The sequence below is a fragment of the Phocoena sinus genome, chromosome 21 (genome assembly GCF_008692025.1).
Source record: "Phocoena sinus isolate mPhoSin1 chromosome 21, mPhoSin1.pri, whole genome shotgun sequence".
Taxonomy (NCBI): domain Eukaryota; kingdom Metazoa; phylum Chordata; class Mammalia; order Artiodactyla; family Phocoenidae; genus Phocoena; species Phocoena sinus.
Window position 1 is genome coordinate 23,558,802 of NC_045783.1, and position 144,179 is coordinate 23,702,980.

A 144,179-nucleotide genomic window follows, 5' to 3' on the forward strand; every position below is an offset into this window, starting at 1 on the left:
TTCTCTGTCACTTTGCCCATTGTTTTTGAAGGAAGCATGTACACATGACCTTTTCATCCCTAAGGATGAGTTCTTTGCCAAGACGTATGTCTGCCCTCACAAAATGAACTCTCAATGGGCTCATTCACTGTCCTCCACCATGTGCATATCTGTTTGACTTTCAGAGTAGATAAAAGTTGGACTTTCAGGCTAAGACCTTTATGACATGAGAAAAATCCAACTAGCCACCAGTGAACCAACCATTCACCTCTAACTGTACCCTAATGGGAAACAAGTCTCACCTTTCAGCCAGTCATGTGTTCCTTGGGTGAAATTCTCTGGAATGCACTGTTTGGTAAAAATATTTCCCTAAATCTAAGGAATTAACCACACACACACAAAAAAATCAACCAAAAAGTTATCTTGCCTACTCCCTTCTTTCCTATAACAATAGAAGATGGATTTTTATAGCTGCTTTGAAAGCTACCAGCACACAGTTTCTTTTAAATCAGAAAACATCATATTCTAAAAATTAAGCTAACAAACGTTAACATAAGATGGGTGATATTAGTTATTAACTGAAATACCCCAGTCTTATAGATTGCAATTCTATTTCTATCTCAGCCCATGGAAGGTCATCATATAAAGATAACTGAAGTAATCATCACATACTAATGATGTGCATTTATCATTGGTTGAGATGTAGTCTACAAAACATCTAGAAAAGGGGTGGAAGAAGAATGGGTCCATCTTACTTACAAGGAACAGAACTTCATCTTACTTACAAGGAACAGAACTTCCTTCCTAGACTGTGGGTCTGTATAAAATAGGAATGACCAAGCCTTCAGGGTTCCATGGCAGAATCCCCCAAATTATCCAAATCCACATTCTGACTCTGCAGATCAAGTAAACATCTGGTATTAATTTAGTTTCCTGAAAGAGGCAATATACCATAGGATTCCATTACTGAGTAACATCAGTGTAAATGGTAGAGTAGGGAAATCTAAAAGTCCATCTCTCCATAAAAGCAGTGAATAAACTGGCAAAATTTGTCAGAATCAAGTTTTTGAGAATGCCGCAATCTAATCAGCTTACAGTAACCATTAATCAAGAAAGAAACAGCTGACCCTTGGGAAAAAGAGCTCTGTGGCACTTTTAACTTACCCTGGCCCCATCCTTGAGTGGCCCAGCTTGGCAGTGGCCTTGAAGGCAACAGCCCACATTCCCAGTACTACCTAGTACTGGAGGGGGAAGAGCAGCTTTATTCTTAAAGATTGTGGTTGTTTGTTTCGAACTGTCGGGTAGTTCCCTGAAAGACTAGCTCAAAGGGCTTGCCTTTATTTCAAGAAATTCACAACTTTCCCAAGGCTGAGACTGCTACCTGGAGCCGGGAGAGTGAGTGAGGGACTCATTTGTTAAAAACATTTAAAAGAAAATATATTAGCTGATGCCACCTGGGGCAAGGAATAAACACTGGAATAAACAATAGACAAACTGAAAAGCTTAGGAGGAAAGGCTGGGGTATGAAATGCTTTGTAGAATAAGGGCTTTGAAAAGCTCCCACGTATTCCTAGGAACCTAGGAGGCTACACACATGTCCAGGGCTGGACATGCATTCGGAAAAGACCTGAGAAAGTTCTGATCTCTCACTTCTGGCCAGTGTTCGGGCTCTGCACAAGCAGGAACTGAAGGATAAAGCAGGGCTGTAAATGCCCTGGCGGAGCGCTGAAGACATTACTCTACATACCCAGACCATCTCCAAAGAATAGGAGATGTTTGTTATGGTTCCAGACGTGAAAGACATCTCTGTAGAATCACTGGTTGATCATTAAACTAACAGAGCAGAGATTTCATTGGCTACAATGACAAAGAATATAGACTTTATAAAATTAGTCCATAAAAGTCACTAAACAAGCAACAGCTCCAACAAGCAGTAACAAAATACCCTAGGTAGTGGGGGAGAAAGATTAGCAGAGTTACCATGTGCTAATATCCAAAATGTTCAGTTTTCAATTAAAACTTACAAGGTGTGAAAAGAGAGAAGAAAGCCAATAAACAGGAAATAAGGAAATTAATAGAAATTTCCCCTGAGGAAGCCCGAGTTCTGGACTTACTAGACAAAAACATATTAACTATTTTAGATATGCTCAAGCGGCAAAAGAAATTATACACAAAGAAATAAAGGAAACAATGATATCTCGCCAGACAGAGAATACCAGTAAATGCCTAAAAATTATAGAAAGGAACCAAACAGATATTCTGGAGGTAAAAATAAAGTACAATAATGAAATTAAAAATTCAGTATTATCAGTCATTAAGGAACTGCAACTCAAAACCACAATGAGACGCCACTTCACACCCACTAGGATGGCTGTAATTTTTTGAAACTGGGGAATTCCCTGGTGGTCCAGTGGTTAGGACTCTGCGCTCTCACTGTTGAGAGCCTGGGTTCAGTCCATGGTCAGGGAACTAAGATCCCACAAGCCACGCAGTGCAGAATACAATAGGATAGAATAAAATAAAATAAAATAAAATAATTGGAACCCTTATACATTGTCAGTGGAAATGTAAGATGGTGCAGCCACTGTGGAAAACAGTTTGGTGGCTCTTCAGAAAGTTAAACAGAGCTACCATACAACCCAGCAATTCTACTCCTAGGTATTACCTAAGAGAACTGAAAAATGTATGTTGAAATAAAAACTGTACACAAGTGTTTAGAGCAGCACTATTCATAATAACCAAAAGTTTCCACCAAAAGGTGGAAACAACTCAAATATCATTAACTAAAGAATGAATAAACAAAACGTTGCATATCCATATAATGGAATATTATTCTGCCATTAAAAGGCATGAAGTGCTGAGCTGTGCTGCATGGTGAGCTTTGTAAACTAATGAAAGAAGCCAGACACAAAAGGCCACATATTGACATTGATGTAAAACGTCCAGAATAGGGAAATCCACAGAGACAGAAAGCCGAGTGGATGCAGGAAGCTGGTGGGAAGGGAAGACAGCAAGTGACTCTAATGGGCATGGAGTGTGTTTTTGGAGGGATGCAAATGGCCAGTTAGATGGTGGTGATGGTCACAAAGCCTTGTGATGTACTAGAAGCCACTGAATAGTACACATTAAAATGGTGAATTTATGTTACGTGAATTTCATCTCAATTTTTTAAATGTGTGTGTGTGCGCGTGTGCACACACATAGCGTGGGATTAAGTTATTCAAACTGTGGTGAGTCCGTAGGCTGTATTTGACACCCAGCTCTACCAGGTAGGTGAGTGAAAGCAAAACACTTAACCTCTCTAAGTCTCAGTTTCCTGTGTAAAAAATGGGGATAATAATCATACCTTGCTCATAGCGTTGTTAGGAGGATTAAATGAGCTAATGAAAGTAAAGAACATACCATGGGACTAGAACATAGTAAGCACTCAATAAATAGTGCAAAACATAACTGAATGCACAGAAAATAGATACCTATACAGAGAGAGAGAGAGAAAGAGAAAAGAAAGAAACAGACTCCTACTGCAAAGGATGTGCTAATCAGCCCACAGGAACTTTCTTGTCTTGAAACTTTACTGGTAGGAATTTTGTAATTTATCATTCTCCTTTAGATTTGCCTAGAATGACTCAGCCCCCTTAAGGCAAAGTACTTGATAAAATGACAAACTGAAGTCATTGAATTAAAATGTCAAGATCCTGTTCATATGCACGCACGTGCGTGCACACACACACACACACCCCGAGAGCCTGTCTGACATAGCATATTATTTCCTTTCTAAAACAGCGTCAGCAACAACTGAGGAAAGCTGTTCGTTGCAAGGGAAAGCAAATGTTGTGAATTTCCACTTTGTGCAATGCATTCACCAAAATTACAGCTCCACATAACGTGCAGCCTCTTTGCCCATACAAATCTTTCCAAGGCCAGCTCAAATCTCACCTCGATTGAGCCTTTCTAATCACCCCAGCAGAAGAGACTTCATCTTCCATTGAGCTTCTCAGAAAAAGGAAGGAAAGAAGGAAGGAAGGGAGGGAAAGAGGGACGGAAGGAGGGAGGGAGGAAAAATAAAGAAAAGGCACTAATTCAAAAATCCCAATCTTCCTACCATAACCTTGCTTTCACATCACTTTCTCAAGTTCCTCCAATCCCAAGACAAGAGTTCTTTGACCTCATCAATGTCCCCAACACACCGCGACACTTCCAAACATTTTATCCAGCGTGTCCTTCCTCATCCAGCTGCAATTCCAGGATCTAACACTGCATTTGCAAATACCTGCAACTCCTTGATCTCCTGCTTCCAAATCAAAACCCTAACTATGCATGGATCCAATACCACCTAACTCCTCTGTGCCTCAACCTGAAACACTAGTTATTGCTGGAGAAAAACCCCAACTAGGCAGAATGGTAAAAGGTCAAATCATAGTGACCAACCTCCAACTTACACTCAACCATGCTGCAAATCTTCCTTTCTCTGCTGAGGACCTCTCCCATTTTTCATGATTTCATACCCCTCCCCTCCACTAAAATTCCGACTTCCTCCTTCCCTTATACAATCAGCTGATACTCATTCTTCACACTTCATGAAGAGTACAGAACCCTCCAAGCCAAGTCCCTCATATTTCAGCCACCAAACCTCCATTTGCAACTACTATCTTCTATCTCTTTCTGTTATGCGGAGGAAGTGCCTTTCCCTTCATGAAACTCATTTTTCTCCATATCTGCTCTGGACTGAATTTTCTCTCCACTCAGGGTCTGACTGTCCACCCAAGGTGTTTATAAGCCAGGTCTGAGTGATCATGGGACAACTGACTCTGGTTTTTCCTTTTGTTTATCTTTAACATGGAAGTTATCACAGATTACTTATATACTTTTTTAACAGAAGAATTTAAGAGAAGGGTATGATCCATTGTCTTCTAAAAGTTCTGACAGGCTTGGAGATATGGTAATACCTCCCCCCCCCCAGCCCCCGACCACTGTCATTTGAGTCAACATTCAGCCCCCATTCCCTTTGGGGGCAGGAATAGATACTAAATTCCACCAGCCACGGAACTAGATGGGCCCAAGTCTTGAGGAGATCATGTTAGGTGCTACTGAATATGGTAACTACATCTTGACAGGCTGTATACAGGCTCAAGCCTCTTCCATGGCAGATATAATTGTCACTAATTTTCTAATTTACCTTACTCATAAAAACTGAGTCAGAGAGGTTACCTAATCGCCAATCTCTGAAAGAGGAGTGAATTCAAAAGGCATCTGACAGCATTTGAGGGGCTTGGGTGTGGGAGGGTTTACCTCCGGGGAGCCACTTTTCTTGTCAGTGAATCACACAGTCAAATTACAGGAGCAAGTGACAAGAATTCGGCTAGATTCCAGCTCCCGGTGTCGGAAGGTTATTCATCAGCCCTACAGCAGGAGCTGTCTGTTTGGCAAGGATGTTGCCTCTAATTAGTACTGCTCCCCGTGGGCCACCCGGCAGGACCTTTATTTTCTCCACAGTTATTAATCAGCTCTCCGGTGTTAACAAGAAGATCAGATCTAGAAGTAGGTAAATTCACTCTCGATTCTTTGTCCAAGTCACTCAGCAGGCCACCTTACCAGCTCACTAACGAGGTGCTGGCCAACTAACTAGCAAGCTGGGCAGCTGCTGTTCCCAATGATGACTTCCAAAATGGGATTTTTTACATTTCAAATACATAGGCCAATCCAACCCACGGAAATGTATAACTTTTCGGCAACTTCCTGATAAAACTTTATCTAAACTAGGCCAAGTTAAAATTGAGTCACTAAATTACAATAAAATTGAAGAAATGCCCAGAATTGAAGGATTCAAATGGGCACAAATTCAACACCTGGGGACTTTACTGTCTGTCCCCAGAGAGGGAGCCTTCATCTGTATTCTGTTATCAAAATTTCATCCTTCTGATGTTTCTTCCTCTCATAACTTCAAAAATAGAATTTATACTCTGAAGCAAGCATTAGATCGAACCTTATGAAACTGCCAATTTTTGATGTCTTTTGACTTACGATCATGGCAGTGTCATACAGTTCAACCTAACGCACAGGCCTTTGGAGGGTTTTTGAAGGGGACTGAGTTTTTCAGGCATAAAAATAAATAAAATAAATAAATAATCATAGGAACAAAGTAGAGAGCCCAGCAATAAATCCATGCATATATGGTAAATTGATCTACAACAAAGGAAGCAAGAATATACAATGAGGAAAAGACCATCTCTTCAATAAGTAGTAATGGGAAAACTGGACAACTACATGTAAAAGAATGAAATTAGCACATTTTCTCACACCATATATTGATACAAAGGAAACTCAAAATAAATTAGACCTTAATGTAAGACCTGGGAAACCATAAAACTCCTAGAAGAAGACATAGGCAGTAAGTCTCTTTGACATCAGTCTTAGCAATATTTTTTTGGATCTGTCTCCTCAGGTAAGGGAAACAAAAACAAAGATAAATCATTGGACCTAATCAAATTTAAAAGCTTTCACACAGCAAAGAAAACCATCAACAACATAATATCTTATATAATAGTTTGTATATATAATAGATATTATATACATATAGATTGTATACATGTATAATAGATTATAATATTTATTAGGTGGATAGATTGATAGATCTGAAATAGATATAATTTTAAGATCTGATAAACCCGGGTAGTAGATACAAGAATATTTGATATACTTTTCTCCATACTTTTCTCATATTTGATAGTTTTGTAATATATTTTTAAATTAATAACTATTCACAAGAAAATGTAAAAGTGATCACTGAGGATGAATTCACTGGTTTAGTCTCTGCCGACATGTGACACAGGAGAGAAAGCTAGGCGTCCAAATGTTCCCCACCTGTTCTCCTCACAAAATTCCTATCATAAGTGATGTCACTAGTAAGAAAACAGCCTAGTACCTGGGATGGGGAGGAAATCAGACTTAAGATGTACCTAAGGAAGATGGATATAGTATATATTAGGGCAGAGATTCTCAATACTGTTTCCTCTACACCATATCTGAGGAAGAAAAGTCACATTTGAGAAGCACTTCCAAAAGAGTAACCCAGATATTTTTAAATAGCTAAGATTAGCTATGGGTTGTGAGCAGCATCGTGATCTGTTGATTTGTCAGCCATAAGTCTACGTGTTTCTCTTCCTCATATCAGAGGGAACAAAACCTTGACCTAAGGTTTGAAAAAAATAAGGCATTGACTTTAGGCATCTGACCTCCTAACCAGACTAGACCAGAGAACCAGTCCTATACCTGACCTGGGGCGTGGTTTGGGAGGGCTGGTGACGTCTTCTGGACAGCCTCTGCAGCTTCCTGACTGCTTCCTCTCTCTTTCCCTCCCACCACTGCTCTGAGAGCCAGTCATCACCCCAAAGGGAGGCCTGGGAGTGGGGCATATTAGGGACGCTGAGAAAAGACTGAGGGATTGAAAGAGGATGCCACTCCCAGTGCTGGAGCCAGTGGTTGACAATGGTGGTTGGAAGTGGGGTAGGGAGAGGTGCAGCCAGGAGAGCTGATGTTTCCATCTTTCCTCTCCCTCTCACTACCTCTTGTGCTATTCTACCAACCCTAGTCATCTACACTCCCCCAGAGCCTACCCTCTAATAGTGTGAAAAGAAAAGAAAAGAGGAGTGGCCGCAGGCAGAAAGAAGAGAAGTGAGGGGAACAGAATGGAAGGCAGTAGAGACAGGAGAGGAGGTCCCATGACTGGACCGTTGACCCAGTGAGCTGGGTCGGTGTAGGTAGGGGATTATCAGATGGGCCAAAACTAGTAGAGGATAGGGAATATACAGGGCAATTTTTCCAAAACACTAATGAAAGCTACTTTTAAAAAAGGAGATTAGATAAGCAACAAGGTTTACTGTATAGCCCAGGGAACTATATTAAATATCTTGTAATAACCTACAGTGGAAAATAATCTGAAAAAGAACATATATCTATATATGTATATATATAACTGAATCAGTTTGCTGTACACCTGAAACTAACACAACATTATAAATCAACTATACTTCAATTTTTAAAAATGGAGATTGGGAGGAATTCCCTGGTGGTCCAGTGGTTAGGACACTCCCTGCTTGCACTGCAGGGGGCACGGGCTCAATCCCTGGTCGGGGAACTAGGATCCTGCATGCCCCATGATGCAGCCAAAAAAAAAAAAAGTGGAGATTGGAGTTCATACTTTACATGATGCTTAATTTTTTTTTTCTTTTTTTTAACATCTTTATTGGAGTATAATTGCTTTACAATGGTGTGTTAGTTTCTGCTTTATAACAAAGTGAATCAGCTATAGTATACGTATATCCCCATATCCTCTCCCTCTTGAGCCTCCCTCCCACCCTCCCTATGCCACCCCTCTAGGTCATCACAAAGCATCAAGTTGATCTCCCTGTGCTATGCGTTAGCTATCTATTTTACATTTGGTAGTGTATATATGTCCATGCCACTCTCTCACTTTGTCCCAGCTTACCCTTCCACCAACCCCGTGTCCTCAAGTCTGTTCTCTACGTCTGCATATTTATTCCTGACCTGCCAATAGGTTCCTCAGTACCATTTTTTTAGATTCCATCTGTATGCGTTATATGCTCACATATTTTTAAGTGAAGGCAAAATAGTCTTATTTTTTTTAAAGTTTGTCTTATTGGAACTCAAAATTTTAGTTAGTAGGTATTTCTGCTGTTCTTGAACAGGCGGTCAGTAATTTGAGGAAATCTGGCCGTTTAAGATCCTAATACTATGGGACTTCCCTGGTGGTCCAGTGGCTAAGACTCCATGCTTCCAATGCAGGGGGAGCAGGTTCGATCCCCGGTCAGGGAACTAATATCCCACATGCTGCGTGGTGCGGACAAAAAAAATAAAAGATCCTAACACTTGTTCCAGTGGGCCCTGGTCTTAATTCGATCCCACACATACCCCATATTCTGTCTGCCTAAAAAATTTTTTAAAAAAATGTTTTCTGTGACTTCTTTGAAATCAAGGTAACCATCAAACTTCTCCATTCCTTCACCATTTTCCCCTCCTATGTCCAAGCTTACAGGGTGAAGCAGGAGAGGAAAGCAAGGAGACAAAACAATTTCAAGTTTCACATTACTATTTCTAGAAGGTAGTATTGGAATGGAGGCTGACAAGTCCCAAGATCTACAGGGTGGGTTGGCAAGCTGGACACCCATGAGAACCAATGGTATGGCTCCAATCCAAAGACTGGTGGGCTCAAGACCCAGGAAGAAGCTGATGTTTTGGTTCAAAGGCAGTCAGGGAGAAGGAATTCTCTCTTATTTGGGGAAAGGTCAGCCCTCTTGTTCTAGTCAGACCTTCAACTGATTATGTGAGGCCCACCTGCACTAGGGAGAGCAATCTGCTTTACTAAGCCTACTGATTTAAATGTTAATCTCACCCCAAAACACCCTCACAGAATAACGTCTGTCCAAATATCTGGGTACCCATGGCCCAGTTGAGACATAAATCTAACCATCACAACACTTAAAGATGGAAGCCAGCCAAGAGTGTGTCTTTGTCTATTTCCCACCAGTGCTGCATTTGCCCTACAGAAAATGACAGTAGATCCTTTCATTTCCATGAAATCCATTAGCAAATTGCGAATCACTTTACAAATATGAAGTTAAGCAATACTGAACTAATACTAAGAATGTCTATGTAATGAAGATTCTGACTCCATTTTTATTTTTTTTTTTTTTGCGGTACGCGGGCCTCTCACTGCCGTGGCCTCTCCCGCTGCGGAGCACAGGCTCCGGACGCGCAGGCTCAGCAGCCGTGGTTCACGGGCCCAGCCGCTCCGCGGCATGTGGGATCTTCCCGGACCGGGGCACGAACCCGTGTCCCCTGCATCGGCAGGCGGACTCTCAACCACTGCGCCACCAGGGAAGCCCTGACTCCATTTTTGATGTCTGACTGCTAACAGCTTTTAAGTCTCACCCCTCCCTCTCCCCCTTGTGTCCCTGGCCCTGCATAGGAGCTCTCACCCCAGCTTCACACCCTAATCATGATTAAAACTCATTTCAAACCTGCTTGAGAGGCCTGCCCTATTCTCCCATGACACCTCAATTATGTCAGTAATAAAATTTTTTATACCCTCTTGTGTATGTGAGACATCATCAGTCTCAAAATCCAATCCACACTTTGGGTGGACATCCATGTGCCTCTGCAGGGACCGTAACAGCAAGTGTTTAACAGAATTGATTATGTGTTTGCCACTATATGTGAATCCAGCTGTCAACATACCACAGTAAATAATATTATCAATCTGTTCATTGTCATGATGCTTTTGGAGCTCCCAAGTTCAAAAGAATTCGTTCTCCCAGTAAGATTTCCTACTTGCAAAGACTTTCCTGATTAATATGGTTTCGAGTAACTGTAGGAAGTAATTTCTCTAATTCGTGCCACTGTCCCTCTCTTGCTAGCCAGAGCGTATATAGTGGGCTATTGTATGAGAACAAAACTTGTATATGATCAGTTGTTTATTCATTCATCCAGTATGTGCTCTTTGAAGGCCTGCTGTAAGATAGACACTGTGCTGAGCAAGGCAAATATACTATAGAACAATATAGACAGAACCCCTGCCCTTGTGGGACTTCTACTCCAGTGAGAAGAGGTAGAAAAAAAAATAATAAAGCATATAATAAGTTATAAGATAATAAGTGCTATGGGGAAAACATGCAAGAGAGTAAGGAAGATGCAAAGTCCTAGGGCAGAAATGGGGAGTTGGAAATTATTTAAAATTGTAAAACAGAGTAGTTTGGTTTCGTTACTGTTGATTAGTAAACATATTTGGTTTTCCATTTCCAGGCCCATGTTAGGATTGTACTTCCCTACCATATTAAAGTTAGGCATGGCCATGTGACCTGGTTAGGCCAACGAAGAGCAGAAATGACATGTCATTTCTGGACAGAAGCTTTAAGAAGAGTGCATGATTCTCCACATGCCCTTCCCTCTGCTGCAGCCACAGCAGAACACGCTGAAAGGAAGCTCTTGTGCACCAGAATCCCCGAGTAACTCTGATGAGCAGAAGGCCCTAATTTGATTTAACCCAGTGGGAACAGGGGATTATTTGTTACTGGTCTATCCTAATGGATGCAAGTAGTCGGAGTAGACCTCACTGAGTGACAGATGATGGTGACGTGAACCGGAGTGGCAACAGTGAAAAAGATGAGGTGTCATCAGAATCTGAGTTTGTTTTTATGTATAGAAAAGAATTAAGACCTATGTGACAAAAAATGGGGAACCAGTGACACTGGTTCTACTAGTATGTCAGAAACATCTCATGTGAAAACTAATATAAGCAACCCTCATTTTCCAGTAGCAGTCTGGGGGGAAGACTATCTATCTAGTAGGTCTACAACAGCATCAACAAACCACAAAATAGTCAAAGTAGACACTTCACTGCCCACTAACTTTGTATACTGGAGCGTTACTGCCCTCTAGTGATGAAAGAAAAAAACGGTTTAGAAAAAGCTAGACCGTGGCCACCAATGTTGCTAAGAAACATACATTTTGAAATTTTTGGTTCTCCTTGTGCCATGACAGGTTACTTCATAAGAATTTTTGATTAGGAGATACCATGAGCAATTCCTTTTTTTTTTCTTAACATCCTTATTGGAGTATAATTGCTTTACATTGTTGTGTTAGTTGCTGCTATGTAACAAAGTGAATCAGCTGCACGAATACATATATCACCATATCCCCTCCCTCTTGCGTCTCCCTCCCTCCCACCCTCCCTGTCCCACTCCTCTAGGTGGTCACAAAGCACCGAGCTGATCTCCCTATGTTCTGTGGCTGCTTCCCACTAGCTATCGATTTTATATTTGGTAGTGTATATACGTCCATGCCACTCTCTCACTTCATCTCAGGTTACCCTTCCCCCTCCCCGCATCCTCAAGTCCATTCTCCATATCTGCATCTTTATTCCTGTGCTGCCCCTAGGTTCTTCAGAGCCTTTTTTCTTTTTTTTTAGATTCCATATATATGTTAGCATACAGTATTTGTTTTTCTCTTTCTGACTTACTTCACTCTGTATGACAGTCTCTAAATCCATCCATCTCATTACAAATAACTCAATCTCGTTTGTTTCTATGGCTGAGTAATATTCCATTGTATATATGTGCCACATCTTCTTTATCCATTCATCTGTCGATGGACACTTAGGTTGCTCCCGTGTCCTGGCTATTGTAAATAGAGCTGAAATAAACATTGTGGTACATGACTCTTTTTGAATTATGGTTTTCTCATGGTATATGCCCAGTAGTGGGATTGCTGCATTGCATGACACTTCTATTTTTAGTTTTTTAAGGAACCTCCATACTGTTCTCCATAGTGGCTGTATCAATTTACATTCCCACCAACAATGCAAGAGGGTTCCCTTTTCTCCACACCCTCTCCAGCATTTATTGTTTGTAGATTTTTTGATGATGACCATTCTGACTGGTGTGAGGTGATACCTCATTGTAGTTTTGATCTGCATTTCTCTAATGAATAGTGATGTTGAGCATCCTTTCATGTGTTTGTTGGCAATCTGTATATATATTCTTGGGAGAAATGTCTGTTTAGGTCTTCTGCCCATTTTTGGATTCAGTTGTTTGTTTTTTTGGTATTGTGTATATTTTGGAGATTAATCCTTTGTCAGTTGCTTTATTTGCAAACATTTTCTCCCATTCTGAGTGTTGTCTTTTTGTCTTCTTTATGGTTTCCTTTGCTGTGCAAAAGGTTTTAAGTTTAATTAGGTCCCATTTGTTTATTTTTGTTTTTATTTCCATTTCTCTAGGAGGTGGGTCAAAAAGGATCTTGCTGTGATTTATGCCATAGAGTGTTCTGCCTATGTCTTCCTCTAAGAGTTTTATAGTGTCTGGCCTTACATTTAGGTCTTTAATCCATTTTGAGTTTATTTTTGTGTATGGTGTTAGGAGTGTTCTAATATCATTCTTTTACATGCAGCTGTCCAGTTTTCTCAGCACCACTTATTGAAGAGGCTGTCTTTTCTCCATTGTATGTTCTTGCCTCCTTTATCAAAGATAAGGTGACCATATGTGCATGGGTTTATCTCTGGGCTTTCTATCCTGTTCCATTGATCTGTATTTCTGTTTTCATGCCAGTACCATACTGTCTTGATTACTGTAGCTTTGTAGTATGGTCTGAAGTCAGGGAGCCTGATTCCTCCAGTTCCGTTTTTCATTCTTAAGATTGCTTTGGCTACTCGGGGTCTTTTGTGTTTCCATACAAATTGTGAAATTTTTTGTTCTAGTTCTGTGAAAACTGCCATTGGTAGTTCAATAGGGATTGCACTGAACCTGTAGATTGCTTTGGGTAATACAGTCATTTTTCACAATGTTGATTCTTCCAATCCAAGAACATGGTATATCTCTCTATCTGTATGTATCATCTTTAATTTCTTTCATCAGTGTCTTATAGTTTTCTGCCATACAGGTATTTCATCTCCTTAGTTAGGTTTATTCCTTGATATTTTATTCTTTTTGTTGCAGTGGTAAATGGGAGTGTTTCCTTAATTTCTCTTTCAGATTTTTCATCATTAGTGTATAGGAATGCAAGAGACTTCTGTGCATTAATTTTGTATCCTGCTACTTTACCAAATTCATTGATTAGCTCTAGCAGTTTTCTGGTAGCATCTTTAGGATTCTCTATGTATAGTGTCATGTCATCTGCAAAGTGTCAGTTTTACTTCTTCTTTTCCGATTTAGATTCCTTTTCTTTCTTTTTCTTCTCTGACTGCTGTGGCTAAAACCTCCAAAACTATGTTGAATAATAGTGGTGAGAGTGGGCAACCTTGCCTTGTTCCTGATCTTAGTGGAAATGGTTTCAATTTTTCACCATTGAGAATGATATTGGCTGTGGGTTTGTCATATATAGCCTTTATTATGTTGAGGTATGTTCCCTCTATGCCCACTTTCTGGAGAGTTTTTATCATAAATGGGTGTTGATTTCTGTCGAAAGCTTTTTCTGCATCTGTTGAGATGATCATATGGTTATTATCCTTCAATTTGTTAATATGGTGTATCACATTGATTGATTTACATATATTGAAGATAACTTGCATTCCTGGGATAAACCCCACTTGATCATGGTGTATGATTCTTTTAATGTGCTGCTGGATTCTGTTTGCTAGTATTCTGTTGAGGATTTTTGCATCTATGTTCATCAGTGATATTGGCCTGTAGTTTTCCTTTCTTGTAACATCTTTGTCTGGTTTTGGTATCAGGGTGATGGTGGCTTCATAGAATGAGTTTAGGAGTGTTCCTCCCTCTGCTATATTTTGGAAGAGTTTGAGAAGGATAGGTGTTAGCTCTTCTCCAAATTTTTGATACAATTCGCCTGTGAATCCATCTGGTCCTGGGCTTTTGTTTGTTGGAAGATTTTTAATCACAGTTTCAATTTCAGTGCTTGTGATTGGTCTATTTATATTTTCTATTTCTTCCTGGTTCAGTCTTGGAAGGTTGTGCTTTTCTAAGAATTTGTCCATTTCTTCCAGATTGTCCACTTTATTGGCATATAGTTGCTTGTAGTAATCTCTCATGATCCTCTGTATTTATGCAGTGTCAGTTGTTACTTCTTTTTCATTTCTAATTCTATTGATTTGAGTCTTCTCCGTTTTTTTGCTTGATGAGTCTGGCTAATGGTTTATCAATTTTGTTTATCTTCTCAACAAACAGCTTTAATTTTATTGATCTTTGCTATCATTTCCTTCATTTCTTTTTCATTTATTTCTGATATGATCTTTATGATTTCTTTCCTTCTGCTAACTTTGGGGGTTTTTTTGTTCTTCTTTCTCTAATTGCTTTAGGTGTAAGGTTAGGTTGTTTATTTGAGATGTTTCTTGTTTCTTCAGGTAAGATTGTATTGCTATAAGCTTCCCTCTTAGAACTGATTTTTAGGCATCCCATAGGTTTTGGGTCATCGTGTTTTCATTGTCATTTGTTTCTAGGTATTTTTAGATTTCTTCAGTGATCTCTTGGTTACTAAGTAGTGTATTGTTTAGCCTCCATGTGTTTGTATTTTTTACAGATTTTTTTCCTGTAATGATATCTAATCTCATAGCATTGTGGTCGAAAAAGATACTTGATACAATTTCAATTTTCTTAAATTTACCAAGGCTTGATTTGTGACCCAAGGTATGATCTATCTTGGAGAATGTTCCATGAGCACTTGAGAAGAAAGTGTATTGTTGTTTGGGGATGGAACGTCCTATAAATATCAATTAAGTCCATCTTGTTTAATGTATCCTTTAAAAGCTTGTGTTTCCTTACTTATTTTCATTTTGGATGATCTGTCTATTGGTGAAACTGGGGTGTTAATGTTCCCTACTATGATTGTGTTACTGTCGATTTCCCCTTTTATGGCTGTTAGCATTTGTCTTATGTATTGAGGTGCTCCTATGTTGGGTGCATAAATATTTACAATTGTTATATCTTCTTCCTGGATCGATCCCTTGATCATTATGTAGTGTCCTTCTTTGTCTCTTGTAATAGCCTTTATTTTAGTCTATTTCATCTGATACAAGAATTGTCACTCCAGCTTTCTTTTGATTTCCATTTGCATCGAATATCTTTTTCCATCCCCTCACTTTCAGTCTGTATGTGTCCCTAGGTCTGAAGTGGGTCTCTGGTAGGCAATATATATATGGGTCTTGTTTTGTATCCTTTCAGCCCGTTTATGTCTTTTGGTGGGAGCATTTAACCCATTTACATTTAAGGTAATTATCGATATGTTCCTATTACCATTTTCTTAATTGTTTTGGGTTTGTTATTGTAGGTCTTTGCTTCTCTTGTGTTTCCTGCGTAGAGAAGTTCCTTTAGCATTTTTTGTAGAGCTGGTTTGGTGGCACTGAATTCTCTTAGCTTTTGCTTGTCTGTAAAGGTTTTAATTTCTCTGCCGAATCTGAATGAGATCCTTGCTGGTCATCTTGGTTGTTGGTTTTTCCCTTTCATCACTTTAAATATGTCCTGCCAAACCCTTCTGGCTTGCAGAGTTCCTGCTGAAAGATCAGCTGTTAACCTTATGGGGATTCCCTTGTATGTTATTTGTTGGTTTTCCCTTGCTTTTAATATTTTTTCTTTGTATTTAATTTTTGATAGTTTGATTAATATGTGTTGGTGTTCTTCTCCTTGGATTTATCCTGTATGGGACTCTCTGCGCTTCCTGGACTTGATTGACTATTTCCTTTCCCACATTAGGGAAGTTTTCAACTATAATCTCTTCAAATATTTTCTCAGTCCATTTCTTTTTCTCTTCTTCTGGGACCCCTATAATTTGAATGTTGGTGCATTTAATGTTGTTCCAGAGGTCTCTGAGAGTGTCCTCAATTCTTTTCATTCTTTTTTATTCTGCTCTGCAGTAGTTATTTCCACTGTTTTATCTTCCAGGTCACTTATCTGTTTTTCTGCCTCAGTTACTCTGCTATTGATTCCTTCTAGAGAATTTTTAATTTCATTTATTGTGTTGTTCATCGTTTGTTTGCCCTTTAGTTCTTCTAGGTCTTTGTTAAACATTTCTTGTATTTTCTCCATTCTATTTCCAAGACTTTGGATCATCTTTATTATCATTACTCTGAATTTTTTTTCAGGTAGACTGCCTATTTCCTCTTCATTTGTTTGGTCTGGTGGGTTTTTACCTTGTTCCTTCATCTGCTGCATATTTCTGTCTTCCCATTTTGCTTCACTTACTGTGTTTGGGGTCTCCTTTTCTCTGGCTGCAGGTTTGTAGTTCCCATCGTTTTTGGTGTCTGCCCCCAGTGGGTAAGGTTGGTTCAGTGGGTTGTGTAGGCTTCCTGGTGGATGGGACTGGTGCCTGTGTTCTGGTGGGTAAGGCTGGATCTTGTCTTTCTGGTGGGCAGGACCGTGTCCGGTGGTGTGTTCTGGGGTGTCTGTGAACTCATTATCATTTTAGGCAGCCTCTCTGCTAATGGGCGGGGTTGTGTTCCTGTCTTGCCAGTTGTTTGGCATGGGGTGTCCAGCACTGGAGCCTGCTGGTCATTGAGTGGAGCTGGGTCTTAGCATTGAGACAGAGATCTCTGGGAGAGCTCTCGCCAATATTACATGGGGCCAGGAGGTCTCTGGTGGTCCAATATCCTGAACTCAGCTCTCACACCTCAGAGGCTCAGGCCTGACAACCGGCCAGAGCACCAAGACCCTGTCAGCCACACAGCATAGATAACTGTGGTAAAAATCTGACTGGTATCTTGGATTTTTCTTTGCTGGGCAATTTATCCCATTCTGCATAGGTGTAACTAAGCTGCAGGCCTCTAGTTTCAAAACTACAGGCACTTAACAGGATCTGAAGGTGGAGTTTTCAGCCCTCTGATGTCAAAAGGTCACCAAGCCAGATACTTGCGCATGCCACCATGAGCAATTCTATGTTGGGAAAATACAAGCTGGCATTGCTCTCCAAAATTACCCTTAATTTTCAAGAAAGCAAGAATCCTGGGGGAATTCCCTGGCGGTCCAGTGGGCAGTGCAGCCAAAACAAAAAGAAAAGCAAGCAAGAATCCTGAAACCCATTGGTTAAGATACAATGACTACTGTAGGTATAAGAATTAGTATCTATACAGATACAGAGAACAAAATAGTGGTTACTAGTGGAGAGAGGGGAGATAGAGGGGTAATATAGGGGTAGGGAATTAAGAGGTACAAACTATTAGGTACAAAATAAGCTACAAGGATATACTGTACAACACAGGGAATAAAACCAATATTTTATAATACCTGTAAGTGGACTATAACCTTTAAAAATTGTGAATCATTGGGCTTCCCTGGTGGCGCAGTGGTTGAGAGTCCACCTGCCGATGCAGGGGACGCGGGTTCATGCCCCGGTCCGGGAGGATCCCACATGCCGCGGAGTGGCTGGGCCCGTGGGCCGTGGCCACTGGGCCTGCGCGTCCGGAGCCTGTGCTCCGCAATGCGAGAGGCCGCAGCTGTAAGAGGCCCGTGTACCACAAAAAAAATTGTGAATCACTATATTGTACATCTGTAACATATATTTACAGCAACTATACTTCAGTAAAAGAAAATAAATAAATAAATAAAAAGAATTAGTAGTATATGTAGTGATAATAACAACACAAATCTGTTCTTGTCTTTCCTAGCAAAATAATGAAGTTTAATGAGTATAACTGGGAATTCCTGAATTTAGGTTTTTTGTGTGACCAGTAGCTAAGGCAAGACTACCACAGCAAATTACTGTTTAGGGAGAGAGAACTTCTGCATGAACCCCCTTTCCTTTGGGGAAAAAAAAGGTAAAAAAGTAACACCAATTTGTGTCAAGGCTGGTAGAAAGAAAGAATAAAACCCTTTGTTTGTTTTTATTTTTTCTGTCATTTTAATGTAAGATTGACACAGACTGCTACAACATCTGAGATTCCACAGAGAACTACATGCTTCTGTTATTAGAAAACCTTTGCTGAAGCACTTGAACTTTACTTCTTAAAAAAATGAATATGGAGGCTTCAAGCATTTTTGTCAGCACACTGCCATTCACAACAACCTTCTAGATACTTATTTTCTACCTTTTCCTAAAAAGGTAGTTCTCACTTACCAGAACCCCACACACCACTGACAGGTTCAAAGCTCCTGAGCTCAGAAGTGATCAAAACACACAAGGAAGTATAATTAGTAGTCCAAAGTTTGGTTTAAATGTTTGAAGAACAGCAAACACCCAATAACACATACCAAATAGATTATTATCGCTTCTATGATGTAATGAATCAACAACTAAAACCACCTAAGACTGAAAATTTCTGGACTCAGTGTCTATTGGTATAAAGCCTTCATTCTTAATGCTTCTTATGGCATCACAGGTGTCAGAAATCACACAGTACATTCTCAGCATTCTACAGTAGTCATCAATTTCAAAAACTATAATATACATCTGCATGTTACACAAACATGATTCTCTAGATAAGCATTTTGTCATATGTCAACTCCTAGCCTCAAATAACAGAACACAAAAAGCTATACAGGACAAAACACCACAGAACTTTTGCATATTCCCTTTTCCCAGTTGTTAGCAAGGGGCACGTTTTATAAGAGAAAGTGATGAAAAATCAGAAGTTTTGCATCCAATGTTTGATCCCAACTTTTTACTTTCTTATCGTCTTCTGGTACCACCATATCCTAGAATAAGGAGAGTAAATTTTATATTAGTTTTTTTAAATGCATTAGAATTGCTTATAAAATTACAACAGTAATACACGTTTATTGTTAGCAAATGATACAAAACACAAGGGAAGAAGGAGAGAATGAGCTTGCCAACCAAGGCTGCAGGACTCAGTGCATCAACTCCCCACAAGAGCCCTTCCAGACATCCAATCAGCATCAAGTCTGCTAAACACACACATGCTTGCTGGCAATAACTTTTAGTCAGGAAACCAAAGACGTGTTCTGTGCTGGGGCCAGCGTGGTACAGGCAAGACCCAAAGTCTGAGCCAAACAGCAGAGAGGCCAGTGGAGCCTAAGCCAGGCCCTGCTACCTCTCACGACTCCAGCGGTAAATAGAAGTAACATGGGGGAGGGTCACAGACTTTTGATGGTAAAGGTTACCTAGGCACCCCCAACTCCCCCAAGATGCAAACATGCTAACAGACAGGTTACAAGACCACAGTGTTCCCATCTGGAAACTCAATTTTTCTCAGATCTTCCTGTAGGTTATTTGGTAATGTCTTATGATTTTCTTCACCTAAGTCCCATACATTTCTAGTTGATATATACAGTTTCTTACAGTTCTTGTTTCCACTGGGAATGTGGTTCTTTTGTCACATTATGCCCTACGTAGTTACACCTTTATATATCTTCTCAATTATTACCACCTCTTTTTCTCCCCCAAAGCAACCACTGTCTTAACATCTAACACCACAGATTAGTTTTGCTTGTTTTTAAACATGTATATTTATAAAACATGAATGTTGCCATCATACTGTACATATTCTTGTGTGTCTGGCTTCTTTCTTTACATCTGATAAAGTTATCCACATTATCGCCTACAACTATTTACTTATTCTTACTGCTGCACAGTATTCCACTGTATGAATATAACTCAACTTATTCATCCATTTTACTGCTGGAAGATACATGGATTTCTTCCAGTTGAAGGCTACTATGAGTAAGGATGCTACAAACATCCTCGTACTCATCTTTAAGTGTAAAAGTGTACGCACTTCTGTTACCATGTATTTGTGAAACTGCTGAATCTTGAGTATGTTTATGTTCAATTTTAGTAGGTAATGCCTAACAGCTTTTCAAAGTGATCATATCAATTCATTCACACCAGCACTATGAGAATTCCACTCTGACATTTTTAAACATATTTAAATATATTTTCTGTCAATTTCAAGAATTATTCATTGTTCTATAACTTCTTGCCTCTGCTGAAGAAGACAAATCCAACCCCAGCAATCTATCAGCGCCTCATTATCCACTACCTCCGATTCTCTGCTAATTAACTAGATATTTAACTCCAAATAATTTGTTTTTTTATATTTTATCTCTGCTTCTTTACAAAATTTCCTCTTAGTCATTGCAATAAACATATTTTTGACAATGATTTAAATAATGGCTCAATACATTTTTATTGAGTTTTACCAAACTGAAAAGTTCAACCTTCTACCTAGAAAATTCCCATTTTAGAGCTTAAAGGACCCCTAGAGATTAACCAGAATTAAACATACATGGAAACCAACGTCCAGGAAGGTTTAAGTTAAAACCTTGGTTAGTGAAAGACATGAGTCTAAACCAAATTTCTGTTTGAGTTTTAAAGAACAGAAGTGGGAGGAAAGAATAGATCTGAATAATATTTTAATCTCAGTTAATTGTGCAACTAATATTTCTGGGGGGTATACCACATAAAACCATGACTGCTAAATGTATAGTTAATCATCTAAGTTCCAAATTGTTTCTGTACTTTACTGAATAGGAACTTCTTGATTTTTTGCTCTCACCTGACGCTGTTCTGGTTTTTGGCTCTGAGCTTGAACACGCTGAGTAGCTTCCTGGGTCTCCACGAAGTGGTGAATAAGCACGACTATTCCACGAGCTGGAGTATGAGGATGGGTAGTACCACGAGTCAGAAAAGGGTGTTGCTGCTCTATAAAGACAAAAGTGTGTCAGGCATTTTTCTTGTGACTATGATTTTTAAATACCCTCCTATTCCTAAACCATCAGAAAACAATTTTTATCAAGTGTTTTTTCCTCAGTGTTCTGGTATATTAGGATTAACATAAAATAAACACTGTTTTATATTTCTGCCATTCTTATGGTCATTGCTATGAGGAAAGAAAATGACAGGGAATAAAGGTTCTTTCTTTCTGAATTCGCATTCAAATACAATCTAAACTTAAACTACTATTTAAACTGAAGACATTCCAAAATCTGGTCACAAGCTCTTTCCACCCTTGCTTCTATCATTCTCCAACCAAACCAGAATGCCAACTGTGCCCCAAATGTTGTGTTCTTTCCTGCCTTCTCAGATGTCGAGTCAACAGTCTTGCTTCTAACTCATATCTATAAGCATGACATGTGAAAGAAAACAACACATATAATATTGATCAAAGCACAGATGGCATTCTTTCCCATCCCCAGAGAATCTGATTTAATAGGGTAATGTCACCATAATTTATTTTCCTTAACAAAACAAATCCAGTCAAATTGTAAGTAAAACAAAGAAGCCTCTAAAGCAAGGCTGAATTAAAGAGCAGGTGAGATAAATGCAAAGCTTACCTATTGCTGCCAAACAAATATCCTAATATTCCTCCAGTTCCCAAGCCAGTCCAGAACCCTGGTCCTGAATTTTTATGTCCTTGTTGTCCAGTGAAAGCACTGCCAAAACCAGAAGTTGCACCATGCGGTCCTAAAAATAAAAATGATTATGTATCCTCTCTTAAACCATAGTCTACAAAACTAAAGATAATATGACATTTCAATTGTTTCATCTGTATGCTTTAATAATAATACTCAGGGGACTTCCCTGGTGGCACAGTGGTTAAGAATCTGCCTGCCAATGCAGGGGACCAGGGTTGGAGCCCTGGTCCAGGAAGATCCCATGTGCCAAGGAGCAACTAAGCCTGTGCACCACAACTGCTGAGCCTGTGCTCTAGAGCCCGCAAGCCACAGCTACTGAGCCTACATGCTGCAACTACTGAAGCCCACACGCCTAGAGCCTGTGCTCCGCAACAAGAGAAGCCACCACAATGAGAAGCCTGCGCACTGCAACGAAGAGTAGCCACCGCTGCCTGCAACTAGAGAAAGCCTGCGCACTGCAACGAAGACCCAACGCAGCCAAAAATAAATAAATAAAATAAATTTATTTTTAAAAATAAAAAATAATAATACTTCAACTTATAAACAAGTGTATTCAAAAGGTGTATTTATAAAATACTGGTTTAGGGCTTCCCTGGTGGCGCAGTGGTTGAGAGTCCGCCTGCCGATGCAGCGGACATGGGTTCATGCCCCGGTCCGGGAAGATCCCAATACCACGGAGCGGCTAGGCCCGTGAGCCATGGCTGCTGAGCCTGCGCATCTGGAGCCTGTGCTCCGCAACAGGAGAGGCCACAACAGTGAGAGGCCCGCGTACCACAAAAAATAAATAAATAAAATAAAATAAAATAAAATACTGGTTTATAACCAAGGAGCACCTGCCTTTCCCAAACACAAGGAAAAGGAGGGATATGTTTTTAAGGCAGGGGAGGGTGGTTTCTTCCCATAAGGTCACATCTGCCCTGCTCCAGATCAGCTACTAGAAGATGACCCCACTTGTCAGAGCTACTTCCTTTCTACTGTGTGGACACGTCTAGAAGCTCCAGGTTGAGAGCTGTACCTGAGTGTCTAATGGAGGAATCCAAGTGGAGGATATTTGTTGGTTGGGAAGTCGGGTCTTACAAGGGACCAAAAAAAAAATATCTTCTGCTCAGAGGAAGTTTTTCTTAAATTGCTGTATCATATACATAAAGGGAACTGTGCTAATCCCACATGTACAGCATAATAAATCTGTACGTATGTACCCAGGCATGTAATCACTACCCACATCAGTAAAACCTTTCTATCACCCAGAGACTCCCTCACGACAACTCCCAATAGATACCCACCCATGTCAGAGAGAAGCCAACTCTGACTTTTCTCACCACACTTTGGTTTTACCCATTCTTGAACTTTTTATAAATAGAATCATACGGAGGTACTCTTCTGGTGTATCATTATGTCCATGAGAGTCGACCTCCACCACTGCATACATCAGTTTTGTTTTTGTTTTTTTCTAAATTTATGTATAGTAAGTAGTCCAATGTGTGAAAAAAAACAATTTGTCTCATTCGAATGTTTACGGACATTCTATTTCCAGTTTTTGGCTGCTGTGAATACAGCTGCTGTGAACATTCTCGTGCAGATCTTTTTGCACACACATGCATGCATTTCTCTGAGGTATGCATCTAGGAATGAAATTGCAGGGTCATTGGATGGCGTATGTCTAGTTTCAGTAGATACTGACAGTTTTCCAAAGTGTTTTATCCTTTTAACTCCTTCCAGCAAGTTCCAGTTAACTACATCCTTGCCATAACTTGGTACTCTGTCTTTTTAATGTTAGCCATTAAGATGATTAAATGGTGGTTAATTAAGAACTCAGGTTTTAATCTGCATGTTCCTGAAGACTAATGATGCTGAGCACCTTTTCAAATTTTTATTGGACATCTAGATATCTTCTTTTACTATAAAATGGCTGTTCAAATCATCTGTCCATTTTTTTAATTAGGTTGTCTGTCTTTTCTCAGATTTGTGGGACTTCTTTATGTACTGTAGACACACGTGCTTTGTTGAAAATATGTTTTACAAATACCTTCTCCCAGTCTGTGGCTTGCCTTTTCACTCTCTTAATGTTGTATTTGATGACTAGACATTCTTAATTTAAATAAAGTCTAATTTATCCCTCTTTTCTCTTTGGCTGGTATTTTTTGCATTCTAAGAAAGTTTTGCCTACCCTGACAAATATTTTCCTATGTTTTCTTCTGGAAACTTAATTGTTTTACTTTTATGTTGAGCTCTGTAATACTCAGTGAATAGAATTTTGTGTGTGTTGTGAGACAGAGTTCAAGGTAAATGCTTATTACCAAATCTGACCAAGTTTGATTGAGATGATTTGCAATTTAATCATGCATCCTTAAAATAGTAATCACAATTAACCTTATAGAGAAACAGAACACAAGAGGTAAAAGAAGTTGAAGGTAAAAAAATAAGACAAATCTGCTTTGGTTTCCCAGTGCAACCATTTTCTATATCAGAAACCAGCACAGGATTCACTACCTGACTTCTATCCTACTTACTGCCATTGCCTAGGAAAACATACCTGTGAACTCAGGCTTAAAGCCTGCAGGAGAGGGTCCTTCAGAGTTGGTGAATCTCTGATAACGATGGGAATACGGAGGATACTCAGAATATGGTGGAGGAGAATCATGACCATTACTAAGGAAGAATTTATAAACTCCAAAGGCAATAGCAAGTAGCACCACGATGGTAAGCACTCCACTGATGCTACAAGATTCTCGGGAGTACAACTTATTATAATAATCAGAGAAAGAGTTAAAGCCATGGTTTCTTCCAGACTCTCTCGATTTTTTCAGGCCAAGTTCCGTGTAATCTAAGTGATACTCCAAGCCACAGGAACCTCTCAGTACATACTGGTCTTCAGAGGATTCATAGCCTTCACAGCTCACCACAGTTTTTCCAAATTTGTAAGCGATATCTAAATCGGTCTTACATTCCCACTGTGAAGAAAAGTAGAAACAGGTTATTAAAACCAAAAGATTTTTTTTTTCATTTAATATACATTATTTGGGCTAAACAGCTGTCATAAAACAGCAAAATGAAGCAAGGGAATGATAATCAAAATTCAGGATGAGTATTTCTGTGTTGGGGGAGGGCAAACCAGGGGCTTCCAAGATACTGGTGATATTAACGTTCTACTTAAGCTAGGTGGTGGGTACATGAGTGCTCATTTTATTACTATTCCTTATTCCTTACATATAGATGTAAAGAATTCTTTTGTACATATTAAGCATTCCCTAATTTATTAATTTTAAGCAAATTTTTAAAATGTCAACTTTTTAACCACTGTTGAAGATGCTTTCTTTAAAAATAGGGGTTTTTTCAACATTAAGGCTCAAATATCAGCATCATATATGAATATCTGGTAGCTGTTGATATAACCTTCTGAGAAAAACTTCCTACACAAATTCTATAAAAACCATGGACTACCTTTCCCAAGGTCCAATCCATTAAGTAATTTTCTTAAGTTTTTTTAAAAAGACATTTAGAAAAACTGCAAAAAGAATCTATGCTAGCCTCAAAATTTTCCAGCTTAAAAAAAAGAGCCCAGGTCTACTTTGAATTCTATAACTATTTTGAGCTGAGTAGGTAATATGCTTCTCTATCAACATTAAAAAAGATATAAGCCAAAAGAGATCTGATTGGTTCTATTGCTTTTCTCTTTTTTGGACAAATTAACTTCCTCTTTCAAACTTCAGGTACACTATATCAGCTTTATTCAGATGTAATTCACATACTAGACACTCACCCATTTCAATGGTTTTTAGTGTATTCACAGAGCTGTGCAACCATCATCACAATCAATTTTAGAATATTTTCATCGCCCCCCAAAGAAATCTCATCTCCTTTAGCAGTCACTTCCTGTTTCCCCCCAAGTCTCTTAGCTCTAAGCAACCACCAATCTGTCTGCAAGGATTCCCCTACTCTGGACATTTCATGTAAACGGAATCATACAATACGTGGTCCTACGTGACTGGCTTCTTTCACCTGGCAGAATGTTTTCAAGGTTCACACATGTTGTAGCATAAATCAGCACTTCATTCCTTTTTATGGCTAAATAACATTCCATCGTATGGATATACCACATTTTGTTTCTTCATTCATCAATGATGGACGCTTGGGTTGTTTCTACTTTTTGCCATTTATGAATAACGCTGCTACAACGTTTAGTATGTTTCTGTGTGGACACACATTTTCAAGTCTCTTGGGTACACACCTAGGAGTCGAATGACTAGGCATTCAGTAACTCTATGTTTAAATCTTTGAGAAACTGCCCGTTTTCCAAGGTGGCTGCGCCGTTTCACATCCCTAATGGCAGTGTATGAGGGTCTCTCCACATCCGCACCAACACCTGCTACTACGCCTTTCTGATCACAGGCATCCTGTTGTAGGAACTGGTGTCTTACTGTGGTTTCGATTTGTATTTCCCTGATGCTGCACACTTTTTCAGCTAATGATGCTGAACATTTTTTCACATGTTTACTGGCCATCTGCATATCTTCTTTGGAGAAATGTCTAGTCAGATGCCTTACCCACTGTTAAATTTGGTTATATGTCTTCTTACTGAGTTTTAATAGTTCTTCATATACTCTGGACACAAGTCCCCAATCAGATAATATGACTGCAAAAGCTTTCTCCTATTGTGTGTGTCCTTTTCGCTTTCTTGATGGTGTCTGTTGAAGCCTAAAAGTTTTTAATTTGGATAATATTCAATTTTTCTATTTTGTTGTTGTTGTTCTACACTATTCCATTTTTTTAAATAATTTTATTTGGAGGAAGATTTATAAGCTTGTTGATTTAGGTAAATAAACTCAATCTCTATCGGTATTTCATGTTAATTGTCATTTCCTTAATAGCATATACTAATAGAGGCTTCTAATTATTATATTTATACTCTTGGAATTAGAAGAGGCTCTCTCCTGCTACTAAACATAAGTCAACGTATGACATCCTCTATACTTTGCTCATGCCATTCACTCCCTTCTCTATCTCTTCAGCTCTAAAAATGTTATCCTTCCTTACTAACACAGTACATATAATACTTTCTTCTTCAAGTCTTTCCCAATCCCCCCAACTGGACGTGACTTTACAATACTTTGTTGGCACCTAGATGTAATGTGAGTGCTTGTCTTATCTATTCTCCTAGGAAGAGAGTTTCTTGAGGGTTGTGACTCCATCATTCATTTTTGTATAATACTGTTTAATATATGTTTAATGAATGACTTTGCCATTAGTATCTTTTTTCCATCAAGACTGGAAAGTAATATAAAAGTAAAAGTAATTTCAGCTTTAACCTGAAGATTCTGCAATCTGGTTAGCAAGACTAGGAAAAAATGTTGTGAGATACGTATCACCAAGCAAATATGAACTCTCTCCCCGAACTGCATACATGAGGCACAAAGGTTGTATCAAACAAGAATATCACTCTGATGGAAGGGAAAACTGTCAAAGCAAGCTTCTGGCCGAATGACCAACCATCTTAAATCCTTTCTGAAAGCAGGCAGAATACAAAGTAGAAATCTATTCGTATTGATTTAAACTGAATTCACTTAAAATCTATTCCATTTCTAAAGGATAACAAAGTTTGGAACTTCAAGGAGGTGGCCTGTCCTAAGTACAAAATGCCAAAGACCGGAAGACAATAAAGCCCACTGAAATGCTTTCACTCGTAAGTAACCACGCTCAGCTCTAAAACAACTTTTTAAAATCAAGCATTTGAAGCACAATAGGGACACAGGAACCCCACCCCCACTTACAATCTACAATTCCTTATCATCTTAACTTTATTTTTTAAGGATAGGTTGGTATTCTTTGAGGAATGACAGAGAAATGACAATCAAAAGAAATCCTCTACCCCCCACCCTCAAGTATATGAAAAGTTTTGAAAATTTACTAATGTCTTATGAGAAAGTTTTGGTATAAAGATTACAATGAATATTTCCAGGCTTTAAAATCAGTTCATTTCTTTCAGAGGATGTTCCTTTCAGAGACCGAATCACTGATTTATATTTATATATTTTAGGTAACCGGAGATTTTCTATATGTACTTCCCCAAAATACTGAATAATGTCTCAATAAACACTTCACTGAAAAGGATTCCATTTAGACTTCCATCAACATAAAGAGTATTACCTGTACATCATAACCATCCCAGCCTTTGTTCTGACACTGTATGACTTTGGGGGTATAAGAATCACATCCAGCTGTGCCTCCAACACATTTCAACTGTGGGATCGGATCCAACCTACGGGAAGTAGTATAGCGGTCATAGTGGAGGGTAAGAGCTTTTATATCCCGCAACAATACTCGGTCTGAAACAGTAAGAACACAGATAAACAGATGGTAAATATCTTGTCATATAGAAAGATTCATTCTAGCAAAACTCTTGTCATCGAAAATACTTTCAAAAGTAAGGCTCTTTCTTGCCTTTTGAGGATGACTAAGGAAGAGAAGATGGAACAGTTTCCCAAATCCCAAAGCCATCACAACAACCTTCACGCCTTTTGCACAAAAGTCAGAAAGTCACTCCTTTAAGGTCTCCCTTCATTTCAGGATTGATGTCCCCTAAACTGCTTCTATATCGTGAGTTCCACATAATTTTTGCAAAATCAGAACCAAAAGTTCATTCTGAAACGTTGTACTACTGTATGACAATTGACAATAATATCAATGGTTAATTAAAATAGCAAAACATATACATGAATGTTCCTGAAGCACACTTAATGACTTAAACGTCTGTCAACAGATGAATGGTTTAATAAAATTTTGGCCTATTCACAAAGTGGAATATTCTACAGCAGTTAAAATGAGTGAACTAGAATTCATGTATCAGAATAGAAATAGTAAAAACATTTTAAGCAAAATGCAAGTTGTAGAATGTTTAGTAGGATGGCTTTACATAAACCGCGAAAACTGGCAAAACAGTACTACGTGTTGTTAAGGTCTATACGTGTATATACCAGTAGTATGAAAACATGCATAGGAATGACTAAACATCAAATTCAGAGCACCACTGAGGACAGAGGGAGAGCAGAGCCTTTCGCTCTCTATCCCTAATGTTTTATTACTTTGCAGGGGGGAGGTTTGCTTGCAAATATAGTACAATGTAAAGATTCAATAAAACTGGGTGGTGAGTACGTGGGTTTTCATTGTGTACTTCTGTGGGTTTAACTATTTCACAATTTTAAAAATTAAAAAGTTAAACTATTTCACAAATTAAAAATCATATTGACAAAGCAGTTTAAAAAGAAGAAGTCAAAACAAGGTAATTATGGCCGGCACTGATGTATCAATACATAAGTGAATTTTGAAGTGTTATTGGAAAATGAATAGTCTTCCTACTTATCATCCTCAGATTATGATGGAAGATACTGCGGATTGGTTCACTCAACACCCATTTTGCCCTCAAACTGGTATGACTTCTTGCAAAGCTAAAAGACTCCTAAAACGTCTTGCAGCTACAAATCCCAAAAGTGATTTCGGTTCTGTCAACCGGAGGGACTTAAGCGAGATCCGGAGATCAGAGCTTAAACTCAGACTGTGCCCAGACTAGCAGGCAGTCATGGGGGCTCAGGGTTTTCCTGACACTGTCCAGTGCTCCGTAATTAGTGTCGTGGATGCGAAAAGGCCTGATGTGAGCCATCCAGTGTTCACTGCTGCAGATGTAGCAGACATCACTTTCCACCATTTTGTTAGCACCCAATTCCCTATATTTCAACCTGTCAAATTAGCAAAATTTGCTGCCTCTCAAATTCCACTGAAAGTACAATAAATGAATTGTTTTGCCGATGTGAACAAACAAGGTCAGGCAAAACAGAAAAGGAGATGGTAACAGAATTTTGGAAGGTGAAAGCAGATGGACCAATAGTTAGGTGACTAGTCCTAAATATAAGTGAAGTGCCAGACCAGCAAGTGGGAAAACTGAGAACCAACCTGACACACGTAATGGAATCCCTAAAAGCAACAGGAAATAGCAGCTCTTGAATTGGAGCTGACTAAAGTAAGCACTACAAGGTGAAAGCTGCTTGAGAAGAAGCTACATCCCTAGATGGTCTCCCAAGCTCTTTTCATTCATATACATATATATACACACATACATACACACACATACACACATACATATTTCACAATTTTTTTAAATCTAAAAGTAACACTTTTTCCTTTTAAAAAGAGAAATCCATTCCTCCTCCAATTTCACATTTCTGTGATAACCAGAACTAGCAGCCTGGTCAGTACCTTCTTGTTCACACAAACAGATACATATTCAGGGGTTGTTTTGACTTTTGTTAGTTTATTTTTATAAAATTGAATCATACAGTGCACATTACTCTTCACGTGCTTTTGCACTTAATCAGACATCAACGGTATTCCCTCACGTCAGCAAATACAGATCTTATTTATATTTATTTACCAAAAAAAGAGCTTAATAAATTTGACTAAGCTGAGACTTACTGGTCACGCGTCTCTCACCAAAATACAATAAAACTAGAAATATAATAATACAAAGTAATCTAATAACATATAAAATGGTAAAAAGACAGCTGAAAACCAGTAACAACAAAGAAAGGAAAATTGGGTTACAGCAATCAAAACATATCTGTAATTAAATCTATAATAATGTAAACAGTAACACAGGATTAGGAAACTGAGCATGTGCACAACGTATAAAAATTCATCCCTGATGGTTAAACACTTACCACAAAATAAACAACAAATTAAAAGTACTAGAAGAAAACACAAAAAGAAAGAATATGTTTATGATCCTGGGATGGGAAAGATCTTAAGACACCAAAAGCAAGACTGACCAGCAAGATAGTGACTATACTTGGCAAATCATGTTCAATCTATGAAAACCCAAGAATCCATAATAATACTTAAAGGGAAAGCCAAAAACTCACTTGTCTATACTTAAAGTGGCTACCAATTACCTCACTTTGAAAACTAGCAATTAAAGATTTTAAATTAAATGTTTATCCTGACTTTCCAGCCAGAACCATAATCTGAAATAGCCTCAGTTGATAAGGCAAATCTCAACTTTACTGAAGAATATCAATCAATAAATGCAGAAGAAGTGATAGAATTAGAAAAATCACCATCTTACAACCCCTAAATAAACAGATTCAGAAAAGGATCAATTAGTTTTAAAATCATTAAGTGAATGGATATTGGTATGCTGCCAAGTAACATTACACGGAGTGCTCTCTAGTCACAAAAGGGGAAAAATGTAACTTCACGGGGGAGAAACAAGCCACTGTAATCCACTAGTCAAACTTAGCACTGCTAACAGTATAAAGATCGATATTACACCATCTCCTATGATGTAATCCTCAGAAGTATTTAATATGAATCTAATCAATCCTTTGGACCTAGCATTCAGCTTACTAGAAATACAAGGAAGAAAAAAAAATGCTAAAACAATGTCATGAGAAAACAGAATCCAGAACGTAGGATATTCTAAAGGATAACTGGCCCAATCCCTTCAGCAAAGCAGGAGCATGAAAAAAGAGACCATTCTACATTTTCAAAAGACTTAAGGGATAATTCAGTCAGATGCAATGACTGGTCCTGGACTGGGCCCTGGTTTGAACAAACTAGTTTAGACATTTTAGGGACAACTGTGATATCTGGCTATGGAATGAGTAATTAGTTGATATTAAGAAATTAGGGTCAATTTTGTTAGATGTAATGTTATTTTTACTAGGTGGGGAAAAGTTCATTAAAAAAAGGCTTATACTGAAGGATTTAGTTATGGCCTATCATGATGCCTGTAACTTTCATTAAAATATATCAACATTTAAGGGCTTCCCTGGTGGCGCAGTGGTTGAGACTCCGCCTGCCGATGCAGGGGACATGGGTTCGTGCCCCGGTCCGAGAGGATCCCACATGCCGCGGAGCGGCTGAGCCCATGAGCCGTGGCCACTGAGCCTGCGCGTCTGGAGCCTGCACATCCGGAGCCTGTGCTCCGCAACGAGAGAGGCCGTAACAGTGAGAGGCCCGCGTACCGAAAAAAAAAAAAAAGAATACATTGCTTAAATAAGCAAAAAGGATATATTATACAGCACAAGGAAATAGAGCCATTGTTTTGTAATAACTTTAAATGGAGTATAATCTATAAAAATATTAAACTAATATGTTGTAAACATGACACTAATATTATAAGTCAATAATATGTCAATTTTTAAAAAATGGGGCTTCCCTGGTGGCGTGGCGGTTGGGAGTCCGCCTGCCGATGCAGAGGGCGCGGGTTCGTGCCCCGGTCTGGGAGGATCCCGCGTGCCACGGAGCAGCTGGGCCCGTGGGCCATGGCCACTGGGCCTGCGCGTCCGGGGCCTGTGCTCCGCAACGGGAGAGACCGCGGCAGTGAGAGGCCCGTGTAACCAAAAAAAAAAAAAAAAAAAAAAATATTGTTTTACCAAATAATAAAGCTTACTATAAAATTAAAATAATCAAAATAGTATGGGATAGTAACAGAAACAGACAAGTGAACTGTGAAACAAAAGAAAGTCTAGAAATAAATCCAGATATATGTGGAAATTCAATACAAGATAAAGTGGGTTTTTTGTGTTCTAGGTGTATTTTTTTATCAAGCATCACCATATTTTATTTATAAAACAAAGCACAATGGCATCCTTTACCGTTGACAAAACTCAATATTCTGCACAACTCTTTCTGCCCTGCTTAGCCTGTGTGAGGAAAGACAAATGATGCATCTCAAACCCACAAGTAATTTAAGAAGTAGAGTAAATTGGGTCTGAGTTACAATGAGTTGCAGTAGCCTCAAGTGGGATCTCAGTAATACTGTACAGAATAGTGATTCTGAGACTACTCCTTAAATGAAAGGAAACTCTTCTCCAACCAGCAAAAGCAGGCTTTTCAATTTAGTGGAAAAAGGATGTCTTCTTCAATAAATGGTTTTGTCATAACTGACTACACAGCTAGAATAAAATCCACCTAAAGCTATATAAAAATTTAATTCCACACGATCCAAATATCTAAATTTCCAAGAACTATACTAAAATAAAATATGCTATATTAAACTCAAACTACCTCCTAATAAATAAAAAATTGTAACAATGAAAATGTTCAATGGTTTAAAAAATCAGAATATTATTAAACTAAATAATGGGAATAATAACAACTTGAATTTGTTGTAGCAGGGCTGAGATAATGCAAAGAACACTGAACTAAATTCCCACCACCAACTTGCTATATGACTTTGGCCAAGTCAATTTATCTGTATAGAAATGACCTGTAAAGTTAAAACGTTATCAACCTTAAAATTGACTGTGAAGTTTAGATATGATTTACTAAAATTATCTGGTAGAGTACTCGACACATAATAGGTGATCAAGTATGATAAATATTATTGAGAATGTTTAAGGAGCCATATACCTATGCGTTATCATTACCACGACTCTACAGCATCTTTCCTCCCTAGAGATCCTAAAGGTTACTATGTTTTGCAACCAGAATACATATGTTGAAGCCGTAATCCCCATTGTGGTGGCATTTGGAGGCAGGGCCTTCAGGAGGTGATTAGTTTTAGATGAGCTCATGAGGATGGAGCCCCAGTGATGGGATTAGTGCCCGTGTAGGAAAAGGAAGAGACCAAGGCCCCCATTCACCCACTCACCCCCACCTACCCCCACCCCGCCCCACCCCCACTCTTGTTATGTGAGAACATAACAAGAAGACAGTCATCTGCAGAGCAGGAAGGGGCCCTCTCCAGACACCAAACATGCTCGCACCTTGATCTCAGACTTCCCAGCCTCAGAATGCAAGGAATAAATGCTGCTTACCACCCAGTCTGTGGTATTTTGTGATAGCAGCTCGAACTAAGACAAGGTCTAAGAACAAAATGCTCACAACCTTACTCCACTAGTACATCAGTCAAGGGTGACACACAGTTCCCTGAAGTCCAGACTCACAAATCAAAATCCACTTGCAGGTCTCAAACTTAAGATGAACAAAACCAAACTCCCCCAAGCCTGATTCTCCCACAATCCCACATCTCAGGAAAGGGTAATTCCATCCTTCTAGTCACTCAAGATCCAAACCCTTGGAGTTATCTTTGTCTTCTCTCTTCCTCTACCCCCTATATCTAATCCCTCAGAGTATCATGTCATCTCCACCTTCAGAACAGCTGAGAAGCCCACCACTCTCACCAACTGCACTGCTTTCCCCCGCCCCCCGCCGCCAACCATCACCACTCTCGGGACTTACTGTACAAGCAGTCCCTTCATGGGCCTCCAGCTTCCCCCCACCCACTCTCGCTCCCACAGTCTGTTTTCCACAGAGCAGAGAGAATGTGCCTTTAAAATACAGATCATATTAGGGCTTCCCTGGTGGCACAGTGGTTGAGAGTCCGCCTGCCGATGCAGGGGACACGGGTTCGTGCCCCGGTCCGGGAAGATCCCACATGATGCAGAGCGGCTAGGCCCGTGAGCCATGGCCGCTTAGCCTGCGCGTCCGGAGCCTGTGCTCCACAACGGGAGAGGCCACAACAGTGAGGGGCCCATGTACCGCAAAAAAAAGAAAAAGAAAAAAAAAAAACAGATCGTATTAAAAAAATATAGAACAGAATAGAATGGGATAGAATACAGGTCATAGCAGACCCATCTCTTCGGGGTTCTCATCAAATGTCACCTTAACAGTGACTTCTTCCCTGACTAACGTATATTTTGAAAATCCCTGCTTCTGCCTGCACACCCTGTCCTCCTTACCCTGTTTTTATCAATGTCCAAACCACTATTCACAATATGACACGCTATTTACCTGATTTGTTCATTTTCTATTTCTCCTCAATAGGTGTAAACTCCAGGGCAAAACACTGTTTTGTTCACTGCAATATTCCCAACACCCAGAAGAGTGACAAATACAAAGTAGCTCAATAAATTGTGAAAATTTTTAGGTAATCTCTTTAGAACTGGTACAATTTTTTTTTTTCTGGACAGATTTTTGCTTTATGTTAGCTAAAGACAAAGTGAGTACAACCAAAGTCAAACAAAAGACAAACGAGGGACTGACTACTGCTTGATAAAACTACTTGAAAAAACTAACTCAATAAAATGCCTTCATAAAATAGTTCCTCAAAAGTAATTTAAGTCCAAGTAGTTTGATTGTGTTTACTCTGCAAAATATTTTGTGCCTTTTGTTCCAGAACAATAGTTTTATAGAGTAGGTAGACAAAGAGCTACCAGGAAAAGGTTCATTATTAGTTTAAATTTGGCTCCGTTTTTTTATTCCCCTGACTCTTCATCTGTAAACCATTTTTTTTTAAAACCTCCTCTTTTTATTCAAGAATTGATTGAGGGTTCAACTAATGTTTTAATCCAGTTTTTAAATTGTAATTCTGATCAAAGTCTTCTATCTATATAAAACTTTCTAGAAATACATAAGGAAAATGTACAGACATTTAAATCCAACTTGGCTTTTTATTAATTAGTAATAAAACATCCACATCAAAGGAGTACTCAAAATCAAGTACTTACAAATAGCACCTTCTCTCTCATTTTAGCATTTAAGAATAAAAAATAAGAAGCTACAGAAATAAATCTGTTGCTTAAGTTCAAAAACACAGGCATTTCCTATCACCAAATCACGACTGCAATATGGGTACACTTTCCATGCTTTTAACATCTTTACTCCCCAAAACAAAAATGATGTTTTCATTGTTTGAAAGTCATTTTTTACATCACTCCAACTTAACAGCATGCATCATTTATTAAATGGAAAACTGTATGTATGTATGTATACATATATATACACACATATGTATTAATTACATGGAATATTCTCGATCCCATAAAAATTCGTTAGACAATTCTAATAACATAGTGATATGAAAGAACTATTTTTCCTAGAAATCACTTATCGTGTACCATCACACACAAAAAATTTTTTTTAATTCAACAGGAAAAGCTGGTGTAACGCAATGAACGTCACTGTAATGGTCAGACTAAGCAGCGTGAGTTGTGATCACATAAATAGTACAGTCCATGATTCTGCTAACCTACCTCCAAGGTTTGCAGCCCTGTCCACGAAGTGTGACTCAAGGACTGCCGGTGCCATGGCAACTGCCAGGTACAGCAACAGGCAGCCATGACAAGAGTCAGCGACGATGACATCAGACAGTCTTGACAACAAAGCAAAATGCGCAGGTGAGGGTCGAGCTTTCCAGCCAGACCCAGGGGATGAGGGCTGTAGCCCGAGAAAGAAGAAGGTGGGCAAATTCTGGGAGTCCAAGCAAGGGAGAAGGGAACATTAACAACACTAGAGTAGTCCCGCCCCGCCCACTCCCCAACAGTCCACACTCGTCCAGGAGGACGTCTGGGAAGAGCAAAGAGGCCAGGCAGGGCACAGATGAACAGCGAGGAGGATGGAAATGAGGAATTAGGGTAGAAGGGCTCAAGGGGCGGCGAACAGAAATGGTGGAGCCTCTTAGCGCTGCTTGAAGGCAGCAGGAAGGGGGGAGTGAAGGCAGCACTCACCAGGGTCTTCCCAGCCCCGGGCAGAGCCCGCGATCAACAGAAGCAAAAGGAGGCTGAACAGAGCGCAGCGCCCAGCCGCTTCCGGCCCGCTGGCCGCCACCATGGCGCTCGGTGAAGATGACGCGCGGCTGTCGGGAGCTCGCAGGTCGGAACCCTGGCTGCGGAAGGCCGCGTACCGTTAAGCACCGACGCCGGCAGCTTCCGCCGCGGAAAAAGGAAGGTCTACCGCAGGACCCCTGCTGCAGGGAAGGTCCGTGCGCCAGTCTGACGTCACTACAGCGGCGGCGCGTGGGGGAACTGGAGTGGTCGCTGCTGTCCCCGCCTCTGGAGCCCAGCGCGGCTGCGGGCGGAGTCGAGGGCGGGGTGCCGCCGTTGAGGGCGGAGCCAAGGGCGGGACGCAGAGGCTGAGGGCGGGGCCTAGGGCCGCCCTCCTAAAGGTTCAGCGCGAAGACTGAAACCATCACAACGCAAAATCTAAGTGTAGTCACGTTATTTACAAAACCTTAATAACCTTCCCGAGGGACGCTACTGTGCCTTACTCAACTTCACGTCTTCAGCAACTAGCATAGCGTCTGGCGCATGATTTGTGTTCCATTAGTTTGCTAAATACAGAGTGGATTTGAGAGGCAGCACGGAAATATATTGTCTGGTTTCAGAAGCTCAGAACCTTTACATATTTCCTTCCACGTGGAGACAGTGGGAATTTACAAGATATCCAGAGGAGAAACTACCACCTAAATAAAGAACCAGCCAGGGAAAACAGTTAAGAGTGCATAGGCATTATCTTTGAGGTCTGACAGTCCTGGATTTCTCTCCTTCATTCATTCATTCAACAAATATAGGTTGAACGCCTAGTATGTGTCTGGCGCTGTTTTCAGCTTGGAGTATGCAGACAAGGTCCCTGTACTCATGGAGCTTACACTGATGAGAACTAAGATAAACAAAATTAAATAATAAATTAATAAACAAAGATAATAGTGATAAGTGCATTGATGAAAATAAAACAGGGTGATACAGTAGAGACTAGGAGCCAACTTCAGGGAAGGCCTTGCTGAGGAAGTGATTTTGAAGCTTTGAGACCTGAATGATGAGAAAATACAAAGATCGGGGGAGAGCCTTCACTGCCTGGGGAACAGTGGATGCAAAAGCCCTAAGTTTCTGTTTTGAGGAACATCATTCACTAATTTGATTAACACCTTTATCTATTTAGCACCTAACAGTACCTGCCAGGCACTGTTCTAGGCACTTGGGATACAGCAATGAATAAAACAAAACTTAGGGGTTGGGAGAGGCAAACAAAGCCAGGGCAACTGAAGCAAAGTAAGTTTGGGGAAGAGTGGAACAAGAGGAGGCATAACAGTGGTGGCTTGGAGTGGGACCAAGTGGGACTGGAATAAAGATAATAGAGAATTCTGGTCTCCACATGTTAGGTTTGAGGTGACTTTTAGGAATCCAGGTAGACATGTCAAATAGACACTTGGATATACAAGTCTGAATTTCAAAGCCAAGGTAAACTTGGTAGTTATGCTATCAAAAAGAAGACAGTATTTAATGCCACAGGAAGAGATACAATTCATAGGGAGAGAATTTAGATATAGCAAAGACGGAGGCCCAGGACCAAATTAAGAGAACACTAACATTTGAACCTTGAGCAGAAGTTCCTAGAAAGAGTCTGAAAAGAAATCTCTGATGAGGTACAAGAAACAAACAGGAGAACAGTGGTATGGTAGTTGAGAGAAAGAATGGTCACCAGTGTCCATTGTTGTTGAAAGTTTGGATCAAAAAGTGACCTTTGGGGGGCTTCCCTGGTGGCGCAGTGGTTGAGAGTCCGCCTGCCGATGTATGGGACGCGGGTTCGTGCCCCGGTCCAGGAGGATCCCACATGCCGCAGAGCGGCTGGGCCCTTGGGCCATGGCCGCTGAGCCTGAAAGTGACCTTTGGATTTTGAAAGGTAGAGCTCACTAATTACCTTAAAAAGAGAATTTCTGTTATTTGAGATCCCATCAGTTGCCATGTACAGTTCTAGACAGTGGTGAACAAATATAAAACGTTGTACAAACTTACACTCTAGTGGGAGAGACAGCCAACAAATAATATAGTTCAGATAAATAATAAGTGCCTTCAACGAAGATGCAACACAGCCAAAAATAAATTAATTTAAAAAAAGAAAGGAAATTAGGGGACTAGCACTTCCCTCAGCCACCAGGGCTTGTGCCCCAAAAGGCTTCCTAAAAGTGATCTTCACCTCCCCCACCCCTGTAAACACTGTCCCTTCCCCATGATGGCTTTTCCCTTTTCTCTCCTAGTTACACACCTGTTCATCCTGCTGTTGTCCCTCCCTCAAGGAAATCTCACCTGCCTGATCTAAATCAAAGACTGTCACAGGACTATCTATCCACTTTCTTTGCAATTATCATTGTTGCAATGTTACGCTTTTTCGTGTCTGTCTCTCTCACTAAACAGTAAGTTCCTTGAGGACAGAAACCGTACCTGGTTTTGCTCACCTCAGTGTTCCCCACACATATCAGTAAATGTTCACTCAATTTGTAGGATTACTTAACTAAATGTATTTGTACCTCTGCTTACTTTTTTCCTAGCCCTGTTACTAAAAAAAAAACAAAAAAAACTCACAGACTCCCAAGAGCTCGGATTTGTATTAAATCCACTTGTTACTGAGTCCCGCCGCTCCTCCCTCTGGAGGTGGGTCTCACCAGACCCTAGTTCTGTGTCGGAAAGCGAGAAGCCTAGTGCAGACCACCCAACTGGCCTTACTGCTCCTTTATTACAAGATAGGGAGGAGAAAGAAATGGGTGCGCTTTGAAGGACGCAAAAGGATCCCCCAAAGGCATCACACCAGGCCTCCCAAAGGACCGCGTTAACTCGCGCTCCCTTCCCGAAGGATGGGGAGGTTGCAGGATGCGCGTTGGGGTCTGCGGGATGGAGTTTCCCGGACACTGCAGGGAACACGGGAGCTGGAGTCTTCACGGCCCGGGAGCCGGGGCGGGGCCGGGAAGCCTCGCAGGTCGGCGATCCCACGAGAGCAGAGCCGGGGAGGAAGGGGTCAGCCCGAAGGCCCCCAGCCCGGCGCGCCCCCAGCGCCCCAGCGCGAGCGCGAGCCGCCGGCGGAAGTGCTGCGTAGCGCACTTCCGGGTGTTGTCTGGCCGCCGCCGCGCGTCTCCGGTCTCCCGGCCGCAGCCGCCGCCGTCGCCTAGGGTCCCGGAGGCAGGAGCGACGTCACCGCCATGGCCGGCATCAAAGGTGGGCCTGGGGCGCTGGGCGGCCAGAGGGCTGCGCGGCCGCCCCGAGAGAGGGGGAGGGGTTCCACGCAGGCCCCGCACGCCGCCTCCCGGGGCCGGGCGCGCGCCGCGGGGCCGCTGCGCTGGCGGCAGAGCCCTGACCCCCGACCCCAACCCCCGGCCTGCGCCCTCGGAGCTGAGGTGGGCGCGGCGGCCTCGGGGGAAGGACGGCGGGGTCGGCGGCTTGTCCACCAGCCCCCACTTTCTGCTGAGCTCGGCAGCCTCGCTCCCACTCGTCGCGCCCCGTACGGAGAACGAAGTGGCCCGCGGGGTGTTCGGAGTCCCGCAGCCGCTCGGGCCATCACATGTTTTGCAGGAGTTTGCGTCCGAGAGCGAGGCGGGCAGAGGGTGGTTTTGAGGGGGTCGCTAGAGATGCCAGTTACGGTAAATCAGTGTCATTTCCCATTTAAAGGCAAGAGTGCGGTCTTCGGGCGCTGAGCCCAACCGAGTCCCCCAGGAACGCCCTGGAAGGCCTTAGGGATGGTTCTTTCCCAAACCTCGGCGATCACATCCACGCTCAGGACCCGTACTCAGAGCTTTACGCTCCTAAAACGGATGCATTTTGATTTGCGGTGTTGGTCTGACAGAATAGACCCTGTGAGCGACCCCAAAGGGCTCCTTCCCCCTGCCCTCTCCACAGTTGCACGCTGAGGCTTTTTCACATTTCAAAGTTTTTATTTAGTTGGTTTTTTTTTTTTTTAAGGCAAAAGAGTTTTTCATTAAAACTCAATGGAAAAGTACTCGTTTATTAGTCAGTTTCCTTTAGAAATAAGGGATGTCGCATGCTTTCCAACTGTTTGGTAGTTTTGTTAGCGTGGTTAGAAGCAAATACCATTACGAACGTTTTCAACTTAATTCTTGACAACGAATTACATTGATTTCCTGACCTGAGGCTTTGTAGAAGGGGCAGGCAAGTAGGAAGTGAAGAACTTCAATAACAGTGTTTTTTATTTGCTTTAAGGACAGCTTTTGCTGAGCTGCTTCCCCAGAGTCACATTTTTACTGTTTCTTATTTGTTTGTAACGTCTGAAGACATTTCATTTCCTATAGAAAACTTTGTCAATTGACCAGCTGAGTTACTTTCCAGTCTCCTTTTAAACTCTGGCAGACCTTTTAAAATCCCTGTGTGAAAGGCAGTTATGGTAGAATGCTGTTTTTTTTTAGGATGTTGCCAGTTTCTCAGTTCTTTGCCAGTTTCTCAGTTCTTCTCCATTTCTTTACTGTCAATAAATGCAGGAGTCTCTCTCTCAAGAAAATAACTTTGTGATTGTGGACTTAGGTGAATATTAATCAGCAGAAAGTGTCTCAGATGGGATTGTACTTAACTTTTGGTTTCAGTAAGATTTTCTGATTGCTATGATTGTTTCAGGATGTTTTCTTCCTGTTGGCCTATCTTTATGTTGCTATGATTTAATCCACGACTTATTTCTTAAGCCATTTGCCTATTACTTTGTTATATACTGGATTTTTCTGGTAACTCCCAGGTTAGGGAACTGGTCCCTTCTCCTACTGCAGTCTCTTCGTAATCACAAACTAGCACCCAGTCTTTTGAGAGTTTAGATAAATCGGGCTGTTCCATCCCCAGCCTGGAGGCTTTGGGAGTAGAAACCAGACTCATCTAAGTTTTGCCTTCTGGATGTCAAATCACTCAATTACAGCATAAAATTTTGCCTCATTGATGTGTCATCTAGGACAACCATTTATACACAAATGAGGAGTTTTGTATATAAATCAGCCTAATTGCTGATTTCATAAGACTGGAGAAACTTTATAACTTTTGAGAACACTTTTGAGCAGTTTATTTAACCCCATTGGCATTTATCTTATCCATCGTGACTGGGAGGTGAGATGTCACATAAAATTATTTTTTAATACCTGAATCTTGTTTCAGTTCCTTGGGTTTTTTTTTTTTTTAAGAAATCATCTTCATTAACTTTTTAAGAGTGTACCCAAAGACTTTAGACTCTTTTTTGAGGATAAGAACATAAGTAGGGACTTCCCTGGTGGCGCAGTGGTTAAGAATCTGCCTGCCAATGCACGGAACACGGGTTTGAGCCCTGGTCTGGGAAGATCCCACATGCCGCGGAGCAACTAAGCCCGTGAGCCACAACTACTGAGCCCACGTGCCACAACTGCTGAAGCCCACACGCCTAGAGCCTGTGCTCTGCAACAAGAGAAGCCACCGCAATGAGAAGCCCGCGCACTGCAATGAAGAGTAGCCCCCACTCGCCGCAACTAGAGAAAGCCTGCGCAGCAACGAAGACCCAACGCAGCAAAAAATAAATAAAATTAAAAAAAAAAAAAGGAATAAGTAATTTTTCTCTGTCATAGAACAGAGTTAACTTCAGCAACCAAGTCCTAAGGCTACTTATCTCTTGGCCAAGATTATCTGTCGCAAATCTGGTATGCTCTTTGAGATTTTTATGCCTAATTTAACCTTTTTTTTTTTTTAGTCTCTTCCCCCCAATCAGAGGGCAGTTCTTGCTTGTATGCAGCTCTCCCTCCTATTTCTCATCTCTTTAAATATAGGAAGCAAAATAAGCTTACAAAATTTTGTCTTCACAAGATACAGATAACAGTAATCCAGGAAAGAAAAGTTACTTTTCACTTAACTTTTTTCTGGGTACCTGAGTTGCCTATTGAAATATATATGTATAAGTGAGCATAGGTGATCCTTTAAAATAAAAAGGTTTTATTCCGCTGGAATTCACACACAGTTGTCACAAAAAATGAACAAATAACTTCTGAATAAGTGCCTAAGTGTCTCCTTATAAAGAATGTTAGCTTTGGGCTTCCCTGATGGCGCAGTGGTTGAGAGTCCGCCTGCCGATGCAGGGGACACGGGTTCGTGCCCTGGTCTAGGAAGATCCCACATGCCACGGAGCGGCTGGGCCCATGAGCCATGGCCGCTGAGCCTGTGCGTCCGGAGCCTGTGCTCCGCAACGGGAGAGGCCACAACAGTGAGAGGCCCGCGTACCGCAAAAAAAAAAAAAAAAAAAAGAATTTTAGCTTTAGTGTATGGGCTTTGTGGTATCTATGTTATGTCTCTGTTTCCTTTAGGAGTCTAAGGTCTATGCTGCATAAATGGCTTTTGAATCAATAAGGTGTTATTATAGTGATGAACTTAGCTGTTTGGCAGTTATATTTCACAAAGCAGAGATGGTGTTTTACTTCTTCAGCATGTCTTATAACAAGTATCTTTAGTGTTCAGAGAAGTATTTGCATTTTAGATCTAGTCCAACCCTTATTTTATAGAAGAAAGTACTGATATTTAGAAGACTTAGTCAGCTAGTAAGTGGCTGGTAGGAGCTGGGACCCAGTGCCTCCTGACTCTCAGTTACGGCTGTTTCTGCTCTGCTGCATTGGGCTCTCTTCTCTTTTTTCATCTCCCTCTCTCTCTTCTCTTTGCTCCCTTTCGTTCATTCTACACGTTTATTATTGAGTGTTAAGAGCTGAGGCGTGAGCATCAGCAACAGAAGAACTCTTTCCCTGCTCTTGTGGTGTGAACAGCTTACAAGGGAAGACAAATACAAATCAGTATAACATTGCAGCTGTGATAAATGAGCACAGGGGAGGCATCCAGAGCAAAGAGGACCTCTGCACGTGCACGTCCCTCAGCCTGGAATGTTCCCCCCAGATAGCCACGAGATTGATTCACTTCTTCATTTCATATAGATCTCTGCTTAGATGTCTCCTCATCAGAGACGCCTTCCCAGCTGATGCATCTAGAATAGCACTCCCACCCCCTTACTTGATTTTTTTTCCCATAGCATTTGACATTTATTTGCTTACTTTTTTAAAAAATTGCTTTATTCTCCCACCAGAATGTAAGCATGAAAGCAAGAGCTTCGATTTCTTTACATTGCGCTGTCTCCAGTGTCAAGAACAGTGTGTGACACACAGTAGGCACTCAGTAGATATTTGTGGAATAAGTGAATAAATAAACATAATGGGAAAAAAAAAACAAAAACATAATGGGAATCGGTCTAGTCAGGGGCTTTGCAAAAACTTCACTGAGGAAGAGATAACTGGGCTGTGACCTGAAGGAAAAGTAGGAGTTCGCTTGGCAGAAAGAGGCAAGGACTGGGACAAGAATTCAAGCTCCGTGAGTGACATGGCCTTAACATGTCCCCAGCACCTGTTAGGTATTTGGTTCTATGTAGACATTTCTTGAATGAAATAAGTGAATGAAAAAGCGTCTGAGGTAGAAGGGATAGCATGTGCAAAGGCCCTGTGGGTGAGGGAGCCGGCTGATTTCCAGGAGAGGAAAGGGGGCCGGTACAGCTGCAGTGCCAAGACCAAGGGGTGCTAGCCTGGGGTGATGTGTGTCCGAGCAAGGAAGTGGGGTCAGCTTATGAGGACCTGTCTGGAACTGAACAAAACAAACAGTGAACTTGGTGTTTTCCTCACTGCTTACATGGCATCCCTTATAAACGTGAAGCTCCTCTTTTGCTGCAGATTAAAGTGCAAATGTGTCTTTTTCTTTGTGCAACTGAAAATCTAATGGCATTAAGGACTAAGTAAATGTGTTCATGGTTGACATGACCTACATCACTGATCTGAATGAAAACTAAATCTGCCCGGCTCCCATGTCATTGGGTGTCCTTGATTATGACCATCTTAATTCAGAGAAGTATATCAGTAGTTCTTAGCAGCATTTAACCCCTTGTGTTAATTTTGGTTTGTATATGTTGGATTTTTGTCTTGGTAATTTGTAGACTTTCGACAGCTCTTTTGAATTTTAATGTTTCTGTTAAGGTTAGTGGACTGCATCATTAAAAAAAAAAAGTAAGTTATTCTCTTAGCCACTGTAGTTGCAGAAATATAGGTTGTATAGAATTCAAAATAAATTGATCGTTTGTTTCTTTGCTTAATTCTAGGCCATTGGTTAACTATGTATATTCAAGGAAGTTGTTTCTACTCACTTATCTATGTGAAAACACTTTATAAAACATAATGCTTTGTATAAGTGTGTGTGTGTGACTTCAGAAACTATATTTCAGCTATAGAATGCATCTGTTGCTTGTGGTAATGTCTTAAAACAGTGATACCACCAAAGGATTGTACCTGTTATCCTGCAGATTTTCTAATGTGTAGGAACTTAGGGAAAGAAACCCAGCTATTGTTTTGCAAACGATTTAAATTTCTGTAGCAGAATTAATTGACTGAGATTACTGACTACAGATATCCACGGACACTTTTCACCTGTGCCTGTTGGGTGTGTGTGTGCAGGTAGTAGGAACTGCTCAGGAGAGGGTTTCCCATAGATGAGGCTTCTGAAGTCCAGTCAAGTTGACTGCGGAGTTTCTCCACATACCACTTTTCAAAACTGTAATGATCTGAGGAGTGAGTATCATACTAATGCCTGGAGGAGCGTTGATCTCGCAGACTGGGATGCTCATTTGACATGGAACCAGTAATTTGGGAATGTGGTGACGTGCTGGCGATAGGTCAGGGCTTTGAATATCAGTATCACTGTATTTTGCTTTGAAGATGCCACAAAAGACTTATTCTGAAACCAGATAACTTCAGCTTTTGAAGATGATTCACTAATACATTTGCTTTTTTTGGTGTGTTTTCTTTGCTTTTTGCCTCTGGGATCACAGGTAATGTTCAGACTGCTAATAGTAATATTAATACAAATAGTGTTAATTTAATTTAATTACTATTTCTATTTGTCTTTTTATTATTTACTTTGCAGCTTTGATTAGTTTGTCCTTTGGAGGAGCAATTGGGCTGATGTTTTTGATGCTTGGATGTGCCCTTCCAATATACAAGTATGTAAGATTTTTGTGTTTTTGAGTGTTTAAGTGTAAAATTTTTCTACTTTTAAAATTAAAAAAAATTTTTTTACTACAATAGAAGTAATCCTGAGAAATGGTCGTTTACCAAGGACAAACTTTAAGTCTTCACTTAAAAGGTGTTTGAAAAGATTTTAGGACAGCAGTGTGCAAAAAAGACTTTGGCTGTCCTTGACTACTGCTAAGTCTTTAATGGCAGAATAGCAACACAGTAGCCCAGCACTACTGCTTAATTTTGAGAACCAATTGATTAAATTAAATGCAAGAAAATGTAAAATGTCTTTTGAGCAAAAACAAACAAAAACCTGTAAGCAGAGTCAAGAGCAGCTGACAAAAGAAGTCATGTAAATGACTTTTGATGATTACTTTCCTTAGGACAGAGAGAATTTTTTTTAATTAATAGGATAAATTAGTAAGAAAAATACAGGGCTTCCCTGGTGGTGCAGTGGTTAAAAATCCGCCTGCCAATGCCAGGGACACAGATTCGAGCCCTGGTCCAGGAAGATCCCACATGCCGCAGCCCAACTAAGCCCATGCACCACAACTACTGAGCCTGCACTCTAGAGCCTGCAAGCCACAAATACTGAACCTGCATACCACAACTACTGAAGCCTGCACATCTAGAGCCCGTGCTCCGCAGCAAGAGAAGGCACCGCAGTGAGAAGCCTGCGCACCTCAATGAAGAGTAGCCCCCGCTCACCATAACTACAGAAAGCCCACACGCAGCAACGAAGACCCAACACAGCCAAAAATAAATAAACAAGAGCTTCCCTGGTGGCGCAATGGTTGAGAGTCCGCCTTCCGATGCAGGGGACATGGGTTTGTGCCCCGGTCCAGGAAGATCCCACATGCCGCAGAGCGGCTGGGCCCATGAGCCATGGCCGCTGAGCCTGTGCTCCACAACGGGAGAGGCCACAGCAGTGAGAGGCTCGTGTATCGCAAAAAAAAAAAAAAAAAAGGGAAAAAAATAAATAAATAAAATTTTTTTAATCAAAAAAAAAGATAAATACAATGCAATAGAAAAATGAACTACAAATATGAAAAAAGAACTGCAGATTGCTACTAAGAACATGAAAATATACTCACCCTCACTCAAAATTAAATGAAATCCATTGGCAAAGATAAAAGATATGGCAAACAAGCACTGTTATGTACTCTGGGTGGAAGTTTAAATAGGTACAAGTCCTCTGGGAGGCCAGCTTGCCAGTAGCTCTCAAAATGTATATATTCTCTGAACTAGCCTTTCCACTTCTTAGAATTACTCATAGAAATCCACTTACAGATGTTTGCAAAGATATGTGTAGTCGGGGGAGAGTATGGATGTTCATGGCAGCCTTGTTTATAATAACAACAGCAACAAAAAAAAAACTGGAAGCATCCTAAAGGTCTGTCAAAAGAAAAATGATAAATTATAGTGCATCCATCAATGAAAATACTAGGCAGTCTTAAAAAGAATAAGAGCTGGATTGCTAATATGTAAAATAAGATATATTGTTAAGGGCTTCCCTGGTGGCGCAGTGGTTGAGAGTCCGCCTGCCGATGCAGGGGACATGGGTTCGTGCCCCGGTCCAGGAAGATCCCACATGCTGCGGAGCAGCTGGGCCCGTGAGCCATGGCCACTGAGCCTGCGCGTCCGGAGCCTGTGCTCCGCAACGGGAGAGGCCACAGCAGTGAGAGGCCCGCATACCGAAAAAAAAAAAAAAAAAAAAGCAAACAAACAAAAAAGATATATTGTTAAATTTAAAAGTGCAGTGATTCATTCATATCTTTAAAGTTTATCTATATGAGGATATGGAAGGACCCAGATCAGTAGGAGTGGCGAAGACACAGACAGCCTTGGTTTTTCACTTTCTGTGCTTTTATAATTTTTGCATCTTTTTTCCCTTAACTTATGTCCATTTGTAATTTTTTTTCTCAGAATATTTAGGAAAAGATCTTTTAGGAAAAACATATAGATAAATCTTTGCTTATCATGAGTGTCTGAGTACAAGCAAATCTCCATTATGATGTGTGTTTTATTTTATGGCAGTTTTAAAAGCCATCTGTTTCTTTTTAACTTTTTATTTTGAAATGACGATGGGCTCTCAAGAAGTTGCAAAAGTAGTACAGAGAAGTCCCTTATACCCTTCACACATCTTCTCCCAGTGTTAATATCTGACACAACTGTTTTATATGATCACAGACAGGAAATGACATTGGCACAATACAATAGCTAGACTGTAGACTAAAAGCCATCTATTTTTATTGTGATAAAGTTCATATTCTGACTGAAAGTTTTCAATATTACTGTCAGTTCATTTTCTGTATTTTGATTTCAGTATTTTGGGAGTTCCTAGTGACCTGTGGAAAGTTTGGGAGTGTTTCAGCTTCATGCTAAGGCAGGATGTTAGAAGTCAAGGGCATGAATCTTGAATTTTAAAAATTACTGTTAATAATTCCATTTTTCAATAATCCCTTTTTATTTATAACCTAAAATGAAAAATATATATATTTTTAATTTTGGGCTTTGATTCCAACTGTTAAAATTCATAAAGTGTTTTCTTTTAATTTGAGAAATATTTAATCATTGTATCATAACTTTAGGAATACTGTGACTCTAAATGTCCCTCTTTTCAGTGTTCAGGTTATAGCTTATTTTTAAACTGTGTTGTATTTTGTACCTTTCAATATGCTTCAGTCCTTATTTTTAAAAAGAGTGGATCTTGTGTGAGGAAAATGACAAAGATAGCAAAAACTACATTAACTTATTTTTCTTTTTCTAGCCAATACTGGCCTCTCTTTGTTCTGTTTTTTTACATCCTTTCACCTATTCCATACTGCATAGCAAGAAGATTAGTGGATGATACGGACGCTATGAGTAACGCCTGTAAGGAACTGGCCATATTTCTTACAACAGGCATCGTGGTCTCAGCTTTTGGACTCCCTATTGTATTTGCCAGAGCACACCTGGTAAGTGAAAGCATTCTTCTACTAATGGTTTTACATTAGATTATGTTCAGTTTTTCTCAGGAAAAAAGTTTTTGTTAAATGACATGAAAAAGAGACGAGAGACATAGGAGCCTAGAGGATAAGAGATAAAAATCTTACTTTTGTTGTTGTTAACTGGTGGAGAGCATTGGCAGCGACAGTTGGCTTGCCAGTACTTCACTGTCAGAATTGGGCACATGGACTCGGCCAGTGCTGAACAACCACTGGCCTGCCCTGTATAGCTTAAACATGGAAGACCTGAGGAGATCCGTGTTCTCTGCAGGTGGGAAAGCACCAAAGAGTAGAAGAGGCTTCCCAGACTCACCAGTCAGATTCACTCCTGCATCTCTGGGCGGGTGGAGCTGGCAGAGAAGACGGCCTGGCCGCCCTTCCACATGGAGAGGGCGATGACTCCCCACCTCTTGAAAAGAATGTGCACGAGTGTGTTTGCATCTCTGATATTTTAAATTTAATCTGCTCTCTAGATAAAATTTTTAGGTTCACTAATGAAGAGTTGGAGCAAACTTCTTTGTAAACAGAAAATTGTAGAATTCTGTGCTACCTCCTCATGGCCTGGAAGTTAGGCTTGCTTTTGAATAATTACCATCTTCCATGACTTTCTGTCTCTTTAAAGGAACCAGCGATACATAAGAACAGCATTACATGTTCAGCAGCGTCAGAGTTATTATTACAAGTTGTATTTGTTTTGGATCGTGATTGGCTGCAACTAGAGCCTTGATTCACTTTTCGTTTCATTATTGTTTTTCATGTCTGTTAACTGAGCGTTTCTGTCTTCTTCTGTAGATCGAGTGGGGAGCTTGTGCACTTGTCCTCACCGGAAACACTGTCATCTTTGCAACTATCCTGGGCTTTTTCTTGGTCTTTGGCAGCAATGATGACTTCAGCTGGCAGCAGTGGTGAAAGGGATTACTGAACTCTTGTCAGATGGACTTCTTGTCATTTCTCAGCCGTCCGTGCACACAGGAGGTGGGGCAGTGATGCCGAGCAGTGGAGCGAGCCTCTTGGGGGTGTTCTAGGCGCTCCTTCTCTCTTGTATTGTAAGCATACTATTTTCACAGAGACTTGCTGAAGGATTAAAAGGATTTTCTCCTTTGGAAAAGCTTGACTGATTTCACACTTATCTCTAGTATGCTTTTTGTGGTGTCCTGCTGAATTTAAATATTTATGTGTTTTCCCTGTTCAGTGTTTTTTTTTAACCAGTATGCAACGTTAAATATTTTTTAAATCTAATAACCATTTGCATTGGTTAGGAACTAGAGTTCTGCTGGCTATTACTGGGCTAAAGTACTTTTTTTCCTTAAAATTATTTAACCTCCATTACTACACAAAGTTATAAAGATAAGTTTTTCAATCAGTCAGGATGACATCACTCCCAATTTTATGCAAACATGCAGAGTATTAGCATACCTAATAGATGATATACTCAGTGCAAATATAGCTGCATTTATACCTCAGAGGGGCCAAGTATTAATGCCACGCCCTCCATCAGGATTGCTGGTTTTGCTGGAAAGCAGGTGTTTTGTGAACTGAAAATTATTTTATGGAATTGCTACAAAGGAGTGCTTTTATTCTCAATTGTTAGAAGAACTTATTGTTAAAGGTAAGAGTGTAAAAGCAGATTTTTGAGATATGCTTTTTATTTATGTTACAATTAGAGTGAGTTGCATTGTGGGAAGAAACGATGTTGAAATTCCATTTTTTTGAATCCTGTTTCTATTTATAAGTGAAATTTTTAATCTTCTTTCAGACTTTCATGTTTTACATGGGTAAAGGGACACACACAGAACTACTACTGATACGGGAAAGTGTATGTTTGCATCCTACATACTAGAAAACCTTTTCCTGCCTCCTCCTTATAACTTATTTTATACATTGTATATATTAAGTAAAATAACTTTTCCAATATGGTTTAATAACACGTTAAACTAGAGGTTTTAACACATCTGGAGAGTGATTGCTCCACCATACATTCAGAGTGCCCCAGCCCCGCAAGGCCTTGACGTGATTAACAAGTGACTTGTTCGTTATGCTGATAATTCATGTATTAACAACTCGAGATTTAGACCACGGTAATTGTAGTTCTTATCCCCAAGGTTATATCATATGTAATTTTTAAATATTTAAGGCAGGTTTCCTGTATACCTCTCAACTGCTTTGATTTTTATTTCACCGTCATAGATTTGCTGTTACCTTTTAAAAATGGCCTTGATTGTGTGAATTAATGCGAAGTAGCCAAATCCAGCTGTATAGCAGCTTCAGACACAAAGCTGACCAAAACATCCCCAGTAACCAGGCGTGATCACATTGTAGTGGTCATTCCATCTCACGATTATCAGTACTTGTTTTCAGGAGCTAGTTTTGAAAATGTTCAAGTTGGTCTGACAGTATTTTGTTAAGGACATTTGTTTATATGTTTATTCAGTATACTTACATAAAATCTGTTCTGCCTTCAGACGAAAATGGAGTAATCATGACAACTGTCTTGTTTTATAAAGTTGATTTCTCTAAAAAATGGGAACAAATTGTGGGTTTGTTCAGCTTTTTACTAAAGGTGCCTCAAGGCCACGGGCTTTATCGCCCAACTCAAGTTGTTACTTTGAGCCGTGAGATGGGAAGCAGAATAAAAATGCGTGCGTGTGGCTGTCGCATTTACACACAGGCTGAAAGCAGCTTGCAGTGTTAGGGTGTGGTAGGCGTAAAGACGGAGGAGGGGCAGCCACACGTGGATTAGGCAGCTGGTGATACAGTTGGGAACTCAGTGCCTGTGATCTACTCAATTTTTTTTCTTTTTTCTTTTTTTTTTTTTTTTTTTTGCCAAAAGTACATTCTCTGGTCTTCCCCCATGCATTTTCTGTTCTAGAATGTCAGTGGCACTGCTACTGTTTCATTTACTTAGCCATAGACTCTTTTTCTGAGAGCTGCGTATTTCTTCTGTATACTAATCGCACTGGCAGCATTGTGTCTTTGGCCTTGCACACTAGCTTGACATAGTGCTGTCTCTGATTTCCAGGCTAGTTACTTGAGGTCTGAATTTTCCATAGAATGTGCACTGATCCTGCATTGCCATTCTTCTATGGAAAGAGAACTTTTGATGATGAAACAATAAAGATTTTAAATATCTATTCTAGTTTGTGGGTGTTTTTGAAATGAAAATATACAACACACTTCAGTTGCTGAAGTGCATTATCCATTTTAACAATGTGATATAAAGCAAGGATGACGTTAGTTATAAGGTTAGTCTTGCAGGAGTTTCACTTCCAAAATAAAAGTGAAAACGTAATAATAAATACTACACTGAAGCTGTATGATTTTGAGCTGGAGTAAAAGGATTGGTAATCTGGGGGAATAGAATTTTTACTGACCTTTTAGAAAAATAGCCATAGAAGGTTTTGTTGACATAAAAAGACTACTGACCGTCAAAAGTCAAGGTTGTACGTGTTCTTAAATTTTCAGAATTTTTTTTATGACTGCACGTTTTATTATGTATTTATTATTATTCATCATTAGAGCATTTTGCTTTTCGCAGACATTTCAAACAATTAAAGGTAAAAAAATTCATCTGTGTGGTACAATGTGAACAGAGAAAAGTACTGTTCTCTTATCAAACATGAATCTTGTCCCAAGTTGTCCTAATTATAATCTCATTGTATACTTTAAAAAAAATTCAAATCATAGGTTCTTAGTGTCTGCTTTAATATGATTTTGGGGGCATTGTGAAAATAATCCAGACTTTTAAAAGTAAACTCTAGAATGTTTATATTGAATGTGACTAGTTTTATAAGTGTCAGGTAACTTTAAATCACATCAAATTTAGCAAGCAGCCATGCAATATTACTAAGTGGTATGTACATTTTAGATCTCAGGAGGCTTTTTGATGCATAAATTGGTGGGAATTTCAAATTCATATTTCTTCTGTATAAGCCTGTATTATCTTTTCTGTCAGAAAAGATTAGGGAGCTCTTGTTTTATTGCAGGACTCCTAATTTTCATGCAGTCCTAGGGAAGAGAACATATCCTGTAAAATAAATATTCCAGACAACTAAAGCTTAACTCAAAAAGAACTATGTTTGTTTTAACTATTTTGACCTAAGTATTAAATGGATCATATACTTTTATACTCTTAGGATATATTAAAACATTTTGATTTTTCCTTGGTAATTTAGTTATCATAAATTATTTTTCCCCTGTTTTTTATTTTTATAATTGTTTATTGATAGTTGATGTACAATATCATATAAGTTTCAGGCGTACAATATAGTGATTCACAATTTTTAAAGGTTATACATTTATAGTTATTATAAAATATCGGCTATACTCCCTGTTTGTACAGTATATCCTTGTAGCTTTTTTTTTTAACTTTTTATTTATTTTATTTATTTATTTATTTATTTGTTTTGGCGGTATGTGGGCCTCACTGCTGTGGCCTCTCCCGTTGCGGAGCACAGGCTCCGGACGCGCAGGCTCAGCGGCCATGGCTCACGGGTCCAGCTGCTCCGTGGCATGTGGGATCTTCCCGGACCGGGGCACGAACCCGCGTCCCCTGCATCGGCAGGCGGACTCTCAACCACTGCGCCACCAGGGAAGCCCTAAACTTTTTATTTTATATTGGATTATACTTGGTTAACAATGTTGTTATAGTTTTAGGTGTACAGCAAAGTGATTTTAGTTATACGTATACATGTATCTATTCTTTTTCAAGTTCTTTTCCCATTTAGGTTGTTATATAATATTGAGCAGAATTCCCTGTGCTATTTTCCCCTATTTTAAATGGCCCCTGATCTGTATTTTTCTGGAATTGTGTCTTTGCCAGCTTTCTTACAACTGAGTGTTCTAACACTCCTTAACTTCTTTTATTTCTAATTTTCTAGTCAGTAATATGTTAGTAAGAATGGAATGTGGTCAGGGGGAAAAAATGAGGTAACCAAGCTGACTGAATCAAGTATATAACATTTCTGTACACAATACAGCATCACTGGAGTTAACTAGGGTGTCTCCCACCTCTTACACAAATGAAATGCTTTGTGACGGAAATGGCTCTTTAAAAAACTGTCACTGTTAACTGTATACAGATAAGGGGGGGTGGGAGGGGCGCCAGATAGGGAGATGGCACAGTGCTGGGCAGAAGCGTTAGAGTTCAGTTTTCCACGCTTTCATGTAGGAGTTATTCCGAGCTTAAGTTCCTCACAGACCTTTGTCTGACTTTTGAGATCTTACATCTCTCTTCACCGTCTGTTTTCAGTTGCAGAAAGTCTAGATAGAGACAGTTTTCCTGTTTATATTTATAGGAAACTTCGTACTGTATATTTTGCTTCCAATCTCTTGAAGATAACTTGAATTCATCCCTGGGTTTAGGACTGTAGGACTATATGCTGTAGTCACAGCAATTCAGATATTAACTCTTAATCTTGTAAATTCCAGCTGGAAGGAATAAAACAGAGAGAGTCAAAAAGTGTTTCCACAGCTGAGAAATTAGGACCATAAAACATTCCTTTTTCAATTATAATTGTTTTCTTTTGTGTATTTAGAGGCAGCACTAAAAGGGGGAGTCAGGAATCTTATTTCAGGAGCCAGTAGAACAGCTAATACTATGAAAGAGAAACTTTGTTGCAGTTTACAACCATAGGAACCATCAAATAGAATAAAATATTATAGAACAAACATGAGTATTTCCATATGTGTTATAATAAGAGCATTACTACTTTATAATTTAGTTATCCTGATTTATAGTTTGGCCTTTCATATCAGAAGTGTCTTTTTCTCTTATCAGATCAGTTATTGTTTAATATTATGTAAATATAGTATGAAATAAGTGTCAGTGAACTTGTGTAGATCTGTGAACCTCTTCAAAATAGGACAGATGTTTTCCTGAAAGCTAGGTATACTTAACATAGAACATTTGAAAATTGTTTCTAAAAGTGTTCACAATTGTACAATTTCTTAGGATAGGACTAAGATGGATGGATTTTTATTTATTTTCGTCATGCTCCAAAACATAGGTGAGAATCAGCTCTAAAACCTAGTTATGAGTATAGTCGTGAAGAAGAGGGTGTTAGTCTCCCAAGGATTAAGGAAAGCTGGGTTTGGTAATTCCCTGGCGGTCCAGTGGTTTCACTGCCGAGGACCCAGGTTCAAGTTCAGTCCCTGGTCGGGGAGCTAAGACCCCACAGCCACATGGCACAGCCAAAAGAAAAGAAAAGCTGGGTTTGAGCCATACTCCGTACCTAGAAAAGTTCTTTGTTCCCAGCAGCAGTTATACACTACAGGACCGATTCTAGGTACTGTTGGGGAACAGAAAAAGATGGGGACACGTGGTCCCTCTCTGAGCTGTCAGTCTAGTGAGCTAAGACGAGACACAAGAACGGACCAAAGGAAGCTGATTCCTATACATGCCAAAGGAGAAGTTTGTGGGTTCACAAGAGGAAACGGTTTGGGAAGCAAAAATGAGGTGGAGGGAGTTTCCCGTTCTGCTCTGGCCGGTCTTCTGCTGGCAGGCAGGGTCATGGACACGAGGGTGTGTCCAGAGCAACGTCCTGGTGGCAGTTCTTCAGCTCCCTGGGGCTCGGGAGGTGGTGAGCGCACCAGCAGTGGTCGTGGGAGCTTCTTGATTCTGACACCCTCATCTCTGGGTCCCAGATACAATGGAGATGGGAGAGGTGGTGAGACTTAGGGTATATTTCAAAGGAACTGATCAGGGCTTCCCTGGTGGCGCAGTGGTTGGGAGTCTGCCTGCCAATGCAGGGGACATGGGTTCGACCCCTGGTCCGGGAAGATCCCACATGCTGCGGAGCAATTAGGCCCATGCGCCACAACTACTGAGCCTGCGCTCTAGAACCCACGAGCCACAACTGCTGAAGCCCGCATGCCTGGAGCCCGTGCTCCACAACGGGAGAAGCCACTGCACTGGGAGGCCCATGCACTGCAGCAAAGAGTAGCACCTGCTGCAACTGGAGAAAGCCGCGTGCAGCAATGAGGACCCAACTCAGCCAACAAATTAATTAATTAATTAAAAATTTTTTTAAAAGGAACTGATCAAACAGATTCACTGATGAATTGTGTGGGAGAAAGGGAGAAGTCAAGCATGAGGAGCAAGTTTTCAGTTGTCCCTGTCAAGGCCCTGTGGGGAGAAGAAGATGTAATGAGGGAGAGTTGGAAAAAGACAACTGAGGTGGACACCACTTCCAAACTACTGGTTCGTCATATGTATTTGTTACCTAGAAATATCATCATTCGCCATGTTTAAAATCTTTACCAGACAAGAGAAGACTGCTGACATGTTGCCCTGTATCTGCTTTATAAACTGCTTGAGGGGCGACGTGGTAGCACACCATCTCGTCCTCGCAGTTACACTGTGGGATCTGGAGTCACACTGCCTGGTCTCCAGGCTCTTCCTTACACTAGATGTGTCACCTCAAGCGAGTCCTTTCTCCTCTCTGGGTCCCATTTCCACATCTGTAAAATGAGGATGATAGTAGTACCTACCTCAGGGTGGTGGTAGGGTTCAAGTGTGACGTACAGAGAGCTCACAGTGATGGTGCTTGTTCAGTGTTAGCCATTATTACTGTTTCTCTTGCCAGTTCTCTGTACTGCTAAGCAGTTCCCTCTTCTCACACAAGTAGACAAACTTTTTTTTTTTTTTTTTTTTTTTTTTTTGCGGTACGCGGGCCTCTCACTGTTGTGGCCTCTCCCGTTGCAGAGCACAGGCTCCGGACGCTCAGGCTCAGCGGCCATGGCTCACGGGCCCAGCCGCTGCGTGGCATGTGGGATCTTCCCGGACTGGGCCACGAACCCGTATCCCCTGCATCGGCAGGCGGACTCTCAACCACTGCGCCACCAGGGAAGCCCGACAAACTCCTTTTAAAAATACATTTTAACAATCCAGTCTCTAGAGAATATATTACAGACACGAGTCACTGTCAGCCTCATAGTATCTCTTGGAAATGCTGTAACCACCTTGTTCCTTGTCTGTTGAGTACTTCAAGGTAATCAAGAGGGTCTGTTGACTATCTAATAGACACTGCCTGGTGCTGTGACACGTGCTTCCAATGCACTAAGGACACATGATCCTCCCACCCCCTACTTCTGCCTCAGAACTGAGATGTGGTACACATTTTTTTCTAGAACAGAGAAATATCAATATATTGCCAGACTTAAAACGAGAAGGGGAAGTCACGGTGAATCTGAAACTAAGAAGTCCTTGAGAAAATGAAAACATCAGGGATCAAATTGAAGAGAGAAGCTGCAGCCTGAAACACTGCTGGCAGGTGCATGAGTGAACACTACCCTAAAAGGTGGGAGCCGTGCCGGGGAGGCGCTGTGCCGGGGAGGCCCCGTACCACTGCAAGTGGTGGAACTTGGGGCCAGGACGGGCTTGGGCAACTCACAGGGGGATTACATGGGGCGCTGTAGTGGGAACAGCCAAGCCAGCAGGTCCACCTGCATCACATACACACATATCCCCGTCTCACACCCTCTAGGGTGGGGAAAACCCGTATCCTCCAGCAGCAAGAATGAGAATACCCAGTCCAGAAGACCAGCCATCAAGGTACCCTGCTCAGTGGCACATCTTTTTTGGCAGTGAAAGCACTGCCTCTCCCTTTAGGCGGGCTGCAGAGGCAGGGGCAGCAGGTGGTCTACCCAGGGGATGTCAGTAGCAAAGGGGAGGAGCTCCCAGGCAGGAATAGCTGAACAGTTCAGGAGAGCCCAATGGAAGAAAACAAGTTCACAGAATTTACCACGAAGGAAACAGTTGACAGAAGAAAAGATGCTCCGTGCTTACAGTTTTGAGTACTGGAGCTATCCACTGGCCCAGAAGGTCACACCGAGTGCTGTACAAAACCTGGCTGATGGAGTCAAGTCACAGAACATTTTACTTTTTTTGCACCCAAACCCAATTACGATTCCCCAGGACCGAACCTTGGAGAAAACACTACTTTATTTTTCCTCAAGGCTCTTCTTCCTATAACAATAGATTTAATTCAAAGACACGTAGAATAATCTTATTACTGATAAACCTTTCTCCACAATGTGTTCTCTCCCTGTGGCATACTGTCCTGAGACAGTGAACCTAGAACCTGCTATCTGCATGGATGGGAAGAAAGGGAAAAGTACACCGAATAGTCTACATCTCATGTGATGTTTTGCATTCCCACATGAAACGTTACATGGCCCACCATCAGCATTTATTCATTCCACAGACTTTCGGAGCCAGACACCAAGACTACAAAGTAATTGAAAAGGAAGGTGAATAGGAATTTGGGAGTAATATATACACACTATTACATGTAAAATAAACAACAAGGACCTACTGCCTAGCATTGGGACATCTACTCAATATTTTGTAATAACCTATGTGGGAAAAGAATCTGAAAAAGAATATATATATGTATAACTGAATCACTTTTCTGTATACCTGAAACTAATACAACATTGTAAGTCAACAATACTTCAGGTACATACATCCAATACTTAAAAGAAAAAAAAAATACTTTTATCACGGAAAAGTGGAAACACCTGCATCTTCAAGGCGCCATCTGGTACTTTCTAAAGTCTGTTTCACGGGTGTATTAGATGCAAGTTGGGGAAAGATGTCAGTTAAATTTATGCTTTCTCTTCGCTAAAACAAAAAGCAAAATACAATACACCGTGGGAAAGACGCTGTTGTAAGAATTCCACAGCAGCCAGAGAGAGGAGAGGCTCCGGACCTCCACGGCCAGCATTATGTAGGCAAGGATGAGCTGGGTGTGGGCCCAGGTGAGAGTTCTGTAGAGGACCCGCATCGGCCCGGATCTGATGAACACATTGGCAAAGGTGTGAATCAGGTAGTCGGCTTCCACCATCACAGCCCAGCAGAGGAAACCAAACACCTGTCCCGGGTGGAGTCCGTGCCACCAGGCCGAGAAGACGAACGTCTGCAACAAGGGCCAGGTCCTGCCCTGCTGGAAAACGAGGCGTCGGAGCCACCGAGCTGTGCTTTGGTTCCACTTTCTGGTGAACAGAGCTATCCTGTGGGTTGTTTCCAGCGTCCAAATGTCCGCATCAGGGATGTATCCCTCCTCACCGGGGCTCTGACCAAACTCAGATCCAAAGCCCGCTGCGTAGAGGAGGGAGTCATCCAGGAGCCAGTGGGAGTAGTAGGTGAGTTTGAAGAGCCCGGCAGTGGACCACGTGACATAGACACACTGCAGCTGCCGGCAGTCCGTCAGTCCTGCCCCTGCACTCACCGCCCGCCTCACCACGACCTTCAGACACTCTAGTCCCAGAATCTGCAGACCCCTCCGGGTCAGAGCCCAGAAAGAGTGCCTGGGATACAAACTGCTGGGCCCTTGAACACGAGCCTGAAATCTCTGGAAGGAACAGAGGGGGCCTCCTAGGAGAGCAGGGAAAAAGAGCAAGTAGCTGAAATAGGGCAGAGCCCCCCACAGACGCTCAGACAAAGAGCTACTGTTCCTGATGCCTCCTCCTGCTGCTGCTGCTGCCACTTTCCCCTCACGAATGTCCAGAGACAGGGATGTGACCCTCTGGGTCAAGAGCATGAGGGAAGAAAGAGTGACGCAGAACCTGAAAGAGATTTTTTTTTAATGTAAAAACACTCCACGTTTACTTTATCCCCTTGCAGTGCCTCACCCAAGACCCAATGGCAGGGACTTCCCTAGCGGTCCAGTGGCTAAGACTCCATGCTCCCAATGCAGGGGGCCCGGGTTTGATCCCTGGTCAGGAAACTAGATCCTGCATGCTGCCACTAAGAGTCTGCATACCGCAACTAAAGATCCCACGTTCCACAACCAAGACCTAGCCCAGCCAAATAAATATTAAAAAAAAAAAAAAAGACCCAGTGGCAGATGGGTGTCTCTGAACAATTAAGACCAATCATGGCCTGCAGTTCCCCCACAAAGACTCTTGGATTAGTCCAGAACCACAGGCTCCTCCGAGCAGGATGGAAAGGTAAATGGAGAAATGAATCATTAGAGAGGCAAATAAATGAATGATGAGGAATATTACGGTGAAACGTTGATTATCGTATTTCTAAGAATACCTTATAAAGATTAGGATCGAGAATCAGGGAGAAATTTGTCACAGAAGAAACAAGACCTTAGTTCTGTTTAGTCTTAGTTCTTCCTATAGACACTATAGGAAGTTGGAGATTTGGACTGTGAACCAGTCCCTGACTGAATGATTCTGAAGGCTTTGGGATTTGGGCTGAGGAAGGGTGAGTCAAGCTGGAGGTTCAGGGTGTATGCTGAGTCATTAGCAATTTGAGCTGTGTTCTTAACCAATCACCTGACCTGTTCCTGCATCACCATCACACAGTAGAGAAGATCCTGCTGACCGTGGAGAAAATTAACGAAACTTAGTGACACACTCTACAATCAGGAGCGCTGTCCTGTGGGGAGAAAATGGCTGTTTCCCAACCGTTGCTGCTTCCGCGTCTGAGAACTTAAGGACAACTGACCTCCTTGGTTGACCTATCAAACAGTAAGCGAAGTAGCCGCCAAATGCCACTAACCCCTGTTCAGTCAGTCCTCTTCTGTTCAGGGCTGAATGTGTCCTTCCCCACCCCAAATTCATATGTCGGGGTCCTAACCTCCAGCACCTCAGAATATGTATATTTGGGGATGGGTCTTTAAGAGGTAATTAAGGTAAAACAAGGTCATGAGGGTGGGCCCTAACCCAAGATGACTGGTTTCCATATTAGAAGAGATAAGGACACAGACACACATAGAGGGAAGACCACGTGAAAGCAGAGGGAGAAGACGGTATCTACAAGCCAAGGAGAGAGGCCTCAGGAGAAGCTGAACCTGCCAACACTTTGACCTTGGACTTTCAGCCTCCAGAGGAAGTAAATGTTTGCTGTTGAAGCCACCCTGTTCGCAGTACTTTGTATGAGAGCCAGAAAAACTAACACATCTTCCCGCTTCAGCCCAGGTTCAGCCTCCCTCCCGTGCAGCCAGATTCTTCAACTTGCTCCTCCAGCCCCTATCAGGTCCGGCCTTCTTCCTGAAATCCTAAGTCACCACATCGCGGTCAGTACTCCCCACTCCCTATCCACCCACCATCTTGCCTCTTCTTCAGAGAAGCAGGCCCTGGAGCCTTTGGTGAAAACAGTCAGAATAAAGAATAGGATTCTGGGTGTGGGAGGGATGGCAGAGTAAGGCAACCCATGGCAGCTAGAATCAGAGAGGTGACCCCCTCGACAGGTCACCGCTCCAGTTCACCGTGCGACCATGAAGCCAGTCCGATGGTGATCACGTCGAGAGCAAGGAACAGCAGGCTTCAGGATGGCAGAGAAGCCTGTTTCCCTCTAATCCTGGTGATCTCACTGGCTCAGGAAAACAACGTCCCTAGACTGTAATTAGCGCCCTATTTTTTTTCTTCCTGGATGGAGTGACTTCCCTTTTTCTGGGGGATGGAAGAGCTGAGTGTCAGTGAAAGTAAAACCCTTGCAGAGCAGGTGTGTGGGAAGGCAGCAAAGGTTTATGGTAGATTTATACCTTCCCTGTCCTACTGAAACAGCGGGGAGGCTGCCGGCTCTGTGTCTAAACTACCTACACTGAGGTGTGTGTAACCTGCTTAGTCACCTGCAGGCCGGCCTCATCTGTGGGCCCTGGGACTCCTGGTTCACCCCCTTTCTCGGGCACAATGTGAATTACAGCTAGTGTCAGGCACTGTGCCATGCAGGCAGTACATGTTAGTTATTAGGAGATTAGTCATACAATGACGCTTACATTCATTCATTAACTCTAACCTAAGAGGCTTGCAAGATAGGTATTGCTATCCCCCCAACACACACTTACACACACCCTTTATTTCAGGAAAAGACATTGAGGCTGAGAGAGGTTGACTGACTCACTCAAGATCACGCTGATGGGATGCGGAAGAATTTGGATTCAAAGTCCACACCCAGGTCCTCCCCACCAGCACCCCGGTGCGAGCAAACCCTGGTGGGCTCCGTAGGAACACAGGAACGGGCTGCTTTACCTCGTGGAAGGAGCTTCTTGCAGATAATACTCCGTATAGTGCAGACCCAGGTGGCACAGCGTCTGCCAGCTCATCTGAAAGAGGAAAGTCAGCCTGTGGACGTCCTGGGGGCCCAGCGAGTGGATCAGGACCACGGTGCACAGAGCGGGGATGAAGACCAGCACAGCGAAGGAACCCATGGCGGCTACTGCCAGGGCTTCTCCTACCACCAGGAGGAACAGGTACCTGGAACACAGAACGCCTTGGAGCAGTGCGACAGATGAGTCACTTCCCGTGGCAGCCCATCTGTGGAACCCAGTGGAGGTGGGCGCCCCCTCACCCCTACAGAAGTCACACTGTTGTCACTCTGCAGTATTCCTCCTGTTCTGAAGGAGAGAAACATGGAGGGTAGAGGCAGAGTCCATTTGTAAACCACTTCTGCAGGAGACAAATCTTGACTTCTGCCTCTGGGACCCTGGGCACCCCTCTTTGATGTCTGCCAGACCAGTGGGGAGACACCTGCCCCCAACAATCCTGTGGGGACTGGTCTGGAATGTTTCCCAGTAGGGTCACACCCAGCCCTGCGCTTGCTGCCCAACCAAAGTGATGGGAATCTAGGATCCAAGATCTAGGAGGACTCTAGATATCATCTCATACAGATGAGTCTCTTCCCTTTCCACAGAGCTGCACATCCTGGCCCTCAATGCCTCCCTTTGATAAGTGTTTGAGAACTCAATTACAAAGTCTTTAAGTGTATCGTTTAATAATTTTTGTCGTCTGCATACATAGTTTAGCCTATTCTCCAAATTCAAACAAATAAAACCATACAGTATTTGCTTATTTGAATAGAGCTTCTATCATTAGTATAATATTTTGTTTTTTTAATTTACTGAAGTATAGTTGATTTACAATGTTTCAGGTGTACAGCAAAGTGATTCAGTTATACATATGTATACTCCTTTTCAGATTTTTTTCTATCATAGGTTATGATAAGATATTGAGTGTAGTTCCCTGTGCTATACAGTAGGTTCTTGTTGTCTGTTTTATATATAGTAGCGTGTATATGTTAATCCCAAACTCCAAATTTATCTCTACCCCCTCCCCAGCTATCCCTTTGGTAACCATAGTTTGTTTTCTATGTCTGTGAGTCTATTGTCTATCTCTGTTTTGTAAATATGTTCATTTGTATCATTTTTTAGATTCTACATGTAAGTGATACCATGATATTTGTCTTCATATCTACCCTTAATCCTCTCTACTGTACTTTAAGTTCTCATGACTTGGTGCTTTTTGCAATGTTGTAAATACATGTTGTAAATGATGTTGTAAATACATCAGTGAAGTGGTTTGTGGAGCATGCCTCCTTTGGAAGCCAGCGGATGCCCTCTGGATCTGCAGAGGCACCAGAGTTTCCATATTATGAGGACTCAGCTCTTCTCTCCACAGTATATGGAGATTTGTTTGTTTTTTCCTTTTAACTGGTGCCTAGTTAATAAATCTGAACAAAGAGGCCAGAAAAAAAATCTGAAACAGGGACTGAGTGGTCAGGGACAGGAAAAGTGAATGAATCTCTATGTCACAGGGTATAGATCATGGCTCCTTGGCCTGTGACGCACACGCCTTTTGCAAGAATTTCTTTCTTTCTTGAGGGAGACGGCAGGTGTTTCAGTGTGCGAGGCTGTATTCCACAGGCCCTGGCCATTCCTGAGCTTCAGCCTATGCTTGGGATGACTCCTCCTCTACCCGCCCAAGCCTTCGCCTCCCTGCCATCGGAAAATAGGGGAGAACACTTATTCCTTACACAGCAGAGGTGAAACATGAAACAGTGCCCTCTCCCAAAGCAACTGCCCTGGGGATTTGTAAACATTATTATGTCTACACATGTACAATGCAGAATGCATGATTTTTTGGAGTGCTGATTTTATTCTGGGCATTGGGCCAATAATTCCTTTATATGAAATATCTTCATTTAACCCTTAAAACAATCCCATGAGGTAGGCATTATTATTTCCATTTTACAGATGAACTCAGAGAGTTTATTCACATACACAAGGACACTCAGGAAGTGAGGGACCGGGACTCACCAGGCTAACTCCCAAAGCCAGCAATCTTAACCTATGGGAATTAGCCCTAATTTTTGCACTTGTTTTGCTTTATTGTTTGTGATTCTTTCTCAATAGGAAACTTTTTTTTTAACAACTGCTTCCCTCGTCTCCTAAACAAAGGTAAAATGCCATCAACCAGTTGTGAAGATGTAATAACCTACCATAGGGCTTCCCTGGTGGCGCAGTGGTTGGGAGTCCGCCTGCCGATGCAGGGGACGCAGGTTTGTTCCCGGTCCCGGGAAGATCCCATATGCCGCGGAGCAGCTGGGCCCGTGAGCCATGGCTGCTGAGCCTGCACGTCTGGAGCCTGTGCTCCGCAACGGGAGAGGCCACAACAGTGAGAGGCCCGCGTATTGCAAAAAAACAAAACAACAACAACAACAACAAAAAAATAAACTACCATAGTTTAATCGAACTCAGCCATCCTGGTTGCTAGAAACAGCTAGATTTTACTTATGAATCCCCAATATATAAAAATCCTAGTTTCCAAAATAAGTGAATTATTAAGAGGTTGAACTTTGGCAATGGATTTTCACTTTACAAAAGGATATTCCATAGAACCTTTTTTTAAAAATAGGGAGTCTCTAATGTATTGAATTTACCAGGTATAAAAAAATCATTTCAATCAAGTTATCAAATCTCTAGTGACAAAAATTTTGGATCCCACATAGAGATAAAACTAATCGAACAAAATTTATTTTGACTTTTTTCATTTCTCTGAGAAATCATACAAAGGCATTAAAAGAATCACATAGTTGTATATTTAATAAAATTTAATTTTATTGAAAATGATAGAATTCCATGAAATTAAGACTGTTCAAGAACATCTGGGGCATATGGTTGATTTATAGATGCATCTATTTGGGGAATTCCTATATCACCCCAACATCCCTCTGTCCCCCATTTATTTTCATCCTTTTCCTACTTAATGTGACCCTATCAAACTTTGGCTGAGTCAATGCAGACATGATGTCAATTTCCAGTTCCGATTCACTCTATTAGACATAATCATGATCAAGCGATCAATAATCGGTGGCAGTGATAACTTAAAAACAACCAGTGTAATTAGTATTTAATATTCACATCTGCACTCCAACCTGGGCTTTTTGATCTACTATAGTATTCATAGACGTAAGAGCAAAATTAGCCATCAAACCTACCTGGCATGAGTGGAAAATGAATCCATAATGCAGAGATAATTAAAGAGAAGCGCAAAAGGAAAAGCAGCCACTTGATAAAGTGATACAGGATGGAGGAAGAACAGCTGAAGCCAATCCATCATGAACTGGAACAAAAGATACTGTCCTTTCCAGAATCCTTAACGGATGCTTTCCTGGAAATCTCAACCAGGTTCTCTTTGATCTTTTTATACGGTTTAGGAAGGCCTGGCTGAGCAAAAGGCAAACAAAAGCCCTGGAGATAAGCAGTATAAAAGTTGGCTTTCTGATAAAGGGAACTCACTATAGAAACCAAAACGCATCTGGTGTTAGATTACCTAGTAAGGATATGTATGAAAAGCATTGCTTTCAGAAGTTCTGGTTTTGTTTATGTACTGCAGTATTTGCCTTTCCAGTCATCTGACTTTCATATTCTTCTCACTAAGTAAATGGAAAATCTCATTTTCCAATTGTGGACAGTCAACTCACCCGACTGGGGAGGGGGAACGAACTGTGAGGAAGGGAGGCCAGTTCCCCCACCCAACCATTTCCTCCTTAGGCTCTTTATACTATTCCCTTATGCTATTTCTTCTCTTTTTTTTATAGTACCTAGTCACCACCCTTTATATACCTATTTCTCGATTAGTTTATTGCCCGTCTCCCTGCTGCAATGTGAGCTCTGCAAGGGAGGAACTTTGTTATGTTTATTGCTGTACCCCCCTACACCTAGAACAGTGCTGGATGCGTACGATGTACTCAGTAAGTACCCGTTAAAATTTGAAAGGATTTAAGGAAGCTTAAAGTGTGGAGAGGAACATTTAAAGAGAAGCTCTTCTTTAGGGTGTGGACAAGAAATCCAAGAGACACTGCCTACAAGCAAGACAAAAACAAGAGGCCAGGGCTTCCCTGGTGGCGCAGTGGTTGAGAGTCCGCCTGCCAATGCAGGGGACACGGGTTCGTGCCCCAGTCTGGGAAGATCCCACATGCCGCGGAGCGGCTGGGCCTGCGCGTCCGGAGCGTGTGCTCCGCGACGGGAGGGACCACAGCAGTGAGGGGCCCGCATACCGCAAAAAAAAAAAGAACAAGAGGCCATTTCTTGGCGGGTAGAGGTCCATCTACTGAGCCCAGAGCATTACAACGCCATCCCAGACCAGCCACTTTTCATCTCTGAAGGCACATGCAAGAGCAAGCAGCCTTAAATAAGGGACGGGAGAGTACAGCCTGATTCAAAAGCATCTTAAGGGCAAGGACCCCCTGTTAGTTGGAGACAGCTCTGCACAGAAGAGAAAACATGAAAGAAAGCCTCCAATTAGCTAGGGCACTCTGAGCAAATCAGTCACCTCTCTCAGACTGAACACCTTCATCTCAAAATTCTATATAATAATGACAGTTATTCAGCAGAATTGTGTTGTCTTCAACAGAACTGTTATGAAGATTAGATAACGTATGTAAAAGCATGGAGGATAAAGCTGGTTGGTTGAATGTAGTTGAAGGTAACACAATTGAATAGTAAAAATGATGAGCATTATTGGGCTACCATTTTATTTATTATTTTTTAAAATAAATTTATTTATTTATGTATTTTTGGCTGTGTTGGGTTTTTTGTCGTTGTTGCTGCTCACGGGCTTTCTCTAGTTGCAGCGAGCGGGGGCTACTCTTCGTTGTGGTGCGCAGGCTCCTCATTGCAGTGGTTTCTCTTGTTGTGGAGCACGTGGTCTAGGTGCGCGGGCTTCAGTAGCTGTGGCTCGCGGGCTGCAGAGCACAGGCTCGGTAGTTGTGGTGCATGGGCTTAGTTGCTCCGCAGCACGTGGGATCGTCCCGAACCAGGGCTCGAAACCATGTCCCCTGCATTGGCAGGCAGATTCTTAACCACTGCACCACCAGGGAAGTCCCTGGGCTACCATTTTATGACAGACCTGTGCTAAGCACTTGGAATAGAAGGATGAATAAGATACGGTTCCTGCCCTCAAGTAGCTCTGAATCTAGTAGGGAGAAGGAAATGGCAACAAACACTTGCATTAAAGAACTATAGGTGCAGTATACCACTGGCACACTGTACTGGACAAATAGAGAAGCAATCATCTGCAGAGATAAGGAAGTTTTTAAATGCAGGGGAAGTGGGGAAGGGGGAATGCTTAAACCGGCTCTGGAAGGATGTTTCCAAACAGATGGAAAGTTTATTCCAGGCCACAAATGGCACAAAGACCTAGACAAACAGTAGAGCAATTAATGGGAGAAAAGGGCTCCCTAAGCAATGAATAAGCTCACATCGTAGTAAGCATATTAAAATGCAACCACAACCCCCATTAAATATACTTGCTAGGTTCAGAAGAATTGAGTTGCACTTAATTTGTTAGGGAAAAGGTTATGCTTTTTGTCATTAAATTAGATATTTATTAATTCTTACTTGTACTTTCTGCATTTTGGAATCAGCATATTTTATTTGCAGGTCTCAAACATTTTATAGGTTCCCCGAAAGGCTTATAGGCCCTAGACACTGTAGCTAATATTGATAAAATGGTCCTTTTTACAAGCATGCCATGATGGTTAATTCTGTGTCAACTCAGGCTGTGCTGCTCAGCTGTTTGGTCATCACCAGTCTAACTATTGCAGCGAAGGTATTTTTGAGATGAGATTAAAATCAGATTTAAATCAGTAGACTTTTGGTAAAACATATTACCATCCAAAATGTGGGGGGTGACTTCCCTGGTGGCGCAGTGGTTAAGAATCCGCCTGTCAATGCAGGGGACACGGGTTCGAGCCCTGGTTTGGGAAGATCCCACGTGCCGAGGAGCAACTAAGCCGGTGTGCCACAACTACTGAGCCTGCGCTCTAGAGCCCGCGAGCCACAACTACGGGAGCCCGTGAGCCACAACTACTGAGCCCAGGTGCTGCCACTACTGAAGCCCCCATGCCTAGAGCCCGTGCTCCGCAACAAGAGAAGCCACCTCAATGAGAAACCCGCGCACCACAACGAAGAGTAGCCCCCGCTCCCCGCAACTAGAGAAAGCCCGCGCGCAGCAATGAAGACCCAACACCCAACACAGCCAAAAATAAATAAATAAAATAAACAAAATGTGGGTGGGCCTCATCCAATCAGCTGAAGGCCTTAAGAGCAAAGACTGAGGTTTCCCCCCCACAGAAAGCAATTCTGCCTCATAGAAACCCTGTCTGAATTTCCCACTTGCAGATTTTGGATTTGAGACTGCAAGATCAACTTCTTCCAACCTGGGGTTCTACGTAACTACGTGAGCCAGTTCCTTAAAATAAATGTGTGTCTCCCACGGCTTCTGCTTCTCTGGAAAACACTAGCACCCATGCCATGGAGGTCTTTTTTTTTTTTTTTAACATCTTTATTGGAGTATAATTGCTTTGCAGTGGTGTGTTAGTTTCTGCTGTAAAACAAAGTGAATCAGCTATACATATAACTCCATATTCCCTCCCTCTTGCGTCTCCCTCCCACCCTTCCTATCCCACCCCTTAGGGGTCACAAAGCACGGAGCTGATCTCTCTGTGCCATGCAGCTGCTTCCCACTAGTTATCTACTTTCTGTTTCTTAGTGTATATAAGTCCATGCCACTCTCTCACTTCGTCCCAGCTTACCCTTCCCACTCCCCATGTCCTCAAGTCCATTCTCTACGTCTGTGTCCTTATTCCTGTCCTGCCCCTAGGTTCTTCAGAAACTTTTTTTTTTTTAGATTCCATATATATGTGTTAGCATATGGTATTTATTTTTCTCTTTCTGACTTACTTCACTCTGTATGACAGTCTCTAGGTCCATCCACCTCACTACAAATAACTCAATTTCATTTCTTTTTATGGCTGAGTAATATTCCATGGTATATATGTGCCACATCTTCTTTATCCATTCATCTGTCGATGGACACTTAGGTTGCTTCCGTGTCCTGGCTATTGTAAGTAGAGCTGCCATGAACATTGTGGTACATGGCTCTGTTTGAATTATGGTTTTTTCAGGGTATATGCCCAGTAGTGGGATTGCTGGGTCATATGGTAGTTCTATCTTTAGTGTTTTAAGGAACCACCATACTGTTCTGTATAGTGGCTGTATCAATTTACATTCCCACCAACAGTGCAAGAGGGTTCCCTTTTCTCCACACCCTCTCCAGCATTTACTGTTTGTAGATTTTTTGATGATGGCCATTCTGACTGGGCCATGGAAGTCTTTCAAATTAATTTAGACAGACATTGCTTAAAAATGAATAGGTGTTTACAAGCTTGGAGACAACAGGATGTTTTAAATTCATCCATATATTTATTCAACATGTTTTCTTTGAGTATGAACTATGTGTCAGGTACTGTGGTCAGTGAGTAAAGAGTAGGGACAAACTCATATGGCCTTACTTTCATGGAACTTAGTCTTTGGGGGACGTGGTAAAAGAAATACAGCTGGTGATGGATGCTACCCTTATCCCTTGGAGATAACCAACAGTATAGCAAGAGTGACCTATTTTAAAGAAATTTTTATTTTATATTGGACTATAGTTGATTTACAATGTTTTACTAGTTTCAGGTGTATAGCAAAGTGATTCAGTTTTATATATACATATAAGAGTGACCTATTTCTGACTCAGTGGTCAGAGAGGCTTCTCTGAGAATGAAGGTCAGTTTCTTGTATCAACTGAGCTGGGCTACAGTTCTCAGTTATTCAATCAAACGCCAGTCTAGGTGATGTAGTAAAAGTATTTTGTTGATGTGATTAAATGCCATAACCAGCTGATTTTAAGGAATAGAGATTATCCTAGATAATCTGGGTGGGCTTGATTCAATCAGTTAAAAGGCCTTGGGGCAGAGCTGGAGCTTCCTGAAGAAAGTCCACCTGTAGACAGGGCTTCACTCCATGTGTTGGAGTTCCAGGCTGCCCTGAAGATTTCTCACCTGCCTAGCCAGCCCCACAATCACGCTGACCAATTCCCTGCAATAAATCTCTTAATATATTATCTCCTAGTGGTTCTGCTTCTGTGGTGGAACCCTGGCTGATATGCCCAGTATATGACATCTATCTGAGACTAGAGTCAGAAGTGGGGGGGGGGGGAGCCGAGGGCAGGTGGAAGCTGTTTGGGTGTGAGATTCAGCCTGGCTTCCTGGAGAATGAAAGTGTGATTAGAGAAAGAGGAAGAGAACATGAAATTAAAGAAGAGAGAACTGGGCAGGGGCTGGATTTTAAAAGGAATGGGAAGTAAAATAACTGTATTTGGTTTTTAAAGGATGATTTTAGCTACAGGAGAGTGGCTTGGATGGGGGTGTGATCTCAGAGGTCACGGGTGGAAGGGGCAGGCTACAGGGGGAGGTTAGATTAGAGAGGTGGCAGAGTAAATGATGCAAAGTGTAAGAATGAGATGTAGGAGCTGCAGAACTTGCCGGTGAATTATGTATGGAGAGGTGAGGACTGCCAAGGATGACTGTTGAGTTTCTTACTTGAGCAGCTGGGTGAATGGCGGACTCCTTTACTAGACAGAGATCAAATGACCAACTTGGATCCTCTGGAGAGAGGGCAAGGGCGTAAATCAAAAGCTCTGTTCTGGACATTTTAGGTTTCATAAGACCTTGAGGCACCCAAGTGGACAGGTGAAGTAGGCAATCGAATAATCAGCCCAGCAAGGAGGACAGAATTAGAGATATTAACCTGAGACCGACAGCAGGTAGAGGGTACTTAATTTACGGGAATAACGAGCTCACACTGAAAGGGAAAAGGGCCCAGCGTTTAGCAGTAAGATGCTTAAGGAAAGGAGACTGAGAATGAACAGTGGGTATAATGAGGTCACAATGACGTGCGTTGGATCAAACTAAACGGCTGTTTTAAATCCGAGTCCATCGATCCCCGGATTGCGCTAAAACCAGATGGTGGCCATGCACCGCCCCCTGGCACAAACCCGCTTACCCCAGCGAAGTGGAACCTTAAACCAGAGCCGGCCCCGCCCCGCCCCCGCGAGCAGCCCCAGGCTCCGCCCCTTCCCGATCCTGCCAGGCTCTGCAATCGTTCGTAGAGATCGTCGCTTTGCCCAGGCGGTTGTGTAGATCCAACTGGAGGTCAGGCCCAAACCATGGCGGAAAAGACTCAAAAAAGGTGGGTCGCTGCCTGAGAAAACCCTGTTCTGTCCTCTCCGCAGGGGTGGAACCTGTTCCTGGTCGCCTGTGGTGGGGCCTTAGATGGTGTCTTAGATCCCGGGCGCCCGGCTTAGACGGTTCCTAAGGCCCAGACCTGGGCGTCCGCGGAGGGAGGGGACGACGGAGTAGCGGTAGAGCGGCCTGGGAAGGTATACGGAATGCGGCTGGGTTCTCGGTCCCTCCGCGACCTCACCGGCGCTCCTCCGCCACGCGCCTGCGCGGAAGCGGTCTCGGGCGGGGCTGCGAGGGGAGGAGGGTGTTGTCCCCCGCCCCGGACACAGAGGACCGGTCCCCTTTCTTTCCGCTGCCTTCGGGGCGCCTGTAGCTGCCCTGTGTCCTCGACACACGTGGGAGTGCCGGCCGCTGCCCAATCCCTTCGTGCCTGTCGTGGGCGCTGTGTTTGTGTAGACGGGCTCCAGGGGGGCCGCACCTGGACCAGAACTAGCTGCTTTGTAGACGCGTGGGGACAGGCCCTGGGGTTGCTTCTCCAGTGGTCTTACTGGCTGGGCACTCTGGGTGGAAAGGAGCGGCTGGGAGGGGGACACGCTTAAGTTAAACTGTTTTCCACAGCAGTAGTGTTGAGCACTCTCTGGTGACTCTCTCTGAAAAAGAAAACCGACAAACCTTGTTTTGGGTGCCATAAATTAACATTTAGGTTTTTCTTCTCTTTAGGCAGGTAATTGTAATCTTTTTCATAAGATAAAGAGGAAAGGAATATTATGCACAGTATAGTGGTGTGCAGTGAAGATGAAGGTGGTGTTGATTGTTGTTTTAATAGGTAGGTCTTTGGCTAAGCCTTCTGCCAGCTGCCTGTTTCCCCGTCCGCCCCATCACTCCCAGGTACAGTGAGGTCTACGTGGAGATATTCGGACCACGTTTTAATTGATCTAGCGGTGAGTTTAATTATTCCTGCCTCACAAAGTGTGCTGATTGTAACACACACTGCCTGGAGCCTCTTCCTTCTGCATAAAACTGAAGACAGGGCATTTTTGAGTCTCACCTGTTGTCGCTTGCCCAGGATAAGTTAAACGTTAGATAATACTTTTTTCATAAAAAAAATCATAGCGAGAGGGAGGCTTGAGGGAATGGAAAACTGGGATGGGAAATCATGTCTAAAATGAGATGTTTATAGAGGTTAATTTATTTGTCCAGGGCTTAATAAAATTGCTTTTTTAAACACACAAACCAACTTGAAAAAACATTTACAAATGTTGATACATTCAAGGGCAGCATCATTCAGCTGTCACAGAAAGAATATCCAAAATGACAGGATGTTTCCAGGAAACTTTCAGCTAACAGAAAAGAGATGACTGGTGTTAGGATAATGATGTCCCGGAAATGAACTTTGCTTCAAGACGTTTAAAGTCTCTGGGTTTCAGTTTCCTCATCTAGAAAATGAGAGGTTTGGACCATTTTCTGTTTTCTACTTCATGTTACTGAAGTTTTTTCTTTCTTCTATTCAGTAGAAAGGTTTTATATTTTCTGTGGTTTCAGCAGACAAGTGACACATAGTAACCCAGATGGATCATTTTAAAATTTTATTAACTTGTTCCTTGTAGAAAGTCAGTGCCTGTTAAAATGATGGGAGCAGACATAGCTGTGTCTAATCTCAAGAACATTTCTTGAAGATAGACCCAGGGATTATTAGTGTTTGGTTTGATATTCTTTTTACTTAGAGCTTTAAAAATACTTTGTGGTAGGAAGGTTTGTTCACAGAAATTTATAGAAGAAAAATTCTTGCACGTCTTTTTTTAGTTTTTCACATCAGTAAGGAAGTGGTGATATTTAAAAATATTTAAAAATATTATGCATATACCTGGAGCTCCTAGCTGTGCTGTTCCTATATAATAAAAATATTTAAAAATATTTAAAATTTTAAAAAATATTAAAAATTTTTTTAATTTTAAAAAATTTAAAAATTTTTACAAATTTTTTACAAATGCTCATCACATAATCTTTCTGGTGTTTTTCTTTTTTCCCAGAAATCTTCCCTTTGAAGTCCTCTGTCAACTTTGCTCTCTAAGACTGATGCACAGCTGTTATCCTGATGTTTCCCTCTGTCCTTGCACGCTGGAGCCTCTGTTTCTAGAATCTGTCTTGTCTGTTGGTTTACTTTTATTTAGCTAAGTACATCCTTCATTAGCTTCATAATAAAGAGTGCATAGGAGATATTTTTTTTTAGAGTTTGCAAGTCTAAAAATGTCTTTATTTTCCTTCCGTAGTTGTTTGCTAGTTTGGCTGGATAAACAGCTCTAGGTTAAAAGTAGTTTTCACTCAGATTTCTGTAGGCATTGTTTGCTGGTGTTGTAGTATCCAGTATTGCTCTTAAGAAATCTGATACCATTCCGATTATTTCTTCCCCTCTGTGTGTGACTGTCCCACCCCCCACCCCTGGAAACTTTTGAGGATCTTCTCTATAGTGTTCAAAATTTTTATGATAATGGTACTTGCCCATGGGTGTTTTGCATTCACTGAGTCCTTCCGGAGTGGAGATTGATGGCCTTTGTCCTGGGGAATTTTCTTGTGTTATTCTTTCACAGTTTATTCTCCAATATCTCTATTTTCTCCTTTCAATATTACTTTTATTGGGATTACTTTTATACTTCATGTATTGGTCCTCTAACCGTCTTGCCTTTTCTCTCTTTTTTTTTTACATTTTGTTCTACTTTCTGGGAGAGCTCTTTTTTTAACCTCCATCCTTCTAGTGAATTTTAAATATTAGTCATGTTTTTATTTCTAGGACCTCTTTCTTAGACTCTGTTCCTTTTTCATAGGCTTCTGTCTTGATTTATGCAGTAGTGTCTCATTTCTCTCAATTATAAGTGTTGTGTGTTTTTAATGTTTTCTTCTACTATCTGAATTAACTGTGTTTCCTCAAACTATTTTTTTTTCCTGTTTGCTTTGGGTTTTTTCCTTCCTAGTTGGAGGCTTCCTGGATGTATCTGATAATGGCCTTCTGTCCATTCTGTCCATTGTTAAGCATGAGAACAGCACAGCTGGGAGCTCCAGGTATATGCGTAAGGCTTGTCCTCTGATGTGTTTCAGGGTAGAGCAAGTCAGGCAGGAAGCTGAGCTTTTCATTGAAGAACTCAGGATGTCTGGTAGTTTCTGTAGAAAAGAATCATCTTCTTATCTCCTTGCTGCCTGAAATTCTGTATGAGGCCAGGAAGGCACATGGGGAAGGGGTGCTGGTGGTCTCACTGTTGCTCTGCCCGTCATTGTCACCTGGCTTTGGCTTGATATCTTAAGTGCAGCGCCTCATGGAGGGGCCAGTCATCACCCAGCTGTGCCCCTGAGGATGGGTACGGGGGCAGACATCTGACTGCTTGGTTGCCTCACTTTTCTCCCCTTCCCTAGTGCCTGGTCCCTCCAAGCTAAGCCTCTCAGTGACTCTCTTCCTGCTGCTTACAGGCTTCTGAAAGTCTTGACATCTTTCATCTGCTGTTACCTCCTCTCCCTTGCTCTTTGGGAATAGTACTTCTTTTATTCCTTTACTGTTGTTTTAGTGGTATTTTGAAAGGAGAGATAAGTTGTCCATGTAGACCAGGGGTGGGCTAACTTTTTCTGTAAAAAGCTAGTATTACCTTGTTTTTATTGTTAAGGAGTACATAGTGTTCCAGTAAGCTGGTGGCAATATTTTATTTCATTACCTCTCCCTTTTTATGGCTATCAAGGTTATTAACAATGAATGTTTCACTGTTCTGAATAATATTATAATGACCAATTTGTACATATATTTTCCTCCTATTGAATTCTTGATGATAGAACTCCAGAAATAGATTTCCTAGATCACACATTATGAATATTTTTATGATTCCTGATGCATATTGGTACAGTAATTTCAAAGAGGTGTCCTGATACTGCCACCAGAAATGTCCTAGTGTCTCAGTTAAATTACAGCTGCATCATCATTGGATAGCTGTCATTAAATGAAAAACAAAACACCTCATCACCCTGAACAAACTAATATGAGATAAGAAATGGGCCAGAATATAACCATATTGAATATTCCAAGTATTCACATTTATCTCATAACACAGCCTTTCATTTCTTCCCTCCATTGACTTGTGTCATGTTTCTGCTGGTACGATATCAAGCATCCTGGGTGTAATATGACACAGAACAGTTAGAACAGTGGTCTAGAAATATTCTAACCCATGCCATTGTGAATATGGTGTAATCAGGTTATATTTGTGATAGCAGTTTATTTATTTGGAGACTGAAAGTAATGAGAAGTAATGCTAATGAAAAATAATCATTTTTTCCTTGGTTAAAGAGGATTGTTGCTGAAGCAGTGGGAGAAATGATTTGAAGAACAGAAAAACTGGCCTTAAAGGGAAACTAAGGAGTCTAAAATTCATTAAATGATACAAGTTACATGAAAGTATTTTTAGATAAAGGGGGAGACCCTTTTAGGGATTATGATTTGAGGGGGACTTTTTCAGGAAAGTGGATAAAGTTTCACCCTGATTATGGAAACATATCCAGGACTTCTTTAGTACCTGGCCTTAAGAAAATTTGATCAGCTGTTGATTGATTGATTGGATAGGTAATGCATTTGTGTGATTCAAAATGCAAACAATTTAAAAAATGATATATAATGAAAAAATTCCATCTACCTTTGTTTCCCTGCTATCTAGCTCCTCTCTCTGAAGGCAGTGAGTATTGATTGTTTCTTACCTGTTCTTCCAGAGATAGTTTGGAAACATCCAAGAAAATACAAATATTAAGCAGTTACACACTAGTACCACTGTACACATTGCACCAGTTGTAAATGATGCTCAAAAGTCATTTCAGAAAAGCTGAATGTGCTAAACACTTAAGTATTTTATTAGAATGGTAAGGTTGTCTTGTTTAAGTTCGTGTTACATATAATGAAAATTTTCAGTCATCAAGGAGGACAAATTTTAAAAACATGAATCTGTTTCAGAGTAAAACATTTGAAAAAATAAAACTTTGCAATAATATTTTTTAAAATCAAAGAAGTATCCAAAAAAGACATGAAACACAAATAGAAAGTACCATTAAATTTGTTTATAGTATCTACTGTATGTTAAAAATAAGCAAGTAGGGACTTCCCTGGTGGTACAGTGGTTAAGAACCCGCCTGCCAATGCAGGGGACACGGGTTCGAGCCCTGGTCCGGGAAGATCCCACATGCCACAGAGCAACTAAGCCCGTGTGCCACAACTACTGAGCCTGCTCTCTAGAGCCCGCAAGCCACAACTACTGAGCCCGAGTGCCACAACTACTGAAGCCCGCACACCTAGAGAGAGCCCATGCTCCGCAACAAGAGAATCCACTGCTATGAGAAGCCTGCACACCGCAGTGAAGAGTAGCCCCCGCTCACAGCAACTAGAGAAAGCCCGCGCTCAGCAGCGAAGACCCAATGCAGCCAAAGATAGATAAATAATTAATTAAAAATAAATCAATAAATAAGCAAGTATTTTCATACATGAATATTTATAGAACTTAATGATATTGATATGAGTGAATCATTGCACTCTAGATTTCTAGTCCTTGCTGATGGTGATACAAATATTTAAATATAAATATGATATTTACTGAAATGAGAAAACAATTTTTTGAAAAATTTATAAATCAAGGCTGTAACATGCAAGTCAAGAAAACTTCAACTGTTGTATACCAGGTTTTAGTAATTTACTTGAAATGCAAAGTTCATGTCTTAGAAGAAACTTTGATAGGTTTTGTTTATCTTGTAGAGCTAGAACATGGCAAGGATGTCTGGTTTCAACACTCTTCTACTTAATATCATACTGGAAGTCTTAGCCAGGACAATAAGGGAAGAAAAAGAAATAATATGAATACAAATTGGAAAAGAAGAAATAAAACTGTCCCTATCCACAGATAACAAAATTGTTTACATGAAACTGGTTTACATGGAAAATCCCAGAGAATATATAAAACTACTTGAACTAAGTGGGTTTAGCAAGGTTGCAAGATACAAGGTCAATATACAAAATTATTGTATTCCTATAAACTTGCAATGAACAGCTAGAAATCAAAATTTTGAAAAATCCACACAGATATAAAATAGAAATATCTAAAATGGTATTGTTATTTCATAGAAACTGAGAGCAGATTTAACACCATGAATAATATCATTACTACTAAGAAAGATTATTAATGACTACGAGTTACTTAGCGAGTGTCAGTTAAATGGGGAAGTCATTGGTACAGTTCCTCATGTCAGCTCATGGCTCAGCTAGGGCAGCACTTAGCTAGATTCAGCTGTGTCCAACAAAAGACCACAGCAGAATATCAAAAACATTAATAAATTATTTGGAAATTATTAATTTTTTGAATAGTTTGCACTACAATTTAGATCACTTGATCAGCAGTTTTATCATATACATAGAGAATAAATAGGAATGTTTAGAAATTTTAAATTTCTACATTGGGGCTTCCCTGGTGGCGGAGTGATTGAGAGTCCGCCTGCCAATGCAGGGGACACGGGTTCGTGCCCCGGTCCGGGAAGATCCCACGTGCCGCGGAGCGGCTGCGCCCGTGAGCCATGGCCGCTGAGCCTGCGCGTCCGGAGCCTGTGCTCCGCAACGGGAGAGGCCACAACAGTGAGAGGCCCGCATACCGCAAAAAAAAAAAATAAAATAAATTTCTACATTGATTTCTATATTACTATTACATTGCTGCATTGTTAAATATTTTGAACGAACATTCTTTTTCCTCTTCTTTTTTTTTTATTTTTGCGGTACGCGGGCCTCTCACTGTTGTGGCCTCTCCCGTTGCGGAGCACAGGCTCCGGACGCGCAGGCTCAGCGGCCATGGCTCACGGGCGCAGCCGCTCCGCGGCACGTGGGATCTTCCCGGACCGGGGCACGAACCCGTGTCCCCTGCATTGGCAGGCGGACTCTCAATCACTCCGCCACCAGGGAAACCCTCTTTTTCCTCTTTTTAACCAAGATACTGGTATGTTACTGTCCATCTCTGGCTTTGATTTTGTTGACTTAACAATGTAGCTTGGAGATCATTCCAACTCTTTACATACAGGATTATTCATTCTTTATTATGCTGTATATTAGTTCATAGTATACCATAATTTATTAACAGTTCCCTACTAATGAATATCTAGATTGTTTTGAGCTTTTTGCTATTTAGAAACAATGTTGGTGTTAAAAGAGTCCAAAGCCTCTTTTCCTCTCAAGCATTTTAAGAACGCATGATAAATAATTTTCGCTCAGTGGATGGTGTGCCACCTGAGAAGTTTATAATATATTAAATCTTACAGTTTATTTTTCATTTTTCCCTCAATTTGTTTTAACCTTTTTCTCATTGCAGTGTCAAGATAGCTTCTCTAACAGTATTTTTAAACTTTACGCGTGATGAATGTTACCTTTTTTTCCTACAGTGTGAAGATTGCACCTGGAGCAGTTGTGTGTGTAGAGAGTGAAATCAAGGGTGATGTAACTATAGGTAAGAAAATAGCCTATTAGTGTTGTTTCTCAAGAATTGTGATTTATTTCAGTGCTTTACAATTCATTAGGTATTATTTTCTATGTTTGACTGATGCCCTAATTTTATTGAGAAACAGTGTATTTCTCTAAGTGTTTAATATTTCTAAAAGAATTTAGTGTGATGGAGTCTATATTTAAACTCATGTCTGATAAACTAACAAGGCAATATAATAAAGTCTTTTATTTGAGAGACAGCTATTGTGTACCTACTATGTGCCAGGCACTGTGCTAGCACTAGGGACCCAGCAGTGAACACAGCAGACAAAGGTACTGCCTTCACAGAGCTTACATTCTATTAAGAGTATAAACCACGGAGTCTGACAGACTTGGGGTAGCATCCTCGCTCTTAACCTGCTGAGTTACCTCTGGCATGTCACTTAACCTGTCTCATTTTCCCCATCTGTGTAATTGTGTGTATCAGAATTAGGTTCAACTGCTTGTAGTGGTGGCTTACACACTCAAAGGTTTACTCCCTTATGTAAAAAGCCCAGGGGTAGGCAATTCAGGGCCTGTCAGTTGATTGTCTGGGAACTCCAGCCTTGCAGGCCAGGATGTGATGGCTAGAGCACGAAGAGTGATCTTGGATAAGAAAGGGGAGGAGCGGAGACAAAGGGTGTACCTCCCAGTGCATCAGCTCCCCTTAAATAGTCTTCCTGAAAGTTCCACATGGTCTTTTGCCTTGGTCTCGGTCTCATGGACACACTTAGCTACAGAGAAGGCTGGGAGATGTAGTCTGAACTGGACACGTTGCTGCCCCCTTATTGGGTTCTGTTACAAGGCAAAAGGAAAGAATGGCTATTCAGTGGTAGTTAGCAGCTTTTGTCACAGGCAAAATAGGAGTGCCTCCCTCAGAGGCTTTTTTGTTTGTTTTTTTTTTTACCTTATAGGTTTTTGAAGGATTAAAAATAAAAGAATATTTGTGGGGCTTCCCTGGTGGGGCAGTGGTTGAGAGTCCGCCTGCCGATGCAGGGGACGCGGGTTCATGCCCCGGTCCAGGAAGATCCCACATGCCGCAGAGCGGCTGGGCCTGTGAGCCATGGCCGCTGAGCCTGTGCGTCCAGAGCCTGTGCTCCGCAACGCGAGAGGCCGCAACAGTGAGAGGCCTCACGTACCGCAAATAAATAAATAAATAAATAAAAGAATATTTGTGAAAGTCATTGCCCAATACCTAACAGATAGTAAGCACTCAATAAACGTTGGCTAATCACACTGTAAAATCAGTGTAGCCTTGTTAGAGGTAAAGTCCAACATTTAAATCAAATGAACAATTTAACATGAGGCAACTTGCTTATATGAACATGATTAAATTCCCCCAAATGCACATTTTAGCACATTCTAGTTCTTTTACATGTGTTTTCACTGGACATGGTGCCCTGGTAGCTTTATTAACGTGAGCCCATCCTTACTAGCCACTGTGTGTTGCTGGAGTAGAGCTTTCAGGGAATTAAGTACACTTTCAGAGAGTAGATATGCCTTGTTCCCTTATACTAACAGTATCTGCAAAAGAAAAAAAAATTTTTTTTAATTTTAGTAAGTCTAAGCCTCCAGCCACTTCAGGCATCATGTCTTATAAAACCAGTTAAGATTGTGCCTGTACTGGGGACTTCCCTGGTGGCCCAGTGGTTAAGACTCTGCACTCCCAATGCAGGAGGCCTGGGTTCGATCCCTGGTCAGGGAATTAGACCCCACATGCATGCCACAACTAAGAGTTCGCATGCCATAACTAAGGAGCCGGCAAGCCACAACTAAGGAGCCCGTGAACCACAACTAAGGAGCCCGCCTGCCGCAACTAAGACCCAGCGTAACCAAATAAATAAATAAAGGAAATACAGCATTAAATTACTAAAAAGATCATGCCAGTATTATGGAACATCATTAGGAATTTGCCAGGTTGGATTTATTTAATTATAATATTTTAAATTGACAGAGTTTCAAAGTTTAGATGATGGCTCTTTCTTTCCAGTGCTGTATTAACTCTTTGTTAACTCTTAACACTTGCAAACTTTTTATGAGGAGAAATTATGATGGTCACATGTTTATCAAAATGTTCCTGTGCATTTTGCCTTTTTTTTTTTGGCCTCATGTGGGCTCTTAGTTCCCCAGCCAGGGATTGAACCCGAGCCCCCTGCATTGGGAGCACGGAGTCTTAACCACTGGACCGCCAGGGAAGTCCCTCCTCTGCATTTTTATTCTAGTATTTTTATGGTTTTCTTCATGATTCGAGGAATAACATCTAATAGTAGCCCACAAGGTGTTCTGTAATTAGAAGGAAAATAAATTATAATACTTACTTTCCCTCTCATTTCTACTTCTTCCTCACTTTAAACAATAAGTGTTCAGTATCTACTGTATAGTAGATATATAAATGGTATAAATGTCTCTACAGGCATAAATGTGCGCACAGGTATACATATATGTTTGTGTGTGTTTGTGTGTGTGTTTCAGATTTGAAATAACAGGTCCTGTCCTTGCAAAGCATCCCTAGAATAGCAGTAAAGGCTTTATCCTGTGAAAAGGAGAGCTGGACCACTACATAGGACTGGGGCCTGGAGGTTTCAGGAATCAGCGCTCGCTTTTCTGTTTCCCCTCTGTCTTTTGTTCCTTTGTGCTTCTCCCCTTTGTTTATCCCTTTTATCCTCCTGCCTTCTGTAAATGTTGAAATTATGTAAAGAAATACAGTATTTAAATCTACTTTCCATGTAAGCTCATTACCATCTGATGATGCACAACTTTGATGGTTAAAATATAAAATGATTGTTCAACACAGATTTTCAGTGACGGATTGTAGCATAAGAAATGGTAATTTTTTAAAAACTAGTGATTTGAAGTTTATCATAGAATGGATCTAAGTTAATATTTGTTGGGTTTATTTTTGACCCAGTTTTTTAGAACAAGAAAATTTGCTCACATTACAGAAACATCTCAATTTTTGAAATTAAGGAAAGGGGCTTCCCTGGCGGTCCAGTGGTTGGGAGTTTGCCTTCCAGAGCTGGGGACATGGGTTCGATCCCTGGTTGGGGAACTAGGATCCCACAGGCCTCGGGGCAATTAGGCCCACGCACCGCAACTCTTGAGCCCATGCCCATCCCCAGACTAGAGAGAAGCCCATGTGCTGCAGCTAAGACCTGATGCAGCCCAAAAATATAAATAAATAAATATTTTAAAAGAAAATTAAGGAAAAGATTCAGAAGTGATATAGTGACCCAGTGTTCTGTGTTACACAATTCTTATCTCATTTTCATTGTGCCTGTTTCTTATCTCTAATTTTATATATAAACATCAAAATTTTCCAGTATTGGTATTTAGTCATTTCTATCATGTTATATTTGGTATAAAATTATCTCTTATCTTTTGATACTATTAATTCATTTTTCTGATGTAATACATCAGATTTAAAAAGCTCCTGGGAGATATAAAGTTAAATCAAAGCTGAGAGTAGAGATAAGTTATCTGATTAAATCTCACTCTCCCTACCATGTTGTGTTTTTTTATTTTTAGTGTTGTGGGGTTTTTTTGGGGGGGGGTGAAATTTTCTTCTTAGGGAAACTTTTATTTTCTTATTTATTTTTAATAATTTTTATTGGAGTATAGTTGATTTACAATGTTGTGTTAGTTTCTGCTGTATAGCAAAGTGAATCAGTTATACATATACATCAATCCACTCTTTTTTAGATTCTTTTCCCATATAGGTCATTACAGAGTACTGAGTAGAGCTCCCTGTGCTATACAGTAGGTCCTTATTAGTTGTCTATTTTATATGCAGTGGTATGTATATGTCAGTTCTGATCTCCCAGTTTACCCCTCCCCCTCCCTTTTCCCCCTGGTAACTGTTTGTTTTCTACATCTGTGATTCTGTTTCTGTTTTGTAAGTAAGTTCATTTGTACCATTTTTTTAGATTCCACATATAAGCAATATATGATATTTGTTTTTGTCTGAATTACTTCACTTAGTATGATAATCTCTAGGTCCTTCCATGTTGCTGCAAATGGAATTATCTCATTCTTTCTTATGGCTGAGTAATATTCCATTGTGTGTGTGTGTGTGTGTGTATATATATATATATATATATATATATATATATATATATATATACTACATCCTCTTTATCCATTCCTCTGTCAATGGACTATTTTTCAACTTATGGCTGTTTTTGTTTTTGCTTAATTTATCAGAACAACTAATGTAAGTCTTCTGTTACAGTATGAGATTTGAACACTTAATAAGCTCTGTTTTCTGGCTTAAGTGGCAATGAATTTAAGTGTAGTTTAATTAATAGATTTTTCAGGATGTTTTACATAACTTATTATTCCCTTATCAGTTTTACTCTTACCAAATTATTCCATTCTGAAATATTTGAGGAGCAAAGTAATTTTTTCCTTTGCTATATTTCAGTTAGTAGAACTTTAAACCTGATCTTCTGTTTTCCTAGAAAATCAGGTATTTGGTTTATCAAAGTAACTAGTCCGAAACTTTGAAGTATTGTCCTTAACCAGAAACCCTATGGCTGTGGCTCTGCAGGAACCTGACCCTTTCATTAGAGGCAGCTAGGAAACAGACCTTGGGAAAAATAACAGCACTCTCGTTAATTATAATTTGGGTATATATTATAATCATAGTATGAAGCCTGTTTTTAATTAGTTTGCCTTGATTCATGGGCCATGCATTATTTCCTGAAAATTTTTTTTGAAAGCTGAAAAACATTTCAGAAAGGTAGCTCTGAGCACAGTCCTGTAGTCCTGTTACAGGGTGAAGGCAGACTCCTGGGGTTTAGGACAGGGCTTGGTGGGACATCGTAATGTGAAGGCAGAACTGAGTACAGTGGCAAAGCTTTGTGATGGAAGCACTTTGTCCCACTTATTCTGTCATTCTTTCCATTAGAGTTTTTAATATAAGCTTTCCTTTTATTGTGGAAATCTTTTTTAAATTGAGGTAACATTGGTTTATAACATTATGTAAGTTTCATATGTACATTATATGGAAATCTTTTTCAATAAAGCAGAACAGTGGCTTTGACTTGAGAAATTCATTGAATATAAAGCAGTTCTTAAAGATACTTCAGCTTACAGGTCAAAGGAATTGTTTTCATTTTCAAAAGAGACCTTGTGGCTTTTGGAGCTATTTATTGACATATGAAAATGTCCACAAAGATTGCTTTCTGTGGCAAAGATAGACAGGAAAAATGCCCTTTACTAAATGAGGGGAATGGAAATTTGATGCAAGGAATGTCTTTCTGGCTGGGTTGCGTCAAGCCCGGCCAACCATTTAGAAAAATAATTCATCAGCCAGTGAGGCAGCTCCGACTCTAGACACACTTATCCAAACAAGGAGATAAGCCAAATAGGGTTTCAGCACATTTGGTAAGAAAATATACAAACTGCCCCGCCAGAAAGAGCGCCAAGAAAGTTCACAGCAGCCTTTAAAAAAAAAACTTTCCATGGTGACAGATTTTTATTGTTAAAGCATTTTAACCTCAAGACCCTTCAGCTTGGTTTGAATTCAGACCCATTCTAGGTAAAAATGCTTCTTGCGTGCAGAAAAGTATGGAGCAGACTGTGCTCACATTCCAGTGTCTTGGACTAGTGCTCAGGTTGCCGGGCTGTCTGGTGGCTGCGCAGAGACAAAGCCTCACTCACCTAAGTCAGAAAGTTCCTTTAAGGAGTTCACCAAATTTAAGTCTTAGCAGTCACATGTCCTGTGGTTCATATACACATACTAACCTCTCTAGTCTCTGCCCAAAAAAGACCTACAAGAGGTTAAGGGAAGCTATTCAGTTTATTGTCACCCATCACCTTGTTGTTAACATCACAACTTGAAGTAGATAGTTTTCATGTTTCAAGTCATTTCAGCCCTGAACTCCAAGACTTGTAGTTTGGCGGTGTGGCCACCAGGTGGAGGTGTTGTCCTAAACACAGGTCTCACAGCAGCTGCTCACAGGTCTCATAATGCTTTATATCCCAAGGCAAGGCCATCAGATTTATAACCAGTTTTCCAGTTACTTACTAACAAACTTATTAATAATGATAAAAACAATAACAATAATAAACACCTGGCTAAAATAGCCCCAGCATTATTTTTAAAAATTGTGTAAGAAGACATGGGATTTGGGATTATTTAATTTTTAAAAATTTGTGCTCATCTTTTTGGGTTTCTTTTGTATAATCAACATGTATTATATTATTTTTGAAAGGGAAAGATGAAAATACCAATTGTTTTCAAAGCTGTACTTTAGAGGAACTTTTAAAGGAGCACAGGTCCCAGTGGTACTTTTGTCTTATTAGCCCTTTCTCAGGTAGCTTCTTGCAAGGCTGCTTGTTGTCAAAAGTACCAGCAGAATATCTAGTGCCTCTGGCTAATTATATAGCTGTGGCAAAGGATCTGCTTTCTGTCACAGCCATGACGATCTCTTCCTCCTGTCAGATTTTTAATGCTGGCAATGGAAAATTATTCATTTTATTAATTATTAATCTTTTTCACTATCTTACAGTATGGTGAAGAATTTTCCTCCCTGGTTAAAAAGAGGTTTTACCCCAGTACCTGAGTATCAGGGAAGTAAAGCACTCACTTTTCTTTTGTTTCTCAGACCAGAAGGAGTTATTTTGTTTACTGTGATAAAGTTCTTAGCTCTTAGTGTCAGGTTATGATGAACTTCCCATTTTGAAGAACTATGATCTCCTTTTCAAACATTATTTTATATAATCCACACTTCAGCCCAGTGAGGTAGGTTATCATACTCATCTTTTTTTTTTTTTTTTTTTTTGCGGTACGCGGGCCTCTCACTGTTGTGGCCTCTCCCGTTGCGAAGTACAGGCTCCGGACGCGCAGGCTCAACGGCCATGGCTCACGGGCCCAACCGCTCCGTGGCATGTGGGATCTTCCCGCACCGGGGCACGAACCCGTGTCCCCTGCATCGGCAGGCGGACTCTCAACCACTGCGCCACCAGGGAAGCCCCTCATCTTTTTATAGATGAGAAAACTGAGGCATTTGAGAGATTAAGCACATAGCCTTTAAGTGATAAAGGCCAGAGCCTGGACTTTGTAGACAAGGGGTGGGGTGCTAGCTGGGGCTTTAATTATAAAGAACCTAAAATAGAAAGATCGTGTCCCTTTATCATGGAATATTTTGATGTAAAATGTAAATCTGGTATTGTGCAAACTACAGATTTAAATTGGTTCACATGGCTGGAAGACCTGTAAGAAATTTCTCATTTCAAAGGAATCCAGTGTTTGTTTCAGAAATGTTTTAGCACCTCTCCCCAAAAGTGTTAACTTCTAAATGCCCCTTATTAAGGGATTGGTTAAATAAACTATGGTATATTCATATGATGTGAAATAATAATCAGCCATTAAAAAGAATAGCCAGCTAGATACTTATATGGAAAAACCACCATGACTTACTAGGTGAAAAAGCAAATTGCAGAATAAGTACTATTCCTTGTTTTTTTGAAAAAGTATGTACTTGTAATTCGTATTTTTTCTCCTTTATTTTTTAACTTTCTAATGAAATATATTTTATATACAGTGATATTTACAGATTTTAAGTATATAGTAGTACTTAAGTCTGGAATAATACTCCAAATTTTTAAGAATAGTTATCTCTAGGTGGGATTAGCAAGAGGAGAGAGGATCTTTCACTTTTGGCTTTGATTGAGGTTTTTCTAATGAGTATGTATTCCTTTTATAAGTGTGTGTGTGTTTAGCAAAGGAAAAAGGCACACGTGGTCACAGTCACGGTCGCCTTGAGAAGCTTCCCGTGGATCTCAGTGATCCCGTCTTCTATTCTGAAATCTCCTATCCTGAACAGGAGAATTTGCCAGGGAAATTGTACTTTAGTAGCTGAGAATGTGGGGAGCCAGAGGTGACAGAAATAACAAAGCCACTCTCTGTGCATCCTTTGACTTGGGCCCCACCCTCTTTATCAATCCCGAGCTCTTCATTGTTAGGGAAAAAAATAAGCTGCACCGAGATTCCTTCCAATTCTCTGGGCACCTGGAATGCCTCTTTATTTTAATACATTTTTGAGCAAGCATGTTAAGTATTCCCAATTTTTAAGATAACAAGCTCAAAAGGGCAAATATAGCACACATTCCTTTTTGTTTCCCTGTAACATACAGCCCTGCCTGTCACAAGCAGATAATGATTACTGAATAAATTAACAAGTTATTAATATACTTTATTAAAACAATAGAATACTGAATTTCATGGACAGTGCCATCTATCTGACGCCCCTCCTACTTTCTGTCAACACTTCTGCCCACCCTCTCTTACTTTCAGAGTCAGTTACTTCCTGTCCGCTTGTTTACAGATAAAAATGGCCTTGGTATGGGTGGGTGGGCGGGCGGGTGTTGGAGAGAACGGCTGCCTCGAGAGATTCTGTTTTCTCACTAGTGGTTTCATTATCACCCAAATGCTAGGCCTATAGGGAGGAGATGTTACCGGATTTAGGCAGTGCAGTGCCTCCTTCATCCTGACCCGCCAATGGGCTTGATGAGAGCCCTTCCTGCCCCTCGACTTGAGGTTGGAGTCACTGCCTCAGGTCTCCTTTTATCAGAGTCGTAGGACTCCAGTAACCATGCTTGGCTCCTTCCTCTGCCTGCCGTTACCCCTTTCACCTGGTTAAAATCACATCCTAGACCAGTAGGGATGGTGACAGAGTAACAAAGCTAAGGTTAGTCTCCATATTTTCTAACTCTCATCTCGCCCATATTTCCTCTTAATCCCTTAATAAAAGGACTAATTTTGGGCTTCCGTGGTGGCGCAGTGGTTAAGAATCTGCCTGCCAATGAAGGGGACACGGGTTCGAGCCCTGGTCTGGGAAGATCCCACATGCCGTGGAGCAACTAAGCCCGTGTGCCACAACTACTGAGCCTGAGCTCTAGAGCCCACGAGCCACAACTACTGAGCCCGCGTGCCACAACTACTGAAGCCCGTGCGCCTGGAGCCCGTGCTACACGACAAGAGAAGCCACCGCAATGAGAAGCCCACGCACCGCAACAAGGAGTAGTCCCCGCTCGCTGCAACTAGAGAAAGCCTGCATGCAGCAACGAAGACCCAACACAGCCAAAAATAAATTAATTAATTAAAATAAATAAATTAATTAGCTAATTAAAAGGACTAATTCTGTAATGCGCTAGCATAAGAAAGCACCAACATTGTAAGCAAAGAGAGCCTTACCTTTATGAGGGAAAGGAAGGAAAGGAATTAATTTTTATTGCTGTCTACGTGTCAGAATACTATGTCTACAAACATTATTTCATCTAATTCTTAAAACAGCCCTGCAAGACTGTTATTATCACCGCCCCCATTTCACCGCTGAGATAACAGAGGCTTCAGAACAGAGGGTGAGCCAGGGCTGTCCGGCTCCAAAGCGTGTGCTGTCTCCACTCACCTCGGCTTGAGATTTGGCACGAACGGCAGTGATAACATTTGTAACGTGCCTAGTGTGGTGCCTGGCACCTATTTTAGGAAACGTTCCTCCCAACAGCCTCCTTGGAAGCGCAGCCTTCAAAAGTAATTTCTTTTCACCATACTTTTAACAGGACCCAGGACAGTGATCCACCCTAAAGCACGAATCATCGCGGAAGCCGGGCCCATAGTGATCGGCGAAGGTAACCTAATAGAAGAACAGGCGCTCATCATAAATGCGTGAGTGAGACTCTTACAGATGCTCTGAATCAGGTGCCACAGTGTTTCCATTCATTTCAGCCCCATCTCTAGGGACCTTTTACAACTGACATCTGGAAAGCCCACTATTTGAGAACTAGGGAAACACTAAGCATCTTTTTCTTTTTTAAAAAAATTAATTAATTTTTAGCATCTTTATTGGAGTATAATTGCTTTACAATGGTGTGTTAGTTTCTGCTTTATAACAAAGTGAATCAGCTATACATATACATATATCCCCATATCTCCTCCCTCTTGCGTTTCCCTCCCTCCCACCCTCCCTATCTCACCCCTCTAGGTCGTTACAAAGCACCGACCTGATCTCCCTGTGCTATACAGCTGCTTCCCACTAGCTAGCTATTTTACATTTGGTAGTGTATATATGTCCATGCCACTCTCTCACTTCATCCCAGCTTCCCCTTCCCCCTCCCTGTGTCCTCAAGTCCATTCTCTACGTCTGCGTCTTTATTCTTGTCTTGCCCCTAGGTTCTTCAGAACCTTTTTTGTTTTGTTTTTTTAGATTCCATATATATGTGTTAGCACACGGTATTTGTTTTTCTCTTTCTGACTTACTTCACTCTGTATGGCAGACTATGTCCATCCACCTCACTACAAATAACTCAATTTTGTTTCTTTTTATGGCTGAGTAATACTCCATTGTATACATGTGCCACATCTTCTTCATCCATTCATCTTAAGCATCTTTTTCAACACAAGTAATTAGTAAATGAGGAAAGCACAGACCAGAGGGGTAAAGAGACTTGTCCAAGGTGAGATAGCTCGTAGGTGGATGACTAGAATCTCCGAGTCTCGGTCTGATAATCTTCCCCTTACGTATGACAGCCTCTTCTGTTCCTGAAGCGAACATTTCCTGAGGATACCCCCAGTGGCCCAGTGCTGTGCTCACTGCCTCAGATAGTCTTTTAGTTGGATGTCTTGGTTCTGGCTGCAATGTTATTACTCATACCCAGACATGTGAACTTAAATCTGATATATATTTTCATATGCTTTGAGGGATAACACTCAGAATTATATTTGAAAAATTGGGGGTTCTAGAGGCAATTTTTAAACTTTATAAAATATTAGAACATGTACATGATCTTAGTGAACTAGACTATAATACCTGTGAAATTTTTATAAGCATTTGTAAAGCTTTCTAGGTAAAATTTTGGCAGGAAATTCAAGCTTATACCTAGTTTATAGCAACAGTGTATGGAATTTTTAATAAAGACCTTGGGAAAATACTTAACTGTGATAAAGAGATTGATTTCTCTTAATGCTTACTTAGGATTTGGGAGTTTCTTACTATATTAAACAGTTTCTTTTTAAAATATATTTTGGCACTTTTAGTGTAAGTCAATTAACAAGTTATATTCTGCAGTAACTCAGCTGTCAGAGATAAAGCACTGTTTTTAAATGGCTTTTTCCTCTTAGACCACAAACATCTTATGTTCTAAATGTTTCAGCTATCCACCTAACAGCATAAAATGATTATTTTATGTGAATATCTGTTTACATTTCACAATCTTGAATGATTATTAAGAAAGGGAATTTTTCAAGTTAGGCATGATTTTGATTCCATTTCAACAAGCCGAAAGTCCTAGCCAGCATCTTTTCTACCTTGTCCTGGGAAAGGCACACTGGGCTTTGAGTTTAAAAAATAAACAAAGAAAGACTGACCTTCTGTACACACCTATGACTTCTTTACATTTCAGTAGTTCTTTTTCAACTCAGAATAAAGTCTTCTGCAGCATAGAGGATAAATAATTCACTTGGATTAAGAAATTACTTACATCGTTACATATATTAAGCTTGATGGAGGTAAAATTGAGAGAATGAACCCAAATTCCAAAACAGCAGAATTGCTTACTGCACTGTTAACTTGTTGATAATTTGTCTCTTCTTTTTATAGTCACCCTGAAAATATCACTCCTGATGCTGAAGATCCAGAGCCCAAACCTATGATCATTGGCACCAATAATGTGTTTGAAGTTGGCTGTTGTATCCTTTGCCATAATTTAAGATAAATCATTTCCAGCTGTCTTTTGGTACCTAAATCTCCTCTGTAGAAATTGTTGTAATTTATCTATCAAATACTTACATTATATATATATAATTATTTTTTAACACATAATATAATCGTATATAATATATGTTATATATTATGTAATTTATATTATGTGTATATATAAACATTTATAAACTATGTTTTTAGGACTAGGCCATCCAGCTCTTTGAAAGGACTTATTTACAGTATAATCCCCTCTGTTCCATTGAATAACCCGAGTAAAAGAAGTATGCTGTTTTCACGTGTGCATGCACACACAAACTCACACTCACCTTTAGGAACCATCTTGCTCCTGTTGCTACATCTTGTTGGCAGGTCCAGTGACTGAGTGGCAGTAGACATGAAATAGAGTAATCTTGGCTTCAGTCCTGGTTTAAGAACCACACTCTGTCCATTTGATTCCTATATAGTTTTAGGTTGACAGTATGTTGTCTGATACAAGGAAATGGTGGATGGAGATGAAAATATTTCATTCTTTGCATTTTTCCCCCCAAGTGTCACCAGTGCCTTTGCTGATTTCTTACTCTAAAAAGATAGTAAAATCTTTTCAAGATGTCAGCGAAACCTTATTTTATAATAGAAACTACTTGAAGGAGAAAATCTAAAGGTTTAACAATAGCAAAATATTTAAATAAACTGCAAGCATAAAATGGACCACTGGAACCATTAAGCAGTCATTTACAACTATGTTTTTAAAGATTTTTGATGGTATGGGATAAGGCTTGCAAATGGAAGTGAACCGAATAAAGTGAGCTACAGACGTTTATACGGTTTGATTTTGTACAGTTTGATTTCCAGTTATATAAAGGGAATTATACATGTTTACATAAAGATATGTCAAGGCATTAACAGTGCTACCCTTAAGTGATTGGGTGTTAGTTTTCATTTCCTTAAAACAGTTATGAAAATATGTTACTCATAAAATCGGGGTATAAGGTGCTCATTTCTTTAAAAATATAGAAGACATTTATTTATACTTGAGATATTTCTATATAAAGATTCAAACTTTACTTGCACACTGCCCTGGGCAAGGAGTTCTGGCCAGGCCAGCCTGCGTGGCCCCTCCCATGCCTCTGTCTCTGCCCCAGTGCAGGATAAGGACAGAGTGAATTAGTAGGGAAGAAAGATGAACATATTCACAATGGCTACTTAACTCTGGCTTACAGATTCCCAAGCCATGAAAATAGGAGATAATAATGTTATTGAATCAAAAGGTAAGTTATGTTTGGAACTTTATTGTGAAAACTGATTACCTCCTTTCTCTTTGTGGTGTTCCAGAAAACAACCTAAGTACAGACCACGGCAAAGTGGTGTGCTTGGAAGGAAGGTGGGGTTGGAAGTGGGCTAACACAGCTATGAGATGAATTCTTTGCCTTTAAGGAAGCTAATCTAGTCATGTGTTTCATACATTAATTTAAAATTCTAGCTATGTACATTTAAATCAGGATTGAGTTAAACCATAAACTTCAGGTGAAAGATTTGAAAAAGATTTCTCCTAAAAACTAGTGTCCAGGGGCTTCCCTGGTGGCGCAGTGGTTGAGGGTCCGCCTGCCGATGCAGGGGACACGGGTTCGTGCCCCGGTCCGGGAGGATCCCACATGCCGCGGAGCGGCTGGGCCCGTGAGCCATGGCCGCTGAGCCTGCGCGTCCGGAGCCTGTGCCCCGCAATGGGAGAGGCCACAACAGTGAGAGGCCTGCGTACTGAAAAAAAAAAAAACTAGTGTCTGACTTCCCTGGTAGCTCAATGGTTAAGAATTGCCTGCCAGTGCAGGGGACACAGGTTCGAGCCCTGGTCCGGGAAGATCCCACATGCCGCTGAGCACCTAAGCCCGTGAGCCACAACTACTGAGCCCACATGCCACAACTACTAAAGCATGTGTGCCTAGAGCCCATGCTCCACAACAAGAGAAGCCACTGCAATGAGAAGGCCATGCACCACAGCAAAGAGTAGCCCCTGCTCGCCACAACTAGAGAAAGCCCACGCGCAGCAACGAAAACCGACCGCAGTCAAAAATAAATAAATAAATAAATGATTTTTTAAAACCAAAAAAAACTTCCTTCCTTTAAAAAAACAAAAACAAAAAAAACTAGAGTCAGTGGTAATTTAGTTGATTAACGTTATTGTAGAATTAAAGAAAAAAAATTAGTTTCTCTAGCAGTTTGCTTTCTTGAATTTCAGGACTGCTTTTCCCTAGCCCATCAGAAACAAATGTAAGCTACTTTATCATAGGTGGGGCAATGCGGGGGCCGTGTAAGTCACCATCACTGCTGGGAAGCAGCTCCAAGAGCTTGTCCAGAAAGAACTGGAGTGATAAGACTTTTTTAGAATAGTGCCTTTCCTTTCTTGGTCTTGACTGGCATGAAAGAAAATGTTTTCTTTAAAAAAATTAGGCTTTTGGTTAATCTGCTTAATGGTTTTTATTTAATTTGGATTACCAGTTATGATGATGATGATTCCCACTGTCATTTTCTATTTATTGTGTACTTACTATGTGTCAAACCTGTGCTTGACACTTTACCTTTACTATCTCATTTATTCCTTACAGCAAACTATGAAGTGGGATGGTCTCCATTTTATAGATGAACTTGCTCAGAGAATTTACAGTGATTTGCGCAAGATTGCACAGATAGCAGCAGAGCTCTGTTTTGAATGCACTTGATACTAGTCTGGTGCCTGCCTCTGCGCTGTACAAACCCTGGACTAAAGTGATTTCTTAATATTTTTTTAAGGGCAGTTTGTATTTTTAGACTTGCATCATCTTAGGAAAAAAAATAGTGTTCTAGTCATTGAATGTCTTACATGGTAGTTCTCTCTGTGTCTTTCCTGCAGCATATGTAGGCAGAAACGTAATATTGACAAGTGGTTGCATCATCGGGGCCTGCTGCAACCTGAACACGTTTGAAGTCATCCCTGAGAACACAGTGATTTATGGTGCAGACTGCCTTCGTCGGGTGCAGACTGAGCGACCACAGGTACTAGAACCTCTCTTTTAAAAAGAGTCTTTTCTAGGGCTGCTAATTTTCCCAAATACCACATAATTGTTTTAATGGGGCAGCAAGTCAGCTGTTTAAAAAGCAAATAATTAAAATAAAACATGAGAGAAACATTCCTAAAACTATAATTTCTTTGTAATTATTGAGTCCTTAATATCAGAAATATGTCCAAAGATGACAATGACACATTGATTATGGGAAAAGAAAATCCAGTGATATTATTCCTAATCTTATGTATTTTCACTGGAGGTGCATCACCAAGCCTTACAAACTATATGGATTTGCTCCTAAAAATACCAACCTTCGAGGGTAAGGAATGAACCTACCAAATTTATACTGAATAGCCAACTTGGGTTCATCTATTAGTTTACTAACACAGATGCCTTGAAAATAAGCACAGCTTGTGAATATGCAGGTATATTTAGATATTTTCCTGTCTTATGAGAAATTGTCCCCTCCTAATAACCAAGAATAACGGGAAGTATGTATTTGGAGTTTCACATTAGAGTAGGAGATAAGTAAGATAGGGCATTTGGGACTTCCTTTGGACAGAAGACATTCTGCTTGAAGTTTGGAGCCTCACTGTTTGGCACACTCAGTATATTACCCACCCTCCTTCCCTTTCCCCAAAGAAAGTATTTTTCAAGACATTTAGCACTTTTGCTTCCTAGCCATATTTTATCAGAAATTAAAATTCCAGCTCTTTCTGGGTTATTGTAATTCTGTAATGTTTGGCCTTTATTATTATTACTATTATTATAAGCAAGTATTACCTCTATAGACCAAAAAGGAAATAAGAACAAATCCAGTATTTTTTCACTATCTTTCTGCATAACAGCAAAACAATTGAAGAGGGAGAAATGAAGCTGGAGTTGGGTTAAGGGAGATTAGAATTATGTGAGCAAGAATATCTGAAGTTTAATACATAATGGTGTGTATGAAACTCTGTTTTCCATTATCTTGCTGATTGTAAGGATCATGTAAAGGTCCTTATTACAGAGGATTCACCCAGACTTTTGGAAACAAAGTTCTTAGGGCAAGGGCCTAAAAGTCCATAATTTTCACAAGTACTCCCAGTGAGATTTACAGTGAGGGAAGTTTGAGCAAAGCTGGTATATATGAAGAGTCAAGATCAGGTGAGTGTCACAGCTGTGTGCTCTGTAGGTCGTGTAGAAAGCAGTGTACTTGGGGTATTTTACTTGTGTTGTCTACTATAATTGGAACTTTCTCAGTTCTTAGAGGCCAAGGTGAAATCTACGAAAGCAAGGTTGAAAACTGATTAACATATATTTTTATATGTAAAATGTTTTGGCTTTTTCTTATTACCAAACTTAACGTATGTTCATTGTAAATTGAAAAAACAGAAGCAAAAATAAGTCAGTGAATGGGATCCACTGCAGGGGCACAGGTTCGATCCCTGGATCCCTGGTCAGGGAACTACGATCCTGCATGCTGCACGGCAGAGCCAAAAAAAAAAGTCAGTGAAAATCACCTGTAATCCCATGACATGGTGATAATCATCTCTACCTGATACTCTTTGCTTTCTGTTGGTCAGTTCTTAATTCTCTTATCTTTTTAGCCCCAGACACTACAGCTGGATTTCCTGATGAAAATCTTGCCAAACTACCATCACCTAAAGAAGACTATGAAAGGAAGCTCAACTCCAGTTAAGAACTAAGAACAATATATGACATCAAGATAATATTTGTCTTTGACCACTGTCTTTTGAAAGAGCCACAGTGTTTATGCACTCTTAGCAGTCTGCAGAATAATGTGTGTTGACTTTATCTTGTAAAATTGAGTTAGAGAGGAAAGAAATGGGGTTTCATTGTAACTGTCCTCTATAATTTGTATAAAATGTATTATTTTCTGATATCCTTGTCCCATTTCTGATAATTTACGGATTTCTTATTTTGTGTTGTTTTGTTATGTAAAATGTTGGCCATGAATTTTAGTTATATAAAAGACTACCCATGATAAGAAAGAACATATTGTTATGTATTTATATTCTAGCATTTACTAAACTAAATAAAAATGTTGATGACAGGACTTTCAGTGAATATACTTTAATCAATTTTTCTACTTGCATCAACTCTCCCAAAATAGCTCTTTTAATTTTTATTGTGTACTAGCTATATATTAAAGCTAATGTGGATTTGTAGCTGTTTAAAATTTCAGTGAAATTTCAGCAGCTATTGAATTAATTTAGACTTCATTTTGTTTCCAAGAAAAAGATTTGGTTTTTTTGTTTCAGTAAAACAAAAGTAATCAGGGAAAGATGTATTCAGTAGAATACAAAATCAAAAAGAATGGTGTCTGATGAAAATGACAAGTAAAATGACCATTGAGTGGTATTCTTAGGTTTCTGAGAATAATGAAACTAGAAGAGATTTTGATATATTTATAAATGTATGAAATTATTTTGGCATATTACTAATCACTAATTATCGACCTTGTCATAATTCTATTTACCTAATTACATAATGGGCAAAATATTGAGGATTTTATTGTAATTCCAAGTTTTTTTAATAATTCAAGTGCATACATTTAATGGGACATACTTTTTAACTTTTGAATCAGTAGATGTTGATTCATACTAAGACATTAAATGCTAAAATATTTTCTCTTGAAACTTTTTTTTTCATTGAAGTATAGTTGGTTTACAATGTTATGTTAGTTTCAGGTATACAGCAAAGTGATTCAGTTATACGTATATATGTATTCTTTTTCAGATTCTTTTCCATTATAAATTATTACAAGATTAATTTTTAATTGTGGATAGTAAAAAACTATTTTCGAATTTCTGAAACTGACTGGTACAGATTAGCCTTTGTTCCAGTTGTGAACGACTTGGTTTTGGTAAGAATATTCATGACTCAAGTTAGAAAACTGTACTACTACATATAGTGGTTTGAAAAATGAGAACATCACATAAATGTCCTGTTTTTGATAACTGCTCTTTATTCATTTTTCAACCCCTGGTGATCAACTTAGGATTTTGTTGATAATGAAAATTTCTAGATAAAAGATCAGAAATTACAAAACTGCCCTTGAAATACTGTACCAGTTCTGAAATATTATCTCTAGACAGGCTCTGATATGCTAATAAATGCCCTGTACTCCAAACTATACAGGTAGTATGTGAAGACAGCAGTGAGATCCCTCCTGAGGACTTAGTAATAAGATATCCCCAGAGAGTCAAACTAGTTTAATCATCATGTGAGAAGAGCCTCAACGTTTCCCAGGTACACTGTGGCTTTTAATCACTATTAACTCATTTGAGGAAAGACAATGTCAATTTACCAAGAGTTTAGAGAAACAAAAGTGACAGTGTGAATATAGTGTTAACCCACGGAGGGGAGGTGCTGAATCCAAGAGATGTGAGCCATTCAGTGACCAGAGGTGTTCTCTACTTCCCATAGTATCAGTTTATGAAGACTTGCTGTGGCTTGGGAAGAGCATACCTCAAGACTTGCCACTTCGTCCTCTAACTGCAAGCTTTACTGAGCCACCTTCTGATTGCTGATACGGACTCTAAGCTGTCATTCAGGAAAAGGGGGAGCTCTGTATGAGAGCATCAGAATTCCATTCTGCACATAGTAAACTTAGAGAAGCTTTCTGATTTATACATCAGTGTCATGTGAATTTAGTTTGTGTAGTTCTGCCTCCATGTCCGTCAGTTTAGTCTGTGAGTTTTGAATATTCTAATAAAATAGTTTATGATCCTTCAGGACAGAGAATCAAAGCCCAGGCAGTTTATTGCAGTCTTTGCTCTTTGGGGCTTCTCCATAGCCAGGCCCCCAGCCTTTTCCTGGTGACAGTCTCTGTCTCACTGAGACCTCATTCAGTACTCAAACTTCAGCACAGATATTCTAGGCAATTATGCTATGTGGTAGGACAAACCCTGACATGCTGATGACATAAAAAGTAGCAACTAAGCAGGGAGAAGAAAGAAACCATTTTATCATCGCAGTTTGATGATAGTTCTTGGGTCAAGATGATGGGTTTTCACCAGGTGAAGTGTCAGGTCTAGAAAGGGTACTTTTTACCCTGCTGTCCTCTTCATCCATTAACACACACTGTAGTGGTTTATCTATGCAGTGTAGAAAATTACCCTAAAATATAGCAGCTTAGAACAACAGATGTGTATTATCTTCTTGTGTGGTTTCTTCAGGTCAAATCTAGGAGCGGCTCAGCTGGTGGTACTGGCTCAGTGCCCCCTCAGGTTTCACTCAAGCCAGACTGCAGTCATCTGAAGGCTCAACTGGGTCTGAAAGGTCCACTTCCAAGGTGGCTGCCTCACATGGCCATCGGCAGGAGGCCTCAGCTCTGCACACGTGAGCCTCTCGACATGGCTGCTGAGCGTCCTCGTGATGGGGCAGCTGGCTTCCCTCAGCTTCCTTCAGCTTCTCCCAGATCCAAGCAAGGAAAGTCCTAGTCTCTAATGTTGCACACCACCACTTCCATTGCATTTTATCTGCTAGAAGCAGGTCCCTAAGTCCATCTCACACTCAAGGGGGGGTGATTAGGCGCTACCTTTTGAAGGGAGGAGCATCCAAGAACTTCTGTTCATGTTCTAAAGCTGCCAGCATACACACGCATCATTCCCACCTGGGTTCCTCCCTAGTACACCATCAGCATCTCTTAGGGGCCCCCATGCTGTGGGGAAGCTTTAGGAAGGACTGCTGTTTATTGATGGGCACACACGTGACATCATTCAAGATCTTCATCTCATAACCTATAAACCCTGTCTTCTTTTTTTTTTTTTTTGCGGTACGCGGGCCTCTCACTGTCGTGGCCTCTCCCGTTGCGGAGCACAGGCTCCGGACGCTCAGGCTCAGCGGCCATGGCTCACGGGCCCAGCCGCTCCGCGGCATGTGGGATCTTCCCGGACCAGGGCACGAACCCGTGTCCCCTGCACTGGCAGGCGGACTCTCAACAACTGCGCCACCAGGGAAGCCCACACCCTGTCTTCTTAGACATTTAGGTTACTTGTCCTAAATTTATCATACATTTCATTAAGCATCAGTTTAACTTGTCTAGGCTTAATAGAAATTATTAATAAAAATCTTGAAGGATAAGGATGTTGAATGAGAGAATGTTGAAAATCATACAGGAATGCTAAAGTATGTACTTAGTAAACTCACTGACATTTTAAAAATTTGCATGTATTTGTTAAACTTGTATAGAACCTATTACATGCCAGGTACTGTTTAAAGCAGTTTACACATAACTTACTAACTACACATTAACTTACTTAATACTCTTAATCAGGTAGGTAATCTTATTACCATTATTTTGCAGATGTGGAAATTGAGGCACAGAGAGGTTTAGTAATCATCCAAGGTCACTCAGCTGGTAAGTGGCATTTCAGCTCCGGAGTTCATAACCTTAACCCCATTCAATGCTGCCATTTGGAAGACTGGTTAAACCTTTTAAGATAGAGATTCCATAGCTTGGTGAGCTTCCTAAATGCTAGTTAGGAAAACAGCTGTGGATTTGTCCTGCTTAGTTTTTGTTTCTCTTAAAAGTTTTTAAACCGCATGAGACAAAACAATAGGAAAATTTCAAAAGAATTGTTTGGTCTTCCCACTGAATTCAGTAAGAATTACCCAAAGAGGGATTCTCATGATAAGGCTACAGGTCATTCTGTCCAAAACTTTGAACTACTTCTGCTTATTATTACTAATTAAGTGTGGTGGTAAATTGTGGTGGTATTTTTATTGTTGTTTTTACCTATAAAAGTAATATAATTTCATTTTAGACATTAAGAGGATAGAGAGGAAATACTTCTAATTCCGTGGCCCACCCTAAAGCACCACCACTTTTATCATTTTAGTGTCTACTTCTTAGTGTGCAATCCAACCGCTAATGAAGGTAAATGAAGATAATTTAATCTTAGAACTTTATAATTCCACCGCAGGCCTGCTGTTTTATCGCAGGAGGGAAACAGCATCATTTTTTCTGCTTTTGGCTAGCAACTGGGTTCTCCTAGAGAATTTTATTATCCTTAGTAATCCAACCTATATTAAGGCTACTTTAAACATATTTTATTAAACATAAACTAGAAACAGTTCCTCGCCTGCCCCCTTCAAAGGGAGATAGATATATTTTAACATTTTAGAGAATTCACCAGGAGTAGAACCAGTGACGCTACACACATCCAAATGGGGGTTGGGGCACGACATCTCCCTCAGAGAAGCGTTGCTGGTCCCACCAGGGACCTAGCAAAGAAAGGTTTCTCGAATCTTCGTTAGCATCCCTCACAAAAGAGTTTCCACACTAACTGCATGTGAGTTTGAGGGCTAAGTCTCTGAATTTAGATGTTCTGTTTCTTAAACCAACTCCACTTTCCTGTGATTCAGACCTTTGAACCAGTCTCTCTCTGTTCTCTGTGAAAAATAAGACTGGTGCTCAAGGCCCACCCACTTTTTTTTTTTTTTTTTTTTTTTTTTTGCGGTACATGGGCCTCTCACTGTCGTGCCCTCTCCTGTTGCGGAGCACAGGCTCTGGACGCGCAGGCTCAGCGGCCATGGCTCACGGGCCCAGCCGCTCTGCGGCATGTGCGATCTTCCCGGACCAGGGCATGAACCCGCGTCCCCTGCATCGGCAGGCGGACTCTCACCCACTGCGCCACCAGGGAAGCCCCTCAATATATTTTTTAATAGGGGAAAGAATGACCCACACCTGATCCCATATGCTGTCAGCCTTTATATTTTAACTTTATCATAATGCAGTAAGAAAAATCAGAAAGCTCTTTACTGAATTATAAATAAATTATTAAAGTGTGTTTGTGCTGGACGACAAAAAGTCAAGTGCATTTGAGTTTTGAATATTGAAATAAGAAGGGGGAAAAGTCATGCTGTAAATGACATTTTGCTCAAATCACCTTCCTCTTTCTGCAGTATACAAGGGCCCCTTCCCTATATTTCAAGCTTTGCATAAAAGAAGAGTCATATTAGATCAGGGGCAAGCATCCATCCCTGCTTCATCCTTCTGAGTAGATCCTCAAATTTTGTTCAATTGTCTACCCAATCCACAAGTAAACCTCAGTCGGTGCCAATGTGTGTTTGCCCTTTCCCTGGTCCACAATTGCACATGTAACTTAAATTTGCTTAATTCAAGCTCAGGGAAGAACTTAAGAGTTGGGGAGGAGATTTTCCTTCTGCCACAGGATGTGTATAGGGGAATAGGCTGCCTCTTTGCTGCTGGCAGCCACCTTACCACCATGAAGGGAGGCAGCAGAATGGAAAGATAGGAAAAATATAGGTGCTCCAAGACATGGCTGAGCCTAACCTTAGAGCCTACCTAACCCTGAACTTGTTAGGGGAGACATTTTCTCATTGTCTTAGCTGGGGTTTCTATTGCAGAAAATACAAAATTTTTCAAGAAATTTTGCCTCAATTTTTTTTCCTTCTTTTTTTTTTTGTGGTGAAGCAAGGTACAGCATTTATTTGCAGGACACAAAGCAAGGAGAATGGGCAACATATGCTCAAAAGACCTGAACTCCCTGATGCTTTGGAGCAAGCGTTTGTTTAAGGCAGCATTAGGAGCGAGGGTCACAGGTCATCAGCTCATGGACATTCTCCTCGTTGGTTGGTGGTGAGGTAACAGGGTGATGTTTTGGAAATCTTTATCATCAGTCTTCTGGTTCCAACCAGTCTGGGGTCTACATGCTTGTGGTCAACATGTAGTCAACATCCTCCACTGGATGGGGGTCTTAGTTTCTTAGTTTATGTCTGAAGCAAGTTCCTGAAGCAACACCCGCCCTGTGTACTGCAGACAGCAGGCAGGACATGGTGGCAGTCTTCCCGCCTCAATTTTTTGGTGGCCTGCTTTGCTCGTGTAGTTAGCACAAGCCTGGTTCATCTGTTGAGCAACCCAGCACTGCCTGCTGCTGCATGGGTGGCAGATTGAAGAGGGGCAAGAATGAATAAACAGGGCAGAAAAGAAACTTTGTTAACAAGAGATGATGGTAGCTTGGGATGTGGCAATAAAGGTATGGACAAGTGGAAAAACTAAAGAGAGATTTATGAGAAAAGTGTATGATTCTGTGGTCTTTAATACATTCACAGAGTAATACAATCATCATGACTTAATTTTTTTTTTTTTAACATTTTCATCACTCCAAAAAGAAAACCCCACACCCATTAGCAGTCCTTCCTCCTTCCTTCTCACCTCTGGCCACCACTAATCAACTTTCAGTCTCTGTGGATTTGCCTGTTCTAGACATTTTATGTAAATGGAATCATGTAATATGTGGTCTTCTGTGACTGGCTTCTTTCACTTAGCATAATGTTTTCAAGGTTCATGTAAGTAATAGCACGTATCAGTACTTCATTCCTTTTGATGGCTGAATAATATTCCAGTATATGGGTATACCTCATTTTGTTTATCCGTTCATCAGTTGATGGACATTTGGGTTGCTTCTAGTTTTTTTTTTTTATTTTGCTATTATGAATAATGCTGGTATGAATATTTATGCACAAGTTTTTTTGTGTGACAAGTTTTTATTTCTCTTATACATACCTGGGAGTGGAGAAGAATTGCTGGGTCATATGGTAACTCTATGTTTAACTTTTTGAGGAACTACCAAACTGTATTCCAAAGTGCACCATTTTAACTTACACCAGCAACGAATGAGGATTCCAGTTTTTCCACATCCTCACTAACACTTGTTAATATTTGTCTGTTTCATTTTAGCCATCCTAGTGGGTGTGAAGTAGTGGTATCTTATGGTTTTGATTTGCATTTCTTTGACGACTAATGATGTTTGGGGCACAGATCATGGCTTGCATGCAAAAAGTATTTTAGTAATTGAAAAAAGTATTTTCAGTATTATAAAGTGGTTTGTTTTTATTTTGGTTTATTTGGTTTTTTTGGCCGGGCACATGACATGTGGGATCTTAGTTCCGCAAACAGGGGTTGAACCCTAGCCCCCTGCATTGGAAGTGTGGAGTCTTAACCACCAGACCACCAGGGAAGTCCCATTATAAAATATTTTGATAAAATATACATCCAATAATTTAACAGATAATAATAACTGCATTGAACAGTACTAATTGAGCCATCAGGTAATGAACTAAAGTAAATTTACAGAGAAACACGGGTTTTATCCTTTAGAAAGAAGCTTATACTCGAATTGGGAGGTATAATGAAAATAACACCTATATATGCACATTTATTAAGGCGCAAATCAAAACACTAATTACCTAAATACTTAACTTGTGGTTCGTGGATTATATGCAAACTGTGGATTTTTTCCTAAAAAGATGGTCACGGTCCATAACTTCTGTGAATTTCTTAAAGAATTCTAACCACTACCACCCCCGCAAAAGCTAAGAATGACTGCTCTAAAATTTTCATTGGGGAAAAAATGACTAATGCATTCTTAAGGTCTGCTTCCATTAACATTTCTTTCTCAATGTTAGTTACTGGTTAAGTTATGCATTTTGCTTTGGTAACCATTTTTTCTAGTCAAGGCTTTCTGGGTCACAAGATAAAGATATCACTTCACACTAGCTTAAGGGAAAAAGACTTTATGGAAGGCTCTCCATGTGGCTAATGGAATCCAAGGGCATCCAGCCTGGCTGGGACCAACAGAGGACTGGCCCAGGAAGCCGGCAGCCAGCTTCCCTCGCTCGAGTTCTCTCAAATTATCCGCTCTGCTGAGTGAAGCAACCACCACTGCTCATGCGTGCCCCTGACCCGGCGTGCCTGCCCTCACTCCCTAGCTTCCGCGTCCTCCGTTCACTGCCCTGCAGGAATGGCTAAATAGTGCCTCACAGCCCCAATTCAAAACTCTCAGGATTGAGACTCTTCGTTAGTCCCACTGCTAATCCCATCAGCTCTAGCCGCGAAGGCAGCATCCTGTGGATGTGGAGCAAGTGTGACGCTGCCCCTGGAAAGGGGAGCAGAGGCGGAGAGACACCCCGCCTGCGTCTCCCGCTCCACTCAACTGAACGTGAACTTGCTTGTCCGTATGCCTGAACTTCAGGAACTTTTCATTTGTAGGAGTCTCTAGAATCTGAAATGAAATACTCTCATTTCCTATGGAGATGATAATCAAGAGAGAAAACTTATTGATCTTTTAGATCAAAATCTCCATTATGTTATCTTTATTGCAAACCAAGCCTTGAGGGATTTGTGTCACTTCCCATGTTACAGTTTCAGATCCTGGCCACCATCACCACCACTGCTACACACACCCACATACCCACTAGCTAAAAAGACAGATGCCTCCTTGAATATTTAGCTTAAAAGTTGTCACGGTTGGCCTGTTGATGGATATCAACCATCTGAAGAGGTGAATCCCAACCTGCAGTGTTGCATATATATTTTATTTCACAAACTCTCTCCTGTTTCCAAGAGTGCTGTGAGATTTGTATGGTTTTTTTTAATGAATTTAAATGAATATTGCTTTGAGAATTAAGTTTGACCATTTTCCAGTACCCAGTAGGCTAATAATGGACGTGGAAGCCCCCATGGGGAATCTGTTCAATTGGACGCACGCAGGAGACCCACCCCGTTATCCACCATTCACAGTAGTGGTGGCTGCCGACACTCCCTTCAGCTTCTGATTCCAGCCAGAGTCTTGCTGTCATGGACTTCACAGGAGGGTCATCATCCCCCCGGATTAGTGAGGAAGTCTGGAAACCATCAGCTTGTTACCTGAAAATTGGGTTTGCCTCTTTTTGGGCATCGAGCCAAAAGACACAACCAAGCCACAGATCAGGAGAAGGAAGGGTTTATTATTACTTGCAGCAAGGAAGGAGAACACTGGGGATCTTTCCCAAAGCAGTGTCTCTCTGAACCACAAAACTGGGGAAGTTTTAAGCTAAGTGTACATGCATATTCATGAAGGGGCTTGAGCAGAGGAGAATTCAGCACAGAATTGGGGCAGAGGTCGACGGAGTCCGAGCTTTAGTCGATTAAGTCAGGAGTGTCAGGTCATTCCCTCTACCTGCGGGGGAGCCTTCGTTTCTGCAGAACTCAAAGACATTATTATGTACATCCCTTGAGGAAGAACTAGGACTCTGCTTTATCATTTCACTATTGTTTGACTGCCTTTTCTCTGTTCCTATATTCCTTTGTTCCCTTAGCATCATTAATTACTGAGACATGTTCAAGGGCGAGCATTGTGGCCAGCCTTAGATCCCAAAATGGCTTAGGCCAAAATGGCTTCTTCTCATGTCAGGAAAGCCATTCCTGGCTCTCTTTCTCCTGGGATCCCCTAACCTATCTGCTTACAAGCTCATAGGTCCTCTACCTTGGCTGTTCATCAGCCCCCCCAGGCCAGACCTCATAGTCTCTGATAAATGTAAAAGCTTTCCAGGTGACACACAGCCTCCAAGGTTGAAGACTGTCACATTTGATGGAATTTTCAGACAAAATGTGTGGCATAAATTGCAAAAACAAGGGTAGGGTTGTTTTTTCTGTTTTGTTTTCCCATATTTCAGTTTCATTATAAATATGTCTCATTCAGTACATAAAATTTGGGGGGAAAAAAAACATTCACAACCCCAAAATAAGGAGAAAACCACTGGTACCATTTAATCGTATTTTCTACTAATGTTTCCTATCCATATATTTTATATAACTAAGGCCCCAGTGTAAATACACAAAGACTATTTGGTTTTATTTTGTACTACTTGACACTGTAAGGAAGCATTTTCCAGGCAAGGCAGGCAGTATGGTTATCAGAAAATTAGAAGTAAAAATCCTCCCATCACTTGAAGGTCCATCCCTCCCACCTAGCCTCACTAGGTCAAAACAAGAACTCGCTAAAGTTAAAACGCGGAAACAGGTAGTCAAGACTTAACTGGTTTTACCTCAGAGCCTCACCGGATAAGGGCTCTTTTAATAACAAAGCTTCCATTTAGGGATACTGAATTGCCTATCCCTTCAGAGTCTATGGGCCACTTGCTTTGATGTGCAGTTCCCTTTAAACCTTGCTTGTTAGGCACCTGGAAATTCCTGAGAAGATCTTTAAGTCAACAATACAGATTTCTGAGCCTTGACCAGACCTGATGTCCCCTCCCTGCCTCCCCGAAGCCTCTTCCAAAGGCAGTCTGCCTGGGGTGATAATGGGATCCCAGCCCCAGAGGGAGCGTCCATCCCGACTTACCACCACCCAAGTGCCAGAAGGGAGCTGACAGCTGGAGGTGGCTTTTCCTGCCCTTGAGTGAAGGTGTTCGTTGACCCCCTCAGACTTCTGACAGCTCCCTCAAAAACCACTTGCCAAGGGCAGGAGTCCTTGTCAATGGGCACCTGTCCTCTCTGGAAATCGGTAAATTCTCTTTGAATAGTTTATATTTCAATTAGGTTACGGTGCATAATTACGGAGGGTGACTCATGGAGAAATGAAACAGAAATGATCACATATATACTATATTTATATGCACACACGTAGACTGTCCATAAAGTACAAGTGTAAAGATTATGTGTACGTGAAAACATATTAAAGGAGAGCGAGCCAGACTTCATTCTAGATGACAATCCACCCCACCTGTCCCTTATGATCCATGGGCAGGTGTGGAAATGACAGAGCCTCCCTCTGAAGCCCCACCAGACAGTACAGATCTTTTTCAACTTACAGTGGGGTTACGTCCTGATACACCTATCATAAGTTGAAAATACCATAAGTTGAAAATGCATTTAATACACCTAACCTACAGAACATCATAGCTTTGCCTAGCCTACATTAAACATGCTCAGAACACTTACATTGGCTTACTGTTGGGCAAAGTCATCTAACACAAAGCCTACTTTATAATAAAGTGTTGAATATCTCATGTCATTTATTGAATACTGTACTGAAAGTGGAAAACAGGATGGTTGTCTGGGTCCAGAATGACCGTCAGTGTATTGATTGTTTACCCTCATGATCGCAGGGCTGACCCGAAGCTGAGACTCGCTGCCACTGCCCAGTGTCACCGGAGAGCATGCCGCCAGCCCAGGAAAAGATTAAACTTCAAAATCGAAGTACGGTTTCTGCTCACTGCCTATCACTTTCTTGCCATCCTGAAGTCGAAAAATTGTAAGTCAGACTAAGCTGGGGACCATATTCTGTACTTGGTAACAGAGGAAAGGCCTTTGCCCCTGCAGAGCCCAACTCAAGGCTTTCCAACTTTGCGTAAAATACCGCTGTCTTACAAAGTAAACGTGAGCAGAATAGTTTAACAAGAATGGCTGTTGTCTTTCAGGTAAACCATAGATTCTTTAGAAGTTGAGACAAACTAAAGCCTACACAATCAATCACTCTCTAAAAAATCATTCCAAAAATGTATTTCATTCATCAGAATGCTGCCTTTTTCCAAAAGAAATTTGAAGTGAGTTAAGGTAAAGAATGTGTACACATTAAGATTAACAAAGTAGGGGGGCTTCCCTGGTGGCGCAGTGGTTGAGAATCTGCCTGCTAATGCAGGGGACACGGGTTCGAGCCCCGGTCCAGGAAGATCCCACATGCCGCGGAGCAACTAATCCCATGCACCACAACTACTGAGCCTGTGCTCTAGAGCCCACAAGCCACAACTACTGAGCCCGTGTACCACAACTACTGAAGCCCGCGTGCCTAGAGCCCATGCTCCGCAACAGGAGAACGCAATAAGACACCCACGTGCCACAACGAAGAGTAGCCCCCACTCGCCACAACTAGAGAAAGCCCGTGTGCAGCAATGAAGACCCAACGTAGCCAAAAAAAAAAAAAAAAAAAGATTAACAAAGTAGACATGAACAGAGCAAGTGGGAAAATGAGGCGAAGCAGACATCCTAACCCCGAGAACTAGCTAACCGCTGTGACTGCCGGTCAGACTTGGCTTCAAGAGCAAGTATACAAGGCAGTTAGCGGGAAACCTGGAACATGATAAGGGCTAATAAGTCATAGCCAGTATTATTATAATTCATAACCAGTATTACATTTCTCAAATACCCATTTTATTTCATCTCATGAAGTTGCAGCTACATTCATTTTTAAGGCTTTAAAATAATTTTGGAACAAGATGTCATTGGATTGGAATCTCCTGGCACAGTGCAGCACCAGGCTTGCTCTTCTAACTCAGGGTCGTCTGAGCCTTGCATTTCAGCAATTAAAAAAGAATGATTGGGAACTCCCTGGCAGTCCAGTGGTTGGAACTCCGTGCTTCCCTGCAGGGAGCATGAGTTTGATCCTTGGCCGGGGAACTAAGATTGCACCAGCCAAGCAGCACGGCCGAAAAAAAAAAAAAAAAGATTAAACTAGGAATGTCCTTTCCCCATACGTTTAGCTCTTCCATCTCTGACTGGAAAATTTGGAGGCAATAAGGTCCCCAATATTTTGGTCTGCAAAACATCTCTGTGATTCTTGATAGCCATGACAAATAAGAAAAAAGAGTAAGTTCCATTGTTCCCATCACATATAATGGAAGGTTTCAACTATAATAAGACTCTCAAAAAGTATTTCTAGTGCAGGTCAGAGAGACACAGAATCGAACCAAACAGGATTTTTCTGTTATCTGTCATCTGGATCTGAGATGCTGCCCTCAAGAACCAACTTGTATAGCCAACGGCCCTAGTGCAGTCCCTGCGAGTCTCCCAGAAATGCCTCATGTCGGGGTCTGGAGTGAGTGTCGCACTTTATACAGCAGACGGTGGCTGGCACCAGTGGCACCATTGCAGACATTAGGAAAACTAGCGGATTCCACCTGGGCACAAAGGCCAAGTCTCTCTTCATATGCCCTCCTATAGCTCTTCCTTTTTGCCTTCTGCCAGATCCTTAGGTGAGTCCATCCTGTTTCACCTGAGATGGTACCAGAAGGAGGTTTATAAAAGCATTACCTCTCCCCAGGTATCTCGCACAGTGCATGGTCCACCCTCAGTAAGTAAATGAATGAGAACCAAACAACCTCCAAACAAAAATGACACTAATGGTTTCCAGTTCAGTCCAGAAAAACAAAACAAAAGAACCCCACGGCATTTAAAGAAGAGAATGAGTTGTCAAATAAAATTGTCGAAATGAAACCCCCTAGATTTCACCACATATTCAGCCTTCTGCTTCAGTCAGACCTGCCTGATGCCCCTTCATCTCTACGATCATCCACCTCTCCTCATCTGATCAGAAACTGTCATCAGCTATTATTATTTAGCAATTCTGTCTTAATGAGATTAAGAAGATTGGAGGTGAGAGGAGGGACAGCAGATGGAATATATTCTATTTTCTGAATTGATAAGAGAAAGGAGGCAATGTAGACATGGTCAATCTCCATCATTAATCAAATAGAAAATACTAATTTCCTGAAAAGAAAATTTGTGGGTTCAATGTCTCTTTACTTTTTCTCAAAAAATCTGCATTTGGTCCCAACCCACCAAGATGAATGTAATTTTCTTGGATTTATCTCAGGCGAAAAACTACCCTATCTCGCTTCGTTCACAGTTAAGAACCTCTAAAAGCTACCTCCTGTCTATTGGCATTTTTATTTAACCAAAGGAATAAGCAGTAATACTAATATATGTGTTGTTTACACTGTGATTATGCAAAGCGGAGAAAGTAAAAGAACAATTTGACTTGTAGAGTCTTTACATCATTGTTAAATTCTCCAACCCTGTCCCATCACATCCCCACACTAAAAATCTTCAGAGATGATTATCAAACTTCATACATGTATTTTAAAAAGTTTGTTTGCATTTATAGAACATGATTCCACCTGTGATGTGAGCCTAGATACACAAACCCTATTTCACTATTAGGATTGTTGTTTGTTTCTTTAAGTAAAATTTCCAGCTGACACATGGTAGATGTTAGAGGTGCTTAACCATGAGGGCAGCAGCTGGCGGGCAGGATTAGAACATGCCACGCTGGTCTTCAGAGAGCGAGGGGAGAGCCTTTTTCCCCTGACTGCTGAGCGGCGGGACCTCCATCAATCAGCCCAACACCCAATCTCTCAGCTTACAATCGACAGATTCTTAAGAAGTTTTTTCTTGCTTTTCTCCCGGAATGTTCCTACCCCAAATCAAAGCCACGCTCAGAAATATCGCTACATGCTATCTACGCTGATTTTTTTTTTTTTTTCAGTGCAAAGCAAGGAAGAGTGGCGTTGGCCCAGTAGTCCAGAAGCTCTTATCTAAGAGATGAGTGAAGGGAGGTTCTAAGACCCTCCTTGTTTTACCTCTGATCCCAGAGGCTTGAGCCCCCAAAGGTCAAGATGGTGGCTTCCCTTAGAGCCGTGAAGGATGGGCCCGGAGAAAACTAAGCTGGGCCTGGATGCAGAGAAGTTAGTACACGGGTCGGGGCACGACAGTCCAGGTTGCTAGGGCTGACACCCCGTCCCCTGCCCTCCTCCCCACCCCTCCCGCCCCATTCCCCTTGCTCCCACTCTGCCAGCCTCCCCTCACTGGCTTCACTGGTTTTACTTGCCCTTTAGCCAGCCCAGTCCGTCCCACAGCAGACTCCCAGCCTCTGCCCTCTCCTCGTCCTCTTCATACCCGTTTCCACTGGCACCTCCTCCTCGACTGCTCCATCCGGGGCTCTCTGTGAGTCATCTCACCCATGCCCCTGGCTTCAGCTGCCTCCAGTCTGCTAATTGTGGCCCGGATTTCCAACCTGGCTATATCACCTGATATCCAAGCTCCGGCCGTCTTCTAGAGAGCACCACCCGATGGCCACCTAGCCCTGCATTCAACGTGTGCTTCCACCTGACCAGCCTCCCAGAGGTGCCTCACGTGGGTGGTCTGGACTGAGTCCCACTTGATTCCATCCCAGTTTATACAGTGGCTGCCACCAGTGACACTATTGCAGACGTTAGGAAAACTAGCAGATTCCATCTGGGCATGAAGAGCAAGCCTTTCTTCATGTGCCTCCTGTAGCTCCTCCTTGTACCTTCTGCCAAATCCCCAGGCAGCTGCATCCTTAGAGTCACCTGAGATGATACCAGTTTATGAAAGCATTACCTCTTCTCAGGTAGCCAAGTGCATGGCTTTAAGGACCTGTTCTCCCAAACTAGCAAACTTTCTGTCATGCGTTTTTCCTTCCTACACAGTCACCAGCCAGCTCAGCTCAATCCTATCTCCTAAGTATTTCGAGACACTGTCCCTTTCTCTCCGTCCCACCCACCGCCTGAAGCAGGCTTCATCACCTTCATCCTGTAACGGCTTCCAGATTGCTTTTCATCACTCCCCCGTCTCTAGTTATCTTCCCAAAACACAGAATCCACCACGCCTCCACATGTTCGATGACTTCCAGTCTCCAGCCACACCCCGTGTCTCCCGGCCCCAGCACCCCACCCCCCTGCATGCCGTTAGTCACACTGTCCCCTCAGCTCGGAATGCTCTTGTCTCTGCCTGTCAAACACCCACTCACCATTGAAAAACCCAGTTCATCACAAGCACCCCCAGTGCCTTGGGCAGAGTCAACAGCTCCATGGGCCCGTGGACCTACCTCCTGGAGCTCAGGGCTGTTCCCTTCCTCACTCACTACCTACCCGACTCCCAAGTGCGATGCTTCAACGGGCCAGGTGCTCAAAAATGCCTGCTGCCTTTGATTCCACCGGAAAAAGAAAGCTGGAGTCACAGATCGGTTTCCTAACAGTCTCATTACATTGTCATTCTCTCCTGTCCTCACAACAGATACTGTTTACATGAGAATCTAATCTGCTGGGTATTTATTGAAGAGATTTCTAGAAGCAAAGAACAAGCTCTTATGAGGAAACTCTCACCATGGAAGCCTGTTTGGGAGGTAACAGACACCAGCCCCCCCTGGGAGGGGTCAGTCTTTACCTGGATAACCCGGAGCATGGCAGGGGAGGGCAATGAAAGGAGGAAGAAGGAAAATTTGTTTCCATTAAAAGGTACCGGTGCTGTAAAAACTCCTAGGGTTAGAACCCCTATCCCCGTAACAGCATAAGAACTCCTCATATGTGTCTAGGTGTACAATTCTATTAGACCGATAGAGAAGTAATGAACTTAATAAACTGCAAAGAGCAAATGACACTACGTGATGATCAGATAAGGACTCTGGGGGTGGGCAGGCTGGGCTGACTCTGCTCTGCCCCCTCTATGATCTGTCTCTTCACCTCCCCGACTGCCGGCTTCCCCACTGTTTAAGGGGAGCCTGGCAGAGGCTGGATCACGGAAAGCCATGGAAGGCTGGGGAAGGGCTGGAGGGGGCAGAGAGGCCAGTGAGGAAGAGACGGAAATGTCATTTGGCTTGTGGGACAGCAGGATAATGTGGCACTTTCTCTCCATCGCTTTCTCCCCTGCTGGAATCTGGGCTCTGGTTGCCTCTCTCCTGGACTGCTTTCCCTGGTGACTAAGCTCAGTGTCCCACCGCCACCCGTGCCCGCCATCACTCTGGTCACCAGGCTGCCACCAGAGCAGTGTCTCCAAGGGGCTAATGTAACCTTGTCTCTCCCTTGCTTCCCAGGCCCCTCTGCTATTACAAGATTAACCCACGTGCTTCCCAGTCGTAATCCCTGCCCCTCTTCACCTCCCATCCCTGTTGATGGGTCTCGGCAAGTCAACTGTTGCCTCTGTGTACTGACTGGCTCTGCCCTTCTCTTTGCTCGGAATCTCCTTTTCAAGATTTAGGTCAGGTGTCTTGTCTTCAAGGAAGACGTATATATACTGTTGACCTAAAACAAATAGAGTGCCAGATATTTCTCCAACAAAGATGGGTTTATTTGGGATCAGCAAAGAATTGTGGAGGGGAGCAAGACACCACCCCAAAATGCCTCTTTGTCAGGCAGATTATTTCAAGCTGAGAACAGTCAAGGGCCCCAAAACTCAGAATCCTTGACCTTCTCCCTAACTGCCTAAAGGAGTTTGCATAGCGGGCCTGTTCCCGGAACAGAGCTGTCACCAGAGACATCAGCAGAGAGCATGGGCTGGAGTGGTGGGGGAAATGCCTAGAGACCCGAGTCCACGCTGGGTCCCACTGTCTCTGCAGGCCCAGCAGACATTTATTTACTAAACATTTGCTTTTCCATCTCCATGTGCATTGCCTTCCTCCCCTTTGAAGTCCCAAACCACTAGCCCCAACATCCTTTTTTTTTTTTTTTCCCAACATCCTTTTTTGTCTTTAGCTGAAGATGGTACTTAAGGTGAGGGCTTGGGTCATTTTCATGAGTTACTCAGTTTTCCTGGGTCTCTCCCATGTGTACATGTTACTGGACTTCTGTTTGATTTTCTCTTGTTAATCTGTCTCATGTGCATTTAATTCTTAGACCAGCCAGAAGAACCTAGAGGGGCAGAGGAAAATTTCTTACTCCCCAGCAATTGCAGTTTGGGGTCTGCAGCCATGGTGAGCCAGGGGCAAGGGAAGGAGATTGCTTTTATGGGGCAGGGAGGAGAGAAGTTGGGGAGCTACAGTAAACAAAGAGTCTATGGCTTTTCATTGGCTGAGTGCTAACCAGGAAAGGAGTCTTTCTTCTTCCTGGTGGGCTCTGCTGTCATCACAGGCCCTGAGATCTCCCCTTTCTGGTCTCCCAACTCCATTTAAAATAAATTGAGGGGGACTTCCCTGGCGGCTCAGTGGTTAAGACTCCAAGCTTCCACTGCAGGGGGCACGGGTTAGCTCCCTGGTCCGGGAACTATGATCCCACATGGCACACAGTGCCGCCAAAAAAAAAGGAAATAAAAGAAATTGAGGTTTCTATTTATTAATTTTTACAACATCAACACACACAGACACACTCAGACCCACATATAGACACTCTCAGACACACATATAGACACACACAGAGATACACACACACACCCCATACTGCACCATACTGTAAGACTGGGCTAAATCCCTTCCCCGGGCTCTCCTAGCACCCAACCTCTGTCACTGAACTGACCAGCTTTTACTGACAAATCTGTCCTCCTATCTCGATGATAAACACTTCCGGGTCAAAGACCATGTCCTTCGCAACTTTAGCACCCTGCTTTCCCCACGCTCTATCTGGTTCAGAGTGGGCCATCAATAAAGCTTTGCTAACTGAACCCAACCATAATTCAAGGCAGGCTGGAGGGACTGGGAAACGGAATGGCTTCCAGGGTGACCGAATGTAAAATTGATTCCCCTCTCCGAATCCCTGGGCAGACTGCAACCTTTCACAGCAATGGACAGTATCACATACCCTCACCCTTCAAGTCTTATCCTTGCCCCTTAAAGCACACATAAAAATTGGACTCCTAAAACTCAGCCATTCGCTGTTGAATTCAAGGCCTTTCTCCAATTTGAGATATTCCACAGAAGAAATCTAGCCATTTCTAGGTAGCCGAAAGGAAACAGAAAAGGGACTGACTTAAAGCTTCATTCAGCCCTCATGTCGTTTCCCATTTATCTCCTATATTAAAACCTTTTGAACGCGGAAGCTACATCTGATTACTCTTTCTGTTTCCCGCAGCTCCTAGCAGGATGCTTTGGATATGAATGGCAAAGCGCTGGAGGAGAAGACAGGATAGGATGGACGTGGGCCCTTTGGATTTGCCAGAGGAAAAAAATAACGTGTAACTTGGAAATGTAATAAAACCTTCAAAAGTACGTACTATGTCCATCGCAGGAACCCGGCTGTGTTTCTATCCATTCCATGCAGTCTATGCACCTGAGTCGTCTGCTCACCTGTGTCACATCACGGCCACGAGCACAGGCTTTGGGACCACACAGCTCTGGGCGGAATCCCAATTCTGTCACCCACCAGCTGTCCACCCTGGGGCTCAGGGTCCTCACCTGTAAAGAGACGATGACGCACCTCCCAGGGAGGGTCCAGCACTCAGCTCGGTACCAGGCACACAGGATGTGCTCTATAAACAGTCGCTATTTGATTGTTGTGGTTGCTATTGTTATGTGGGTCCTCAGTATATTTGAAATGAGAGCAGGGATTCTAAATTAGAGCAGGACACTATTCAAATATTGGTAGAGGTTTGGCAGTTTGGGGAGGTATAATGGGAGAGATCACACCTGAATATATGTAGAGACAAACAACAAATTAGTTAAGAAACTTGTTAAAACCTAAGACCGGCACTAAGCAGGGCGCTTCCTTGGCAAAACAGGGCAGGTGGGGAGGAGGGGGGTCCAGCTCGGCCCGCCATGTGGAACAGGACAGGGAAGGCATGTCCGGCCACTGACAGAGTCTCGGGTCTCAAACCTCATTTAGGTCCCTGGTGGCAGCAAGTTCCCACCTGGAGAGGGGGAAGCAGCCCAGGACATCCAGGGATCAGGCGGTCCTAAGTCTGGATCTTAGATGCCCTGTCCAGAATTACAAGTGGAGCCACACAGATGCCCTGTCCAGTGGTGATGAAGCCCTGGGCTTCTCTGAGGCCATGGACACCCCGTGGGATTGGCCGCCAAGCACAGCTGGGACCACGATGTGAGCCCAGGGGTCAGCTGGGGGTCCAGGGTCCCTAAACCCACAGGTATGGGGGGTGGTGCTTACACTCTGTAATCCTTTCCTGCCTGAGCGCCAAAGGAACCTGCACTGAGGGGTGAGCACCAGTGAAGCCAGCGGTCCCAGCTCTGAGCAGCTGGTGGAGAGTCAGGAATATGGGATGCAAGCCACATGTCCTGCCGAATTCAAATAGGTTGAATTATCCATCGTCAATGTTGGTCGACTCTTTTCCTACCAGAAGCGTCTTTGTACCAAGGTACAGCTACCTAGCCCGCTGACAGGCACATACCATTAACTTACAGATATTTTTATTTATTTATTTTTATTTTTTTAATTAAAAAATTATTTATTTATTTATTTTGGCTGTACCTCACAGCTTGTGGGATCTTATTTCCCCAACCAAGGATTGAACCCGGGCCCTCGGCAGTGAGAGCGCAGAGTCCTAACCACTGGACCGCCAGGGCATTCCCTGCAGATATTTTATAATAACATCATCCATCATTTACATGGTGCCTTGGAGACTCCAAAGCACTTCCATAAAAACTGGGCTCACTCATTCCTTAGAATAACCTGTGAGGTAGAAAGGGAGGTGATTTTTATCACCTCAGAGAGATTTTGATGCCTGAGAGAATTTGAGAAGATGTCATACAACACTTGACTTGGGTCTTGGAAGGAGGAATAGAAGTTTGCCCAGCATAACTGAAAGGTTGCTTCTTTCAAAAGTTGCCAGCTCGTCTGCCCAGCCATTTTAATGCTGGGCTGAGAGCAGGGGCGACGTACTGCTTCCAGTAGAATATCCTTGTGGGACCAGTGCCCTGGGACTCGCGTGTGACCTACAATCTCAGTTTTAATGTAACTCTTCCAAAGCAATTAAAAATACTTTACCCACAGATTGACGTTGAATTCCCTTCCCTGTACCCAATTAAAAAATAATGATAACAGTCTTATTAGATCTAAAATAAGCCCAGATTAGAAACAGCCTGTTTAAAAATCAATAAACTTTTCTTAATCCCTGCAGTGGAAAAAGAAAGAGGCTCCTCTCTGTCTTCCCTAAAAAGTCAGTATTTACACAAAGCATTGCGTTGCCGGATTCAGAGACGCAGAGGTGCCCGAGCGTTCACCCAGCTGCCGGCAACCCCTGAATCCTGCGAGACTTATTTGGCTATAACTAATCTTGGCTCTAGGCTTGCTTACATTTTTGGGTGACCCTTTTGCCTGGAATGTTTCTCAGTGTTCTCATTAGCGCTGTCTTCCCAGCCCTGGACCTCGCTCTCCTTTTGTTGCTGTTACTGTCTGTCCTGCCATTAGTAATCTTGACTGCTCCCAGCAGCCAGGCCTGGCATGTTCCCCATCACGCTGACACTGTTCCCGCACCAGACCCGGGCCCGACTCCTGCTCCCTAACCCTGTCCTCACAGCCAGGCACCTCTGCCGCCCTTCCTGTGTATTTACAGTTGGATTTGTTGTTGTTGTTGTCCTTTTTCTAATTATAAAATATATTTTATGCTTCTTATAGAGAACTATAAAGAAAGATATTAAGAAAACCCTCATGATCTACACTCAGAGTCAGACACCGCTATTTTTCTAGCATAATCCTTATTTAAAATATATTTTATTGTATGTTTCATTCAGAAAGTAATACAGGGACTTCCCTGGCAGTCTAGTGGTTAGTATTGGGCACTCTCACTGCCGTGGCCCAGGTTCAGTCCTTGGTCAGGGAACGACGATCCTGCAAGCCGTGTGGGACAGCCAAAATAAAAATGAAGCAACAAATAATAAATTAAAAAAGAAAATAAAAATTAAATTAAAAATAAATAAAAATAATTTATTTCATTTTTATATAAATTAAAAAATATATAAAAATAAATAAATAAATATTTTATTTTTTGATTTTATTTTTATATAAATAAAAAAATACTTTTTTTTAAAGTAATATATCTCTTGATATGATGTGATGAGAATGGCACTTAACTTTTGTGGTCTTTTCCCCCAAAATTCATAACCTCAGTCTAGTCATGAGGGTAGACTTCAGACAAACCGAAACTGAGGGACACTCTACAGAATATCTGACCAGGACTCCTCAAAACTGTCAAGATCATCGAAAACAAGGAAAGCCTAGCCTAACAGTCTAGAGGAGCCTAGGGAGACACGGTCATTAAACATAATGCAGTGTCCTGGATGGGCTCCTGGAAAAGGAAAATGACATTAGATTAAAAACTTTAAAGATCCCATAAAGGAATGGACGTTCATTAATAAAAATGGTTAATTGTGACAAATAAGTTAACAATAGAGGAAACTGGGTACTTGACATATGGGAACTCTCTGCATTATCTTTGTAGCTTTTCTGTAAATCTGAACCTATTTTCAAACTTAGAGTTTTTTTTTTTTCTTCCAGTTTTACTGAGATATAATTGACATTCAGCACTATAAAAGTTTAAGGTGTACAGCGTAATGATTTGACTTACATATGTCATGAAATAGTTACCACAGTAAGTTTAGTGAACATCCATCAACTCATATAGATACAAAAGAAAAAGAAAATGTTTTTTCCTTGTGATGAGAACCCAGGATGTACCCTCCTAACAATGTTCATATAGAACAGCTTTCATATATGACATACAGCAGGGTTAATTTTATTAATCATATACTACATTACATGCCTAGTACTTATTTATCACATAGCTGGAAGTCTGTACCTTTTGATCATTTTCATCCATGTTTTGGGAAAAAAAATTCGGACAACATGGAAGTGTGTAAAACAAAAGGCAATAGCTCCCTGCTTCCATCTCCTCACCTCACGGTTGGCACCAGCCTTATTTTCTGGAAGTACTTCCTCCTTATTGCACAGTCAAGCTCACGCCGCAGTGCAGTTCTGAATCCTGGCTTTGTTGTTTAGCGTTACAGCATGAGCATTTTCCCATGTCCTTAAGAACTCTTCTTAAAGACAATTTTATAGGTTGTGTGACATTCATTGCACTGTTTTCTTGCCTAAGGTAGCTGTGATCCAGCCCTTATGTTTCCAGGAGATTTGCTTTCATTACCCATGTTTTAGAGTTTCCTCCTGCAAAGAACTGCTCCCTGCTTTCTCCAAGCAACAAGGAAGACAGCAAAATCTTCATCCAGACTCTCCTGGGACCTTCAGAAAACTTGTTTAGTCCAACATGTTTCAGCAGAGTTCGGGTTTCAAGACTTTCTTTTTCACAATCTCTTCTTTTACCTTTATTTCCCACAATTTATAATCCACTGGGGATAACCCAGGCACTGTCATGGCTGATGACTATAATGTGGACTGTTTGGGCATTAATGTACGGGATTGAATAGCATCCCTCCCAAATTCAGATCCACCTGGAACCCCAGAACAAGACCTCATTTCAAAGCAGGGTCTTTGCAGATGCAATTCGGTAAGATGAGGTCATACTAGAATCAGGTGTGCCCTAAATCCAATCACTGTCGTCCTTATAAGAAAGCCACGTGAAGACAAAGAGATACACAGAGAGGAGAATGCCACGTGAGGGCGGAGACAGATTGGAGGGAAGCGTCTACAAGCCAAGGAACGCCAGGGACTGCTGGCAGCTGCTGGGAGAGAGGCCTGGGACAGATGCTCCCCGGAGCCCCCATGAAGGAACGAACCCTGCTGACACCTTCATTTGGGACTTCTAGTCTCCGCAACGGTAAGAGAGTAAATTTCTGTTGTTTTAACCACCCAGGTGCTGGTGTTTGTTACGGCAGTGCTTGCAAACTAATTACAGGAAGCTGTGGCCTCAGAGGGCCACGGGTATGGGCAGAGCTCTGGCACTCGAGTGGGGGGAAGGGACAGTGGCTCTCGCTGTGAGGGGCAGTGAGGTATTTGGTGGGGGGGGGGGAGATCCACAGAGATCACAGGTGTCAGGCATTGAGCAAAGTTCTAATTGAAACACAGGTGTTTTGTGTCATTTCCTTTCTCCACCATCCTCCCCACCTGATGGCCATTTCTCTCTGGTCAGACAGAAAGAGGCCCACAAAAATCCCTTTCCTCCCTTATATCTGCATCCATTATTTTTCTAGAAGATATAAGTAGCTGTCTGCCAGAATATGCCTTAAATATCAATACACAAAGCCTCCAGGTTGCAAACCAGTTTCATTTCAAAGCTTTGGCTACAACAAGATAAATTACTTCAGCACTTCGTTTCTTATACATTATTCATAGTGAATTTGCTTTGACAGCACACACACACCTTAACCGTGATCGCTCTATGGATTCTCCACTTTTTCGAAATTGAGCTTATATTACTCTCATAAAGAAAATATTTTTATAAAACCTCCTTTAAAAGAGTGGTGTTGTATCTGCCGTAAAAAACTGATTGCTGATGGAGAGATTCTCCTCAGATAAGAGGCTGAGGCTCAAGGTTGGCGGGGAAAATGTGAGCGGGATGTTGTCAACGACTTTTCAGTGTGCGAGACCTGGGGACCTCTCAGGGGTCCAGGGAGTAACTGTCTTTATGGGGCTAGGAGCTGCCAGGAGGTCCTGAGGTGGGTGTGTGGTGAGGAATAGATTCCTCCTGAAGGGCTGGGGTAGGGGTGGTGCTGGAGCGCAGAGTCTTGGAGGAGCTTGATGACTTTTCCTACAACTATGGGGTCAGAATGGCAGGAGGAAATACATCTCAGTCTCTCCCTGGGCTGCTGTGAATGAAAACGCGGAGGCAGAGGGAGGTTTGTGGGCAGGAGAGAAAGTTCCTGCGGTTTGCCGCAGGAAGGCGGGCCACACCTGCCGAGAGGCACCTTCGTGTCCTCTGAAGGTCCCAGCTTCATTTTACGTGTTGGTCATCAACTGCCGTGTAACTTCGAAACTGTCTTAACATGATACACGTTTATTACCTCAGAGTTAATGTGGGTAAGGACTTCAGGAGAGGAGTAGTGGTTGCTCGCCAGGCCCGGACCCAGAAGCTCCCCACTCAGGCCTGATTCTCTCCTACACCTTCCCGACCCTCTGAGTGTCCATCGGGGTGAGGTAGCTAGGGGCTATGGAGGCCCACCCGGGGCAATGCTAGCTTCAGATGCAAATCCACAGCCCTCTCAGCTCTGCAGCCTCATTGCTCTGAGCCCTTGGAAGGCTCAAGGGGCCTCCTCCCCGACCCCAAGCCCCCAGCTATCCCCCCAGCCCCACTGCTCGCTAGGCCTCAGGGCAGAGATAGACACTTTGCTCTAGGCAGAAGTCCATCGTTCTCATTACGGGTCACTCTGAATCTTTAGAGTCGATTCTGCCAGTCTTCTGCATCAGGGGGCTGCCAGCCCGAAGTGGGGAGCCTCTTGCCGCCGTGGGGAGGGAGGTGAGGGATGTGGCCCGGTGTTGGGGTCACAGAGCCAGTGATGAGCTGAAGGCCTGGCCGAGCCGGAGGGGCAGCCTCGGACCCCAGCGAGCCCGGCCCAGGAACGGTCTGGGAGGACGCAAAAGGAGCGGGACATAGACCTGGAGGACTTATCCTGGCCTTGCTTCCCGCCCAGGTCTGAAAGCCTGGCCTCAGGAACGAGGGCCGACAGCTCCTTCCCCTCCTTTTTCTAGCAGCTGGAAGCAAGGAAAAGCACCTTTTCCGTGCACAGAGATGCACGGCCATCAAACCGGATTGCAACACTTTGCTGGCAGAAAACTAAGGCCCCTTTCTGCTGGAGCCGCCTGCTATTTGTAACTTAATTCACTTAACTCCTACATGAGTTCCCCCGACGCAAAAAAAAAAAAACAAAACAACAACCCACAAAAAGCAGCTCTGCATAGTCCGCTCAGGGAAGGCCACCCTCTTGCTTCCAGTACTGCTGGGCGTCCGATGGCAACCTGGGGAGGACGCAGGTGCCCCGTTTAGACCTGCCCACTCGGGGAGGAGGATGGGAGTGGCTAGTTACCAGTTCATCAAGTATTTTAAAAATCATCTCAGAAACCGGCTCTTTTGTCATCTGCAGTAGCCAGGACAAGAGTTATAAGGAAAGGATGAGAGAATTGCTAGGAATAGGGAGAGCCTACCATGTACCATCTTCCCTTCAAGGCTTAACCTTGCCCTCCTCCCCCCGCCCCTCCAGGTACAGACCCTCTCCTAAGGCCTTCCTTCTTCACCTCTCTGGTCCTGTGGTTTCCTAGACGCTTTTTATCTGGGCCAGTCATTCGGATGGTTAGTCATATGTTGTGTTAGAGATCTGTAGTGGCTTACAAAAACGTAAAGAAGATTTTTAAAACTCAGGTATGATATTGGCACAGAGAAAAGCACAGTCTTATCCAGTTGCTAAAAGGGGGCCAGAAAGTTTCTCTAAGTCTCTTTCCGGAGGCCGAAGTTAAAGGGCAAAGGATCATTGCAGGGACTGCACAGCGTCTTTAGGTGCAATCTAACTGGTTTTTAGGAATAGAACATATTCTCTCAACACTGAGAACGGAGAAAAATCTCCCCAGCGGGTCCAGCCAAAGACCTCGGTGTACTGTCTCATCCGAGAAAATGGCTCATCTCTTATGACAGTGGGGGGTCTTGTTTGCTTGCTTGTTTGTTTTGGCCGCGTTGGGTCTCTGCTGCTGCGCGCGGGCTTCCTCTAGTTGCGGTGAGCGGGGCTGCTCTTCGTTGCGGTGCACACAGTGTGCGGTTTTTGGTTTGGTTGTGGTTCTTTTTTTTTTAAATCAAAAATCACAAGTTGGCTCAAATAACTTACTCCTTTGGTAGAAATGAGAAAAGCGTAAGTCGATGCAAATGGACAAGAAAGAATTACAGAAGGAAGTAGAGGGTGCAAGAGACTTTTTTTTTTTTTTTTCATAAGAACAGATTGTTTTACTAAACTGTCAGCTGTTGTCCCTCCTTCCCAGTTGGGGGCTGTGACGGGGCCCTTGCTGCCGCCTTCCTGCATTTGCTCCTTAGCCCCCCACACCATTTCCCTGGGTGTTGCTAGGTTTCTTGTCCCTGTGCTCCAGGTTAGGGGGTCCTCTGGGGTCTGACTGTCACCAGCCCCTTCCTCGCCCTCCTCTATACATAAGACCTTAGGAAAGGGTGTACTGGCCTCTGGCTCCGGAACTTCCACAGCCTTGTTTTGTCTTGCTCTCTTCTAGCAGCTGGTGCTCGCTCTGCAGATTCAATGTGCAGAAACTCCTGCTGGGCTCCAGCCAGGGTAGTCACACGCTCAAAACGGGGGTCCAGCTGGGCCATCAGACTGTTCAGGTGTCGCTCTGTCTGGGCCAGATGTTGTGTCAGCTGGGCCAGCTGTTGAAGAGGCATTTTTTTGTAAACTTAAGAACAAGGGACAGAAACGCTAAAAAAAGAAACCTAAAATTTCCACACCAGGAACCATGTCTAAAGTTTGCTCCATCCCCACTACAGCACCCATCACACTGAATGGTCCAGAGTAGTTCCAAAAGGTTATTTATCACAAGGTGTTAGCCCTCTAATTTGTAACTTTCAGTATTTAACAACTGCTTCATCTCTACTTCCCTGGAGTCACAGCCTGCGCTAGGCTGCAGTGTTCCAAATAGCCAGCAGGTGTCGCCAGCTAACACGAGTCTGAGCAGCCAGAAAACGCAAAATTCATTCTACTTGAAAACTTTCCATGGAGCCTTAATGTGGGCAGTGTAAAGTCCAAATTCCTATCCAGGACACCCCAGGCCCTTCAGATTTAATCCAATTCACTTTTTATGGCTTTAGTTCTTACCAATTCAGGCACCCATTCAATCAATCAGGAAAGGCTTATTGAACACTTGCTTTTTTATCAGGTGCTTTTCTGGGACCTGGAAATAAAAAGATAACAGAGATTTCATCTCTGCTCTGGAGAAGCTCACTGCCTACCCCACCTAGGAAAACAGTTTAGGGCTAAGCTGCTATGTTAAAGAGACATCTATCTACACTCACGTACACACACACAGTGGCTTAAAGAAAATTAAATTTATTTATTTCTCACACCAGCAACCAGAGTGGTCCAGACTGGTCAGCTGGGGATCTGGCTGCTTCCCATCTCATTGTGCGTCATCATCGTAGGATGTTGTCCTTAGTTGCACTGTCAAAGCTGGGTCATGACGATATCCAAGCTTCAGCCTGGGAAAGGGGAAGAGAAAAAGAGGAGGGCTTGCAATTTCCTTTTAAGCAGGAAACACAGAAGCTGCACCTACCCTTTGATTCACATTCCAGGGCAGGGACCTAGTCATGTGGCCACATCTAGCTGCAAGGAAGGCTGGGAAGTGTAGTCTTTATCTAGGCAGCAGCGTGCCCAGCTAGCAATGAGTTGCAACTACCAGTCTGGTCAGAAAGCATCTCTTTTTTTCATACAACCTAACTTTACTTTTAATGGATTCGAGAAACAATTTTTGTGTCTTCTACATTGCTGTCAATGGTAATTGCACTGTCGGGGTTTAGGGATGCCAGTTCATAGAAGTTTGTGGTGACTAATAGCAATTTACTATGCACATTTCATATTTGTGAGACATATCTATTACTGCCCATCAGAGATGATAAAATCTTATCACAATGACAACTGAGTTGATAAAACTCAGTGAAATGCAACTTAGAATCCAGTTTATTTTTTACTCATGAGAATATGACATTTGAGTCGGCTTCTTGAGGCTGGTCAGGTGGGAAAGGAGGAAGAACACTCTAGAATTTGACTAGCATCTGTAGAGGCCTGTATTCATGGCAAGGCCAGCTCTATTGGTACGTTGGTTATTAGGTGCGGGTATGTGTGTGGGGAAGGAAGACAGGAGAGAAACTGGGAAAATAGAGTAGAATAAGATTGTGCTAAGTTTCTCACTCCAAACTAAGGAACTTGGATTTTACCTGGCAGAGCAGATGCTTGGGGGGTACTTCCCAGTCTAGGAGCCAAGGTCAGGTCCCAAACTTTCTGTCGCTGTATGTGGGTGGGCTCCAGGCAGCCAGTGTACAGTACTTGACCTCACTGTCTCATTCACGAGACAGTGAGCGGAGATAATGTGGTAAGGGTGTGTGTATGTGTGTGTGCGTGTGTGTGTGTGTTGCTTTGTTCTTGTTGGAAAAGACTTGTGTATGTTATGGAATCAATAGGAAGGGTCCAGAAGCCAGAGGTTGAGAACAGGAGAGAGAAGGGATAATGGACAGTTATATGTTCCTCCGAAGGACTCTTGGCCAAGATTCAAGGCAGGAATGAAGGACTTTGCTTTTGTAGGAGGGACGGCATCCCTGCCATAACAAGAGAACACAGAGAAGAAAAGGCAGGCTTTCATCTGGTATTAGAAAGAAGAGGGGGCAATTGCTGTCTCAACCCTTTCTATTTCTCTGTAGAGTAGGAGCAAGATCACCTCCTGAGTGAAGAAATCTGAGGAGAGCAGAGAGGGTTCAAAACCATGCTTGTGAGGGTAAGAGAGTGAGTGGACCGGCAAAGCCTAGTAGTGGTACTCAGTAGGTCATCAATTTATGCACGTATTCAGTCAACAAATGTTCACTGAGATCAAGCAGAATGGTAGGCAGTGGGAAATGCAGAGATGAGTAAAACACAGCAGCTGATGACAGGGCTTCCCCATACGGTTGTACAAGTTGTGCACTGCCCAAACATGCCAGTAAGGGAAGGAGCTTAAGCTGAAATCCAGTTGATGCTTCGCTAGGCACGTCCCACAGCAAATGGGCTACATGTGCCCAGAGGGAGTGCCTTTATCAGTGAACTCAAAGGGCTAACGTGAAAGTTTGAGGCCCTGGTTAAGGGCTAGCTGCTTTAGGTCATGGGAGAGAAGAATGCACTGTAATTAAGAGAAGGCTCTGAGGGCACAGAGGGAAGAGTGACATGAACCAACCAATGGAGAGTGAGCAGGTCCTTGAGGGGGTGAGACCAAAATCCTCTCATGTAAAGTGAGCTTGGACATTCTCCTCTGACTCGGGGGCCCCGGGGCCACCAGAGAGCAAGCAGGGGGAGCGGGCAGAGTGGGAGGGAAGGGGAGTCATGGACAGAGGTGAGGAAGCTCATTTCACCATTTTGTCCTGTTTGGCTCTGAAGATACTTCTACTGCATACATGCTCTCTCCCCATCAGGGACACCTAGTCAGGGCTGGAGGTGAATCCACAGAGGAAGGGGGCACCAGGCCCCCCAAGTGTAGCTAAGCCTGGAGTGTTAGTATGCAGCCTTTCTCATCAGCCAGTGGCGATGGGCCACCAAGGTGGGGTTGCCGGTGAGGCAGCCCTGCTCAGCAGAGAGTGTTTCTTTTCACGTTTAGGTTGTGTTGGTGAGGACAGGTTTGCCCCATGTTGCTTCTAACTCTGGAGGCTTTCTTTCCTTTCTGGATCCAGGGATTCCGCTCACATATTGAGGCCAGAACCCAAAACGCCCTTGCTAGGCCTCTAGCAAGCTGTGTTTTAGATATTTATAAATGATTAATAACATTACATATATTCACTTCATGGAGTAAAAACCCCTCACATCTGTTATCCAATTTGAGATGGGAGACGACTCGGTGAGGTGTGAATGAGCCATGTCTCGGGGAAGGTGGCTGGCTCGGCTGAGGTCACAGGCACGGTTGGTTAACTGGCAGAGCTAGGATGCAAATCCCTGTCCGCCTGATTTCAGAATAACTGCTCTTCTTTTACCCAGAGAAAGGGAATAGTAACACCTGCTTTATAGTTGTGAGAATTAAATGAGAAAATCAACACCAGGTGTCCAGCAGAACTCCCTGTGCATAATTCTACATTTTCACTCCCAGAAAGTCTTCTCTCCGTAGCCATAGTTACCTCTTCTCTCTTTAACCAAGAGTGACCAACCTGCTACACCACAATACAGAGAACACAGGCTGGCTGGTCCTGGGCCGCAGACAGCCTCTGTGCCACCCTGTGTTATCACATGGTGCCTGCCTGCTGTTTGGTGCTCAGAGATGGCCTCCTCAGGCCACCACGCGCCTCCTCTGTCTCCTTTCCCAGTAGAAACACAAAAGCTGCGTGAATGCGGAACAGCATTGTGGTCGTGGCGGGGATAGGGCGGGGTTCCAAGGCCGTCATCAATTATTGTCAAAACCCACTTCAACGTTGCATGTTAACATGGTGCTTACCGGGCACAGTGCCAGAGACAACAGTCTAGGACAGGCAATGGGAATAAGTAAAGGATGGGAGGGGCATCTCCCGCTATCTCTAACCCACCAGCTATAGGAAGTCCTTCTAGACACAATGGTTCTCAACCTCACCGGATACAGCTCCCCCTTTTTATAATGAATACACTATATTCTTATCATGAAATAAAGATGTAAACCACTATAACTTGCCTTTGATGGAGTATTGATGGGCGAGGACACAAGGGAGCCTTCTGGGTTGTTGGAAATATTCTATATATTGATTTGGGTGGTAGTTACATTGCTGTATTCATATATAAACATTCATTGAACAAGGGGTCTCTCTGTATTATTTTTTACAAATTTATATGAATCTATAATTATCTCTATTAAAATTTAAATTAAAAGCGAGATCCAGGTAAAGTTTTAAATGTGTATCTTGCCATAATTTTTAAAAAACGAGGTGCATTTCACACCCATCAGATTGGCAGAAATGGAAAAGTTTAATAATATTCATTTCATCAAGGATGTGGAGAAAAGGGAAATTCTTCAGTGCTGCTAGGGGCATAAATTAGTACAATGGCTATGGAGGACAGTTCAGTGTTACCTGCTAAGATTGGCAATGTAGATGCCCTGGGAGCCAGCAGTTCTACTCTCACACATGAATAAGAATATATGTACGAGACATTCTTTGAGATATTGTTAGTACTGGTACAATATTGAAAACAAAGTGTTCATCTGTTTTTTCTTTTATTTAAAGATAAAAGAAGGGACTTCCCTGGTAGTCCAGCGGCTAAGACTCTGAGCTCCCAATGCAGGGGGCCTGGGTTCGACCCCTGGTCCTGGAACTAGATCCCACATGCCACAACTAAGAGTTTGCATGCCGCAACTAAAGATCCCACGTGCTGCAACGAAGATCCCGCATGCCGCAACTAAGACTCGGCCCAGCCAAATAAATAAATAAATATTTTAAAAATAAATAAAGGGAATTCCCTGGCAGTCCAGTGGTTAGGATTTGGCGTTTTCACTGCTGTGGGCCCAGGTTCAATCCCTGGTCAGGGAACTAAGATCTTGCAAGCTGCGCAGTGTGGCCAAAAATAAATAAATGAATGAATAAGTAACTAAAATTTTAAAAAGAAAAAATACTGTGCAAAAGTCAACATGGAACAGGAAACATGGATGGAAGTGTTGAATTTGTTTCCGTGGTTTGAGAGACTGTGCAGTGCCCAACAGACACACACATACCATTAGCAAGTAATTGTGGTTATTTAAGAATAAAATCAAAATATTATTTTTTCTTTAAAGAAGATCACATTTCCATGTTGCCTGTCAAAACTGTAGCAGACAGATGATGTACTAGGCCATGAACACATTTCTGTCTATTAAAAAACCTCTAGAGGGCTTCCCTGGTGGCGCAGTGGTTGAGCATCCGCCTGCCGATGCAGGGGACACGGGTTCGTGCCCCGCTCCGGGAAGATCCCACATGCCGCGGAGCGGCTGGGCCCGTGAACCACGGCTGCTGAGCCTGCGCGTCCGGAGCCTGTGCTCCGCAATGGGAGAGGCCACAACAGTGAGAGGCCCGCGTACCACAAAAAAAAAAAAAAAAAAACCTCTAGAGAAGCGAGTAGATGAGCCTTGAAGTTAGCTCAGTGATAGGGGTCAGTGCTTTGCTAATAATAAACGCTGTTCTCAGAACTCTTAAAGACACTTAGGAAGGCACAGCCCTGAGGAGCCAGGGGTGACTGTTGAAAAATACCAATGCAACACTCAAGACTCAGGAAGTTAAGAGGTGATGTGGCACTGGCACAATTGTGGAACCAGGAATTGAACCCATCAGTGCAGCAATGTGGTAGCCATCCCCCAGGAATCCTAGTCCCCTGGTATTCATGCCCTTATGTGGTCCCCTCCCACAGTGAATCACAGCTGGTCCTGTGGGGCCAGTGGAATATGGTGAAAATGACATCACGTGGCTTTCAAGGCGAGATCATAAATGGTATCGCAGTTTCCACTTTGGTCTCCTGGATCTCTGGGAGATCCATCCACCATGTTGTCAGGACGCTCAAGCAGCCCCATGGAGAGGTCCATAGAGAGAGGAATTGGGGCTCCCAGCTGCCAGTCAGCACCATCTTAGCTCAATGTATGAGCCACAGTGAAAGTGAATCCTCTCACCAAACTGTATACATTATATTCAGTGTTTTGTATACCAATTATACCTCAACAAAGCTGAATAAGGAAGGAAGGAAGGAAGGAAGAGAAAGAAAGGGTTAGTGTTTTCATTTTCTTTGGATACATACTCAGAAGCAGAATTGCTGGATTATATGGTAGTTCTAGTTTTAATTTTTTTGAGGAAACTCCATATTCTTTTCATAGTGGCTGCACCAATTTACATCCTCACCAACGGTGCACAGAGGTTCCCTTTTCTCCACATCCTAGCCAACAATTGCTATTTCAAGTCTTTTAGGTAATAGCCATTCTAAAAGGTGTGAGGTCATATCTCATTGTGGTTTTGATTTATGTTTCCCTGATGATTAATGATGCAGAGCATCTCTCATGTTCCTGTTGGCCATCTGTATGTATTTTTTGGAGAAATGTCTTTTCAGGTCTTCTGCTCATTTTTAAATCAGATTGTTTATTTTTTGCTATTGAGTTGTATGAATTCTTAATATATTTTGGACGTTAGCCCCTTATCAGATATATGATTTGCAAACATTTTCTCTCATTCAGTATGTTGCCTTTTCATTTTGTTGATGGTTTCCTTTGCTGTGCAGAAAATGTTTAGTGTGGTGTAGTCCCACTTATTTTTGCTTTTGTTTCTTTTGCTTTGGACATCAGATTAAAAAAATCATTGCCAAGACCTATGTCAAGGAGCTTACTGTCTATGTTTTCCTCTAAGATTTTTTCAAACTTTATGTTCAAGTCTTTAATTCATTTTGAGTTAATTTTTTGTATAGTGTAAGATAATGCTCTAGTTTCATTCTTTCGCATATGGCTGTCCAATTTTCCCAACACCATTTATTAAAGAGACCTTCCTTCCCTCTTTGTCTGTTCTTGTATCCTTTATCATAAATTAATTGACCATACCTGTGTAGATTTATTTTTGGGCTCTCTATTCTGTTCCATTGATCTATATGTCTGTTTTAATGCCAATACAATACTGTTTTATTTATTTATTTATTTTTATATAAATTTATGTTTTTTATTTATTTATTTTTGGCTGTGTTGGGATTTTGTTGCTGCACATGGGCTTTCTCTAATTGTGGCAAGCGGGGGCTACTCTTTGTTGTAGTGCACGGGCTTTTCACTGTGATGGCTTCTCTTGTTGTGGAGCACAGGCTCTATGCACGTGGGCTTCAGTAGTTGCAGCATGTGGGCTCAGTAGTTGTGGCTCGCGGGCTGTAGAGCTCAGGCTCAGTAGTTGTGGCACACAGGCTTAGTTGCTGTGCGGCATGTGGGATCTTCCTGGACCAGGGCTCAAACCCATGTCCCCTGCATTGGCAGGCAGATTCTCAACCACTGCACCACCAAGGAAGCCCCACCATACTGTTTTAATTACTATAGCTTTGTAATATAGTTTTAAATCATGGAGCATGATGACTCCAGATTTGTTCTTCTTTCTCAAGATTGCTTTGGCTATTCAGGGTTTTTTTTATGGTTCCATTCAAATTTTAGGATTGTTTTCTCTATTTCTGTGAAAAATGCCATTGGTAGTTTTCTGAATTCTTGACTAATAGAAACTGTGAGAAATAATAAGTGAGTACCATTGCTTAAAAAAATTTATTGAGATGTACACTGATGATTTGTGCACTTTACCATATATAAGTGATACCACAATAACAAAGTTTTAAATTTAATAATCAACTTAATTCAGAATAATAATAGAATGTATTAATTATAACATAAAAGAAATAAAAGGAAAAATATAAACAGTAGTTTTTTTTGTTTTGTTTTTTGCTTTTTGCGGTACGCGGGCCTCTCACTGTTGTGGCCTCTCCCGTTGTGGAGCACAGGCTCTGGACGTGCAGGATCAGCGGCCATGGCTCACGGGCCTAGCCACTCCACAGTATGTGGGATCTTCCCAGACCGGGGCATGAACCCATGTCCTCTGCATCGGCAGGCGGACTCTCAACCACTGCACCACCAGGGAAGCCCTGAACAGTAGTTTAATATAAAAATTCTTGGCCATTACAAATCCAGAAGACTTGATTAGTTGCTTAGAAAAATCATCTCCATATATGTGATAGCACAAATGTAAACTGACTCTAGTCTGTTGAACTGGTAACTTAGATAGTACAAGCAGAACTGCCATTGGTGGCTTGATTTTTCCAAAATAGTAAATGTAGCAAATTATATTTTCCAAAAATGGCCCATTTCTTTTCCCACATGCTCTTCCAGAGACTTGACACTGTCCTATCAAGTGACAGAATCTATTGCCTCTCACTTGAAATTGGGCACACCTCTGTGACTGCCTCAACAAAACGATGCTACTTGATTTATGACACTAGGTTATAAAAAGTGGTAGAGTGGCAGTCAGCTTTTGGGATGGTGGAGTAAGGACTTTGAAAAGCCACTCTTCCATAAAGGCAATAAGAACACTAAAAAAATTTTTTCAAAATCAACTTTGTCACAAGTTTGGAAATTAATAAAATCTTGCAACAATCCTAAGAGCATTTATTCAAGAAAAACAACTGAATATTGGTAAGAGCAATGAACTTTATGGCATTTTTAACTTGCTCAATTTCCATTCCTTATTTCCAGCTTTGTAATAGTCTTGAAGACCAAGAACTTTGTAACTATTGTAGTTGTGAAAACCAGCAGCGTAACAGCAAGTGGAGGGGGCACAAGGAGTTTAGAGGTCTCTTAAATCCGCATTCTCAGAGAATTGTCTTTATTTGACTTCTCTAGTAGCTCCCTGGAAACCACCAAATTCAGGGCTTGTCTTTAGTTCACCAGTTCAGAGCTCACTAAATGTGAACAGATTTTTCCAGGGGCATTTGTCAAAAACAATCAGCAGGGGACATCCCTGGTGGCACAGTGGTTAAGAATCCGCCTGCCAATGCAGGGGACACGGGTTCAAGCCCTGGTCCGGGAAGATCCCACAAGCCGCAGAGCAACTAAGCCTGTGCGCCACAGCTACTGAGCCTGTGCTTTAGAGCCAGTGAGCCCCAACTACTGAAGCCTGTGTGCCTAGAGCCCGTGCTCCGCAACGAGAGCAGCCACCACAATGAGAAGCCTGTGCACCGCAACGAAGAGTAGCTCCCGCTCGCCACAACTAGAGAAAACCTGCACACAGCAAGGAAGACCCAATGCAGACAAAAGAAACCCCCCAAAACAAAAAAGCAATCAACAGCAATTGTTTAATATCACAGCTGCTTGAAGTGGCAAATAACAGTTGGAAGAAAGAAAAGGCTGACCAAAATCTTAAAAGGAAAAGCTGTAAAATGAGATGTCCATAAGAAGATTTTAAAAGCTCTGACATACTAATAAAAATCTAAAAGGCCAGAGGCATGTGCAGGGCTGTGCACATGCCCAGGAGACAGCTGAAAAGACCCTAATCTCTCACTCTGGCTGAACTTGAGGCTCTGCGCAAGCAGGAAAGGAGGCAGAGTTGTAAACTGCTGGAGCATTGATTGTGAGCCCCAACATGCACATAGAAACGCTCAGCAAAGCTGGGAGATGTACTGGCTCAGGGAGTTTAAGAAAATATCTATCCAATCACTAGCTGACCACTAAGCTAAATGAACAAAGAATTCAGTGGCCACACATGACCAAAAAATACAAACTCTACATAATTATTTCAGGAAAGTCACTAAGCAAACAAATAGCAAAACAGAAAGAGAGAGGAAAAAACAAATTCAAAAACCTTGGAGGGGAGAATCTGATTTCCAGCATTGCTAATTATATTCTTTAAAATGTCCAGTTTTTGACAAAAAATTACATGATTTGAAAGAAACAGAAAAGTATGGCCCATACACAGGAGGAAAAGCAGTTCATAAAAACTGTCCCTTGGGTGTCTATACATCCAAGAACCTAAGCAAACTCCAAGTGGGATACCTCAAAGAGTTCAACACCTAGGCACATAATCCAACAATTGAAAGCTAAAGACAAAGAAAGAATCTTGAACATAGCAAGAGAGAAGTGGCTCATCACAAAGAATCATCAGTAAGATTAATAGACAATTTCTCATCAGAAACCATGGAGACCAGATGGCAGTGGAGTGACATATTCAAAGTCCTGGGGGAGAAAAAGGACTGTCAACCAAGAATTCTATACTCAGCAAAGCTATACTTTAAAATGAAGGTGAAATGAGGACATTCACAGATTTTTTTAAGTAAGAGAATTGTTAGCAAACCTGTATTACAAGAAATGCTCAAGGAGGGGCTTCCCTGGTGGCGCAGTGGTTGAGAATCTGCCTGCTAATGCGGGGGACGCGAGTTCGAGCCCTGGTCTGGGAGGATCCCACATGCCGCGGAACAGCTGGGCCCATGGGCCACAGCTACTGAGCCTGCGCGTCTGGAGCCTGTGCTCCGCAACAAGAGAGGCCGCCATAGTGAAGAGGCTCGCGAACCGCGATGAAGAGTGGCCCCTGCTTGCTGCAACTAGAGAAAGCCCTTGCACAGAAACGAAGACCCAACACAGCCGAAAATAAATATAAAAAAAAAAAATGAATAAAATATTACTATATAAAAAAAGAAATGCTCAAGGAGGTTCTCAAGTTGAAATAAAAGGACTCTAGACAGTAACTCTAATCTACACAAATAAAGAACACCATTAAAAATACCTATATACCTTTGTGTTCTCTGACCACAATGGAATGAAATTGTAAATCAATAACAGAAGGAAATTTGGAACATTTACAAATGGAAAGAAATTAAATAACACATTCCTTGAAATTTTCTGAGTGGTAGGTGTGAGAGGAGTGTTTTTTGTTATTCATAATAAGACTCTTTCAACCAAATCTGAGTTTATGCTAATGAGGTAACTCTTGTTCGTTCCTAGATAGCCGAACGGCAGAGGAACAAATCTTGTGATTAGAAGGTTGGACCTCTGGGGAGACTGAGTTAGTCACCAAGGGCAAATGATTTAATCAATCATGCCTATATAATGAAACCTCCATAAAACCCCTAGACTACAGGGTTTGGAGAACTTCCAGCTTGGTGAGCACATCAAGATGCTAAGAGGGTGTGCTACCAATGCATCTCTCATTTGGCTATTCCTGAGTTGTATCCTGAGTTCTGTGAGCCATTCTAGCAAATTATTGAGCCTGAGGAGGAGGTGCGGGACCCCACCTCCCAACTTTACAGATGGTTGGTCAGAAGTTTGGGAGGCTTGGACTTGCAGTTGGTCTCTGAAGTGGGGGCATTCTTTGGGACTGAGCCTTTAACCCATCAGGTGTGTGCTAAATCCAGGTAGTTAGTGTCCGAATCAAATTATAAAACACGCAGTTGGGGTCCAGGGAGTTGGAAAATTTGTTGGTGTGGGGAAAACCCTCACATATTTGGTATCAGAAGTATTCTGAGTAAAAACAGATCGTAGTAGTAGGAATTAACTTATCCATTGTGTATTCCTGCTTAACAAGCCATCCCAAAACTTAGTGGCTTAAAACAAAACCATTTAGGGACTTCCCTGGTGGTCTAGTGGTTAAGACTCCATGCTCCAATGCAGGGGCCCCAGGTTTGATCCCTGGTCAGAGAACTAGATCCCACATGCATGCCACAACTCATACCACAACTAAAGATCCCGCATGCCGCAACTAAGACTCAGAGCAGCAAAATAAATAAATAAATAAATAAATATTAAAACACACACACACACACACACACACACACACACACACAAAGGAAAAGAAAAACAAACAAAAAACACATTTGTTACTTCTCATGATTTTGTGGCTTGGCTGGGTGGTTCTTTTGCTGGTCTTGCCTGGGCTTGATCAAGAAGCTGCATTCGGCAGGTGGGTTGCCTGGAGCTGGAAGGTCTCACTTGGTGGAGGTGGATGGGAAACTGGGTCCTCTCTTCTTACTGGGCATCTGGATTCTGAGAATGTAAGCCCCAGCGTGTGCATGCTTATCCAGCCTCTGCTGTGTCACAGGTCCCATGAGCCAAGCGATTCATAAGGACGAGCCCAAAGTCAGTTTAGGAGGAGACTCTACCCAAGGACGTAAATGCCATGAATACCAGTGGGCTTGAATCACTGGAAGCAATCAGTGTAACTGTCTGGAATTTTTTTTTTTTTTGCAGTATGCGGGCCTCTCAGTGTTGTGGCCTCTCCCGTTGCGGAGCACAGGCTCCGGACGTACAGGCTCAGTAGCCATGGGCCCAGCCGCTCCGCGGCACGTGGGATCTTCCCGGACCGGGGCACGAACCCGTGTCCCCTGCATCGGCAGGCGGACTCTCAACCACTGCGCCACCAGGGAAGCCCCTGTCTGTAATTTTATATACATTATTGCTATCCTGACAGACAGCAGGCTGCCACCTAGTTTTTCTTGTCATCTCTTTTTACAGATGAGGATCTAAAGTCCAGAGAGGTCAAGTAACTTATACTTGCTCAAGGTCCATAGCAATTAAGTGGTGGGAAATTCTAATTTCTGATTCCAAAGTCTGTGACCTTCCACTCAATTACAGGCTCCTCCTGGGAAGACCTGGAGCACAAGAACAGATGCAACTCACCAGAGAATTCCACCCCATGCTTTTATTACAATGGGAAGCAAAGTAAGCTTTATTTTTGTTAGCAAGTAATGGAGAAGATGAATGAGTCAGATAATATGGGTGGAGGAGATGTTAAAAGTTCATTTGTGACCTCGATGGCCAAACCATCCCATGCTCTCAGTGGAAGTTTTATGGTTCCTCAACTGTGGTCACTCAATATTTCATACATAATTCTCAACTGTAGCTCTCTCCTGTGTACTGTTTGGTGTTCCCCATTTATTACGAGCTCTTCTTGGTCTGGGTCCACTTTCCCTTGTATAGTGTCTGAAGCACAGCAGACTCTCAACAAATGTTTGTTGAATGAATAAATGAGGGAGCAGAGGTCAGGGAGGCCACAGATGGACTCTTTCACACTTTGCCAGGGACTCTGAAGAGAATCAATGGCTATCCAGGGAATGAAGCATTAAATGTGATGAACAATGAACTGTGTATTACCTGAATAACAAGCAGGAGTTCATAGAAGCAGATGTTTTGGTTAAACAAATAGGTCAAAATTCAAGAAATTAAAGACTAATCTTAAAATCAATTTGTGCTTTTAAATAGCTTTGTCATATTTTTCACTTAGAAAATTTCTCATTCATTTCAGCCTATTCCACTTGTTAGTTTCATTTTGCTTTGTTGATTTTTTTCCATAGTTTTTTACCAACAATTTCAAAAGTCCCCAGGGAGGAGTCCTACCCTACAGCACAGATTCTCTCCTCTTGCTTGTTCTACTCCTTTCAGCATTGATTTCAAGAATTAAAATTTTCTTCTCCAGTTGGCAGTAAATCGTCCCAAAGAAAATTTGTTTAAAAATGCAAGAGTTGGGAGATTTCGTCTCTAGAGATATTGAACCATGAAGCGTTTGCACTCTGGTGATACCAGGCCCAGTGAAGGACAGGGGTGAAGCAACAATTAAATTAAAAAATTAACTTTAAAAAAGTAAGTGTAAGTCCACTCACTGAATGTGGCACCCCAGCCGTTTTCAAATGGTATATTTAAGTGGTGTTGGTGGAGTTTTCTAAGAAAAGAACAAATCTCCAAAGAAAGGAAGGAAGGGCAGATTCATATTGACTATTCTGAAAAGAACACTAAGATTTAAAGGGGTAATTTAACATCCATGTGAAATATAGAGAGAGTAGAAGCGTGTTTAGAACCATTTCTTAAGTTCATGCCACGTATGCTCATTCACAAACAGACAGTTCTGCTTCTTTAGTTTCCCCAGTTGTCCTAAGTAAAGCCAGTCAGGGCTGTCCACCGTCTCCTGATCACCTGGGCCGGTGATGGTGGCAGGAACCAGTCCTGGTTCCAAATTTTCCTGACCTTCTTTTAGAAGGATCTGCATGCAGCTCGTGTGGATTTTCTCCCTGGGAAACTTTGGCAGGTAGACCAGCAGTTGGTAAAGGCAGAGCTGAATGGTCATGAATTCTGGGAGGCTGGGATAGAATTCCAGGAAGCTGGCATGGATTTCAGGTTAGTTCTGGACTTGCCTTCACACAAAAGAATGTCTCTATGGCGCAATTTCTGGCGACAGTCAGAGGCCTGTGGGACCAGAGCAGGTGTTCTTTATACTGAGAGCTGACACACAGCACACTTAGCTTAAAAGAGCCTCCATATGCTTCATCTTAACTGAGCAAGTAAGACAGGTGTCACTGACCCGAGGTTAGAGAAGACCAAACTAGGACTTCATGACGGCCACACTGGAGGCAAATCCAGGACTAGAACCCAGGTCTTCAACTATTCAACTATCCCTGGAGCCCGCAGTTGATCAGGCCTTCAGCCCATCGCTGGCTCTGTGAACTCCACGCCTGGTCACGTCCCTCACCTCCCTCCCAGCTGCCACGACAGACCCCTCGCTGTTGGCAAGGGGTGCAGGGGACTGTGGCAGACCGGGTATAAATATCTATAAAGTTACACATGAATAAGACATATACTGAGCACAAAGGATGGATTCCTGCCTCGGAGATCAAGGTGGCCTTTGATGGGCTGCGGGGACCTGGGGGCCCCCTCTCTACATATGGCCGTGTTTCAGGGGATGAACTTCTATGACTCTTGGCTCTCCCTGGCCTGTCACTAAGGTGGTTCTCAACCAGGAGCAATTTTATCCTCAGGGGACATTTGGCAATGTTTAGAGGCATTCTGGGTTGTCACAACTGGCGTGAGGAGGGTACTCTAGCATCTAGTGGGTAGAGACTAGGGATGCTGCTGTATATCCTACAACACACAGGACAGCCCTCAGATGTTAGTGGTGCCAAGGCTGAGATACCCTGCTTTAAGGTAAGAAGGCTGGGCTTAGGAAAGCACTCCCTTGACAGAGCAACTTGCTTAAGACCTCACAGCTAGTGAAATCCAAGCCCAAGGCCAGGGATTCCAGTGAGGTTGTTCCAAAGCCCTCACTCATTCAAGGAAAAACCTTTTTTTTCTTTCTGGCATCTTTATCCTCTCGTTCTTACTCTCAATTTCTTCTCCTATAAAATGGGGTCACAATACCTACCGACTAGTATTATTATGAAGATTAACTCAGCTAAGGCATATGAAAATGCTTTGTAAACTGGTTAGTACTGAACTAATACCAGTTATTATTATGAATAAAAAGGTCGTGAGTAACCAAATGGTGCAAGAGGGGCCGTATCTGAGCTTGTAGATTATGCACCATGTAGGGATATTGCCACAACTCCGCCAACAGAGATACACATCCGACGCTGGAAATGGAAAAAGAACCATGTGGTTTTCATCTATATGGTGAAGGAGGCAGGATGGTTCTCAAAGCTTCTATAACACAATTGTTAAAGACATGGCTCTGGGGTCCAGCTGACTGGGTTTGAATCCCATCTCAGCCAAGTACTAGTTGTATGAACTTGGCAAGGTGTGTATCCTCTCTGCACCTTTGCTGTAGACAAAGGATAGTGGTGTCTACCTCGCTCTGTTGTTTCTTGTTTATAACATTGCTTGGCCCACAGGAAGTACAGAATAAACATCAGCTATTGTTATTAGTGCTGTTGTTGGTATCATCTGCTTCCTGCAATCCTCCCTCCCTTCTTCCCTCCCTTCCTTCCTCCCTTCCTTCCTTCCTTTCTTGGGCTGTGTTGGGTCTTCGTTGCTGCGGGCTTTCTCTAGTTGCGGCAAGCAGGGGTTACTCTTTGTTGCAGTGCGCTGGCTTCTCATTGCGGTGGCTTCTCTTGTTGTGGAACACGAGCTCTAGGAGTGTGGGTTTCAGTAGTTGCAGCATGCAGGCTCAGTAGTTGCGGACTCTAGGGTGCACAGGCTTCAGTAGTTGTGGCGCATGCGCTTAGTTGCTCCGCGGCACGTGGGATCTTCCTGGACCAGGGCTCGAACCTGTGTCCCCTGCATTGCCAGGTGAATTCTAAACCACTGTGCCACCAGGAAAGTCCCCCTACAGTGCTTTCTGACATTACCTTCAGCAACGCCCCAACTAGGAACATTTTTGTCAAATTTTACTATTTGTAGTAAATGCTATGGACTCCCTGCAGGTTGGGGTCAGAACTGTTTTGGTGGTTGCTGTATCTCTACTGCCTAACATGGTGTTATGGGCTGAATTGCGTCCCTCCAAAAAGTCTTATGTTGAAGCCCTAATCTTCCATGTGACTGTATTTGGAGCTAAGGCCTTTAGGAAGGTAATTAAGGGTGAAGTCATAAATTAAGTCATAAGGGTGGAGCCCTGATCCAATGGGACTGGTATCCTTGTAAGAAGAGTAAGAGACACCCCGGGAAACAGAGATCTCTCCCATGTGTGTACACAAAGGAAAGGCCACATGAGGGCACAGGGAGAAAGTAGCCACGTGCAAGTCAGAAAGAGCTCTCACTAGAAACCAACCCTGATGGCTGATTTATCCTGAACTTCTAGCCTCCAGAACTGTGAGAAATTAAATTTCTGTTGTTTAAGCCACAATTTCTGTTGTCCATGGTATTTTGTTATAGCAGTCCTATAGCAGACTAGTACATGTGGAGTGCTCAGAAACTTCTGTGGAAAAAAAATAAGCGAAAGAATAAATAAGTCCCAGAACTTCCCCAGTGGTCCAGTGGTTAAGACTCTGTGCTCCCAGTGCAGGGGGCTAGGGTTCAATCCCTGGTCAGGGAACTAGATCCCACGTGCATGCCGCAACTAAGAGTTCGCCTGCTGCAGCTAAGGAGGCTGAGAGCTGCAACTAAGGCCCAGCGCAACCAAATAAATAAATATTTAAAAAAATCAAACCATCTCAATACTCTGTAATGACCTATACGGGAATAGACTCTAAAAAAGAGTGGATATGTGTATGTGTCTAACTGATTCACTTTGCTGTACAGCAGAAACTAACACAACATTGTAAATCAACTATACTCCAATAAAAAATTTTTTAAATTAATCACTTTTTTTAATTAAAAAAAATTTTTTTAATCACTTTTTAAAAAATAAATAAATAAATAAGTCCCCTGTTCTCAAGAATCATACCACCTAGTAGGGCCTGTCAACAAGTATCTGCAATGCAATGCCCGCAATTATTAAAATATTTACTGGCTCAACAAGTATTTCCTGACCTTTTACCACGTGCCAGGCACCGTGATAGGTACTGGGGATAAAGCAGTGAATGCAACAGGGTCTCTTCTGTCACGTCTAGTGGGGGAGATAGCAAGCAAGGAGATATCATAGCAGGGAGAGGAACAGAGCAGGTGAGAGGGATAGAAATGGCAGAGGTTATCTTTCGTACAGAATGTTTGCGAAAGCCTCTCCGACACAGTGATATTTGAGCAGAGACCTGAAGGAAATGCAGAAGGAAACCATACAGGTATCTGAGGGAAGAGAGTTCCAGGCTGAGAGACCGGCAGAGGCAAAGGCTTGAGAAGGGGGCTGACTTGTGTTCGTACAAAGGGGACCCCTATGGCCGGAGCAAGACAGGATAGGGGATGGGCAGGGCTGGGGCCACCGTGGAGCATCGGGGCCCCCACTGGCTCAGGTGTCCCCTCCAAGCCCTGAGAGTAGCCTGGCAGTGGGTTCACTTGTCACACACTTTGTAATTTACGCAATTGAGATAACTCAGCTGAGATGGATTGGGACTCCCGTCTCCTTCTCCCCTGTTTCCCTTCCATTACACTTCCTCCCAAGCTGGATGGTGTCGGCCATTTGACATTTGACATTTTGGGGATCCGGAAGGGGAAATTGACCTGGGAAGATTTTTAATCGATTGTGATTTGTTTTCTCATTGTAAAGAAATATTCATGTTCATGCATAACTTTGTATTACGGCTCTTAAAAAGTCCTCCAAATCGTGTAAGCTTCAGGCCCCTCAAAAACTGGATTCCCTCCTAGAGACCAAAAAAGTAGGAGGTGAAGACAGAAAGGCAGTAGTGACTCTCCTTTGAGTGAGCTAGAAAGCCATTAGAGTGGTTTGTGAGTTTTTTTAGGAAAAATTCTTTCTCTCTTTTATTGTGGTAAAATACAATAACATAAAATTTACCTTCTTAATAATTTTTAAGTGTGCAGTTCAGGGATATTAAATACATTTGTGGTGTTGTGCACCCGTCACTACCACCCATCCCTGTAACTCTTTTTTTTAATTAAAATATTGTCGACATACAATATTACGTGAGTTTCAGGTGTACTACATAGCGATCTGACGTTTGCATACATTAGGAAATGATCACCACGGTAAGTCTAGTAACCATCCGTCGCCGTATAAAGTTATTACAATACTATTGACCATATCCCTTATGCTGCATATTTTTACATCCCTGTGGCTTATTTATTTTATAACCGGAGGTTTGTAATTCTTAATCCCCTTCACTTATCTCACCCAGTCCCACACGCACTCTGGCAACCACCCGTTTGTTCTCTGTGTCTGTGAGTCTGTTTTCATTTTGTTTTGTTCATTTGTTTGTTTTGTTTGTTTTGTTTTTTAGATTCCACACATAAGTGAGATCATACACTATTTGTCTTTCTCAGCCATTCTTTTCTATGGCTGAGTCGTATTCCATTGTATATATGTACCACATCTTCTTTATCCATTCCTCTGTCGATGGACATTTACATTGCTTCCATGTCTTGGCTATTGTAAATAATGCAGCAATGAACACTGATGTGAATATATCTTTTCAGATTAGTGTTTTTGTTTTCTGCGGGTGCCATCAGAGTGTTTTGAGCAGGAAAGGATAATGCACCTGTCCTGTTAAGACTGCTTCACTCTGTGAGGGGCTCATGGTACATCAGGACATTGTGGCCCAGTGAATGCAAATCTCTGCATTTAAGTTGAGTCACAGGAGTTTTTTAGAGGGTGCAAGCAGCCTCACCCTTGGATGGGGAGGAAGTTGCCAAGGGCACAGGCCAGATATACAGTGCGAGGAGATAGATGCGTGTGGACTAGAGAGGTCGGTGGAGCCACATCACAGTGCACACGTGCTGCTTCCGATCATCTCTTGTTTTCTTGTTTTCGTTGCTTTTAATAATCAGGCACCATATTGAAGTGGGGGGGACGGCAACGACATCCACCAGCATTTTCTTACACTCTTCCTTGACCCACCCAGACTCTAGGGTTGTAGCCATCTTCTTAGTTCTTGGTCACAAGAGAGGGATCCTGAGGACGTCTGGGTGACACCAACGCAGAATATTCGTGCCGCGGGGAACGGGCTCTCCCTCGTACCCTAAAGTGCCAGGACCAACAGGCTTGTCTGGGGCAAGGACAGTTTAACATATCTCTTTGACTATGACCACTGGACACATTAGACATGAGTTTATATTTTGGGTTTGTTGTAGGTTTGGGTACATGTCCTTTTTAAAATCTTCTGCCCTTCATTTCATTACCAAATGGCAAAGCACCTTAAATTTCTCTGTTTCCCAAAGGCAGGTGCTCTGATTCTTGGGAGGTCTGCTCTCTGTCCCAGCATGTCCCATCATTGTCGCTTGCGTGCGTCACCTCAGGCCCTTGTGTGAATAGATCCCGGGTGGCCTCACATCTGGCCCTTCTTTCATGCCTGAACACGTCTGAATTCCCACTGGATGTTCCAGTTAGGCTGTTACTCTGGAAGCCCCACTCTCTGTGTAAATATGTGTGTACCCTATATAGGGTGTTATGTATATTCATAGAGGTGTTTGTGTATCTGGATGACATGCCACATCTCATGGAGCTAACCACAGGAACGTGTTTTTGAGCCTGTGTGCTAGAGTTTCTGTTCATGCCCATGTCCACACGATTGCCTTGTGGGACAGAATGACATGACTTCTCTGCCTTGGTGTAAGTGTGAAGAAGAAGTTCATTTCTGTTATTTCAGTCACTCTTATTTTAGATTAACTGGGGGGAAAAGAGAATTTTCCAATAGTTTTTGGCTGTTCACTTGGAAGCCCCTCCTCTGATGGCATTACCTCTGTCTTCCTTCTGTTGTGTGTTTTCTTCTATATTTCAACACAGACATAATATTCAGTATTCACAATTCACATTGGTAAAGAGCTTTACAATTTATAAAGTGCTTTGAAATAGAGCAGTTCATGTAAACATCACAACAACTTTGTATAGAAGGAATTGTTTCTGTTTAACAGATGGAGTAATTGAGGGCCAGAGAGTGTACACATTTATCCAAGGGTGCACAGATAGGAAATGGCAGTACTGGGACTTGAACCCTACCTTTATGTGCCAAGCTCACTGCCCCAGTGTGAGACCATTGGTGACTCATTGTCTTTTTGTATGAGAATGTTCAGGTTTGCCATAGAAAGACTGATGCTAAGGAAGTAGTTTTATTCTTGCTATAAGACAAATATAATATTAGCAGTTCGAGAATGTCCATTTTCTAACAGGGCTAGGCAACTTTTCAAAACCAAAATTTCTGTTTTGGATGAAGAAGCGTAATAATAAAGAATCAATGAGCAGTTTTTAACTAGTTTTTATCAAGAAAAGATACATCAAAAAAAAAAAGAAAGAAAAGAAAAGATACATCTTCCTACTGGTTTATCAGGTGAAGTTCTTTGGCAACAGGTAGTAAAGATGAATCTGGGCTAGCATAAACCAACAGGAGGAATAAAGAAAATCATAGGTTGTCTCAAGGAACCAAGGGATAGGAATGCAGCCAGGCTAGGACCCGAAACCAACAGGGCTTTTCCCCTCCAGCTCTGTGTCTGCTTCTCTCTGAGCATGTGCTTTAGTCTTCTTTCTGTTTCTCAATTCAGACACGGTTTTTCTGCTTTTCTGGCCCTCAAGGAGGAATATGGGAATATGGCCACCCCAATATTTCCACAGCTTGAGATACCAAGAGAGGCTACTGACAAGAATCTTCCTGGTCCCAATTCTCAATTCCCAGGAGAGAGAACCTGGGCCCCACCTTGGGGCCAGGTGTCTCCTCTGGTCCAATTAGCAATAGCAAGGGAAGGGGGTGGTCATGTAATAGTAACACAGCTGCCCGGGGAAGTTCCCAAAGGATGAGGAATTGTGGTTTTGCACTCTGGATGTGCCCCCGGAAGTATTTACCATAACTGAGTAGCAGGAGAATTGTTATTAAAGTTTGGACTTAACCAGTTAGTGATAGTTCTGTTATGACTTAATTTTCACAACTATTTTTAAAGAGTTCAAAAACTCTTAAAAATAAACTTTAGTATCTTTTTTCTTCCAGTTTTATTGAGGTGTAATTGACATATAGCACTGTATAAGTTTAAGGTGTACAGCATAATGATTTGACTTACATACAACATGAAATGATTATCACAGTAAGTGTAGTGAACATCCATCATCTCGTATAAATACAAAATTAAAGAAATAGAAACACACTTTTTTCCTTCTGATGGAACTCTTAGGATTTACTCTCTTAACGTTCGTATATAACATCCAGCAGTGTTAATTATAGTTATCATGTTCTACTTTACATCCCTAGTACTTATCTTCTAACTGGAACTTTGTACCTTCTGACCACCCTCATCCAATTCTCCCTCTTCCCCTCCCCCGCCTCTGGTAATCACAAATTTAATGTTATACGTTTGCTTATATGTTTAAAGTTGGGAACATCTTTAGAGACCACCTATTCCAAACCCCCTTATTTATTTACTATTATTATTAAAATGTATACATTTTAATTTACTTATTTTATTTATATTTATTTTTGGCTTGTTGAGTCTTCGTTGCTGCGTGTGGCCTTTCTCCAGTTGCAGTGAGTGGGGGCCACTCTTTGTTGTGGTGCGTGGGCTTCTCATTGCAGCGGCTTCTCCCGTTGCGGAGCACAAGATGTAGGCATGTGGGCTTCAGTAGTTGTGGTGCACAGGCTTCAGTAGTTGTGGCACACAGGCTTCAGTAGTTGTGGCACGCAGGCTCTAAAGTGCCAGCTCAGTAGTTGTGGTGCATGGGCTCAGTTGCTCTGTGGCATGTGGGATCTTCCCGGACCAGGGCTCGAACGCGTGTCCCCTGCATTGGCAGGTGGATTCTAAACCACTGTGCCACCAGGGCAGCCCCCCAAACCCCCCTTATTTAAACCAGTGATGAAACTGAGACTCAGAGCATTAAGTGACGAAACCAAAGTCACACAGCAAGTCGATTGAAAAGATGAAATTGGAAGATGTATCTGACTCCCAGAACTGTGCTCTTTTTATTGTACCAAGTTTCTCCCCATAATCTGCAAGTATGACTGGTATTGAGAAGAAACCAGATGTATCAGGCAGTGCTAGCTTAGAGAAGCAGAACCACTAGGAATGAAGTAGAATAAGGGGTTTAAGTCGACTGAGAGAACTCGTAAAACAGTCTCAGTCCAGCTGTTCCTCCTGGATTTGGGGCCAAGCGCAAAGTCACAGGGTAGGGGATGGGGAAGGTAAGATGCACGCAAACTGGGAGACAGGGAGGCAGCCGACCTCTGCCTCTCACTGGAGTGCACGTCAGCCCCTCCCCATCTCTGTAGCCGCCGTGACCTGCAGGAGAGGGTCTGGAAGAGCTGGAGGAAGAGACCCCACAGAGCTGGAGCTTCAGCTTGTTTGCTTCCCACACCAGTAGCAGAGCCATTGGATCCGCGAATAACAGTGTGAGTTGTCACAGGGCCTGACCTACCTGGACCTTCTGAGAATAGTCATGGCTACTGCTCCACCTCCATCTTCCAAGCCTTCTGCAAATGCCTCTTGTGGCCACCCCTCACCAGAAATACGTAAGAAAGGGAATTGCTGGAAATCTAGTTCAGCTTTTCCAGGTTGACACCGCAAAGCTGTCATATCACAACACGGATGGCTCTGTGGATGGCAGCAGTGCCACCTCCCAGCGTGGACCTG

The 144,179-nt window shown here is 42.0% G+C and overlaps 4 protein-coding genes and 2 long non-coding RNA genes across 6 annotated transcripts; 3 read left to right on the forward strand and 3 right to left on the reverse strand.

The window, feature by feature from the left end:
• Positions 1–18,317: 18,317 nt before the first annotated feature.
• On the reverse strand, positions 18,318–36,647 carry SARAF (store-operated calcium entry associated regulatory factor). Its single transcript, XM_032618558.1, has 6 exons — positions 36,305–36,647; positions 27,948–28,126; positions 24,337–24,754; positions 21,723–21,852; positions 20,945–21,090; positions 18,318–19,124 (listed from the first exon to the last, which is right to left on the reverse strand). The coding sequence occupies exons 1-6, from the start codon at positions 36,405–36,407 to the stop codon at positions 19,099–19,101; spliced, it is 1,002 nt and encodes a 333-aa protein (XP_032474449.1). The 5' UTR covers positions 36,408–36,647; the 3' UTR covers positions 18,318–19,098.
• A 2,775-nt stretch (positions 36,648–39,422) lies between these two features.
• LEPROTL1 (leptin receptor overlapping transcript like 1) lies at positions 39,423–51,510 on the forward strand. Its single transcript, XM_032618548.1, has 4 exons — positions 39,423–39,562; positions 45,302–45,377; positions 48,164–48,350; positions 49,173–51,510. Exons 1-4 carry the CDS (start codon positions 39,547–39,549, stop codon positions 49,287–49,289), a joined length of 396 nt encoding a protein of 131 aa, XP_032474439.1. The 5' UTR covers positions 39,423–39,546; the 3' UTR covers positions 49,290–51,510.
• Positions 51,511–56,527: 5,017 nt separating this feature from the next.
• On the forward strand, positions 56,528–60,110 carry LOC116746784. Its single transcript, XR_004347872.1, has 3 exons — positions 56,528–56,677; positions 59,697–59,861; positions 60,082–60,110. It is a non-coding gene; the product is annotated as an uncharacterized LOC116746784 (long non-coding RNA).
• Positions 57,920–64,787, reverse strand: MBOAT4 (membrane bound O-acyltransferase domain containing 4). The gene is made up of 3 exons (XM_032618485.1): positions 64,609–64,787; positions 61,365–61,589; positions 57,920–58,946 (listed from the first exon to the last, which is right to left on the reverse strand). Exons 1-3 carry the CDS (start codon positions 64,728–64,730, stop codon positions 57,977–57,979), a joined length of 1,317 nt encoding a protein of 438 aa, XP_032474376.1. The 5' UTR covers positions 64,731–64,787; the 3' UTR covers positions 57,920–57,976.
• A 5,793-nt stretch (positions 64,788–70,580) lies between these two features.
• On the forward strand, positions 70,581–95,099 carry DCTN6 (dynactin subunit 6). Its single transcript, XM_032618634.1, has 7 exons — positions 70,581–70,690; positions 78,118–78,182; positions 87,761–87,866; positions 89,797–89,885; positions 91,119–91,166; positions 92,783–92,925; positions 94,526–95,099. The coding sequence occupies exons 1-7, from the start codon at positions 70,668–70,670 to the stop codon at positions 94,622–94,624; spliced, it is 573 nt and encodes a 190-aa protein (XP_032474525.1). The 5' UTR covers positions 70,581–70,667; the 3' UTR covers positions 94,625–95,099.
• Positions 95,100–121,048: 25,949 nt separating this feature from the next.
• On the reverse strand, positions 121,049–133,312 carry LOC116746902. Its single transcript, XR_004347910.1, has 4 exons — positions 133,149–133,312; positions 122,183–122,316; positions 121,937–122,012; positions 121,049–121,491 (listed from the first exon to the last, which is right to left on the reverse strand). It is a non-coding gene; the product is annotated as an uncharacterized LOC116746902 (long non-coding RNA).
• Between the last annotated feature and the right edge of the window lie 10,867 nt (positions 133,313–144,179).

What these genes read in the sequence shown, in the direction of transcription:
- SARAF (XM_032618558.1), bottom strand. Translation starts at nt 36,407, where the DNA reads ATGGTGGCGGCCAGCGGGCCGGAAGCGGCTGGGCGCTGCGCTCTGTTC. An exon ending in CCGGGGCTGGGAAGACCCTG is followed by an intron (nt 28,127 to 36,304) that starts GTGAGTGCTGCC and finishes TTACTGTTTCAG; the next exon opens with ACCGAGTATTGTTGCGGGAT. An exon ending in TATTTGTTTGGCAGCAATAG is followed by an intron (nt 21,091 to 21,722) that starts GTAAGCTTTGCA and finishes TTGTCTTTATAG; the next exon opens with AGCAGCAACACCCTTTTCTG.
- LEPROTL1 (XM_032618548.1), top strand. An exon ending in TGTGCCCTTCCAATATACAA is followed by an intron (nt 45,378 to 48,163) that starts GTATGTAAGATT and finishes TTCTTTTTCTAG; the next exon opens with CCAATACTGGCCTCTCTTTG. An exon ending in TATTTGCCAGAGCACACCTG is followed by an intron (nt 48,351 to 49,172) that starts GTAAGTGAAAGC and finishes CTTCTTCTGTAG; the next exon opens with ATCGAGTGGGGAGCTTGTGC.
- MBOAT4 (XM_032618485.1), bottom strand. Translation starts at nt 64,730, where the DNA reads ATGATGGATTGGCTTCAGCTGTTCTTCCTCCATCCTGTATCACTTTAT. An exon ending in TCATTTTCCACTCATGCCAG is followed by an intron (nt 61,590 to 64,608) that starts GTAGGTTTGATG and finishes TCTGTGTTCCAG; the next exon opens with GTACCTGTTCCTCCTGGTGG. An exon ending in CAAGAAGCTCCTTCCACGAG is followed by an intron (nt 58,947 to 61,364) that starts GTAAAGCAGCCC and finishes AATCTCTTTCAG; the next exon opens with GTTCTGCGTCACTCTTTCTT.
- DCTN6 (XM_032618634.1), top strand. Translation starts at nt 70,668, where the DNA reads ATGGCGGAAAAGACTCAAAAAAG. An exon ending in GCGGAAAAGACTCAAAAAAG is followed by an intron (nt 70,691 to 78,117) that starts GTGGGTCGCTGC and finishes TTTTTCCTACAG; the next exon opens with TGTGAAGATTGCACCTGGAG. An exon ending in TGTGTTTGAAGTTGGCTGTT is followed by an intron (nt 89,886 to 91,118) that starts GTATCCTTTGCC and finishes TCTGGCTTACAG; the next exon opens with ATTCCCAAGCCATGAAAATA.